The sequence below is a fragment of the Perca flavescens genome, chromosome 13 (genome assembly GCF_004354835.1).
Source record: "Perca flavescens isolate YP-PL-M2 chromosome 13, PFLA_1.0, whole genome shotgun sequence".
Classification (NCBI taxonomy): domain Eukaryota; kingdom Metazoa; phylum Chordata; class Actinopteri; order Perciformes; family Percidae; genus Perca; species Perca flavescens.
The window spans coordinates 11,903,311-12,047,489 of record NC_041343.1 but is presented as its reverse complement, the minus strand read 5'-3'; the positions used below and the strand labels follow the sequence as shown (position 1 = coordinate 12,047,489).

Below are 144,179 nucleotides of genomic sequence, written 5' to 3'. Positions count from 1 at the left end.
CAGGTACTTCCATCACTCTGCCTCTGGTCTCTGTCAGTGCAGTTAAGTGCGTGCGCTTTAGTGTGCGCCACTTCTTTTGATCGGGAAGAAACTGCTTTTGAGTCTGGAGAGGTGCTGTGGCTTTTTGAAGGAGGATAGAAAACTAGAGTGTGTGTAACATTTACCGGCTAGAAGGGTGTGTTTTGTCCTTCAGGTGAGCCAGAGAGATGTGGAGACAGAGAAGAGGCTAAAGAAAGACTTGAAGAGAACCAAAGTCCTTCTGGCTGATGCACAGATTATGCTGGACCACCTGAAGAGTAACGCCCCCAGCAAGAGGGAGATCGCCCAGCTCAAAAATCAAGTATGCCACCATATTTAACCCTTTACTGTGTCTCATACTGATATAACATACTGATCCCAACATGAACTTTTGGTCTGTTATCAGAATATAATTTTGTACAGGTTGATAAATCCTCATTCCTCTGCATATCCAGGATAGATCCTATCTATCCTATCCAGGGTAGATGTTTGTCTCTCACTTTCTCCTTCCTCCTGTTTCTCACAGCTGGAGGAGTCAGAGTTCACTTCCGCGACAGCAGTGAAGGCTCGAAAGGGCATGGAGATTGAAATAGAGGACTTGCATATCCAAATGGAGGATGTGGTCAAAGCTAAGATGTCGGTGAGTCTTGACATCTGTCCGCTATGCGTCCCGAGTGTGCCACATAAATTGAGTTGTAGAGTGGAACTGCACTAATTGTGTTCCAATCAATCAATTGAGTAGGTTTGAATGCCAATCAGTTCTGCATATGTTTCGAACACAATATGTTTTTGCGTGTTCATAATCAATAGTGTGTATATTATCACACATAATAATAATGATGATCTATGAAATAATGAAATATGCCTACCCTTTTTTCATCTCGCAATGCAGAAACAGACTTTTTGATAGAATAAGAATTAGAATGTTTGATAATAATAATAGTTTATGTAAATGTTTCTATACCCTTCTTTTGATGAACAAATGAAACTCAAAACAACAAACAATGTTTAATCAATGTAATGTAATATCAAACTTTCACTCTTAAAAATGCAGCAGGGCTCTTACATTAACATGCATGCATCATCAAGCCATAGTGGGATATTAAAATAATATATGCCCTTTGGCATTTATCTGATTTCAACTTTTTACTCTAATGGATAAATAAGCTTTGTGACTGTTTTTTTTTTTTTCTCTCTCCATCTGCTCATTAATGGCTGTCTCATGAGAGTACCGCCTGCATGTCAGAATCGTAGACTGAGGATGTTGGTGTCTCTGGGGATGACACACAGAGTGCTGTGTGCCTGCGCTTTGCTTGTTAATTGCTGCATTTATGGCAAGGGAAGGTCTTGTAAATGCGTCAGATTATAGAATGCATATTAAGGGCCTGAGTCTCCCCCCTGAACACGGAGGATGAACTCTAAATAGGACATCACCAGTATGCTGCACTTTTCCCTGCCTAAATGAGCCAATTGATTAGCTCCAATTGGTCTCATCCTCCAGCCAGAGCCCCCATCCAGATTGTGTTTCATTGCCATCAGATGAGATTCCAGGACGGCTTGGCCAGCTAATGACCGTTTATCATATTCAATAGCTCATGAATAAATCCTTTCTATACTAAAATGCGTGTGTTTCCTCCTCATTTTGTTCAGTTGGAAGAACAGGTCAGCCGTCTGCAGAGGGAGAAGAATGATCTGCAGTCTCGTATGGAGGAGGATCAGGAGGACATGAATGAGCTGATGAAGAAACACAAAGCTGCAGTTGCCCAGGTAACCCAAGTTGCCTAACACCTTGGTGATCAGTTTGGAAGCCTTGAAAATATGATGTATGAATTCCTCTGGCATCGATGCTCAGACCAAGATCAGACAAAAATAGTGGAATTCCTGTCATTATTTGTATTTGTTTAATTGTATTTAGTTTGAGAAGTTGTCTTTAACACAGCCATTAACATTCAGTTCTTTTCTGCATGTTAAAGCAGAGTGGCTTAGAGGTTTGGAGGACATATTCTCCTCCAAACACAGTGTGTGCTCTGCAATCAGGGAGATGCAATCTGTGCTACAGCAGATCAAATGACAAATTATTTGGCACAGACATATTATGCTCATTAAACATTTGCATTACTGTAAAAGGATGCTTTTTGACAGATAATTGAAGCATACCCCGACACACCCTTTCTCTCTTTTGCACGCATATAAACAAACCCTATTTCTCTGACTATGGACTTTGTCTCTGTGTGTGTGTGTGTGTGTGTGTGTGTGTGTGTGTGTGTGTGTGTGTGTGTGTGTGTGTGTGTGTGTGTGTGTGTGTGTGTGTGTGTGTGTGCGCGCACTAGTCTGCCAGGGACTTGAGCCACATCAGTGACCTGCAGGCCCAGCTTGAAGAGGCCACAAAGGAGAAGCAGGAGATCCAAGAAAAGGTACAAGGAGTATTCAGAAGCACTATAGCTGCCTGCCAGGAAGCTTCCCGCTGCCTCAACACTTCTCTCTGATTAGACCTCAGCTTTTCACTGAGTTTCTCTGATTATTGTGACCAAAAATGCTCAGTTTCTGTGGCAGCTTTCTTCTCAAAAACTGAAATGCAATTTGCATTTAAATAGCAGGAATCAGTGAGGATTTACAGTAAGGACATAAATTGTTCTTTTGCCTCTCATTACTCATATTTAAAAGAAGGGTCATGTACATAAACTCAGAAGCTTGTTTCCTATGGTTTAACCAATTAGTTAGTACAAATGAAAGCACTAATTCTGGTCCTTTTCAACAATTATCTTCAACTTGGTTCAGTCTTAGTGATTTATCTAATTTATTGTCTTGTTTGTCATTTGAAAGCCAATGCATCCCTTTATTTTTAAAAATCAGAAAAAATTGTCAGGAAAGTGAAAAGTTGGCAGTGGGAAACAAGTATGTAAACAGTACGTTTTGTTTCTTCATCAGATGACTTAACTATCGATGTGATAAAATGAGATAATTTGACATGATAGCAAAATCTTGTTACTGAACGCTGATAGAATAGAAAAAAATGTGAATATGCCATTTTACTTTCAAACTAAAAAGCCCTCACATCAGATGCCCACAGCAGAGTCATATTTGAAATGTCAAACCTCTGCTCTATGGGATTTTTGTATTTGCCTGTTGCCTTGTACACTCACGCTCACCCACTACATTTTTATGTAGAGACAAGTTGCCCTGAGACATTCATTCGCCTTTTGTGTGTTATTCCAAGTACAGTACATGTGCCCTTTGTCCATATCTCCATATGGACAAGAACACATGTACTGTACTGTGCTATGTTAATGCTGAATTTGTAGAAAGTCCATCTCTTATGTTTTCAAAACCAAACTTTCTGCATTGTGCTGTAAGGCACTTTAGCTCTGGTATGAGTAATAGTTAAAAGCTATGTGTTTTTAAAATTTTAACAATTAGAAACAAGGTGAGGACGGAGTGTTGTTTTGGTTGTTTTTTCGGTGGACAAAGAACTTTGATTAGCAATGTTAGACACCGTTTTGCAGGCTTACCAGTCCATACATGGCCCCTAAATTGAGATTGACAGTTGTGGTTCAGAGTGAAATATCTCCAACAACTAATGGTTGGATTGCAATGACATGTACATTCATGTAACTGTAACAATATATCCTTTAAATGTCCCATATAATGCTCATTTTCAGGTTCATACTTGTATTTGGGGTTTCTACTAGAACAGATTTACATGCTTTAATTATAAAAAACACATATTTTTTTTTGTACTGTATTTCTAAATATACCTGCCTTAAAACGCTCCGTCTTTTTAAGGCCCCCTCCCAAAAAAGCCCAGTCTGCTCTGATTGGTCAGCATTTCCGGGTCCTCTGCATCTATACTCTCGTAGTTTCCGCACCGCCATTGCAGCCATGAAATGACTGTAATGGCACTGTAGCAGCACTTTCTACTATATATAGTATAGTTGTAACATCACAACCGTATGCAAGTCCTGACGGCTCGTTTAAAGGTTCAGTTTCTAAATATGGGCTGTGTGCATTTCACTGTGGATTGAGGGTTTTAATACTACATCTAGACCTGCTTTATAATAAAAAAAGACATGGAAATCTGACTTTTTACAATATGGGACCTTTACTTTGTATTCCAGCACACAAATAGTGTATGTATAATAATAGCTTCTACCTCAGCTGTACTTTGTGTTAAGTGCTAATTTGCAAATGTTAACATGCTAACACACAGTACATTAAAAACTTGTAAACATCAGCAATTTAATTGTAAGCATGTTAGCATATTGTACAACTGGTTTACAGCGCACTCACTAACAGCTTTGTATGTGAATTATATGAATCATAAACCTGGAGCTAGTGTACAGCATCCTCATCTGATTCAGACTATTTGTTTAGTTTCTGTATCTGCTGTGCTTGAGTCATCAGCTAAATGATTGAGCCTCGGCATCAATGATGATTATGTGGTAAAAAAGGTTAATGCACCTGATGCAGGCCTATGTTGATGATAGCACTTTTATAATAATAGTGCTTTTGTAATAATAGCGTTTCTGACGGAGCACTATTTGTTCAGAGGATAACCTCTAACATGTCATGCGTGTCATGTATTAATGCATGCCTGTTTTCTTTGTTGATGCATTTGTTTGCACAATGAATTTCCTCTGGGCTCTTAAAACTGAATTTCCCAAGTATATGGCAATCTAGTGCTTAGTTTGCATGCACATTACACACTCTGGACTTTCAGAGGGTGTCTTCTTTTAAGTGTTGATATATAGTAGACTAAACAAATTAAATCCATCTGCCTTGAACAGAATGTTTCAAATATAATTTCACTAAAGGACAGAATTGAGCTCTTGCCACCTCCTAACAGCAGACCCTGTTTCTATTAGATTAAGCTGTACGCGTGCCAAAGCTTTGGTCCACTCAGTTATATGCACCCATCAGAAATGTTTTGGCTACACTAGAGACACATAGCAGGCTGTAAGGCATTGTTAAAACCTGCCAGAAAAGGCAGAGATAGCCATCTAAAAGCCTCTGACCTTGAAGTTGTTATCTCATCGCCAGTAGGAGGGAAATCTAGCTTCTTTAGTAATATCAAAGGAGAGCTCCAAATCCTCCTTGTCTCAGTCCCCCATTAGGTTCCATACAGCCTTTCGGGCCGGTTTTGTTGTGACGTATCTTTCTTCTTTTATCAGTCATGAGAAAATGATTCAGATAGAACGTACGTTGCATGAAGCTGTGCCCTTTCCCAAAGCCTGTGAAATTACTGTGACTCGGTGTTACTCAGCCTGAACCACAAGCTCTTCTTTTGACCATTTGTGGTAGAATGGGGCTTATCTAGAGCTCATTATTCAGGCTGGATGCACAATATTTACACGTACCAAGATGGATTAAGTTTACACAAAAAAGGGTGAAAAAGTGAACATTAATTTACTTTTAATACATACACATCAGCACAAAGTATTTCCTAGTTATTTCTACTTAAGAGGAAGTGGAAAAGCAGAGGTCAAGAAGGAGGTGTGAAGTCAGCGCTTGCTCCTCAGAGAGTTGTGTGTGTTTACATGTATGTATGTATGTACACTATGTGTTTGTGTCCCTCCTCCAGCTTCATTCACTGCAGAGCCAGCTAGAGTTCCAAGAACAGTCCATGGTGGAAAAGTCTCTTGTGTGCCGTCAGGAGGCCAAGATCCGTGAGCTGGAGACCAAGCTGGAGTATGAGAGGACACAGATCAAACGCTTGGAGGTGAGATAATCCTCTTTGTCTTGTAAGTGTAAAAGACATGCTTAGTAAACATATCAATGCAAATTTGACATTACATTTTCTATATATCAATATGTAGAAATTATATAAAATGAGGGTATGAAGCCCCTTGCATAGCTCCATATCTTTGAGTTGCTGGTTAAGAAAAGCATCCACCATGGGAAGTTTTAACATGCTTTAAGGGACAAACATTTAAGAGTAAATACAGAACAAAGGAGATCATTGCATCACAAGAGTTGTTCACTTTTGTAAGTACAAGTTCTCTCGCTTCACCTCAAATCCTCTCCAGAGCCTGGTGGGTCGTCTGAAGGAGAACCTCGAAAAGTTAACAGAGGAGAGAAACCAACGCATTGCTGCAGAAAACAGGGAGAAGGACCAGAATAAGCGAATGCAGAGGCAGATAAGAGACATGAAAGAAGAAATGGGAGAGCTGTCCAAGAAGGAGGCCGAGGCCAGCCGGAAGAAGCATGAATTGGTAAGGCTTTGAGTGCTGGGAGACATGATACGATTCACTGGAGTTCACACTAGAGGAGGTAACACGTGCTTTGTCTATGCTGTGATCCTTTCACCAGGAAATGGACATCGCGAGCTTAGAGGCAGCAAATCAGAGTTTACAAGTTGACATCAAGCTGGCCTTCAAGAGGATAGGTGACCTGCAAGCTGCCATAGAGGACGAGATGGAGAGTGATGACAATGATGACTTAATCAACAGGTACAGCACAGCTTTAACCTTCTCCGAAGAAAGATACAATTGCCTTTGCTTCAGTAAATCTGTAATGTGTGCTTGCTACATCAGGGGAAACTGTGCTGTAGCTAGAGGCCTGAGTACCAGCGCAAGTTATCTTGCTGCACGGAACTTAGAAAATGAGAGCTGCTAGTTCTTTTAAGTAGCCTGTCAATCTCAACTTGCGTCTTTTCATTCTCTATTTCCCACATCTTCCGACATCAATTTCTCCCTAACCTCCTCAGTACTCTATGAGTCATATTACACTTTGTCTGTTCTCCAAATACACATGGTTCATTCGGCTCTCTGCTTCTAACCTTTTCTCTTTTGCGCTTGTTTCCCCTGTTTGGTAACTTATTCCATCTTTGCAGAGGGGTTGAGGTTATGCTAGCTCTGACACTGACTGCAGTAATACAGACCTTTAAAAAGGAAGACATTACACACAGCACCTTTGTTCGAGATGAGGCCGGCTACAGCATGAGTTGATTTACCGAGTCAGTGCTTTACTTTAGTGATTTTATGTTCCTGTGTAAGTGTAAAACTATTTATTTGCTGTTATCTTAGTTTGTCCTCTTTTTGCACTGTTTGTGTCTCACCTTCTCTTTTTTCCTTGTTCCCCTTTTTGGTGTTTTCCACACTTCTGGCAGCTTGCAAGACACGGTGACAAAATATCAGAAAAGAAAGAACAAAACGTGAGGATGGAAAATGCATCCTTTGTTTCTGTCATTATGTTTTTTTTGCACGTTTTTTCTTTCTCACACATTTCAACCACAAGAGAGAATAATGCAGTATTCCTTATCATCTCGGTTTGTGTTGTTCACAATAACACTGTGAGGAGAAGTCATTTTAAAAAGAATGGAAAGCTGTGTCTGTGGTTTACATCTCTGATAAAAGCTCAGCTTCAGGGATGGCCCCGGTGTTTCTTTTAGTTTAGTTTTATTTTGTGCCAAGTGTCCGGAGGTGTCTGTACACAGTCGGCCTCGTTGGAGATTCCAGAGCTTGTTTTTCTACCTTCAGACATCAAGAAGTTATTTGAAAAATCTGATGGCACACAGAATACTTTGCAGAATGTAAACTAGAATGGCAAATAGACTCTAAATGACACCAGCATTCTCCTTTAAGTCTCACTGCTATAGAAAATATGAATAAAAAAACAGTAACAGTGTTACAGACCTGCGGTAATACTGCATCATTGTCTCCATGAATCTTTTTTGCGTCAGACATTTGCCTCATCATACACCTTCATCATTTTGCACTAAACTCCACTGATTCTTACCTGTCTTCTGCTCCTCTGATGGTTTTTCAAAGCACATGCAACCACAGGCCACATCTCACTGAGTTTGTAAGGGGAATACACTGTGCATTATTTTCACTTTATATGTCCATTTAAAATCAAAAATATAACATGGTAATCAAATTTCCAATATTAGTTGTTTGACAGTTTAGAAAAAAAAAGTCTTATGTTTTTCCTTTTGGTTTACATATGATATGAAGCGAGAAGGATATCAGAAATCATTACAATACCGGTTGAAAACAAACTAAAAATGAAACAAATGTGCATTTGGACAAATTTGGGCATACTGTATGCTTTTACAAAGAATAGGACTAAAAATGCTATGCATTTTCGCGTAACTGTGATGCTTGTGACTGTGAAATGATTGCAGCACCTTGTCTGTCCACGGCTTCACAGTCAGCAAGTGGTGCATGACAGTGATGGCAATGTGCGCTACTGAAATGTTTTCACCCAAAAGCTGTTGATTTCCATGCATGCAGGTACTCCACTAATTCAATTTCATTGCATTGTGTTGTGAAACATTTAACTTTAAATACAAATTTTCACCTTGCATGCTTGTAATATGTGTAGTCATTGATTGCGAATGTTAATGATATTCTTTTGACTGACTGAATCCCTTTTTCTTTCAGTTTTTATACAGTGAAAGAAATCCCTGTGGCATGTTAAATAATTTAAACCTTCATCAGAGCGTAGTAAATAAATGTAGTCTTCAGTTTGCAGCGGATATACCCATCCATAATTTCCCGCTTTATCCTCTGATTGCTTCTTCAGAGAGACATGGCGTCACACTCTTTATATGCTTTTTTTTTGTTATCCATTTTTCATCAGACAACCCGTGTGTATCAGCGCTTTTCTTTTTGTGCAACTCAAGGAAAAGAGCAATGCTTTTTTCCATGTTTACTTAATTGCATTTTTCCCTCCTTCGACATCATTGCATTAGCAGCATGGATGAACAATAACGGAGGAGGTGATTTTTCTTATAATTATGAAGTGGATTTTCCAGATGATTTACATTACTATTCAGTATTTGTGTAGCCAGTGCTTCAAAACAGAGGTGACAATAGCTGGATTATTATTATTGTAGGGAGAGATAACAGAAGTTGAATTAGTGTTTTTCAAGATGGACTTCCATTACAGTCTGCAGCAGGCTATGATTCAAGTACGGGGGTTGCATATAATGTAGGACTTTGCAGTGGAAACGGTTTTGCAGTGCAAACGGCTTCCATCAATGTGCAAACGGCTTCCATCAATGTGGATTGAATGGAATTGTTGCATTTGTTTCACCTTTTGTATGACTTTTTAACATAAATTAAATAAATTGAATAAATTAATAACAAGTGCTAAACTGATAGAACCAAGCCATACAAGATTTGATGCTGAGTCTTAGTATTTGTGACAAAGATTTACAACCAGTGCAGGCCAATTGTCAGAAGCTATTAATGTTCACTTCTAAATTCTTGGGGCTTGTTTGTATCTACGAGCCTCAGGACTGGTTAGCTAGTAGTGTGGGACCAAGGACAAATCGTTTGTGACACCATTTGCACAACACTCAATTGCAAGCCACCTTTTATTTTGTGTGTGTGTGTGTGTGTGTGCGCACGCGCGTGCGTGTGCATGTTGAAGAGAGGAAGAAAGAGGGAGATAATTTAGTTGCGGGCTGGTTTCAGTATTTTGTTGTGTGATATATCATGTTGAAAAAGTCACAGTATCACAGAGATGACAAATGGGCAGCATGTGTAATCAACTTTCTAGTATTAATGAACCTATTATCTTGTTTCGGTGGGTGTTTATCACTTGTATTTAGCATGCAGTAGAGAAGAGAGGCAGTGGAAAATAAAGGGATGATATAACAGCTGAACTTGGACTCACAATTTTAGCTCACTGCCTCTTGAAGCACCTCTCAAACTCATGAACAGGTTTTCCTGTAGAAAATAACATAATCAGGCCATTTAGTCTCTCTGGGATCATCATTACCTTCCACCCAGAAAGCCTGGCTCCGTAAGGTGGATGATGAGAAAGTTAAATGTGTTAATGCTCTTAGAAATCTTGAAAGCCTGAATACCATTCAGTCCAAGAATCCGAGCTCTGTGCTCACTCCCTCACAATACTCACACACCACCGGCGCCGACATCACCTCTCTTGTGTAAAAAAAACCCAACAACCTAGCTTTTAGGCAGACCACCAAAAAAATTGAAGGGAGCTGAAGGGACACTTTGTTCTCTGAGGAAACATGACTGAATCTGTGACACAAACCTTGGTGACAAAGGAAATGGTACGCTGTTCACTGGGAGACCTACATAGATGGATATGTGGTATGTGGACAAATGATAGAGCTCGGCAGTCTGGCTGTCATCTCACACCTCTTTGAATATTGTGTTTGCTCCTTTTAAACATTTTTCCAAGATTTTGCAACATGTTTCAAGGCTCAGATGGATAAGCTAGTCCGAGAATAAAAATCTGGAATAGAAAATTGCACCCTGTCATTGTGGCCACTGTTCGCCCTGCTACAGTGTGTTTAATATACAACATGTTGTCCTGCTCTGAAACCAAAAAGTATATATGTAAATGTAATTTTCTCTGACAGAGCTTACCCAAGCAACACAAGTCAATTGTAGTTTAGGCCCGTGTGAACATATGCATCTCTGTGAATGTGAAAATTCATTTTCACACACCATGTAGGCAAGGAAGACAGTGTATCTAGCACTGTAGTTGGAAGCAGTGTGTGCTCAAATAAATGGAGGATTCTTCATTAAATTCAGCTCCCCAATACATTTCATTTTGACTTAGATGCTATTCTACTCTACCTTCCTCTTCCTCACCATTTCTCGTCACATTAACCTTCTAGGACAACAGGATACATAATTCAAAAAATGTACGGTGTATTTAGAATGAATGAGGATTGACCTTATCCAGGTGGGATCTGCAGAGCTTTTTCATTGGGATCCACAGGTCTCTGTATATTGATTGTTATGTCAAGCATAGGGCCACGAGGCTGTCTTCTGGCTCCACTCCAATAACAATCACCAGGAGCAGGTGACATGCCACACAGATGCTAGCATCACAGAACCAGCTAATTATGCCTCCAATAGCTTGATCTATATTCTGCCTAGATCACTCATCCACAACAGCTGAACATTTGGTCAAAAAACATTATTATGATTATGTTATTATTGTATCACATAATCATGCTTAACCGTGGCCTGTCTGGATTGTCTTGCATCATACTGAGCTTTAAATATAATAAGAGAAGGAATACAATTGTGAGATGACTAACAAAAGGTTGTGATATGTGAAAACTAACCATTATTTTTGCCTGTGTAATTCCTGCGAGGGTACACTGCATAGAATATTCACACAACAAGTCATTTAGTCTCATTTCTTGTCAGTAAATCTACTTAAATTGATTCTGAACTGTTGCACAAAGCAGATTAAGGCAGATTATTTTAATAGTATCAAGAAGCTCAGAGGGGATTTAAGAAAATTGTTAAAGGAGGTTGATTTGAGTTAAAAACAAGTGGAATTACCTCATTTGATTGCAAGATTGTTGCACTCGAAGATGTAAAAAGGACTTGTTAAGATGAATATCTTTGCTGTCTTGTGTTGGAGTCAAAGTCTAGCTGATTCTTTTTCTTCGCAGTGGGGATGAGACGGAAACAGATTCCGAGGTGGAGGACCGGGTGGATGGAGTTAAGTCTTGGCTCTCGAAGAACAAAGGCTCCACCAAGACCCTGTCAGATGAGGGAAGTCTGAAGAGCACCAGGTTAGTGCCCACATCCTTGTGCATCATGACAGATAACCATGTACATCCCTGTGGTATCGCAGTGATAAAAGTTCCCACATTCCCATCCGTAAAAAGGCCCAAGATTACCTGGGGCAGTTTGCAACAGAAGGACGGGTATTTCATGTGATTAAAGGTGTCATCTCTCTCTTCCAGTAATCTGTCTAATGACAGGAGGCGGAACAGGGAAGAGGCTGCTGTCATATTTATTGAAGTGGCCCGTGGCCAGTTGGCACGCCTGCTTAATGACGCCAAGTTAGATAGATCTCCTCAATGGTTGACAGCCTCACTTTCTACAGTGTATACTGTACATAACAGCAATACACTTTTGACTGGTCCCAAGGACATAATGAAATAGACAAATATAATATTCTGCCAAGGTTCCAAAAGTCTCCGTTACCACATAAAGCATGTTGCATCCTAAAGATGGCATTACAAATTTCTTTAAGTATGTGGAGATCTGATTTCTTTTGTTTTTGTCTTCTGTTGGTTGTCTCTGGTGTCCATTGTAATGTTACCCTTTAGATATTCTGCAAATGCAGATAGCAAGGAGGTAAAAGAAAGTAAGGAGAAGATGAATGACGGCAGCAAAGACGTGAAAGAGGTAGAGCAGAACAGATCGGTGTCTGTCATGAGTTCCTTAAGCTACAGAAAGCGATCCAACCTGAAAGACTCCATAGGGGGGACAGGCGATGAGAGCTCCTTGTTCAGCGCTCTCAAAGAACAGCCTGACGCACCAGACCAGGCCTCTATTCGCAAAGCCAAGTCAAAGTCTGGAGGGCTTCAGGAGGATTGGAAGAGGAGCCAGTCACAGGACGACTTAGACGACAAAGGCTCAGTCATCTCCTTGGCCTATTCTGAAGCTACCAGCAGAGCCAGGAAGGGCCTGGAGTCCCGCTGGACCTCCCGCAGCAGCCCTGAGTTTGATAAGGACTCCATGGTGTCCTCTGTGGCTCCCAGCAGGATGTCCACCAGGAGGGGCATGTTGGACATGGATGATGACAATAAGTCGACCATCAGCAGCGTGAGCCGCTCCAGCCCCCGCTCACTGCATCGCAGCAGCTCTTGGAAAGAGGACAGACGCAGTGGCTCACGCCTGTCCCTTGCCCGCAGCTGTGGCCTTAGTGAATTCGGCCTGCATGTAGATGATGATGACGATGATGATCGTAGTGTGGCTTTTACTGAAGGGGGGACTTCATCTTTCAGTCCCCTCTCCCGGAGCTTTTCTACCCCAGCCCAGCCACGCTCGTCAGATGGCACTCTGCCAGACTCATCTGACGTCAAAACAGTCACCCACCGCAACTACTTGGACCCTGACTTGGAGGCTGCCATCAATGAGGTGCTGAGCTTCAAACCCATTAAGTTCAAGCGCAGTAAACTTGATGAGTCTAGTGGTGAGGAAGAGGATGAGAAGAAGGGGCCAGGAAGCGAGGACAGTAGGAAGAGAGGAGATGACGAGGGGCTCGGCTGCAGCACATCCAGCCTGCGTCGCTCTGCGTCCGGCTCTGCTCTGGACTGCAGCCATCGGCCATCCAGCACCCTAAGCACCAGCAGCTCCCGCAGTCGGAAAGATAAAAAAAGCAAAGTCTCTCTTTCCGACGACTCCTCCTCAGACGATCGTCACAGCAGGAAGAGCTCATGGGGGAAGAAGGGCAAGAAGTCCAAGAAGAGATCTAAGAAGAAGCAAAGTGAGTCTGAGGATTCCTCTTCTTCCTCAAAGTCGTCCTCTTCCTCTTCCTCCGACTCGACCATCTCCTACCGCAGCTCCAGCAGTGTTAAAAGGGCCCCAAAACAACCATCTGATGATGACGAGGAGCCTGCAGGGCGTAGGCCATCTAGCAAGATGGAAACCAAGAAGAAGCAGAAGAAGATCGATAGCTTGGTGATGAAGTACCGCTACAAGCCTGACAGTGACTGATACCGACAGTGGAAGGTGATGCTTGGTGTGATAATAACCCAGGAGCCTGGCATAACCAAAACTGATTTGGGATCTTTCACTGAATCTACTAACTTAGTTTGCCGTGTGTGAATGTTTGTAATTCTTTTGACTCTGATACGCTAATGCTGACTTGTAGTCTACTAGATAAACCCTAGCTACGTGTTTCGAAGGTCACATTGGCCAATTAGTGCATGCCACTGTTTGTTTCTCTCTGCTCCTGCCAACATTTGTCCTCTTTTAAGAAGATCACCAATTTACTGCAGCACACTGAATGTATTCCTCTAGTTTGCTTCAGTGACAGTCACTTCAGTTTTATATTTCTGTGTCATTATAAACAGCTGCATATACATTTAATTGAGGATTGCAGTGTTTCTCTTGATGTTGTGTTTGATGCTTTTATAATGACATAGTGCTGAGAGAGGGTAGATGGCTGTGGCTGTTCTTCAAGCACAAACAGATGTTGGCAATTAGGCAAAAACTAAATTACAATTTTTTTCCTCTAACATGTTAACTGACAAGAGTTCAAAGATGTGTAACATGACTGTCGGTATGACTTGATGTGAATACTTTGCATTATAATTAAAACGCTACGTTTAGCTCTGTGCTTCAAAAGCCTATCTATTTTGAGAGTCATTTTACTGACAGTTTGAGCATCTCTGCCTCCTGTGTGAATTTCAAAAATGCATGTCAGCGGGCTTTTCATTTTTCATTTTTTTTCTTTGTCCTTGAACATGTTTGCCTCTCTAGTTAGTTACAACTATTTATTTCTATCTATTTAATCACTGTAGGGCGAATTTGTATAAGTGGACTAAATATCATGCTGGCACATATGTGGCCATATGAACATGATGAACACCACTAGAGAGCTCCCACACTACCAGTTTGCCAAGATCACTGTGCAGCAACAACAGCTAAACCCAAAGAAATGATTAAAATGCCTCCTTTAAACAAAGTGTTACTTTCACTGTAGACAAACACGCCTGTAAGTAATTTCAGTTCTCATTCATAGCACTCGTTTTTAATATGGTAATATGGGAACGTCATGCTTGTTTTGACTAATTAAACATCTTGAAACACCGACATGCAGCAGTTTCTATGACAAGTCTGGAACACTGAGTAATTAAGCCCTTTTCAAATATCTAATACTTCAAAATACATAGGTATTAGGTTGTGGATAATTGCAAATAGAGTGAATACGTTTCAGCTTGCTCAGTGTGGGTGTTATTGTGCTGAAAGGACATGTTTCAGTTTTTTGTGTATGTATTAAAGGGCAGTGGTCATGGCAACATGGGTGTATAAAAGCTCTACAGTTGGTCTTCAAGTAATGCACTGAGTGCTTGTCATGCCGTATGTTATCATGACAACATAATCAAAGGATATAAAGCCCCGGTTTTAAATGACCTTTAATAATTGTGGTCGACGATGACACCGGACCGCTACCTTATCACTGTAACTGCACAAACTATTTACTAACGTGTGAGCCACATGCATGGCTTTCCTTATTTTGTTAAAAGATAAGATTTTCTTGTGATGATTTCTGTGGGTTAATCCCAGTAACACTGTTTCATCTAAGACCGTGGATAAATAATCTTTGTGATGCATTTTTACTATATGCTAATTAAAAATACAAAAAAAAACAACCATGGTAACAATGTGCACATATGCTATGCACACCTCAGGGGATGTGTTGTTTACTGCCTGGGGAAGAGTGTAATCTCACAGCCTAAATTGCTTGTGGTTTCCCATGCCATATTTTTATAACAGCCCCCCCACCCCCTCTTCTCTACACCTTTCAGTTTAGTTTCTACTGTAAGTAGCCAAGTAATGATATAATGGTGTGTCTGTGTGTGTGTTGACCCCTACAGCCCTTCTGTGTGCCGCAGACACCTGAGTCTTGGCAGATCTGATGAAGAGGATGAAGTGGACAGAGACTCCAGCAGGCAGTCGCTGAGACAGAGCGACAGCGAAGGCACATTGGCAGAGAGCGCATCGTAACCCAAACTCAGGTCACCTCGTGTTTTCAGTGACATCCAACACACAGGAGGGACACAATTCTTTCCCCACAACTTCTTAGCCAGCAGGAGAGCTGCAAGGACAGAGAAAGATTTTTCAGATAGTTTAACCGGGGCTTTTTATCGTATTTCACTTATTATGGCACACTAATTCACATCATAAATTGATGTTGCTTCTATGGTAAATATGTGCTTTTTCTGTTTTATTTAACACAACATATTGAATAAGTTAGTTAATACAGAACAGGGAAGTTGAGCGCTATCAAAAGAACTTCTGCTTTATTTATAAGAGCTGCTTTTCAGGCAAATTTAAGCTCTCCTCTGCACTCTCCTCTGACTATTCAGATAGCTTTGCCAGGAGGATTTAGATAAGCCCGCTCTGGCTACATTTCTCCAAGAAGTTCTGACCAGCCATTAAGACCGCTCTTATCTCTTCCCCATTAATGTGGACTAGCGCGTTGGGAGGAATTAACCCATTTTTAATTAATTATCTTGCTGTACGTTTACATGTGGCTCTTGTTCCAAGTTTGAGATATCCATCATTTGAACAAAGTGGTGCTAGGCTATGATTGCTGCCATCAAATTAAAAATAATTTCGGAAAATACATTTCTATTTGAACTAAGCTGTTAGATATGATGCATATGTTTGCATATGGATTTAAAGCAACGTCTGATCTAAACGTGTATAAATAGGATACATAGATATATAATATATGTGGAATCAAAGCCTTTACATTAAGTCTTTTATTAAGATAAGGTTAATGTTGTGTTGCTGATTTATTCTTATCTTTTGGTGGAGTTCATGACGTAATACTTTTGGTTTGGCTCTCTTGAGGCTCAGTCATGCTTTTGTCCACTTTCTGTCATATGTATTAAGGATCAAACGGACGCATTTCTTTGCTATTATACAGGAGCTTTCTGTAGAGCCTTTGAGACCTTGCAGATGCAGAAATGCAGAGATGTGTGGTGTTTTTTAGGATGCGCAAACACTGGATTCCTACTGTATATCATGAATTAAAGCTCCTTCTCATGTTGAATCCTGCAGAATAATATTCCAGTATAATGAACTCCATTTTAATGTTTCAATTGCATTTTGAAGTTACTTGTTAAATGTGTACAGTGCAGATTGTCTGAATTGAGGGATTTTTTTCGGCCATATTTGTAAGCAGAAAAATAATTGCATCATTTTCATCACCACATGGTCCTCCCATTTTAAGGTGCCAAAGACTGTGTTCAATAAACTGGTGATATTTAGCAAATGATAAAATTTGGGATTGGGACTTTTAGAGGTTATTTGTGACTGCCAATGAGCAGCACTCATATTATGATATTGAGTTATTCCCAGGCTGTGTTTTCAAAGGGTTTTCCATGTCATGTGTCTGGACAGTAATGATACCTGTGTACTCTGTATTAGACAGCCAAAATACCCTTAAATTAAAGACAGTCTGCTCTTATATGTCAATACCTTTATTTGATTTGTTGCTGTCCAGACACACATGAATCTTGCTAGTTATTTCTATGAATTGTTAACTATTTAAAATGCATGTAGGTAGATTTGAATATAAAAGCATATACAGCATATGTGCATGTGGACTGTCTGCTCGTGTGCAAAGAAAAGATTCAAGTGTCTGGATTGTTATTTGCATATCTTCTCAGAAGAGGCTAATCTGCATTTCATGTCTTATTTTCTTTGCTTCGCACATGAATATTAATGTGGAACACAGGAAACTTTGATGTCAGTGATTCAGAATAGACTTGTTAAACGAAAAAATATATTTTAAGTGTCATTGCCTCTAAGTTGGAGTTGCTTGGCATTACACAACATTTTTAAAATGTTTGTTCATATGTTTCATTTTATCATCTTTTGAAAAGGCTTGTCTATTTTCATTATTGAACAGATCATTTGTGATATGAGTGATTTTGGGATTTATTTTTTTTCTGGAGATTTTTTTTGTAAATATATTCTGTTTACAGAATCAGTGTTCGCTTGCTGTAATTGCAAAGAGGTATAATTTGGATGCATATTTGTTTCACATTCACCACCGTCAGACAGTTGGAGAAAAGGAGGCAGGATGTTTTTTTTCCCCTCAAAACAAGCCATTGGTGTGTTTGATTAATTTTAGCTCATCCACCTCAGAGTAACTTCTCATCATACCCATCCACTTTTCCCACGAGACTACAGAGGAAACAAACAATTCATTGAAATGATTAATTCTGAGCCGTTGGAATACTGAATTGCTCGCACTACCTTGCAACACATGGGTTGTTAAAATGCACAGCTTCACAGTTCAAAACCGCGCTCGGGGCGAATTCAGGAAGATCAAAAACCGAGAGCAAGCACAGTCTTCCTCCCTGCATCAATCTTTATTTTTACATAGGTGAAGCTTAGATAGATTTAAAAGGATTGATGGTTTTAGATTACCACCTTGGCTGGCATTCACACACTGTGTGTTTTGCTTTAAAGAATCCCCTATTTATCCAACCAATCTGTACTCCTCAGTCATTCCTATACACAACCTGTTCTGGCGCTTCACTATGTGCCAGGGAGCTTTTGCTGTAATTTCACTTGACTTGCGTGCACCCTCTGGGTGGCTGCATGTTTCTGCTTAAAGGCTTTCCATTGAGTGACAGATTAAATTCTGCTCCTGATTTTAGTTATTTTGGCTCTAACACTGTTTCACAAGCCACTGGAGCAGCAAGTCATTAGCTCGACAAAGCCAAGCAAGCCTGTGTTTACCGTGCCACCCTCCTTGTTATTTAGACAGAATTGTTTGGCCACCGACATTTGCTGCACTGGAAGTCTATCCATAGACAGGGCTACCATATGTAGAATGCCACTAGTCTTAACATTACTGCACATTTTTTTGCTAATTGATTTGAGCATCAGCATATGTTGTTTTATCATTTCTTTTACATTTCATCATAATATGTCTGGAATTGTGTACTTTTCTTGATATATTCATGGAAACCACTGGCCTCTTCAAACTAAATTCTAGGCCAGTATGGACAAATATGCACCTTTTAAAAGTACAAAGCAGATGGAGGACAGCCAAACTAAGTTTCTCTTAAATCAAACCGTCTGCCATTTTAGTTATTTTTTACATAAGCTGCTCTGTTTGCCAAGCAACTCCACATTTTGACCTTGGTTAGAGGCCACCCTGCCAGGCAGTAAAATATGTGGGGGGAGCAGTTAGATGGGAAAATGTGTTTATCAGGCATCATCTTCTACTATTAGCGCTCCCAGTTTTCTGCTGGATGCCTGCTGTCAATAAAGCCCTGATTGGAGCCACTGTGACACTGCCTGCAGGGACCAGGTGAGGCTGCATTCATTTGCAATTCTGAGATGAAAAGACGCAGCAGCATGCTGCTTGGGAGCCTCTCTTTGTTTGCACATATCATTTCCACTCTAATGAACACTGCACAGTAGTTGGCCCTTGTAACAAGGCTCAAAGGTAGGCTCAAACATTGTTTACATTTTGCACAGGTCTTTGCCAGGAACTGGGGAACAATAAAAGCACTTTTTTTTCTCTTCCTGTACCATAAAGTGAATCCGTTTTAGCACCCGCAGCAATGGGAAATCTTTGATTTATTTTGTTTAATGCGACTCCTCATAAGCACAGTTTAAACCTTGAAAACAAATTTGCTGACATCTTTGGAGTGGAAAAAGGAAGTGTTGTAATGTCTATCACCAATTTCAGTTTTGGATGTGTCTCTGTATCTCCACTCCACAGTATGCAGGTGGCCAAAGTCTCCTGCTGTGCTCAGAGCTGTTCAGTTCTTAGTGTTCCTGCCAAAGGAGAGTTGCTTCCCCTGTCGTTGGTGTGTGTGTGTGTGTGTGTGTGTGTGTGTGTGTGTGTGTGTGGGTGGGTGGGTGGGTGGGTGGGTGGGTGTGTGGATGTACTCTACAGCAGTTCACTACATTTGAGGGATTTAAAAGGGGTGCAAATGGTCCTTCCACCCAGCCTCTCAGTGGGAAAGTGTTGAAAAGATAATTTACCTGTTTCCCAAATGCCTTGAGCACTTTCTTCTGCACTGTGGTGTGATTTAATTTCTGCCATCTGTCTCCTTACATTGCTTTTGTTATGTTTTTAGCCCTGCAAGTGCAGAAACATGTTCAAATGTAGACACAAGATACAGGGGCATCTTGGAAGCCCAGTGTGTTATTAAGGCCGTACCATAGAACCACAATGTCCTATCTGACCAGGGACCTCTTTTGCATGTAGTTTCCCTTTCTCTCTATCCTGGCAGTCTACTGTTCACTATACAGTAAATGGGAATCGGTAAATCACAAACATTTCCAGATATATGTAGTTCAAGGTCTGACCTCAAAAACTGAGATTTAATGGCAAAAGAGGTCTAGTGGTGACAAACAAACATTAATTCCTTATATACAGAGTGGACCTAGGGTGTGCTGCATCCTACACACTCTCCAGCATAACACTGAACATTTAAAGAGGCACAATATACCTGCTTTGTGCATATGATTGGTGATTAATTTCTTCACAATGTGCTGAGACTTATGACTTGTAATCAAATCTGATTACTTTAAGATTTGGAACGACACCTACCCACCTGTTATTATTTCAAAATATAAACCTACTGTTTGGCCTACTTTTGTTTTCAGCTGCTGAGTTATGAAGAACTGAGAAGTGCTGAGAGAGAGAGAGAGAGAGAGAGAGAGAGAGTGTGTCATTTCTGTTGCAAAACCTAAAGGCTTTATTGTCAAGCCCAAATGGCCCATGACAAAGCACTTTTATTGCATCAGTTTTTTGAATCTCTTGGTTCTCTTTTCTCATTAGCTCATTAAAATGCGACTCTATTGTCCATTTTTTATTTGTGGCCAAATAGATGGGAGGATTGACATGGGTGGGGGTGGTGACATACTTTTGTAGGAGGCTGCTGCTGTTGGTTTACCCTCTTGTGCTGATCAATGGAGTGATAGCGGTTGAAAATCTCTTTAACTAGAAGAGGCAGCGAGTAAGTATTATGCCAAATTCCTCTGCAGCTGATTTTTTTGAATTGACTGAGGTTATTGTACAGTTCCCTATTTTCTCTGCAGCTACATTCATGTATTAATGTCTATTTCTAATGATCCTTGAATCTCATGATCCCACTTCCAAACAGGAGGCCCTGCTGCTTCCTGAGAGCTGCTGCCAAGCAGTCCAGTTCCACTTCATGGTCATCACATTCTGCAGAGGAGCTTGTCCCTTAGACATTTTCTTGGCAATCCCATGCAGTGCAAGAATATTTTTCTTGATGAAACTTTAAACTAACTAATTCCTAAGAATGCTGAGGTTTTTTATTGATCACAAATAAAACGAGTGAAGTTTGAAAGTAAGTGTGGAAACATTCAGCATGGTGACTTTACCAGACACTTAATAAATTCTTCAGCTCTGTCACTGCACAAGTCATTGCGCTAAGAGATAAAATGTTCTCGACTGGGTGCCAGCACTTGACAGCCTGGTGGTCTTTGCCACCAAACTCACGAGCTATAAACGGATAGATAGCAGGAATTAACTATGCATCTAATTGCAGAATTCACAAGCATAACTCACTGAGCAGATGGAAGTCATTGGTGTGTTTGGAGTCCCTTTATTCAAACCCCAGGATATTGCACTGCATCACAGTCCAGAGGAACATATTCCTCTCCAAAGTGGGATTTATTTAAACTAACACAAAAGCCTAGTGGCCATTTGGCTCTTGCCTGGTTTTGTGTCATTGAGTCTTGGCATGTGCAGAGTGAAAATGACACGGCCCTGCTGGAATCTATACCAGATCTGGATGGCTGTGATAGACAATATGCATATCAGTGTTGTCAGGGGGTGGACTCAATGGACTGAACTGTATAATCCTGTATAATTGAAATCTAAAATGTAAACAACCTTTAGTGGTTGAAATGTTTCGATTCAGCAGAAGGCATCACCTCAAATGTTACGGATAATTACTGCATCACAGTACACAATTTAACAAAAAAAAAATGTTTCAGATATTTTTTTTTAATGAAAAGTGACTTCACTGGATCATTAAATTAGACGCTTATATCAATGAAATGATCAATTCTGATATTCACAGAAATTATAGTGTAAAAGAATAAAACACTAGATCCGTATGCAAATCAGTCATATGTATTGTGTTTTTGTTTTCAAATACAGCTTATAGATGTCTGATATTTGTACAGTAATGATGTCTTTCAAAGGTATTACTTTTCATTTCTGTAGTGATTGGAAGAAAGATTGTATTCCTGAATCTAAGACATCCTTTCTTTTCCATTTCAAGTCAAATCCCCACTGAAATTGGGAAAAGAAATGTGAACCTACAGCCAATTGGAAGACCTTAAGCAGCCATTCAAGGAGGAGAACCAATCAACATCCAGCAGTGAGGTATTGAATGGTGATAATCAAGCACTGAATAGAAATTCGGAAATGCATAAAATGCCAAAGTAGCGCCTCAAACATAGCTGGAGATTGACAGTCAGCCACTGAGTGAGTCAGACAGGATACTAATGTCTGTCCTGTCATTCGGTCTTCCCTTTTAGCAGGCTCCGGCTCACTGTCCATGTGGGACTGAGTCTGCGTGACAAGCCACTGACATTTACAATCCCTTAGTCTCAAAGTGTGGGCAAGCATGCCTAAATGAAAATGTGATGGCAGTGGATGGTTTGAGTCATCAATTGTGAATTTTATATATTGTGGACATACATCCTTACATTACTGCTTCTTCATTATTCTCTGTTGATAATGCGTGCACTCGTTTTGTCCCATCTGCTTTCAGTAGACCGGAATATTTCTACATCTTGCTGAAAGTCATCGTTCATGTCACATATTTTCAGGTATACACGCCAATGGTAAAGTACAGACTGTGAAAAAATTATGTTCTAAAGGAAATATAAAATCCACGCCATCCAAGTTATTCTTAGAATATCTCTCCATTGTTTCCCTGATGACAGACATACACAATGTGCTTAAATTACAGGCTTCAGTCTGGGACTATATACTGCATGGTAATGTTTAGTGTGCGGCGCTACCTGCGGTCAGAAGAGCTTTTGTGACAAAACACCTGAAGTCTAGCAATGTTGCTAGGAGACTTTATATCCAGGCAAATGCTAGACTAATAGGCACTGAATTATTCAGCATCACTACTTGAGGTGATGCTGTTAAGGAAGGTTATATCAGCATAAAAATGGGCTGCATGACTGGAAGTTCAGGTGGATCCATCTATGTATAATATTTTCCTCACATTAATCCTTTGCTTCGCTTATTGAAGGGCATGCAGTCAGAAGGGCTTCTGTGTTCTCTCTGCTCTCTTTCTCTTTTCCAAACCGCTGCTCAAGCTTCATACAGTACAGTACTGTATGTGCATGGAGCATTTGCCATGCCAGTGGAACAAATTAATCTACACCGCCTGTCCACCTGCAACAGACCTCATACAGTACAAGGGCACAGGCATTTATTTCACTTCTTCCTACGGGCCAAATATACGAGACATATAATTTAGAGCTGTCTTTTGCTATCTGCTGTTTCTCTGGCTAAACAATACAGAATTTCAATGAGAGGTAAGCTCTCGCCTGTACTATTTAAGCCTTAAAGGCTGGTTTCCCAAAGACATGAGAAATGTGACTATAAATCTCTAGCGTTAGATATAATTAATTGCAAACCTCCTATTGGAATCTGCGGCAGGTGCTGTAGTCTGTAATTCTTAGAAATAACTGTTGTACAGTATTAGTTGTGATGCAGCACGTACAAACTGCTGTTTCTATAACTAGGAACTAAAAGGAAATTGCGTGTAACATTTTTTCAGGATAATAACAGATTGCAGACTTGTTGAAAAATACAGGGCTAGGACTCCTTTGAGGCTCAGTTTAAGTCATTATGTTTAGTCGGCTACAGTATGCAGTGCACATAAAAAGAAGTGGTGAAAGTGAAACTACAGTGTATATAGAGAGGTGGAGCCATATGATATCATTACATCTGTGACAAAGATGCATTTGACACAACAGCACCACTTATTTACTCCATCTCGAAAAAAAGATAAATTAGAATTATTTTTTTTATGTCATCCAAACCCAGTTTAAAAATGACTTAGAAAACCACCCCCCCAAAAAACATATATATTATAAAATATAGAATTAGAATTCAAATTCAAATATAATAAGTATATATATAGAATATGTATATATATATTGGAATAACGCCGTTTAAAAGAACGGCGTTAGGTAACGGCGTTATTTTTTCAGTAACGGGGTAATCTAACTAATTACTTTTCCCGTCAAATGCGGTGCGTTACTATGCATTGATTGAATAAACTGTGTAATCCGAACGCATCCCTTGCTAACAGCTACTGAGGAGGTGGGTTAATAACGAGGTAAGCGTTTATGATTGGCTAAGGCAGAGTCGTGTTTCATGGTAGCCAATCAGAGCCAGTGTTTTTACACACATGCCAGCACACGCGCCACACACACAACAGCTAAACAGATTAGGCAGATATGGCGAGTCAGGAGCAATCCGATGAAAAATTGGCATTTTCAAGGTGGAGATATGCACTACTTCAAATTAATTGTGGTCAAAGGCAAGAACGTGCATGTGTACATTATGTTCAGGAGCGAAGACTTTGTCGACATCCGTTATAAGCAACTTTAATTTAATGAAGCATCTCACAACGACACACGCATCTACAAAGCTAGTGGCCAAAAACACCGATACCTCCACCACAGATGATAGCTCGCCATCCACTAGCAAAGAAGGACTCGGAGCAAATTCCTCCAAGCAGCAAAAGCTAGATCTTTCTGCCTCACAACAAAAACCTATGACACAGGCTGAAGTCAACCGTATGACAGGCAGGTGTTAAAAGTATATGTGTCATATAAGTTTATATGGTGTATCTGTTTATTTTTCTTACAAAGATAATACTTGAAGTGCAGTATAAACCTCTTGCGGTCTGTCGACGTGCAATAAATATCGAAAGTTATGTACGTTAAACACCTGTCTGTTCTACTCATTTCAACTGACTTGTGAAAACTGCAAAAAAAAAATCCAAATTCTTTGACATATAGCAACTTTTTTGGTTTCGTTGGTTAACCATAAGGTTGATTTTATCAACTTATTTGAAAGACTTTGCAAATCATAGCAATGTCAGCTAACTCATGAAACTGATTTAGTTCTGTGCTTGATGGTGCATTGTAGCCAAAAGATTGTGGTGAGTAAATTGAATATCACATTGTGCTGTTCAAAATGGCTTCTTGCAGTAGGCGGCATGTTAAATAAATCATTACCTGAAACATTTGAGACAAATTATACTAACGAAACGACAGCATCGCTGAGATAGTTGGCAGAATTGTGTGGCATCTATTGGATTGGATTTTGCAGGAAATCTGTAGCCTTGTTTTACAACACAAAACAGAAAAAATGGCTGCTGTTGAACCAGCACAAACGTGAAGCATTCACAGTGTCTGGCTTTGGCAAAATCCTCTTTGTGGCAGAAAAAGAAACAGTAGCACTGACAATATGATTGCAACATAATAGAAGCTAAAAATCAGTTCTAAAGTATCATTATAGATTAAACAACGATTTACTGATGTTTAAAATACACAAGCACCTTGAATGTTGGCATGTGGAAGAATTTCTTCTCGTTTTCAGGATAATGCTTTTCGGGAAACTCAGAAACCGCTTTAATCATGGATTCATTTTCATTCATCCAAAAATACCCTAGTTGTTGTAGAACTAGACCACATATCTGTAACCACTGCGAGATCCCTTCTGATTGCACCATTAAAAGATGATTTCCTATGCTGCACTCAGTCTGCAGTGGATCAGACTCTATTTAGGCATGGGTTTCTCTCAACCACAAAACACCAAGATCTTTTCATCTGCTAGAAGACAATAAATAACACCTTTCTGAGTGTAAGTTAAAAGTTTAATGGAAAAGTTTCAACAACCCAAAAAAAAAAAAAAACCCCAATGAGAACCAAAATCATCTCAATTGAATGTATGTGATGACAGTTTACCTCCGGACACTTCTGACCTGCGTATATAGTGCTGAGCTTATGAGAGGTATTGAGAGGTATATAGTGTATATGTAGCAGGCTCTGTCATCAGCTCATCCCTAAAGGGCCAGTGGATGCGGCAATTCTCAAAGTGCCTGCCTCAAATCGAGCGGTCTGGGTGACGGATTGCCTCCAGCGTGATGTATGGCTGCTGCTTTCTTCCCACAGGCCTGCATGGGTTGTGTTTGGTCAAGTGACCTCCGCATCCAGGGCATCCCATCAAGTCCCTGCAGCCCCAATCTGCTTTGTATGATCCATGGTACTACATGGCAGACGCTGAGTGATGGGCCTCATTGTCTGTGCGACGGAAATCAGATTCTCCTAGGTTTGTTCCAGCAGCCTTTGCACTGAGGCACACTCCTCGGCAGAGTTTGGACTCACTTTCAGGTAATGCAGAACTAGTGTTGTGTGGATTTCATGCACTCTAGTCTTTACAGGATAAAGAGAAGAAAGAGATAATTATACTAATTTAAAGGGCAACGCAACTGCATTTAAGCATTACTAATCAGTCATTAAAAAGTGAAAAGATAACATGCAACTCTATTTGGGACTATGAATTCAAGTCTTTGTTTAATATTTCTAGCTGTAGAGCATAAGAATGTTCAGGTCTGTTAGAAAACAAAACATATGGCTATACAGTCCAGCTGGAATCCCTATAGCACAGCATGACCTTTTATTGTGTCCAAACCTTTAATCATCCAGCCTGTGAAATACTGGAGTCAAATGTGTATAATTCATTATTTCTCAGTATACTATCAAGTCATTTTACAATTCTTACTTTTTTTGCCATGCACTGCAGTGCACACCACACCACTAAATAATGGGTCACTGAACTTCAATAACAGAGAGAAGTGCCAGGCGCTGACACAATACATTTTCCCCTGCAATAGCTACTCTGGTAAATACACACACTGAGAAATTAGATTTGGCAGGTCATTCAACTCTCCCCCTGGGGATCTGCAACTTTGCGATTGCAATGGGTTTTTTTTTGCAGCTCAAAATAAACAGTTCACGTCAAATGCTCCAAGTGTTTTGCAGATTTGACCATTTCCTTTAACCTCTCGAAATCTTTCAAGGCAGTGACAAGAACTGACAAAAAATATCTCACCCACTAATCAAAGAGCAATGTAACGGTAGAATTACAATTTCATCCTTGACCTTTAACCATTTTGGAACTCTACACTTTTACTGCGAGTAAACAGAGCGAATGAATTGGCTTGCCAAAGGCAAAAAACTCCTGAAGGATGACTTTTGATTCATGATGATCATTTCTATCAGATTTTTATCACATCACTTTGGCTGAGCGACAGAAATAAAGAGAGAAACACGAAAAGTGAAGGTTTCAAAGCTGAAGTTTGCTCCGTCTAATTTAATGATGGAAAAGCTGCTGCTTCTTTTGCTCCACTGCTCAAGTACATTTCAGCGGCATTAGCCTCACCTCTAACTTTGCCCAGAGCTGGTGGCACTGCTAGGGGATAAAGTCCTGCTCACAGATCTTCCAGAGTATTCATGTATGTCCACTGCAGCTCCCTTGGCAACAGTGAAGGAAAGGACTACGTCATTCAACACATGCTGATGTCTCTAGACAACATGCACTTCACTAACAAAACCACACAATTGTTCAGAATAAAAGTAGTTTAATTTGGAAGCGTCGTGTTTGGCAGGATGATTAGGAAAGGCGTAGTCTATATCCATGACGTTCCACTTCCGGGATTGCTCTTATTCTGCCAGAACTTCCGCCCAAATGTCACTCTTTGTAATTTTAAACTCCGGCCGATTCTGGAGGACTATGGTTAACTGTTCCTCAGATCTCTGCAACGCTGTGGAGGAAGGTCTGGCAATGCGAGACTAGGAAAGGGGTAAAAAAAGGGGGTGAGAGGATGAATGGGGTCGAACAACGCTGGAACGTCTATGAAGACACAGTGTTGGGTACACCTCGATGAGCTTCCAGCTTCATTATAACCCCTGGTTTAAGTCCAGGATCTTCGATGGTGTTAGCCGCCGAGCTGCCGTGGTGCCCTACTAAGGGGGAAGAGAGGAGTGAAAAAGGGTTTGTGGGGGAGGGTTGTGAGAACTGAGACGAACGGGAGAGAGAGGGTTAGACACATATATAGGTCTGGACTAGAGATGGCCCGATACCACTCTTTTGCTTCCCGATACCGATTCCGATACCTGAACTTGCGTATCGCCCAATACTGAGTACCGATCCGATACCAGTGTGTCATATATTTTATTATGTTTTAACAATTATATACTACTATCCCTATATGGATGTGATATAATTTCTATCTTTGTTGTCTGTCTGGCTCAGGTTAAACTCTTTGTGAAACATGAACAAACACAAACAATGAATGCCGTAGAACTTTCTTTTATTCTCCAGTTTGACAGTTAGTTATAACGGAAAAAGAACATAAATAAACTACTTTAATGTAGATTTTCTTTAGGGCTTTATTACGTGGTATCGGATCGGTGCATAAACTCCAGTACTTCCCGATACCGATACCAGCATTTTAGGCAGTATCGGAGATGGTCCGATACCGATACGGGTATCAGACCATCTCTAGTCTGGACAAGTGTGTCAATTAGTGAGAAGCAGGTGATTTGAATGACTGGGAGAGTAAAGAAGAGGCAACGCTTGATACTGAACCTCAGTTCAAATAACTCCATAATGAGAGGGTGAGACATTTAAAAAATCTAAAGATGTAACTGTTGGTCCATCCATCATTTATAAATACTTCAGATTCATTAATGCTTCTACTGTGAGCAATAGACTACCGTTGTCAAGACAAATCACAAAGAGAAGCGTTGCCAACTGACATTTGCGGTTTCCACAATTCCACCTCCCTGGTTTGTTTATCCTGTGTAGCAAAAGGCTTTAACACTGCTGACATGACAGGAGCAATTGGGTTGTCTGCCTGATTAAATACACTGTTTTCATTTCAAGTTACTTTCTCTGTTTTTTAATAGCTTACAATTTCCTTATACTTTTCCTATTTGTAGTTGCAAGGTTGACATTTCCGTTGCCCTTTTTAAACCTAGGGCAACTAACACCTGATAGAGAAAATCCACTCAACCTGAAAATGTAAGCACTACACGTGGATATACACATTGACATCATTACCTGCAAATCACTTCCACAGTTGTCATGATTAATAATGTCATAATCATAATCAGAGGTGTCAAAAGTATTCACATTCATTACTCAGGTAGAAGTATAGATACTAGGGTTTGAAAAGACTTCTGTAGAAGTTGAAGTATCAACTCAAACTTTTTACTCAAGGAAAAGTGTAAAAGTACTGGTTTCAAAACTACTTAAAGTATAAAAGTAATGTAAGGGGGAAAAAATACCATTAAGGACAAAAGCTTAGGCCGCCCCACAGGGGCCTATAGTGCACTACCCCACCTCCACAAAAAAAACATTTTTCTAAAGGCAATAATGACTATAATGTTATATTAAAATGTTAATGTTGAAAAATTTGAGATGCACCTGTTTCAGCCGCATTTATGCTCATTGAAAATGAACGCATTTTAGTACAATGCAAATACACTAAAGAACCATACATGTGTACTACTGAGCATTAACATGTGTTTCATGGAGCGGAAGATATGATGACTAGTTTCCTATAAGTATTGTAATTAGCTCGTGGTACTTGGGTGCGCTTGCAGTGCATTTGAAAGAAGTTGTTTTTGCATCCAACCATTTTGAAAAATTCTTCCGGGTATGGCCAGGGATGTAGAAGGGTTGGCTGGTCTTCCTGGCTACCAACCTCCTCGCTGGTGCTTGGTTGGGACATTTCGCTCGAGTTCTCTTGAGTCTTTGCCACAGACATCTTCCTACTAGGCTACAAACGTCTGCTATTTCCTTGCTGGAGTGTGACATTTTTTGTGTCATGTGCACGTGCGATGGATCGCGTGCAAACCAATAGGGTGTCGGAATGGTATATGTTTATACTTCTCATCCAATCACAATCAAATTCACTCTATCTGGGTGGCGCGATTTATCTGGATAGTTTTTTTTTTTGTGTGTGTGTGTTTTTTTATACGATGACGATCCAGAATGACAACAAGCCCAACTGAAATAGGAGTAACGAGGCTATTTTATGTAGAAAGTACAGATAATTGCGTGAAAATGTAAGGAGTAGAAGTAAAAAGTCTGCTGTAAAATAATTACTCCAGTAAAGTATAGATACCGAAAATTTCTACTTAAGTAAGGTAACAAAGTATTTGTACTTTGTTACTTGACACCTCTGATCATAATCAGTCATGAAGGCTGGGTCATGACCGAAAGAACGAGATCCAGGGTACATGCGGCCAAAATGGGTTTCTTCATGAGGGTGGTTGGCTCATACGTGAGGAACTTGGAGTAGAGCCGCTACTCCTTTGCATCAAAAGGGTGCACTAGGGAGGTGTTCCAGGCACGTCCAGCTGGGAGTAGGACTCTGTGAAGACCCAGGACTAGGTGCAGGGATTGTATCTCCAACCTGGCCTGGGAACGCCTCGGGATCCCCCAGTCGGGGCTGGTTAATGTGGCTCGGGAAAGGGAAGTTTGGGGTCCCCTGCTGGAGCTGCTGCCCCCGCGACCCGACCCCAGATAAGCGGACGAAGATGGATGGATGGATGGATGGATGATAATCATCTTCATCAACCCCACTGTCACTGCTGAGTGGTTCCAATTTTACACATTAAGGTCAACCACTTTGGTTCTCTAGCTACTGGACAGACAGAGATGAAACGTTATACAGAGATTCATGGTCCAGAGAGGATGAATCTTTCAGACTTTGGCGATCACAAGCCTTTTCCTCCATTATTGAAACATTTCAACAACTATTGTGTGGATTGCCATGGAACTTTTTACAGACATTCATGGTGCACAGAGGATGAACCCCATAGACCCTGATGCAGGTCAAAGCAGGTCAAAGATTTCACTTATCCAGTGAAATAAATATCTATTAGATGTATTGCCACATAATTGTGTACAGACATCCACGGTTCCCAGAAGATGCATCCTGCAGATGTGAATGAAAGCACTACATGTACTCTCAATTGCTGTAAAAGTCTGCCGGCACTAAATACTATGTTACATTTTTTCAATCCTATTTTATCTGTGGTGATTATGTTTTTGTCCACGCTCTTTTAGTCTCCAAAGGTCTTCATTTATACAAATGAACCCGACTGAGTGACGACCTCCTACTTCTTTTCTGGGTAATAAGAAAAGGCAGATGTAAATGATATGAACTAGTTGGTAATCACAACAACTCCGCCAACTGAAACCCTTAGTGTAAGTTCAGTGTCAGCGTTATGCACATGAGAACAGTCAAGGATAAGAAGTTGAAAATAGATGGAGCTTTTGAGCTTGCAATCCTGTCATCTAATCTCGAAAAAAATGACTAGGCTCTGGAGCCATTTCTTGCTCATTTGATCTCTGAAGTGTTAACCCAAACTTAAATAAAAAGAATGGCATCATCTAGGTCAAACTAATATGCTATTTCAACTTTTATTGCATGATACATTATTCTCTTCTATGTAAAAACTGCTCAGTTTTGAACTAAACTGGCATAAGTAGGATGTTTGTTTTGTCCAGGGGAGAAAAGGGAATAAAAGATCTCACTCACGCACGCACGGACACGGACACGGACACGGACACGGACACGGACACACACACACACACACACACACACACACACACACACACACACACACACACACACACACACACACACACACACACACACACAAAAGCCAGTGTGATTTGTGTATAAGGTGGAAGGCATCCTGCTGCTCCTTTAAAATTACATTCTGGCATGTGTAAAAATTTGCTCTCCGAGGTTGATTGTACACCTGCTTGGCTAGTTTACAGGTCCTATTTATGCTAGCAAAGACGGCAGCTTCCTCTGAGGATTTCTCCCCTGTCTCAAACCGACGAGTTCTGTGCTTGCCAGCATGATTCAAAAGCTCACTGAATCAGCCGTAGAATTGTATTTCTACCAGAAAGGTGAGCTTCATTAACTTTTATTTCCAGTTCTGTTGCACTATACTATCATTTTGCTCTCCCTGAAATACAGTGAATAATTAAACTGCCCGGTTATAATATTGAGTTTGGACTTTCCAGAGACATAAATATTTCTGTAACATCTATAAGAACACATAGCTGCTGCAGCAATATCAGCTCGAACTAATCTGCTGATTTATCATCTCAGCAGTATCACTTCATGTGCATGTGTGACAAAGCTGACCACAGAAATGTATTACAAGCTAAAAGGGGAGATTGGCCCAGATGTTTTAGATGGAAGATAATTAATAAGAATCCCTGAACTGACTGAGAACACTCTCCCCATCTTTCATTCCTCAAATAGAATTCAGGTGCCATCAAACAGTGTTATCTGCATCAACACCATCCACCAAGGTGATTATCCAATTTAGGCTACAAAACATGGATTTGTTTTTTAAATGCAATAAGCTTTAATTTATTATAAAACATATTTATTTACTTACTTACTACTTGCTTTTTTGGGTAATTTTTTTGCCAAACTTCTATGCATTCATTTTTGTCTTTGTTTGTCACCTTTTAAACTGTACTTTACCTCACATCCATGGTATCCTTTTTAAGTCTAACTTATCATTTTGATAATTAAAGAAACTATAAAGCTGCCAGGAACCCAAAATACATGAAAATTACAGAGGTGCCTGTAAAAATGTACAACTCTTGTGTGTACTCGTGGGTGTTAATCACTTAAAATATTATGCGTATATGCTCAGTGTAATCACTGGTGACTAGACTGAAAGCAAGTTTGGAGGAAAGTCGGAGGTATGGAACCATTATAAACAAGTTGTGGGCAGTGACGACATATGTGTTGGCTTTGTCGATTGCATTAAGTGCGGCACGCTGCTCGCCTATGACAGCAAATAAAACGTGGACTTGGACGATGAACAGACACATGAAGCAGGCTCGCTGTGGCAGAAAAGATGATAGTCAGCATTCAACGTCCTCTTTTGTCTTCTCCAAGCATAGGCTACCCCTGAGGATGAGGCAAGCCCTCACAGAGAAATGCGTTGAGTTTTTCTTCATTCGGATCCATTTACGATCCATTCCATTCTGAATAAACAAACAGCGCAGTTTAAGCTGAAAGGGTGGGGCTTGATTTTTGGGCCCGATCTAAGCTCTAATTTGAGTCCACCAGTGTTGTGGATGCAAACTCCTGGCTTCAAAATGGCAGTCCACAAACCAATGGGTGATGTCACCGATGCTATATCCATTTTTTTATATACAGTCTATGCTCCAGAGGTAAAACTCTAAAACTGATTACAATTTAAAGTGATGGATGCAAATTCAGTGTAAAAATATAATATGCTGAATGGCTTACTTTGGTGATCATACAGTATGTGTGGCTGCAGGACCACCCATCTTAATTACCAGTCACACGCATGTAGAAGTCACACCGTTTATTTTTGGACCTGTTCAAATGGCTATCTGCTGAATATTAATGGTGCTCTCTGGGTTGTGCACAGGTTAATGCACGTCCTTTCTGATGAATAACTAAGGGATAATGTATAATGCATAAGACTGGCTGTTCCCTGCTCGGGGCTTTGCCGTTGTCTCAGGTGCTTCTATGTTGGAAGGTGTTGGAAGTCACCATCAGGGGGAATCGTTTTTGAATGTCAACTATACTGTAACTAGAATAAGGAAATACTCAGTTTACATTGGTTATAATTGTGTTGAATAATTCATAATCATCATGTTTTCACAGTCATTCTATAGCATTTTTCTGCTTTGAATTAAAGAAAGGCAACTGCTTCTGAGGTTTTCGTTGTGATACAGATTTCAGCCAAGAAAACCAGTGCTATAAATTGTGTATAGCTGTTACTGGCAATCCCATAAACTCCATCCATATGCTGTATAGTAGTTAGGCTGTAGGCATTTGATGTCAAGCCTACATAATACCCCCACTACCATGGATATATTCGTGGATATATAAGTGTATTTCTCAAAATTTTTTAGGGGACTCTAAACCAGCACATGCCTCCCCATCATAGTGTTTTATGACAGTCTCATCACAAGACACTGTTTTGTAAAAGAGATGGTGGGTTAAGAGACAGACGCTGGTGAAATAATAGCAGGAATATATGAGAATGGCCAGAGGCACTGGCTTGTTAGCTGGCTGAGTGAAGCTGCTTTGCTGTACTTGTTTGCAGACCCCTGGGCACCCGGTCCATGTAAACAGAATATTTATTTAATCGTCTTCTTGGCGTGTGGGACTGTTTCAACTCAAGTAAAATGCTGCACATGGATTTATTTTACTCTCTCCACTCGCTGAGCTAGTCTTCCGATAGCGTGTAAACCTTTCTCTGCTTATTGATTACTTGGTACATCGATTCAAGGGAGCATGTCAGTGGAAGATGCTGTTGTTAGTTTGTTGATGAAAACATTTAGCTATTCAGGTATTCAACATAAATGAGCAATTTGAAATGTGTTTTTTCGAAATGCAGGGGAAAAATGCTTTGTTGTGTGTGTGCGCACGCACGCGTGTGTATGTTTTTGTTCAGTCCTATCTTGTGATGGCACATGTCTTGCCCCATGTTGTGAGTGCTCCCACTGAGCTGTAATAACACACCTCACTGCTGTCTGAAATATTCATGGCCAGGTAAGCCCATCTCTCTGAGTCAGTCACATGGATTCCTTATTATCACCTCCCTCTCCTCTACCCAGCTCCCAGGTCACTTTATTCCACCTGGCTTTTGCTGCATCCCACTCACCTCGCAGCTTTACCCAGTGTTGAGCATTGAACTCAAAATGCCACTGTCCTGCTCCTCATTGATGTCTTTGTTTTGGTTTTCATATACAGTAGGATTAGCAGGATTCAGAATAGTATTTAATCAGTATTTTATTTATTATCATATTTCAACTTTAAGTGGAAATCTGTGAAAACCTAATTAGATTTAAAGCCTCTTTGTTGCTGCACACTCTCTCTCAACTCTTAGTTGAACGGAAAACATAGTAAACTGATAAACCAGTTGCATCTTCTGTTGTATTTCTGACAAGGTAGCTGCACTTGCTGTAATACAGTATGTTACATGTTGAATAATATAACAGTTAGCATTCCCCATGCTGCACTAAATAGAGTTGTGATACATTAATAGCCTACTGTTTGATTGAATACTTTCAGATGGCTTAAACAATGCCATAAAAAAACTTTGTGACTTTGTGATTCCTTGTTTGAGAGCAGATAAAGGCAAATATTCATAAATTCTTAATGAACAAATCTTGCCAAAGTCCAGTAAGGTCAAGGCTCCATAAGCTCCAACCCTTCCAGCAGACATGAGGCCAGACAGGAGCAGTGCAGTTGCTGGTAAGCAGCTTTTCCTGGCCAAACTGCGCTGATCACCGCTCCACAGCTGAGGCGATTCAGTGAGGTCAAAGTCAACCTGTACCAGGTCATGGCCTCAGCCAGGCACCATCAGTTAGACACAGGCACAGGGGCAGCTGTGGCTCAGGAGGTAGGGGTCCTTTAATCACAAGGTTGGCGGTTCGATCACCGGCTCCTCCTGCCCGCATGTCAAAGTGTCCTTGACACCAATCCTAAATTGCTCCCCACTTGCATGGCCGGCTCCGCCACCATCGGTGTATGAATTTGTGAAAGGTTGAATGAGAGGCAAATTGTAAAGCGTTTTGACCAGTAAGTTAGAAAGGTGCTATATAAATGCAGTCTAATTACCATTTACAACTTAGAATAGAATAGCATACTTTTAGCCTTTGACGGTGTATGTTTACAAGTGTTCTTTTTCTAGGGAAGACTTACAGAGCCCTGCTGTTTTTTTGTTTTGTTTTTTTTAACACCAAGATTCATAAACAGTCAAACCTGGGAGCCTCTTACAACCGCAATCACGTTTTCCACTGCTTTGCTGGAGGGGATGGGTGTGAAGGGGTTTGCTCAAGGGCACATAGATATTGGTTGTTGAGGGAGGAGTGTGGGTTCAAACCTAGACCAATGTGCCTCCTATCAATATAGAAAACAATCACTTACAAGTGATCTGTGTAATGTCATGTATTCAGCAATGAGACACAGACCTTTGAGGAAATCAACAAGGCAGAACTAAAAATAAATCAATCACTGGAACTGTAACGTCTCCAGGTCACAATGGTGAGCTCATGTACTGTTTTTATCGTCAAGGTTAGTGTTGATATTGTTTATACAGCCAGTGGTTTATTCAGGATGATAGAATACACAAAAACAGCAAAGTCATGTTTATTTTCTTTCTTTTAGGGTGCAGTGACAACGAAAAAAGTGGATGAAATACATTAAATAAAATGTGATATTTTCATCTTTGTATGGTGCATATGAAATCGAATCTCCTGTGTTGTCATGTCGCACTTGATTTTACCTGGTTAATGTAAATTACCTTCCAAGGCAATATGATCACTTATACTGTGAAACACAGGCTTTATACCAGTTAGAGAAAACTCGCGATATTTCATTGGCCAAAAGTTGGGTTTCTTTTTTTTGACTCAGCTTTTAAATCTGGTTGCTGCAATTGGAAGAACGGCTTTCTTTCATGATATTGTGAATCTTACCATCATGTCACTGTAATGAGTATAGTACAATGATGGAGCCCAACAGCGTCATGGAAGCCAACTCAGCGTAAAAAAACAAACAAAAACAAAACAGAAAAACAGGTCCAGATCGTGCTCCTGTTCCATGTCCTCACACAGTGAAGGAACATGAAAGGAAATAGTAAAGCATGAAACAAATAAATGCAGCTGGCAATGCCAAGTGCACAACATTTTCTGCCGAGATGTCAGGGAGCGAACTGTGTAAGTGATAAAACTGAAAATATATACTGATGTTAAAGCTGAAACTATAAAGAAAGCACTGCATTGGTCACCAGCGTTGAGATATTGCTGTGTGGAGCTCTTGAGAGGTTTTGTAGTCTTTGATTTAGCAGACAGTTCAAATGCAGCAGGACTGACAAAGGTGAGAGTTAAGCATCTACAGAGAGATATGATCTGGAATACTGAACAACCTTGCGAGAAGAGAAAATGCTGTGACAGAGCAGGACTGGAAAGCATCTGTGAGAGTCTGTGTGTATAAGGAGGTGCAACGTGGCACACATGAACTCAACATACTAAAATTTCAGCTTTTTTTGTTTGTGGAAAGCGATATAACAATTTGTAGTATTGAGGATTTCTGGTTATTTAATATTTGGCTTCAAGAGGGCATTTATTATTATTATTATTGTTTCTTGTTTAAAGTGACCATAGAGCTCTGGTATCCTTTAATTGGACTGCTCCAGTAGAATTAGAAACATTGCTACAGAAAAAAAGCCTTTTTTCATGGCTAGAGTGAATCACATAAAAGACTACAGGGGACAATCTCCGCAATTATCTTTGATAACCTGAAAAATCCTTTGATGAACTGAAGTCATCAAGACAAAAAAGGTGCTAATCGACGTTACAGTTAGGTTCTCTGTTTTAAAGTCTACAATCATGCTTTAAAACAATAACCGTAAATAATGTATAAATCACAGCTGTCATTTGAACCGCAGCACACAATTGTTTGTTAACCCGGCAGCTCCAAGAGCAGATGAAAAATGTAATAGAATGACCAGCCATCCTCCTTCTTGACATTTGGTATTTCAGGAACACTTCAAAGAGGTCCTCTATTACCTCTGTGTAGCCATCATCACACCCTTAAACAGCGTGCACTACTGTGATTCTATACAACAAGACGTGGAAGATTCAGCCATCTCAAAACTCCTTGAAGCTCAAGCAATTCCCTTTCCCTGCACTGTAGATAGCTCTAATTATAGCATTTAAGGACGGTTTGCCGAAGCAAAATGTGTGCTCTTTCTTGCCAGAAATTAATTAATTATACTTGATATTGATTTAAAAAATGGAAACTATGCTTTGTTTATTTTTATTGCACAAGAGAAGGATTTCCTGCACTTACAACTGATTTTCTTTGCACATGTACATAAAAAAGAAAAATGCTCTGCTGAATCTTAAATTGTATTTCAGCCTATGACTTTCTCCCTAATATTTGTGGTGTGTGTGTGTGTGTGTGTGTGTGTGTGTGTGTGTGTGTGTGTGTGTGTGTGAGAAAAAGAGAGCCCAAGACAAAGAAAGGCAGAGCGAGAAGCACATTTTAGCTGGAAGGAACACAAGAAATCAAACTCTGTGGCAATAAAGTAAAATTGCCTTTTGAGCCTTTTCATAAAAAAATGACTCTATGAACAATATACTTTTTGATGCTAATTGAACATGCATTTTAATAGAACAATGACGTCCAAATGTAATTAAAAAAAAATTCGCCCACTGCATCCCATTAGAGCAATTGCTAATATCTTTTGAAGAGAATAACACGACTTACAGTTTTCTCAGTTGTCCGTTTAAGTCTGAGAGTTGAACAGTGATTGCCGGCTGGAGCCTCTGCTCTCCCAAGGCAGACAGCACCTTTATGGCTGAGAGTGGAAAGAGCCATTGAATTGAGGAAAGTGAGCTGAGAGGCGGGCAAAGATGAAAGCTGAAGTTAAACGTGGCAAGACTCCATATCCTCATTTCAGGTTCATAATTGTATTTTGAGGTTGTACCAGAATAAGTTTACATGGTTTAATAAAAAAAATATATATATATATTTTTGGTGTACTGCACATTGCTGCAGATCCTCTTTTCACCCTGAGTGTTCAGGTCTCTGTTTTAGCTACAGAGTGAGGCATTACACTTCTATCCCATCTTTGTTGGGAGGCGCACATGCGCAGTAGCTAGGTAAGGATCACATCAGCTAGCTGTTTGTTTCTACAACTTCAGTTAGTACAAGGCAGGATTAGCCGGCAGACTTCCAAACGAGGACACACTTCCAACTTTGCGTGGAATACCTGCAGAACAGGGACGTGTAAGTAGTTCTTTTGTAGATTATGGTGAACTAGTGTGCGTTGTAGCAGTGTTTTGCCATTCAGAACGAGCTAGCATGCTACGGTTAGCCACCTCGTTTTGGCTAGTGACGTAGAAAGCCGTGCAGATTTTGACCAGCTCACCCAGAGACTGAAGGCAGAAGACATTCAGAAACCCGTATCTCACTCAAAACAGCATGAATGTTTTTTTTCCCAAGTTTGTATGCGTGTGGACAGTGGCGGTTTTTGGCACGGGTGAACCGGGCAGCTGCCCGGGGCGGCATTTTTTCATGTCACATGGGGGGGCGGAACGAGAACTTACACACACAAAAAAAAAATCCTCTGCGCCGCAAAGCGGTTTTCTGTTAGCCTATCTACCATTTCACTGTGTGGGGAATTGGCAAGTCGGCGCCCCCCTTGCAGCTGCAGGCGCCCTGCTTGCACCCCCTACTTTCATGTAATGGACTAGTCCGTAATGGTCGAAAGATAACACACGGTGACAGGAGAACTGGGAAATACATAGAGATGGAGCAAGACGAGTCTAAACCTTTCTTTTATGTCAATGGTCTAAATGCGAAAATGAAACAAAGTTACTCAAGCGGCTCAAATAAAAGAAAAAAAGCGAAAAGACATTATTTTGGCAGTAGCAGGACCTTCATCAGCTCCCGTGGCTGATGATATTGGTGCTGGTGGTGTCAGCGGCAGTGGCAGTGAGGAGACTCAGGAGGAGAGGGACAGAGATGAGAGAGTGAGAGTAGAACCTTTGGTAAGCACAACTTCCCTTAAAACACTTAACCCCTTGATAAAACTGAGCCAAAAACTGAGTGGTGGACAAACTGTTGATGATAACACTACAACAATAAAAATGTAGGAATGCTTTACTGTATGATTGCATTAGTAGCCTATAAACGTTGCACATCATGCAAACGTTCTTAACGAGAATTGTAGCTTTTCTATCTGCATTGGCAGACAAAAACTCATGATAGACCTCATCAAATTAAAGCACAGGGCCTCTTGAAATGATAAATGAAAAAAATACATACATATATATATATATATATATATATATATATATATATATAGATATAGATATAGATATATATATAGCTTGTTTTATGGTTCATGAGGAGTATACCGTTTTATTGTATTAATAAATGGTATTTAATATGTCAACTCTCACTGATTCAGGGGAGAGCAAAGAAGGGTGATCTTATGTGGTGGGCCGGTCTGGGCCAAAATGCCAGGGCTGATTTTTGGTCCCAGTCCGTCCCTGTCAGTCACTGTGGCTCAAGCAGAGAGGAGCTTTTCCAAACTAAAGTTGATCAAGTCATACCTGAGGTCACCATGTCCCAGGAACGGAGCACTGGCCTTGCCGTCATCAATATCAATCACTCAATAGGGGAGCAGATTTCATGCGATGACATCATTGATGATTTTGCATCAAGGAAGGCCAAAAAGGTCAGGTTTTAGTTTTAGTTTGTGTTTTCTGTTCTTGGTGCTATAGTGTAATAATTAGATTATCTTTAGTGTGTCTTCACATTTGTGTGATGAAGGATTTGTGCTATTTATTTCTATATTTCATTTGTATATTATTCTTAATATTCGATATTATTGTTGCTCTCTGCTCTTGTTAACTTCTTTGATTGTATATATTGTTGGCACATTTATGTATATAGTGTATATTTATTTTAAGTTCTGATAACCTATACTGTCATATTTTGTACAGAATTGTGTTCATTGTCTTTTGGCAATGTTGGAGGTGGAGATTGTGCACCTTAAAAAGTGTGTTTCCTATTGTAATTGCAATAGTTAAATAATAATTGTTGTAATAATAGTTAAATTAACTGTGTTTTTCAAATGCTCTAATGAAGGATATGTGCAATTGAGAAATATAATTTTCTCAAAGGGGGTCTCACCCTGGGTGTAATTCAATGTAGAACCGCCCCTGCATGTGGAAGCACCAGAGACACAAATTAACATCCCAAATCCCAGAAAAAATGATTCTTTTCATAATATGGGTACTTTAACACGATGTCGCTGAACTCCAGACACACAGCACAACGGATGTGTGAGTGCTGTGAGCTGTTTGTGTGTGGAGGGAAAGTGTGTGTGCATGCGGAGGCGGCGGCAGAACCGTTGTCTTGTGCAGTCACCCGCCTTCATCTGCACTTAACTTCTCATTAGGGGCTCGTGTGACATAAAGCAACAACCTGTGACCAACTAAGCGTGGTATACGGCCAAGGAGAGCGGGAGGGGGAGATCGGGAGGATGGAGGTGGAGCTGTTTGTGTGACTTGTTGTCACTTGTCAGGTACCGCAGCCACTAGCCTTGAGATACTTGGCTGTTGTCTCAGAGTGCTTTATCATCTTGATAAATGCAGCCTTGGAGCAGTGCACTATCAGCATGCTCAGGGGCATGAGACACACTCTGACTAATGAAAAGAGAAGGTCAAGGAGAGGGAGGGGTACACGGCGTGCAGAAAAGAAGAAATCGTGAACAGAGATGTGGAAAAGTATGGAACAACATGTCACACACTCCATGAAAGGTTTGTGTGGGAAAAAATGTTAATTTCTTGTGTGTTCCTGCCATGACATCATGCATGGTGGCAGTGTGTGCGTGTAGTGTTTGTTTTGCCTTTGTTGCCGTGTAAATGAATGAATGTTTGGTAGTACACAAACCCTTCTAGCCGAGCACTCTATTATACATTATGGACAGAAAACTCCATTTTAACATATGCCTCTGCAAAGGCACACGGAGTAATGTTATCCGGGCAAAATAGAGTTTCTTACTGCAGTAATAATTCCATTCTTTCAAAAACATCAATTGCGTCACATCTGTGCCACTATGGTTCTAATTACATTAGACAAGAGGGGCTACATTCATTTTCTTGTACCTGTTTTACAGAAGACATATTCCTTCTATCTTGAATGTTATTACAGCAGGTGTTGAGAATTTCTAGCGCAATGTTAATTTTGGAGTCGTCAAAGTGACAGCACTGAGCTTGGGAATCCTTTCGGGCTCATTACCATAGTCTGCTGAATCTATTGGCAGGGCCCTGCATGACTGGGCAGACGCTGCTCCAGCCTAGCCGTCAGATGCAATGATCAGGGGGTTAACAGATGCTGCTTAGTCTTTGGGGTCACATCCACTCTTTTCCCACTGTTGGGACTGAGTAGAGTGAGGACAACAACCATCCACACTGCTCACACACATTGGAAACAAGAAAATGGCCAGCTAAGAGAATTGTTTCCCACTACAGACTCTCCAAACGCTCATTTACCCAACAGTTACAAATCCACGAAGCAGTTGGTGAAATTCATAATATGAGATCAAAGGTCAGGTGGAGCTTGTAATCCCCCCCGTCCTGTTCCTTACTGTCCTGCAAACAATGGATGTTTACAGAACGCTTTGAAAAACTGTCTCCTGCGCAGTTGACTTGCTCAGAGGGAGATCTTTTCCGATACATGGTAATGAGGAGTGTGCAATTAACTGGGCTCTACCAGGAGGAAGTGCACAACAAAGGGGAAGAGGGAAGAAGAAATAAGATGCTACAAACTGCACAGAACTATTTATGCAACACAGACATGGGCAAGTTTAAAAAATATTATACATAGATAGGTAAATTGGGTCATTGTTGTAGCAAGAATCAGAATAAAGAGTGGCTAAGACAGCAAGAAAAAGAATACATTAAAAGATAACACAAATACAATATATCCATGTCTCCTTACAGTGGCTGTTGAGTGGTGTATGAAGCTAGTGTGTATTGGTTATGGCAAGGGCATAAGCTGATCACAGAAATAAATCTGATCATGGATCTCTCTAATTAATACTTTATTGCTGTGATTCCGTTTATTTCTTTGTTTTTTAATCTTTACATATTTAAGAATGCATTTTGTTTAGCAGTTAGTTCGATTCTCTCAGCCCTGATGGCTATGTGCCAAAACTGGACACAGGTGTAATTACCAGCAATACTCTGATATGTAAAAACATTTTGGTTGCTTTCCTCATTGAGCATCATCATCATTTTGCCAATGCTGCCTATTAAATATGTCAAAGCTGTGAAGAAAAAATGTTTTAACCTTGAAATTTCAGTTCCAGTGGAGGTGAGAAGCATCAGAGTGAACAGAATTAGACAACCCTGTTTTGTATTAGCCTGCCTCTCCTCATCAGGGATATAGATTATACATCCAGCCTGTTTATCCCGTTCTGTCTGTTTAGACATTCTGAGGTGACGTTTTACAGATTAAAAGAAAAAAACTATGTCATAAAAATCAAACATTTAAAAAAGGAAAAGTCCTGTCAAAAACAAATTCAGTCAAACCACTAAAATCAGTAACATGAAATGTTTACATTATATACAGAACATGCACATTTGTTAGAAATTACATATTACGTTTGTACAATAAATGAAAAAAATATAGAGAAAGAAAGAGAGGTTTTCTGTTTTCTCTTACTATTCCATGGGTAACGTGCTTTGACAGGTTTCCCTGCATTATTCTGTGGATGAAGCCTTGTGCTTGTGGTTAAATGAAAAGACAACACTGACATAAACTTCAAAACATTTGCTGTTGCGACAACATTTAAAAAGAAAAAAATCCATTGTCAGCTTGTGTGCATGTGAAAATATATGAAAACAATCATTTTACTATTGTGAAAAATGTGTAATCTGTTCCTTTAAGTGGTGTTTTGGTGTAAAAAAAAAAAACATGTTCCAGCAATCATAAAAAGAAACTCTTGGAAGAAATCAATACTGTTAGAGATTCCCATCCCTGACAGTCTTGTGCAGACGAAATGCACACACTAGATGTTCTGTTTTCTAGGACCAGACTTCTCTAACTGTTTACTATTGGTAAATAATTTACACTGATGGTAGCACTGCAATTATACATCTTTTTCTAAAACTCCTAAAAAGGAAAACAATTAAAAACACAATACAGTTTTAGAAAAACAAGTGCTAGGCTAAGGCTGTATTGAGTTGCATCATTTGATGAAATAAGCTATTACTAACTGTACTGATGCAGGTACATAGTCTTTACTACAACAAACTCTGATATTATCCCTCTTCCAAACCCGAAATCTCTCACATTTTCCGGCCCTCTCACAGCTGAAGTCTGATTGGCATAACCTAATGCAAGACAAATAGCAGTAAATAACAGTGAACAGATTTTTGTGTGAGTACTCTAATTGCGATTGTTGGCTGAAAGGGGTCACGGTTCTGCACTATAAATGTAATGCACGATGATTAGCCCTGCGTGCATTTCTGAATCCTGTGACTGTGATATTGTTGCTGCTACTGACTGTTATATGGGCTTTAATTTGTAGGTTGAAATGATATGTGGGCAGAGACTCATTGATAGCATTTGGAACACAGCCTTGCTTTGACAAAGCACTTAGCCAAGCTAGTCAATCTGAATATCACAGACAGTGCTCTGAGTCAGTGGGAGTGTTTGTTAGCTGAACACGCTGTGTAATAAAAAAGTCCTTTGCCATCTGATGAGCAGTCATCATAAGATGTTTTTTTACATAATCCTGCCATCTAAGATTACCTTAATGCATGTAAAGGCATGCTGCCGATGTGTGCTTCATTACCTTGGTACATTGGTCATTTCATTTCAAGGGTCTGATTTTCATTAACTGCTCTGCCCCCCTTACCCATTAGCAGAATGAAAGCTCGGCTGAAACCATCTGGCAGCCAACTAGACCTCAGGGCTGCTTTATGGCTCCACCGAGCTTCACTAAAGGGAAAGTTGCACTATTAGAGCCTTTTCTGAGTCAGGCCAGAGGGACTACGGGAGTGATGCAAGGAGCGTCCCATGCTTGGGGATGGGGGGGGGGGGGGAAACAGAGAGATAAATTTAGAAGAAAAAGAGAGAGGTTGGCACAGTGATAGACCAGACAGAGGGAGGCAAAGTGAGACAAAGTCAAATAGAACCTGAAAGAAAAGTCAACATGAAACTCACAAAAATAGGATACAGTGAGAATAAAGGAGAGTACAAAATGAGCTTATGTGCAATGACACGATATTCCTGAAATGAAAATGTCTAAAAGGCAGTTCGTAAGTGCCAGAGATGTGACAGAAAGGAGGGAGATTCATCCAGCGCCTGATGATAACACTTCACACGTATGGCTTATGGTGGGATGCTGCACATGTAGACCTCAGAGAACAGATGTAGGCTTACATACAGTACATACACTGCTCCACCTTTTATTTTTAGAACGAGTGGTCATGTTTTGAAATAGCATATGCTTACCTTAATGCCTTCAATGTTGTCTGACTCTGGTTCTCTTTCAGTGCTTTTATTTCCCACTTCCATCCCCATCTCTATCCTTGCCTTCTAATTGCTTTCATTTTGATACTGTTTTGCTCTTGTCTCGCACAATAGATGCCTGTGACTGCACGTCAACCTGCTGTATCTTCCTCTGTTCAAGTGACAGGGTGCAGTGCAACAGCACAGAAAACCATTCTGAAAAGTCAAATGTTATGCTTGTTGTGAACCATTTCTGAATTTTCCCCATTATTGTTCATGCATCACTTATGTAGAAGTCAGTGACTGGATGACAGAATGCCGGCACGTAACAATTATTTTAACTGGCTAAATTAAGCCTCTTTTAATAAAACAGGCTAATATGACCTAGATAACTAAAGGGGGTGTAATAATAAGCGTAGATATTATCCACAAATGATTTGTGATTGTTTTGATGTCATAAGGGGAAAGCATGATTCAACAAACTTACAGACTATTATTTTTGAATAATTAATTCATCATACTCAGACTGGATAATGAGATTATTAATGAATGATAGTTTGTAGAGACTACTTTGTTGGCAAAGAGAATCCATGGTGGCTTACCTTACTCGGATTAATTGCTGTTACAAGAACAATGATGCAATACTGTATTGATCTTTTCGCTTGCTCTGACTCCACAGGGAGGTCAGAGGTCAACCACACAACAGCAACCCTTTAGAGCTTGTAGGAGTTCGATATATTGCTCATGCCCCAGTTTGGTAACTCTCTGCCTACACAGGTCTTCCTGAATGATTTTTTTCATTGCATGTTACATCTTTGTCACCGATATGGCTCTTGTTGCTACACTGGACAAATACTGTATTTAGTAGTTGTGCTTTAGCCACAGTAACCAATTCAGGTACCTCACTTTATTTATTAAAGTAGAGTTCTCCTGCAAGCACTGGACAGACATCACTGGCAAATAGATACAGCCCTGAGACACGAAACTAAACCTAAAAAAGTGACCAAAAAGGTGACCTCGGAGACCCAGAGCATGCCATGATTATTTCCAGCACCTGAGGACCGTCTCACCTCAGGGTTCGTCATGCACAGCGGGGTCTGAGCTTTACCGGGGATGGGAATAAAAAAAAAAACATTAAGCTTCTGCCCTGACGTGGGCTGAAAAATAGTCAGATTGGTGTATGCTACATTTAGTTTCAGAAATGAAAGGCAATGGAATCTAATGCTGCTATGGACAATGACATACAAATCTGGCTAGATAGCACACTCACACTGATTGGCAAAATGGAATTTGTTTGTACAAACAAAGCATGTTTTCTCCTGCTAGTCGGAGGAATATTGTTATGGTGATATTGTCCACATACATGGCTCTACCTCTACCTTAAAGCCTATTGTATCACAGTGCACTGCTCTTTATCACAAATGATAAATTCCTTTTGCAGCATGAAAAGATGGGCTGGTCTTCTTGACAGAGGGGAGTTGCCTTGTATATTATTTATCTTCAAAGCTCTAGATCAAAAACTGCCAAATAATCTCTGCTCTCTGATCACATCTACTGTAAACACATTTATCACAATGTTAGGTCACAGGATATTTTAAATGCTAAACATACTGCATGTTCAAACAGAGCTTGGAAAAACTGGCATTGAATACTAACCTATATTCCTCATGAATGGAATGAGCCACTACAAGTTTTGAAATGAAAATCTCTAATTCCTTTTGAGCATTGTGTGTGTGTGTGTGTGTGTGTTTGTGTGTGTGTGTGTGTGTGTGTGTGTTTGTGTGTGTGTAAACTGTGTGTGTAAACTGTGTGTTTGCTGTGAATGTCTGTTCTTGTCCATTTTATGTTCTATTCTGCACAGGTATATCTTGAAAAAGAGATTCTCAATGAGACTACAAATTAAAAACGCATTGTTTGTTGGTGCTTATTGTAAGTGAGCCACTACAGCAGCACTGGATTGGTAAACCTAAAACAAAATGTATTACATATTTAAACCTGATTATGACGAAATGAAATGTTGATAAAAAATGCTTTATAAGAAAACGTATATTTATAAGATGACCGTGCTCTTAAAAATAACTCAAAGAACGGAAAGGATTCAAATTCAAAGGAAATGCAGAGAGCCCAGTGTTTGAACTCCCCCCAATTTACACTCGAGGAGGCTGTTCCAGCAGCTGACGCTAGGAGCTCTCCGCGGTGCTGAAGCCTCGGCTGCCGAGTGCTCACACAGACAGGAATCCGCTTACAGAGCGTCCAAATTAAAAAGGGACCTTCGCATTTCACTTGATCATTCTCGACTGTCTTCACTCCGCGAATTACAGAGGAAGTGCAACAGCAAACCGCACGGCTCTGTTTGTGTTTCGCAGACGTTTGAATTCTCGCTTTGCTTGTTTCTTTTGTTTAAAGCACTGGAAGTATTCTTTTCAACACAAGGACGTGTTCTGTAGCTACGCGAAGAGCGACCTCGACTTTAGTAGACATGTGTATGAGACAAGACTGTCAATGGAAGACCCTCTTCGCCGTTTTGGTTCTCGCTGCTGCCGTGGTGAAAATACATGGAGAAGGTAAGAACTTGGGTCTCGCACGCACTTTGTGGGGATTGTTCCGTTGTACTTCCTGCTGTCAAACTATACGAGGCAAGGGTAGAGCTGAGTGCTGGGCAATGACACCAGGTTCACCTCTGTCAAATCTACAAGTGTGTATGTAGCGGTGTGAGCACAGTGGAGTGCTTGCAGAACGATATACTGTATTTCATGTTAAGTTTACAATTTGTTGTGAAAAATATTCACAATAAAGCTAAAGAAGCTGGTTATTACTGATTTAAAAGTTGCAGACTACAAAGATATCCCCCATTAATTATGTGCACACGTTATAAACTGCTAATTTTTTCTTAAACCACAGAAAGAACTTAAATATTAAAATAAAATGATCTTCCAAGTGGCTCCATACTGCACACAGAGTATAGCTAATTAGAAGTTATAGATCCTCACATTTTGCCTCTAGGTAAAATATGTTTAACAGTCAGTTACGTAACGCTTTACTGTCAATCACAACTTACAGAACCTCTTTAGATTGCTCTAACTACAGGAACACACGCACGCGCACACACACACACACACACACACACACACACACACACACACACACACACACACACACACACACACACACACATTTGGCCACAAATATAGCATGAAAACAACCCATGGGGAAAGTAAACTTCATAAAACATTAACTATTTAACACTATTCTGAATCATATTCAACCTAATGTCATATATTTTACAGTGAGATGTTTATTCATTTGTTGAAATCCAGAGTAAACCGTCAGGAAGTGATTTGTTGTGGGCACCGAGGTCTGTGTGACAGACGGTGCTCGGTAATAAGACTCTAATCCGCAGGAATTGCTGAAGATTATTGACCAAGCTGTTTGACACAGTTGAGTGCTTGTGGGAAGCTGCAACGGATTCATGCACAGTGGCCTTGTCCTAATTATTTCTCTATTGTGCGTCTGCCCTCTTTATCATTCTAAAAATGCATGCTGTTGGTCTACCTGTGTTTCAGCGTGTCTGCACAGTTACTTTCACCCCCGCACCCCCCTCCTTCTGTGGTGTGTGATCTATATCTCTTCTTTGTCAACCAGTTGGACATAGACATTAGCCCAGAATTGCATGCATATACAGTTTGTTCATTATGCGGGATACCAGTAATGAATTGTAAATAAGGCAAACAAAATAAGCAGCCACTGCAGATTCTCAGCATTGAGAAATACATACATATTTACATCTGTACTTATTTATCTGAGCAGGATTACATGTTAATTATATAGTAAAAGTAAAGTAAGAATTTGCACTTTTTCTATGAACAGGACAGAGAACACACACACACACACACACACACACACACACACACACACACACACACACACACACACACACACACACACACACACACACACACACACACACACAGTTAATACAAGTATCACATACTATTGTGACAGTCATTCAGCATTATGTAGAATAAATGACAGTAAATTGAATTCTTTTCTACATCCTCTTTTGATGAAGAGTTTTATGAAAGCTGTCTGTTTTACACTGAAAATGAACACATTTATGAGGGACAAGTGATTACTAAACAATGCAATAATTGTGAAAATGAATTCACATTGCCTGGGCTGTTTCAGTAATTACATCTCAGCCCATCCAAAACCAATTCTGGACCAGTGCCTGAAACAATATTTTACACTATCAACAAAACATCTGCTGATGGATATCTGGTGGAGGAGAGGTGCTGCATGGCTTCAATACATAATTTCACAACCTTATAAGCAGATTGTGAATCTAGTTATTTGTGGTACAGGCCAGCACCCTCTAAAAACAATTTTTGATTTACTTGAGTAAACAAACACTGTACAGTAGTGCTTATAAGTGGAGAGATGTATTCATTTTTAAATGGGTTTTCAGAGTCACAGTTGCACGTATCCCAAGAACACACCTGCACTGCTCACTCACTGCTGAAAACTCTAGGGAGAGGAAAAATGCACAATGCGCTATTTTTAGAGCAAAATAAAATTTAACAGCTTCCATTAGTCAATTCTCTGCCATCGCTTCGCCAGCAAATGTTAACGTCGTAGTAAATTCTCCAAGGCTGGCTATTTCAATTTTTAATTCTCATGCTGGTGATGTTTTGCCATTGTTGGAAGTTTTGAATGTGCACACATGTACGGAACGGGTGACGTTTTATTTAGGAGAGGTCTTAATCCCTCATTTGTGGCACAGCCTGTTGTTGTGAACTTGTTTCAGTCTATTACCAGGGAATACACCCATCCATTTAACTGTCATAACCACAGGAACTAGACATTTTGCAGAACTGGGAAATAATTTTCCATCTGCGGTGTGCACATTCACATTATTGTGTAATAAAATGCAATTTTCAGTAATAAATGTAGCTTAATTATTGTTGTAGGGTCATCAAAATAATATGCAACTTGTTTATTACATTTATATTTCTGTCAGGAAATGTTATGTAAAATGATTAAAATGTTTAAATAAGAAGTTAAAAAAAAATAATATGCAACTGATGGGGTATTTTTCTTTTAAATCCAAGTGATCCTTACACTTTCTATTTGCTGTGCAAATTCAGTACATAAATAGAGACTAACACAAATTTCTAATAGCTGATGTATTTTTTCACAGTATGGGCAATGTAATTGTCATAAAGTATGATTTTTTTTAAACTCTACCCTGTACTGTGCAGGTCACATGTGTGGGGTTGTCACATTCATGGATATCGCCATGAATGTTGAAATCCAGAGTGAAAAATATCACTCTGCTTAATTTCCTTTCTTCTTTTGTCGAATTAATTCCTTATATACCTTTGATTTTGTTTTCCCCATTAATAAGAGGTCATTTGGGAAAACAGTTTGAAGGAGGATCATAACATTTATAATCGTAAGCTCTTAGTTCTTGATGTACACCTTTAATAAAATGGACAGCCCCTAAATCTGTCCCATGCTTTTCATGAGGCATTTTTTTATTTAGTTTTTACTCCAGCCTTTACCTATGTTCTGTGGAACAGGAATATTGACTCAGTAGTTCTGTGTGGAATTTGCATGGTCTCCAACATGCCAAAGATACAGGTCAAGTGGTTTGTGACTCTGAAAATCAGTTATATGTTCCATTTTTATCCTGGGATAGACTTTGTCTCACACTCTAAATAAAATAAAAAAATAAAATATATATATATATATATATATATATATATATATATATATAAAAAATCTATTCATTAATATTAAATCTAATTAAAATGAAAAAGGAGCTCACTCAATGTGCAGTGTGATAAATGGAGCTGTCCATGCACAGCAACCAGCAAGTGTTTTGAGGATATGATTACCAAATTGCAACAAGTGCTTAACATAAGAACACTACAGGCCTTCAATTATCTCATTGCGAATCTCCGAGCAACAAAGTGACACAACTTGTCATCAACATTTACTTGGATAGACAACCTGAAGGCAACAGCTTGAACTTGTCAGAAAATGTATCAATCAAATCTTATAATATAATACATCTCTATTGCTAATATAAAACATGTTGAAATAATGTAACTGCTATTAGTTTTACAGCCCTGGGTCGAGTCAGAAATGATATCTAAAATGTTAAAGGAACATACACTGTATGCATTGATCTATCTTCCCGTGGTTTTTACGCTCGTTTCCAATTCAAGCAACTAAATAATAATTCAATTTTGGTATTTAAATGAGTACGTCTGATAAAATCCTGACAGATAATTAATAGCTAATCACGCATCCATTCAGTGTGGAGAGTTTTTGTTGGCCTTGGTGCGGAAATTGAAGTTTTACACAATTTAATGTCATTCAGCTGAGCCTATTATCTTTATGCTTACACATTATCTCTGCCTGTTAACAATGATCTGCAGCGATCTGGGAGTCGGAGAAAGAAATGTTTTATGTTTTCTAACGCTCATTAAAATGAGTTATGATCTCCTCTTGGTTGACAGAGCTGTCCTTGACATGCCACTATTGGTTTCAACAATGCGTATTGTGAATTTTGTCAGTCTTTGTTGTTTCAGAACACAAAATCATTTGTCTTTGCTCATATTGGATTACACATGAGTAGATTGACAATATCTGAGACGTTATTTATTATTATGGCATATTGCAATTTGGATTGTATAAAACAAACATTTCACTATGACCCAAACATGAACAGGACTAAACAAATTCTAATATCATGCTGTATTAGTCTTGACTTTAGGTTATTATTGGAAGAGGTGCATATTAAATCTGCACCACTAATATTAATTGAGATACTGAACACTGCACGTGAACATTTATGCGGGCCTGCTTTTATACTGACACTTGCTACTACAGTGGAATGTTAATTTTATGTTTCAAAAAAACATTTTGTGTGTACTCATTCAACTCAATACAGAATGTCCCTGTTTGTCTCGCTAACATTACAGGTTACAACACTAGTTTTCTGTTTTCCAGCATTAGGAGGTGTTGTTCATATTCCCAAATGGTCATGAAATGTGCCAGGATCATAGGAATAAGACAGCAGACTTTAGGGTAGATTGTTGCTTTGAGCAATGCGCTTGAAAAATTGGAACATCCCATAATTCCAGGGGTGGTAACAGAAATCATTCAACACCTGTTTGTTGGATTGCCAGTGATTAACTTCATCAAGGGCTATTCAGCATCTGTGTGCTGTCATAATTAGTTTAACTTTCCCAAGGCCTGTCAATGGTAAATGAGAGTCATTATGCCAGAATGCCCCTCTTCAAGGCTTGGCGCCTGCCTGCCTCAGCCCCTCTCTGTGCCTGTCTCAGTCTCTTTCACTGCCTCCTAGGTGGAGCTCACAGCTTGGCTGAATGCGACTCATTTCCAACTCTTCATGTGCAAATGCCTCTCTCGCTCCGTGAGAATGTTCTATGCATCCTAATTTGAGTCATTGCCTCGTATATTTTCTTCCTCAAAAGTGTGGAGCTTTATTTGTCAAATGAAAGGAGTATTTTTGCAAGGATCTTTTTGGATTTCGTCACCGTTTTTCTTGGAACGATTCTCCAACAGCTGGTTTTACCCTATAGAAAATGAAGTCTGGTGCTCTCACTAAATCAGGCTGTACTTCAGCTAAATCTGCAGTTCAGTATTAAAATTCAGATGTGGAGAACATAAAGTGGTCAGACACATGGTTTCTTACTGTGTGGTCAAAATGCAGCATCAGCTTTAAAAATGAGGGCAACCAGCTATGTTGTATGAATAGTAAAATAAGTATTTTTATAACCAGTTTCTTTGTCAGGTTCTCTTTCCTCCTTCCTGTTTTATTTAACATTTTGCATTTTATTCTATCTTCGGGGAGAATCCGAAATGCGTGTGGTTGGCATTTGTTTGCCCCAGAGTAATTGAACATTTTAGTGTCCTTGTTTTGGGGTAAACTAATTAGCTAAGCTTATTCTGTATTATGTAAATAGGCTTTTTCATTTTTTTCTTAATAGAATGCCGTGTTAGCATACTGTAATATCTATTATTCATTTAACATACACTATATTTTTTTAAATCTCTGAATGAAAAACCATCAACACCAACATCATACTCACTGTTAAAATATCAGTCAGAAAAAGTCAGTGACAGGATTGGCTACTTGACCACTAATCAATGATGCAATATTACATAACCTTTAATCAATAAAGTGTCACTTTCTAATTCCTATACAAGGAAATTACTGTTTACACACTGACATACAATATTTAATGATTGTAGAGATAGTACATAGTACATAGAACATAGTTTGCATTTTGTTTACCTATGGAACATTTTGCCCAAGCTCTCATCCCGGGTAAATTGGAGCCTATTCATGCAGGTGATATATAAAATAAAAAATAAAATACAGTAATAGTTACAACAAGTAGAATACAGTAAATAAAAGTATGAGTAGTTACTAAAAAACAAATGAGCACTGATCAGGAATGAAAAGAATATAATGTCTACAACACTGCTTTAAACTCCCCATATGCAACGTTTCAACGTTTTCAACCCATGCAACGTTTCAACCCAGCTGGGTCTTCTTCAGGCAAATGATCAGGAATGACCTGAGAGTAGGATTCTCAGAGTTCAGAGACCCAATCCTTAACAGCCATACTCACTGTTTTGTGTTACCACAAATACGTAGTAAAGCAAAGCATTTGCAAAAATACAACAATGCAACAAGAAAACAATCTTGTTTTATATCCTGAAAGCATTTCCAACCTGAATATTTATTTGTTTTGACAGATTGGATAGACTTGAAATGGGTTATTGTGTTTAGATAATAATGTGAGAGGTTTCTCCAACAGCCTGTGTTATGTCTCCATGCAATCATCTCTTCAAAGACTTAAAGTAACACATTGTATCCTCGACAAAGGAGAGAAATTTCCTCTGGATCGGAGGCAGGTACCCAGAGCCCCTCCATTTATGAAATCTCCCTCCCAGAACAGAGGACTGGGGCAGGACTTCCAGCAGAGAGGGCAATGGACTCTGGGAAACCGGGTGAGGGCATACACGTTTAATTTATTCCAAGTGAAGAGTACCCCTCTAGCAAAACCCTAAATGTAACAATGTCTACCACCTTGTCAAGGCAGTACTTCGCTGGCTTACTTCTACCTGCTTTGCCTTTGGCCTTGCGCCTTATCGATCCCACCAGTCGTCCGCTGAAAAAAAGAGTCGGTGTGGTTTGCCTCCCTTAGGCCAAGCCTCCTTTCCACACCTTTCACGCTCTGCCTGGCCATGTACACACCTCTCTAATCAGGACTGGCGTGTTTCGCGGCTGCAGTGGGGATGGCTCTCTGAAACGATTAGGGCTAGGGACAGCTCCAGCTCTCTTCCCCTCTTCTCTACGCCACATCCCATCTAGAAAGCATTTCATCTGTGGCCGTGGGAAGGCTTATGTAGGGTCGGAGAGTGCTGGGTGAAAAGCAGCAGGTAATAGGCTGTGTAATGTGTTTGGGGGAGTAGTTTTAGTATTCACAGTTAGTGCTGACCTCTGGCAGGCTGAGCCAAGCCCGCAGTAATTTCCTCTGAAAAGATGTAATTGAATTCATCAGGATGAGTAAACATATTAAAAGTAGCAGCGAAAGATAACAGTGTTGTGGATAGATCAAGGAAGGGGATAGTAGCTCCATGAGTAATTGGAAATAGTCAAAGAAGTTACGCTGCCAGTAAGCCATTACATTTATTGTTGAAGCTTGTCTGCTTTTCACTTCACATCTGTCTTTATTTACTTAATAATAATAATTATTTACTTACTTAATTTTATTTCCAGAGATTTTAGATTTTCAGTACAAGTCCTAACCTATGACAAGCTGATCATAAGATCACTAAAAACACTGAATCCTTGCAGTGGACGTAAAATCCCACTGAACTGAGTCTGAAACACTGGGCCTAAATGAAACAAAGTCTTACAGGTATTCATCCATTACCAAGCATTTTGTACAGCTGACGTCTTCAGTCCAGACAATACAGACATAGAACAGAGGGATGCGATGTAACCCTGAGCCTCGTGCTCTGTAGTGAGATGTATTGAAGTGATACCCCAGAGGACGTTGTGTATCATTTAGAGGTTCTAACATCGACCGCCATCTTCAAAATATCGAACATTGTCAGTCCAAGCAACTGCCGGGTGGTCGGGCAATTGTCTGTCAGTTATAAGGCAGTCCTCTGCCTCCGCTTCTCTCCTGGTGATGGAGAGCCAGCTCATTGTGGCCATTCTCATCTGTCAAAGCAGCGAGCATAAAAGAATACCCGTCCTTAAGAATGGATTACTTAGCAGGGAACAGCTGGATCTCTGTTAGACCACGTCATTGATTGCTGGACTATAGCTTTTAGTGGAAAAAGCTGCTCCATTCTTCATTCCTCCATTTCTGACATTTCTTTAAGATGATGGGTTATAGATGGAGGTGTGATGTTTACCAGCTTCCTATTGATGGAGGAAAAGCTTTGAAAGCCAAGCAATACCTTTGGCAGGGACATAATGTGACTAATTCTGTTTGTGTTCCTTCTCTTCTGACAGGCTGACATCTGAAATATCTTAACAGCTTAGATAGATAGATTAGATAGATTGCCGTGGCTTTTAGTTCAGACATTCATGATCCCCAGAGGATGAAACCTGCTGACTTTTGTAATAATTGTAGATTTTGTTTCTAGTGCCACCATATGGTTTTTTTTTTTTTTTTTTTGTGAAATGTCTTGACAACTATCGGATAGATAACTATTCATTTTAGTACAGATATCTACGGTCCCCAGAGAATAAACCGTCATAACTTTGGTGATCCCCTGACTTCTCCTCAAGCGCCATCATCAGGTCATAATTAAAATTTCTCCAAAACCTGCAAAGTGGACATTCCTGTTAACCTCAGCAAAACATTGTGTTTGAACTAATTAGCCAATGTTAATATGCTAACATGCTAAACTAAGTATTATGCTTATGCAACTAAGTATTATTGAACAAGGTAAACATTATAGCCGCTAAACATCTGCATGTTAGTATGGTCAATGTGAAAAAAAAAACAGAATTTGTCTAGTTACTATCTTTACAGCTTTGTATTATGGCAGAATCACTTTAATGAAAAGGTCTGGCAGACATTATGCTGTCAAACTCTTACATTTAATAATTAATTAAATTGCATGGTGTGGTTTATATTTGTCATGGATGAAATGCAGGGCCAATATGCTTGCACGGAAATACAATAGATGTTTGTAGATGTACAGTGTGTGTTTGGAGGCGTGTGTGTGTGCATATATTGTCTGATGTTAAGCACCTCCTGGTTGCCTTTTGGTTGTTTTTGGCTGATTTGCTGAATCCCATCGGGCCACACATCCATAGGGAATAATACATACTTAAATTATTTAAATAGATTATTACTCAAACCTCTGAATCCAAAAAAAAATTTGAAAAGAAATCCCTTTGATTGCGATGATTTGAGGGTTAAATGAAAAGGCAATTCAGCAGCTTGGGAAAGGAGAAGTATTTAGACCTGGCTGGGTGTGCTTCGAAGGATTAAGTCTGAATTACGAAGGCAAACAGAGAAAAAGGAAATCTAACAGTAGGGGATGATCATTGCAAGAGACCGGACCTTATACGGCCTTTTACACAGTATGTGCAAAGTAAACTGAAGTATTCAGGAAAAGAATGGGTGGGAATAGGCCTAATGATTTGTAATATTCCTATAACAATGTTAATCATTCCTTTGATGGAAATATGAGAACAGTCAGCCATCAATGGTATATTTAGGGTATATTTACTGTAATCCAAATAACATCAAGCCTATATAAACTCCATACGCTTAAGGTCAGGTGAGGCTATAGGCATTTTTTTAAGGGGACATTTTCACTTGTCACAGTAGGAAAAGCACAGGTGTAAATAATAAAATGAATGGTGACATTTTACCTGCTTCAGTTTCAGGGTCTTGGTATTGTGCATTCTGGCCCACTGTCACACATTTTAGCCCTGATTTTTCACTCACCATCAGTTTGTGGAGATCACAGCCAAAAGCCCCAGATCAGAAGCAAATCATTGCTTGCTAGGTCTGAATATGTGTGAATTTTCAATAACGCAATCTGAGATGCGCCAAGAGATATCCAGCAGGTTAAATTTGTGGACCTTACTGCAAGTCCAAATCCTGGAGTGTGAAAATTGTTTTGACCGTCAATGACAGCGGCAAACACCTAAAACCAATGAGAGATGGACAAAGACAAAGTGTTGTAACACTTGCAAAAGAACATCCCCTGCGTTCGTTGCAAAATTATTTATTTACCTCCAACTCTCTCTGCAGAAAAGACAATTCTTGGTGCTCTTGTCACCCCAAACATGATGTCCTCTGTATTCTTTTCTTTTTCTACCTTGGTTTTTCGCTGAAAATTAGTGGATCGCTAGCGTCTTGCAGACATCCATTTTTGGAGGAAAGAACTCATATCTTGTGCGGCCTTGTGCATTTTCCTGTATCACACCTGTGTTATGGTAACAAACATAGTTTGGAGACCAGGGGGCGGATGGGTTGCTGAAGAAAGTAGGGGGGAGATAAATGGCAAGATTTATAACACTCTCATGCCTGTACATGTAATGCTAAATATGAAGCTACAGCTTGGAGAAAGTTGGCTTACGTTAGCATATAGACTAGGGTTGACAGCTAGCCTGGCTCTGTCAAAAGTCACCTCTAAATTTGACACTGTAAATAAAATGTAATTGAAATTGAATTGAATTAAAGCTTTCTGATTGACATGCTATATCTCCTTTGTTCAATCTGTACACAAGCAGAAATGTAAAAATGCCTTACACGCAGGAAAGCTAAATAATGTTTTACCCCAACCCTAAAATAGAATGGTTTGCTTGTAGGGACTGGCTTTTCCTTCCGAATGGGAGATGAGTCTCCATAATGTAACTTTGTGAACTGAATTGTCCCAATAACGGGATTAATACAAGTAGGCTATGCATACACAGAATGAGACAAGCAGAGGCAGAAAGAGAGGGAATATAGGGATTGACGTCACCATGACATCAGTTTAACCTCTGGTGAAAATGTCTGCTAACTGAACCGTCAATTATTCTATTTGCTGCTAATAAATTTAAACTTGCATCAGTGAACTTAATGGTGATATTTGTGTCACATTTATTGGATAATGGCTAATCACAGCACTGATTTATATAAGTGACGTAAACAGATGCTTCAACTGGAACCATCTTTAATCATGTAACCCAATTAGGTATTCATTCGTTTCTCTTAAGACACCAATAAACTGACCTTTGGTTCAGCTAGAGTGGACACACCATCATTTATTAAGCATTAGTTAACTATTAGTTAATGGTTTATTCATTATTACTTATTAATTGTTCATACATAGTTCATCATGAGTAAAGTATTTGTTCACACAATTATAAATGGTTTGTTCATAGTAAATAAGCCTATTAGTTAATGGTTTGTTCATCATTATTAATTAATTGTTCTTACATAATTTGTCATCAGTAAAGCATTTATTCACATAGTTATAAATGGTTTGTTCATAGTAAATAAGCCTATATTGAAAAATATGTTTATAAGTACATGATTTATACCTAACAAATAATGAAACAACCATTTGGAAATGAAATAATTTTCCCATTATAAACCAGTTACTAACTATTGATAAATGCTTTGTTCATCATTTGTAAAGCACTGCTCCTATGTTAATTCTCATGAATTAAGCATTTGTATACACACTCATAAATGGTTTGTTCATAGTAAATAAGGCCCTCGGAAGTTATGTTCATAAATAGAAGTTTGACACTTTCTAAGTATTGCAAAAACCATTAGTAAATTAAATAATTTTCCCTTTATAAACTATCTACAAACTAGTAGTAATTTATTTGTTTATCATTTGTAAAGCATAGTTCCTACATTCATTCTAATCAGTAAAGCATTTGTAAATGCAGTTAGTAAATGGTTGGTCCATAGTAAGTAAGCCCATGTAAAAGGTTTATCAGTATATTTTTTAATAATTCCTACATGATGCATTAACCATTTGTAAATTAAGTAACTTTACCATTATCAACTAGGTACTCAGGAATGTAAACGGTTGTTTATAACTAGGAAGTTAATGATTAACAGACTATCTAGACCTACATTTGTTCATGTCTTAAATAAAATGTTATGATTTAGAAAAAGGCCTAAACTAATAGCTGGGGTGTTAACACATCTGTTACAAATACTTACCAATAATGTAATCCATGATTAACTCATGAGTTACTACTGGTTAGTTAAGTATACTGTGTGAGCCCATCTAAAGTGAGTACTTTCTATGCTTTACAAACCATTTATAAATGAGTTCCAAAGGCTAACAGAACCTGGACACACACATGTATTCTATTTGGAATTCAGAAATATGCCTACGGATAGTTAGTGTTAATGCATCTTTAACAAGCACTTACCAACACATCAATCCATGATTAACTCATGAGTTACTACTGATTAGTTGACTACATGATGTGAGCCCATCTAAAGTGAGAACTTGCTATGCTTTACAAAGCATTTATAAATGAGTTGCAAAGGCTAGCAGATACAACAGAGACACAAGTAAAAAAAGTATTTGTAACCCTTATTACGATGTAATAAGAATGTACATTTATGAAATAGCTCGTATTAGTGTTATGTAGTTGATATCAATGTGAATTTGGACCAGAACCAGAAGAAAACTAGATTGTTAAGAGCCAGAGAATTGAACATCAATAAAGAGACTAGGAAACCAGGATAAAGTTTGAGAAGTGTATTAATATACACAAAAACATGGCATACACAGATAAAACACAGGTATGAAAAATAACAACTAAAATAATTAAGTGCGCTCATAAAATAAACCCTTTTCAGTTCTATGAGCCATGTTTTTGTGTATATTAATACACTTCTCAAACTTTATCCTGGTTTCCTAGTCTCTTTATTGATGTTCAATTCTCTGGCTCTTAACAATCTAGTTTTCTTCTGGTTCTGGTCCAAATTCACATTGATATCAACTACATAACACTAATACGAGCTATTTCATAAATGTACATTCTTATTACATCGTAATAAGGGTTACAAATACTTTTTTTACTTGTGTCTCTGTTGTATCTGCTAGCCTTTGCAACTCATTTATAAATGCTTTGTAAGGCATAGCAAGTTCTCACTTTAGATGGGCTCACATCATGTAGTCAACTAATCAGTAGTAACTCATGAGTTAATCATGGATTGATGTGTTGGTAAGTGCTTGTTAAAGATGCATTAACAATAACTATCCGTAGGCATATTTCTGAATTCCAAATAGAATACATGTGTGTCCAGGTTCTGTTAGCTTTGGAACTCATTTATAAATGGTTTGTAAAGCATAGAAAGTACTCACTTTAGATGGGCTCACACAGTATACTTAACTAACCAGTAGTAACTCATGAGTTAATCATGGATTACATTATTGGTAAGTATTTGTAACAGATGTGTTAACACCCGAGCTATTAGTTTAGGCCTTTTTCTAAATCATAACATTTTATTTAAGACATGAACAAATGTAGGTCTAGATAGTCTGTTAATCATTAACTTCCTAGTTATAAACAACCGTTTACATTCCTGAGTACCTAGTTGATAATGGTAAAGTTACTTAATTTACAAATGGTTAATGCATCATGTAGGAATTATTAAAAAATATACTGATAAACCTTTTACATGGGCTTACTTACTATGGACCAACCATTTACTAACTGCATTTACAAATGCTTTACTGATTAGAATGAATGTAGGAACTATGCTTTACAAATGATAAACAAATAAATTACTACTAGTTTGTAGATAGTTTATAAAGGGAAAATTATTTAATTTACTAATGGTTTTTGCAATACTTAGAAAGTGTCAAACTTCTATTTATGAACATAACTTCCGAGAGCCTTATTTACTATGAACAAACCATTTATGAGTGTGTATACAAATGCTTCATTCATGAGAATTAACATAGGAGCAGTGCTTTACAAATGATGAACAAAGCATTTATCAATAGTTAGTAACTGGTTTATAATGAGAAAATTATTTCATTTCCAAATGGTTGTTTCATTATTTGTTACGTATAAATCATATACTTACAAACATATTTTTCAAGATAGGCTTATTTACTATGAACAAACCATTTATAACTATGTGAATAAATGGCTTTACTGATGATGAATTATGTAAGAACAATTAATAATGATGAACAAACCATTAACTAATAGGCTTATTTACTATGAACAAACCATTTATAATTGTGTGAACAAATACTTTACTCATGATGAACTATGTATGAACAAATAATAAGTAATAATGAACAATCTGAATAAAACCAAATAAATTGATCCATTTATCGTTTTTAGCAGATGAGCTCTAAGCAGGCCTGTTCACTACAACATGCGTAGCAACATAAACACATCTCTGGTTTCTTTTAGTGCAGCCTCTTCTGCAGGAGCAGAAAAAAAACAGATGTGTATCAGCAAGCAACCTTGGAAAAATGAGAGAAAATATTACGTGTAAGTATCATCTGGGGGCATTTTTTTGTGTCCATGCTTCTATCAAACCACTCTCACACTTTCTCAGGATTTCTATTGCTGTTTTGTGAATGAAATATTCTTCTACATCCTGTGCTTTTTAAAACTGAATTAGCAACATGTGAGGACAGCTGTTGAAACAGTGAGTGGGTTAGACTCTCCCGTACACAGTGTTTGTCTCTTATTATCTCTGCGAAGCTGATTTTCTTGGCATTGGTGGTTTTGAAAAAATGTGTTTTTCCATTTTTCCATACTGAATTCAGAGTAAGACTGAGGAACATGTACATATGGTATAGCATTAGATTTGACATTGAGAGGAGTAGAACATCTTCGATGAGATCACAGCTTTGAGGGTATATCCTGTGTTTCATGGCATGAATTTTGCCTCGGCTCCACTAAGGTAGCAGGTTATAAACAATTTGACAGGGAGGGTGCGAAAGTGAGAGTAGAGTTACAGAGATATGGGAGAGAAATGAAAGCAAAGTAGTGGGGAATATTCTCCCCTTCTGTTTATATTAGGGAAAACAGACAAACCACTTGGACAGATGCTTTTATCTAGAGTGCTTTAACAAAACCATGAGAGCATATTAGTCGGGATCGAAACAGGGCCCAAAACCCTTCCCCTGAAAAAGTTAATATTCATCAGTGTTTTCTCACGGAGCATCTTAAGCGATTCTGAGCAGACAAGTTTTATGTTATTTCATGACTACATGTAGGTGTACACAATAAGGACTGTCGGCCTGTCAATGTCAGTGACTGTCCCTGCTTTAAGGAGCTATGTTTGTGTTTAGCTGAACTGAACGGAATGTCCCTGTCAAAGTAATTTCATCCAGCTAGTAAACAAATCTAGACAAGGGTCTAGCAAAACTGGAGAAAAAAAATCCCATCACAAAAGTGCACCACTTGGCTCCAGTGCAATTACCTTCTGTAAATGAAGCTCAGTCTGTCCTGTGAGTCGCTCACATTGTGCAGGCGCTTTGCACATACACTGTGTCAACAAAGCAGCACGGGCCTCTGTTTGGAAGGTGCGAGGCTGTTTACCGTTGCTCCTGTGTGGATTGATGAGGTGGCTCAGGCAGAGGCAGGGGCATGATGTGAATAGTTGGAGTATTACTGTGGAAAGAGGTGTTTCCCCCTTGGAGGCGGCTAACTGAGTTTGACAAAGCTGTTTCTGCTGAGAGGCTGTAGGGACGCTCCTTGGCCCCGCTCCAGAGAGCTCCGCCTGTGGATGCACATTTGAGGTAGTGATGAAAGTTAATGCAGAGACAGGAGGGAGGAGGCAGCTCCCAGTAACAGTTTAAGTAGTGTAAGTCAGCCTATAGTGTGTTTAATGTTTCAGTAGCATGGGGAGAATACAAAAATGAGATAAAGCATGGCTCGACTTCCATGGAGATTTTAAGGTCCGTGTCTGTGATATTTTCTATATCTATCTTTTTGTCTCAGCCAGAATCATAATTTTAGACAAAATATTAGTATTGATTTTATTTCAAAATACTTCACAAATATTATTAAAAAAAAGTCAGGTCATAGCTCACATTCAACCCTGTTTTCACTCTGGCATGTTGATTTCTACTTCTGTCCTTTGGCTATAATAGATTATCTTGGAATCTATTTTTCTCTTGTTAGATTGTTGATAAATTCTGCTTTTGGTGTTTTGGAATTGCTCATTTGAATGGCATATATTCCCATTCCTATGGCTCTTATAGGGAACACACCATATGTGAGTTTTACACAGCTCCAACTGCCAAGCAAATTGGATTAAACGTCTGCAGTGATTTTGGAGTAATTTTATTCTGCAGCCTTTTCGTTTCATTGTCTGTATGTGCACTCTCTATCTCGCCATCCCCTTGCCATGAGACAGGGTGCTCTGTGCTCTCTCCCCATATTTAACTCTGACCAACTTAACTTTTTTAATATTTACTGCACTCGACTGTAAATGAAAGTAGAGATAAGAGAAAGGTTTCAAGCCAACTGGATTTGTCACCCTATAATCCAATGGGATTTCCGAGCTCACATTTCATTGCACAGCACAATCCAGTCTGTCCAAACTGATTATGATAGCAAATATGAGGATATTTAAAGGCCCAAGATCAAACAAATTCAAAAGGTTTTTTTTCCACACTCATTTGCCTCTACATGCCACCGCTTGCAAAGGGGGAGGGGGGGGGGGGGCTACAGGGATGAGATGCTCACAGTTTTTGAAACAACTCAAAATTTTTGCTTTAAATGTATTTGTGGCTGGAAGAAAAAAAAAAACAATAACTATGGAAACTAATAAAATGTAATATGCTGTATCATCTGGGTAATAAACATTGTTTTATTAGTGTTGTACTTTTATGAAGTATCAATAACCTTTTTTATGATCTTATTGCAAGAAAAACAATAGCTACAGCTTTGTTCAAATTCATTTTCATTGATTCTGTCTCAGAGAAATATGCCCCTTTATTGTTTTTTCTTGCATGGTGAAAGATATAAACATACTGTATTTTGTTGCTACTTTAATCTTATTTAAAAAAAAATATTTATTAAATTGAATGTTGATCCAATATCTAAAAGAGCTATAATTACTTAAATGATTTGCCAGAGCATCTTTAATGTTGAGTTGAGGTTTGGTATTTTATCCTCATAGTTACTCAGTAAACATAAATACATATATTTCTCATATTTACTATAACATACTGGAATAACTGTGATTTCTTTATTTTTATTTGTTTCCTATATTCCTTTCTTTATTTCATTGCGGACATAATGAAGCTTTCTTAAGAAGCTAAACATGCAGAATAATCTGCATTATTCTTTTTTTTTCTAACCCCTTTTTTAATTTTAAAAATATACTGTCACCAAAACAGTCCATCTTTCCTTACCTTACTGCTTGCTTGAAACACAAAGTATTGACCAAGACACACACTGACAGAAGAAGCATAGATGTGTCATATTCACCCTTTTCATTGACTCGTGAATGTATCCTCAGAATAGAACTGTTTTAATAGATCCTCTGGGAAGAAAAATCTTGTTGTTTCCATGGTAATGGGTGAGGATTGTTCACTTGCAGGGAGTAATTTCACGAAGAAACTTTACTTGAAATAAGGTGAATGAGGACACTCGCAATAGTGATAGGGAAGCCTCAGTCCTTCAATTTAGACGTCTCATCAAGGCTGAAAAACAGAGTGGAATAATAACAATAATAATCTACCACAAAAAGAAGTGTGTAATGATCGTGGAATGAAGTGGCACAAGGGGTTACAACAGAAAGGGGTCAATGCACGAACACACACACACTAAGGGACAGCTCTGCCATTAAGCAAATGGATCTGGAAAGGCACTTCAGTATGTTTGCTCTTTGTCTTTGGCCGTCTGAGGATTTGGTTAGCTTGAAGACAAACCGCCCCTTGATCTGAAAGCCGAGAATCACATAGAAAACAGATCAAAGCTTGTGCCTTCTCCCAAGATGCTTCTGTTAGAGTCTGTGGAAGATTGAGTGAAGGAAGGAAAGATAAAGGAGGCAAAGAGAGGGCAAAGTTTGTGCGTGTGTGCCTGTGTACTCAGTGGGTGTAATTAGGATAGTTTTCTGGTAAATGTGTAGGATGGGGAATGGATTTGGCTGGGAAGAGCCACAGAAGAAAATCCTTTTGTCTGGGTCTCACATCAGCCTCGGACACCCAAGCATCATGGCCCCGTCAGATACCGTGAGACGAAACAGGGCCTGCTATGACAAATTGTAGTGTGATCGTGAAGTAGGCAGTTTCATTCCTTGCTCATGTTATTGTGGATTATGTGTAAATGCAGATATTAAAATACAGTTTAAAATTTGAAGGGATTTCTAGCTGTATCAGCTGAACCAATAAAAACGTTGCAGTGCATTTTTGCATAAGGCCTCAACTTTTCAGCAGCTGTAAAAAACAGTTGGCACAGATTGAGACTTCTATTTAATAAAGCATTCAGACACTTACAGGTTTCTTGGCTGAGTTCTGTTCTGTGTTCAGTTAATGATTAAGCAAAACGCTGTCCTTCTGGCCTTTATTTGAAACACTTCCTGTGAGAGAAGCTTCTTAAATTAATTATGTTTGCCTAATGAATAATAAAGTCAGGGAAAGATAATTTGGTGTTACGCAGCGAGCCAGACCATTGTGCATGTAGAGGAACCCGTGCTCTGTGTGCCTAGCTGATTTCACGTTGGGAGTGTGAAATGAGAATTAGCAAACAATTTGCCTCCTGTTCCATCCTTCACCATGACTAAAATATCACTGCTGATTATGTCTTGACAAGTGTCAATACTGCACGCCTGTTTGTTAACTGTACCAGAGACAGGTTGCTTATGAGGTTCCATTGTTGTGGTTTTAAATTGTGTTAGTGAGTGTTATTGATTCACATTTTGAATAAAAGCAGATAATAAATGCTATTGTGTCGGGGTGTATTGTCACAGAAGTTAAAAAGAAGTTGAAGTACAGCCCTACTAACAAGAGACATAAACAGACGTTAATAACTTTTTTTTTCCTGTGGTGGTGAGACACAGAGAATAGAGATTAAGCCAAGAGAGAAGACATTTAATTATCTGAGTCATGCTAGTATTTTTCTCTCAAGACTAAGGCGTTGTTAACCATCAATTATATTTATGTATATTAATATACAATACATTCATTGAAGAAAATAACAATTTATTTTCCCCCTTAATCCATTTAAGCATATTCCTTCACAATCATTAATAGCCAGTGAGTTGCCGTCACTCTCAATCATTGGCAAAATGTTTCCAGAATTGACATAGATTTTGTTTTCTAAAGGGTATATTTGTTTGTTAATGCATTTGATTTCTAAGTTACATTGCAGTTTTTTAAGATTATGTGGCAAATCCATCACAAAACATGTATCACTTGGGGATAATTATTCTTTTTCTTGCAAGTCCTCCAAACCATACAATGATATAGGCCATTTATCCCTACCATTTAATACGACCCGGAGAAGCGTTTCATAAATTAGCGCCACTATATGTGGCAGGAAATACAACCCAAAGGAGTGTTTCCGTCCACATATCTTCGTTTTAAACACGTTGTCAAAGTTTGGTGCAGTTGCAGTTTGGTGAAGTTTAGGCACCAGGTTAAAATCATTACATTGCTTCACTTCCGGTTACGCACGTGAGGCAGACATCATGTAGTGTTTGTTCCGTTTGTTTCGTTAAGTTAAAAAAACCTTGCTTGTTGAAAGTCCTCTGTTTGTTTGACCCATCCCTTACACGGAACTTGGCGCTCTTATACTTTCTCAAATCACTTTCTGCTTTGCTCCCAACATTATTACTATGGCCGCTAGACGGCACTGCCACTATAAACGTAAATATGAGTCGTAATTGCTCCTTGAACAAAGGGCTGACGTGGGCATTTTTCAGGGAGGACAGTCTGTTTTATTGAATTCAACTGTGTTTGTGTGTCTTCTCACTAATATACACACCTTGCTTAGATACATTGTAACACCACTGACAGTTTCAGTTATGCTGCCTCCAGTGATTTATAGGCTCTATGAGTCACTCACAGAGAGAGAGAGAGACGCACGCATGCACGCACACGTGCACACACACACACACACACACACACACACACACACACACACACACACACACACACACACACACACACACAACCCCCCTTTCTATCTCCTTTCTATCTTCCTCTCCCCCTCTTTGTCCCTCCCTGGTTATAAAGACTTGCCAAGAAATCATTGGCTCAACAGGGAAAGGGCAAATCGTCTTCAGCCAATTTAAATTCTCCTGAGCACATGGTGCCGACTATTCCAAACTAATTAATAGACATGTCATGAATAAAAACACTTTGATTATGAAAAGAGGTTGCCCTATGCCTCCTTTTAGGCTTGTCATTAGTATGAGGACACATGTGGTGAATTGCTGGAGTGTTGGTACCAGCAGTCCTAGACAGGCGCAGATGCCCCCTCTTGATTAAATTTTTCGCTCCATGTTTTATTCAGGGCCGGCTGCATGGAGCCAATGCCACAGTCTCTGATTAGCTATACCTGTGCCGACAGGAGAGCCAGGCCCAGCAGGACCAGGAGGGCAAGGCCTATTCAAAGGCCAGGACACAAAGACATGTGACCCTGGAACCCTCACTCACACAAGTGCACTCCATCACACACTACCCTCCTGCTCTCTTTGTCAAAGTGACATACAGCACAGATCTTCCTATTCTATAGGACCACTATAACCTGCATGTGCATGTGGCAGCACAATTCAATAGTACTCCTAGGGTTGGATATAGTACATCAATTCTTCTGAGGAAGCAGGAATATGTAGTGTGTCTATCATGACTAAATTATTCATTCTTTATTATTATGTTTTGCTTTTGTTTATATTATTTGCTTATTATACACTAACGACTTTTTCTTCCTGTGCTGTGGCAATAGCTAAACCTGATCCAGTAATAATCCTCAAAATGTATAGTTCTGTTTAGAATAAGCCTTTGGAATTCTTTGTTAGCACAGACTTATGCTTATAAACTATTACTTGCAATGGTTTATAAATTATGCATGTGGTAACAGACCAGCAAGTTATAATAATCTAAAAATGCATATAACAAAAATGGTATGTTCGTGATGTGTTCATTATTACCACATTCATGGCTTACAAATGTTATATCAAATTATTTGTAAATTAGTTATCAATAATTTACAAATGCATATGAATGATTTGTTAATAATTAAATCATAAAACTGATGTAACATAACCCAATTTCCAATGCTGTTTAAATCATCTGTTTTTCATTTTTGAAAGTGAAATTAATTTAGCATTTTAGCAATAAGATATTAAAACACACACACACACACACACACACACACACACACACACACACACACACACATATACAAATATTTTTAATAAGCCCTATTTGATAATTATGCAACAATAGTATAATTATGGAAAATAGTCTCACATTGCACATGACTATGCACAGTCAAGAATGGCTAACACATATGCTGGAGCAGTTAGTGTTGTACTCTGCTGCTTTATTGATCCTACTAGTGCAGCATCTCAGAGATGTACATGGTCTCCAAGCAGTTATATATGGCTCTGTGGTGCCTTATGTTACACTGCAAAGAGGTTCTGGCTGTCAACATGTGGTCCTCAGCCCAGCTGATTCGTCCCAAAGGGAAGCCGGACCCCCTGCAGGAGCCATCTGTATCCCCGACAAGGCTATCCATCATCCTCACTGCAGCGCTCAATTTAGGGTTCTTCTGCAGACAGCTTCAGGCAGCAGTGAACAGCTTTACATGTACATGTCAGTAATGAGAGCCCTTGAAACCTGGCTAGTGGCTCTCAAAGCCACCCTCAAGGGCTGAAGAGAATCAATGAGTCAACCCCTGAGGCTAAACCCACGCCCATGTTCCCGGGTTGTTCCAAATGTTGGTTTATTCTCGAAATGTCTCATTGTTGAGACAGCAACACTAAATTAAGTGAAGAAAAAGTGATTGGTGTGTCCAACAACACATAGCTGTGACTTCCAACTCAGAGATTCTCAAACAAGGAGTGCTATAGGATCCTTTAAACCGTTGAAAGGATCATTAAATCCACAGTTTCTCCATTCAGTAGATTTCTTTATTTGTTTATTTTCACACACATAATCTAACAAAAGAAACCTCTAGTGCAGAGATCCCACAATTTCTTTTACTTTTATCAATCAATTTCATAATTGTACCTGTATCTGCATGGACACATGCAGCAGCAATGTGTCTGGAATGATTCAATCATTCAATACTATACACCTACTCACTTTATAGGGAGTTTCATTTAGAGGACTATATAGTGAGCACATCGGCAAAATGAAAAACACTTTTGCACACTACTTGGTTCATTTTCTCTGCGTTGTTATTTACTTCATTGTAGACGCATAATTAAGTTGTGTAATGTCAGATCAAGGTGGACCATCCATAACAAATCCCAACATGCATTTTTGTGACAAATACATATTATACTGATCGTATTTTCCCAAGTTAATAAATACATGCGCTGCTCTGCTCACATTAAACACATTTTTCTCAGCCTTCTTTCTGTCGTCATCAGGAAAAACTATACTTCCATCGACAATTAATCTTTATTAAACAGCTTTAAGAGCTCCATGGAAATGCCACACAATATCAATCTGTTTTTACGATAATTCAAATTTTTAACTGGAGAAGAAACTTGCTACACTTGCAAGATGTCGTTAACTTGTAAGTGAAACAATAAAGATGATGCTAGGTCTTTACATTTATATTTACAAAAGGTAGCATTAGCCCACCTAGTTTACATCCTCCACTCACTGTTGTCGGTCCCTGAAGAGATTAAAATAAATTAACAATCAATATTTCTCTAGTACTTGACACTCCAATATAATCTCGCTACTTACGAATTTAAAAGAAGATTTAAAAATCGTAGCCCAACTAGTTTTATCTTATCGGCGCTGCCAATGGCAGTTGCTCTACAGAAGCGGGCTAGCTAACGTTAGTAAAATGGGTTGCTATAGCCCTGATTTGTGCCATAATGGCATGACACATACACATTAAATTCAATATTTATTACATGGCTAATAAATGGTTAAAACAAACTTCAACATATCATCGAAAATTAAACTGCTCTCTCACCTCTTGTCTGTACTTTTCCTTCAGCACATGCACATTATAGTATATATTGCTTGGTTGTCTACTACTTTTCATAATGCATTGTGGAATATTTTGAGTCCACTATATAGGGTATCATAATTCTCACCATAAATTCGGACAGCACTACAAAATGGTTAACTAGTGAGTCATTTTCGACACAGCCCATGAAAGTGGAAAAATGAAAACAACTGGAAATTACGGCTTTAAACATCGCTGAAACAGTATGTGGTCATCTTGTGGCCTTGAGTGAAACAAATGGAACAACAACACTGGTTTAAACATCCATTAGTAATCTTGAGTATTTTGATCATAGTGTACCTCTCCTCAAGGCACCCCGGCATCATATTCATGGCACTAATGGTTGATGTTGTGGATTTTTTTTGTGAAGTTTACATTTTATTTTTACCATGTGTGTTGACTTAAATCTCACATTCATTTACATCCTTGGGGCAAAGGTTGTAGGGAAAGGAGGATTATATGTGATTCATGAAATTGCGTTCACTCAGGCTTGAGGGCTTGCCTGCTGTAACCACAGGAAAGTGCTTTTAATTAATTTCTACAGCTCAGACTTTCCAAGCAACAAGCCTGTTTTTTTAACCCTAGGCTACCACTGCCCCACTGCTAGGAAACACGTCAAACATCCAACCCTGCCTTTAATGCAGTGCAGAAACAAGAAATCTCGGAGCCTCGGAAAACTTATGCCAGGGTTGAGGGTTGTTATCTTTTACAGTCGGCCCAGTTCTATTTAATGTCACACTGAGAATGTGTTTATCCTAATGGCTCTCTGAGTCACTGCATCCCTACGTCCTAGTGGAAGCTTGTATCAGACACTCTTGCATTGCCTGGATCTAAAGTCTGTTAGTGATGTGTTCATCTGTCCAGCAGGTTGAGTAAGTAGAATTCATTTTGTGTCAGTTAATTCAATCAGCCTCAGCTGACTGCAGCATGCTGACGGTGCTCTCAGAGGCCACAGGGGCTTTGGAGAGAGAAGATAGAAGAAGGATCCTCTTGGCAGGGGGGTGAAATGTCATCCCCACTGCCCTGGCCAGATGAGGCTGTGTTACACACCAACTTGGCGGCTCAAGATATGATTGTTGCAGCTTATCATATGTAAGCTCGGGGAAGGAGGCCAGTGGGCATTCCCGCATTTTGTGTTGTCGTATTGAGTCCACATCTCTACTTTACAAATCTCATTCTTCATGCTGGTGTGCTGAGCTCTCACGCAGCTTCTCAATAATGGCATAGCCTGGTTGGCGACACATCTAAATCCCTCTCCTACAAGTTCCCAATTCCACATGAGACTTTTGTGATGTTTTCTGAACCACATACGGAAAATGTAAGCAGTAAACAACCTCAGAAGTACTGTATGCTAAAGGCATAGCCAGACGGTGGCTCCGGCAGGATTCTATTTCATATTACGCAAAAGACCACCCGCCCGCTAGTAGGTAGGTTCCCACATGCACACATACTCAGTCTACTACCAGCCAACAGGCTGGTTGTACACAATCCCAATTGTAGCTCTCACACAGTAGCTCATATTTGCAGAAGAGTCATGCAGAAGGCCAAATACACCACAGACAGCCAGTTACAAACACAAAAACGCCTACACACACATTCTCACACAAAATATATACTCTACACTTGGTCAAAAACAAATGTAGTCATATCTATAGTGACTTTCAACAAAACTAATATATCTAAATAAGCCACTGAGGGGCACAAGGGTGATCTTGTTTCGGTCGCTGCACTTTTGACTCTTCAGAGATCCATTTATTCACAGTTCTGTATAGAAATGCTAACTGTAATGTTCTACCACGAGCCAGTGACAAGAGTTAAGTTATTGCATTAACCGGTCTAAGTGCAGAGAAAACTTGACACAGATGTGTAGCAAGTCTCGCATGAAACAGCATTCTCATTCAACAGTCTTGATAACGACAGCAGAGATTAAATCACCAGCGGGCCAGACCTGCCCCCGCCAACCACCAGCACACACAGTGACCATGCATGTACCATGCATTCACGTGACTGGTAGAGAGATAGTAGATGAAAGACTGACTCTGCTAATCCAGAACTCCCAACTGTACAAAATCAATTTGAAAATAATGTATGCACGGTGTGTACAGGATTACAACTGCCAGCACCACTGGCCAGACAGGCATATTACCTAATCATCTTTCCATGCCCAAAATCAGCTGGTGCACTTCCACCAAGAAAACTTAAATTGTAAGATGCGAGATTGAGGGAATGAGTCAAACCTGGTAATTGAAACCTTAAAGCACAAAGGTGAATTGCTTGCATCCTACTTGATAACTTTGGGATTGTGGGAGAGTGTGAGGCGAAGTAAACATAAACCTCTTGTGCCTGCAGTCATTGCATAAACATGAACATACTTGTATCACTTTGGGGAATTGGAAGAGTAATCTGGATTTTGAGTGTGAGAATAAATCATATAAAGTCAGGATTAATTCCATATCTGGTCACTAATGCTGTAACACAGTTTATCAGTGTGTTTTACTGCCCTAAAAAGGGACAATTCGGCGATTTCCAGCCTTATCTCTATCTATCTGGGTTAGGGATATGGTGCGAAAAAAGTCTGCAGTTCTTTCCCATGTTTTCTGTGTCTATGGGGGTATGCCGTGCACAGCTGCAAAATCTGCTCTACTTCCATACACCAGTGACGTCATTGCAATTCATTTCAGCGTGGGCATTATTCGTTGGATACTGTCACCGATGACAGCTCTCAAAGGGCTGAACAGTATGTTTATGTTTTTATTGTTTTACTCCACACTCAGACAGAGGTGTGCCGGAGACCTTCTCCAGGATCCCGAAGATAAACTGGAAGAGACATCCAAGACCAGGGCAATTTTTGGGCAGTTATAGTCATTAGCTAATTTATTGGTCTGCCTCCGAAGAAGGAGTGAGTGCCACCAACAAGCTAACAAAGTAATACATCTCGTCTTGGTTCGGTGAAAGAGAAACTTGAAATCAAGTTCAAGTTCAAGTTTCAAGTTTCAAGTTTATTGTCATATGCATATTAGTACAAAGTACCACAGCAATGAAATACAATGTGCCTTAGCACTCCCTCAGCACCAGTCAATAATAACAATTTTAAAAACATAATAGTATTAAAAACATTATAAAATATCCAACATAATATATATAAGTGACTAAGTTCAGACCACAGCCCTCCTTCCTGTTGTGCTATTGTTCAATAACCTTATTACCTGGGGGTAAAAACTATCCCTAAAACGTGTTGTGCGTGTTTGGATGCTCTGCAAGTGTCTCCCTGATGGAAGATGGGAGAAGAGATTGTGTGCAGGATGACTAGAATCCTGTATAATACCTTGTGCCTTTTTAGTGCTGCGTTTCCAGTAAATTTGTTGGAGCGATTCAAGTGGAACCCCAATGATTTTAGATGCAGTCCTGACCACTTTTGTCAGTAGATTAAGGTCATGTGAAGTAGCCCTACCAAACCACACTACAATATTACCTGTCAGTATACTCTCAATTGTACAACGGTAGAAGTTCAGTAGAATGTTAAGAGACATACCGTATTTCTTAAGACACCGCAAAAAGTAAAGCCTCTGATGTGCCTTCTTAATGGCACAGCTGATATGGAAGGACCATGTGAGGGGTCTGAAATGTGGATGCCTAAGAATCTAAAGGTGTTAACAGTTTCAACTGGAGAGTTGTTAATAAAGACAGGTGTATGTGTAGACTTGTTCTTCCTAAAATCTATGATGACCTCCTTAGTTTTCCCCACATTGAGAGACAAATTATTTCTTTGGCACCACATGATCAATTTGCTTACCTCGTCTCTGTAGGCAGTTTCATTATTGCTGTCAATAAGTCCTATCACAGTAGTATCGTCTGCAAATTTTACGATACTATTAGTGGGATGTTTAGCAATACAATCATAGGTATACAGACTGTATAATAGAGGACTGAGACAGCAGCCTTGTGGTGCTCCAGTGTTTAGCACTATAGAGGCTGAGTATGTAGTGCCAACTCTAACTGTCTGGGGACGGCCTGTTAGAAAGTCCTGTATCCAACTGCAAATAAATTTGCAGAGGCCCAGGTCTAACAGCTTAGATATTAAAATGGAAGGTCTAATAGTATTAAAGGCACTGCTATAATCAACAAATAGCATCCTGACATACTTATCCCTGCCCTCTAGTTGGAGTGCAGTATGTAACGCCAGGGATACAGCGTCATCCACAGCTCTATTTGATCTATATGCAAATTGTAATGGATCAGTTAAGGCAGGTATGCTATTGTTGATATGTGTCTTCACAAGCTGTTCAAAACACTTCATAATCACAAAGTCAACGCTACAGGTCTAAAATCATTCATATAGATGGCAGTCGTTTTTTAGGCACAGGAATTATGATTGATTTTTTAAAACAATTTGGAACCACACAAAGAGAGAGTGACAAGTTAAAAATGTCAGTGAAAACAGAGGCAAGTTGACTATAACATGTCTTTAAAACTCGTGGAGTAATGCCATCAGGCCCAGCAGCCTTCCCTATTTTCACAGATTTAAAAACTTTACGTGTATCAATGACTGAGACCTGATGTGCCTGCTTGCTGAACAGATTTCCAGTTGGAGATGTTGTGTCTATGTGTGAGTTCCCAATTGGAAGTGCTCTGACATGCGCATGCCCAGAAGGAGATGGTCTCAACGCCAGTGTCTCAGCAGGGCATTCAAAGCGAGCATAAAAAATGTTCAAGTCATCTGGGAAGGAAGCAGTAGTTGTTGTGACGCCACTAGGTTTGGCCTTGTAGCTAGTAACCGCTTGTAGGCCTCGCCAAACGCGCCTAGAGTCCCTTTCAGAACAATATCGCTCTGTCTTGTCCCGGTGTTGTTTTTTAGCAGACTTAATTGCATTCCTGAGCTCGTATCTCGCAGTCTTATAACGAGCATCATCCCAAGATTTAAAAGCCACTGTCCTCTCATACAATTTCACGCGTACATCTCTGTTTACCCACGGTTTTTCATTTTGGTAAACACGAAAAGTACGCGTGGGAAAACAGCTGTCCACACAGAATTTAACATAGTCAGTAACTAGTCAGAAGGTGTGCGGTCATATTTCTCTGTTTAGGTTTATGAACATTTCCTTTCTTGACATTTTGCAACGTAATTTTGTTTACTAAAAAGTTAAGACAGTTAAGCCCAGACGCCACTCGTAATGCATCACACATAGGCACAGCTGCCACGGCTCAGCAAACAGGATAACTCGCTTTTTTTCAGTCAATATAGCACACCCTGGGGAATTTACAGTATTTCATAAATGGACTACATATACCATCAGGTACCACATTGGTAGATACAGTAGGATGGTTATCTGTGGAACCAGTTCTGTTGGATTTCGTTCACTGCGTTTAGTTCTCAAGATTTGTGTGTTGATGCTTTTGTTTCTATTCTTAGACAGACAAGCCTCCAGAGGGGCCCTTGCTTTTATTTTGATCACACAAAAATGTATCCTGTATTTCACCAGTAATGATCCCCATCCTCCCCATCTGCGAGATTGGCAGCAAGACTCCCTATAGACAAACCGATAGTTGAAGTGTCAGAAATTAAAGGGAACATCTCAACAATATGTGGAACACTTTGGGCATTAATCATACCTTAATTTAAGTGTTCTGTTTAAACCCATCAGCTCCCTTTTTAAAGGAAAATACTAAACGTTATGTGCTCAGCTCTGTCAATTATGCAGTATGTTATACAAAGTACCATCCCACCTTATTGCTCAACACAAAGTCACAATATCCTTTTGCTGCTCATAGAACCGTCTTAAAAGTGAATGTCGATACAAAGTCATCAGCACCCTCTTTTTGAAATAACTGTTTTCTTTCAGCCTGCTCTTTTTAATATCAGCCAGCAATTTCCTAAACAGGGCGAATGAATGCATTCTGAATTCATGCAAGATGTTTGCTCTCACACTTAAACCTTGTGGGTGTATGTGCGTTCATTCCATGTATGTCTGAGTCTGTGTGGGAATGTGTGTCTTGTTCATGGCATGCGTGTGTGTGTGTCTTTGTGTGAGCATGTGGTCAAAGGACTGTCACTAATACCAGAAATTACATTTCTGTAGATTAACATATGGAGATTGCAGGCTGTGAAATTGACTTGAGGCTGTGAAATTACAGGCAATACCCACTGAGGTGATAGCTCCGGTTGTTCGGGGGTGGGGCATTCTGCACTGTACGTGTGTATACTGCAATTCAATTAGTGCCCTTGATCATCTTCTTTAGCAAGTCTGATGTGGTGTGACTTTGCGATCCAGGCGGTGAGACACCGGCTCAATCTCAGAGAGATGTTTGATTTATTTGTTCATTAGGAACTCTCTCTGCAGACTCAGACCTCTCATCAATCCCTGTTCACCCTCAACAAGCACAATCAACTGACGTTCCATTTCATAGCCAAAGGGAAATAAGAGAAAAATTGCCATGCATCATAACCATTGATAAGACTGTCCCTCTGCCAAAATTTTCAACCAACCCGTAGCTTGGTAATCCCATCTAAAGTGGATTAAAAATTAAATAGTTTGGCGTGTGTGAGGAAGGAGAGCAGGCTAGTGAAATGTCAGGAGGATTACATTGGAGCGGATATAGTGCGGCAGTAGTAGCATGCTATCCTAGAGTTGTTGTTTCTCAATAATAGAAATGTCAGGAAGGGCGAAGAGGAATGAAAAGGAGGGGCGAGGGGGGTGTACTAACCGCAAGCATTTGAAAGCACAGCTAGTGTAGAATTCATCATTACTGCTTCCCACTCACGTCAGATTTAAAATGGCATTAACCTTTGCTGCTGAGGAAAGTCACACTAGTGATGCTTAAATTACACTGAAAGACTTTTATTCAAGTTTGATTAGAACAAACGTGCTCAATAGGTCAGTGTAATACATTTTTTCCAAATTAAATCAAATGTCTCAGTAAGCCTTTATGCACAAACACACTTATTCTCACCAAATATAATAATCCATAGCGATCTGTTAATAAGCAATTGAGTATAGTGAAACAAACATTAAAACAACCTTGCCTTGAGGAGGAAGTGTTATTCATATCCATTTTCATGCTTTATTTTGAAATGTTTTATCTCTCCCTGAGCGATCACTGTCAGCATCAGTAATGCCTATAAATCCTACTGTGGAGGAGATTAGTCTGCGAGAAGTGCTGCTGCCTGCAGTAATTAAAATTCTGCTGGATGGCCAGGGTTTCTCCTGCCATCATCTCCTCCAAAACATCACTCGCTGTCTGTCTTACTGACGCTCTTTGTCCTCTTGTCCCTCTCAATACTTTTAATCAACATTTCAGGCCTGATAACAGTATTGCTTCACACTTAAGTGGATGATAAGCGGGAGGAACAAAGGGCCTTTTTGAGAAAATAAAACTACAACTTGCCAATGACAGCCATCTGCTTCTGTGGCAGTATCAGTATACGGTTTTATCTGAAAATGAAAACAATATCAGACGTATTATTTTTTGTGGCTATTCAAAACAAAACATGTGACAGAGACTAACTGATGTGAGATAAAGATTTAAAGTGTAAGATATATTTAAATTCTCAACAGTTCAGGCACAAAAAGTCCACTGACTGATTTTACATTATAATAATAGTTTTAATACCAATTCTACCACAACAAGCCAAATCTGCTGCGGCAGATTGATTGTTGCGAGATGTGGGTTCATATGTCCATTTACTCGATAATTTCTTAATAAAACTGCTCTCTTTTGATTGAGTCATGTGGCCTTCTGCTGTTGCTGTCTAGAATTGATCCTACAAACTACACCTGTCTGAGACTGGCTGTCTTGCTCAATAAACATGAATTTTATGACACTCCTGCTCGTAGCCTGACAATTGCACTCAATCACAAATGGAATGAAACGCAATTGTGCATCTCTTTACAGCATCAGCAGTATGCAAAGTCAATGCAAATTTCTGTTCTCAATGTCTGACAAAAAGCTTAATAATTTCTCATTTCACAACCAAACTTGTGACTCCTTCAATTTGGACCTCACTGCACTGGAGTAATAGAGAGACTTGCACGATATATGGATAGTCTTTATCAATCTATCATCATTATGGTTATCTCAAGGAAAAGTGTGTCTTCATGTGATAAATACACTTACCTAGACGTAAAACACTCATACTGGACTTGTAACAGAATTGTAGTGGGACCATGACTTTTATTGTCACCATTTTTACAAACATTACAGTACACCGTTGCATTATAGACAAAATTTTTATATATATATATATATATATATATATATATATATATATATATATATATATATATATATATATATTCTTAGAGAAAAGTATTTCCTGTTACTTCCAAACTCTGTTTGCTAAAATAAATCCATATGATGCCCTACACCTCTGAATGGGGAACAAGCATTTTTGATTCATTGCCATTAGTTACATATTCATAACTAAATTATAGATGCTTGTTGACAGATAGATGTGACCCTGACTGATTTTTGTCATGTCTTCAGAATGCCAACATTTAAATGAATAACATACATAAAAATATTGTAAAGCAATCAATTTCTTATCTAAATCTGTCAGAAGGCAATGCTGCCAACTCAGTCAAGCTCAGCAGTCTGCACTTGCACTCAAAGAGCTTTGATGACGGTAATCTACGCTGTTTCGCATGCTGTGCAACCGAACGCATTTCAGAATGCTGTCGGTTTTATTTTTTCTTGCTCTCTTTTTGCTACTTGTTGCCTCAAATGTCAGCTGTTTATCTGCTTTATCACCTTATTGAACTACCCTTTGTGACTGAGTTATACTGATTGTGTGATTGGTCGATAAGACCGTGTCTCATTTATAAGTTCTCCACAGAGTTATGAGCAAAATTCTGGAGTTTTAATCAACAACCTTGCCTTGCTCAGTCGACACCTGATTTTGTTAATGGCTTCAGTGACCTTTTCTGGGCCATAAAACTCTGCCTGTGCCAATCTGTGTGACGTTATAGGGTCATCGCTTCATCAGTTATCTCTATACTATAACAGCTACATGACCTAAACTCTCTGTCCTCAGCCATCAGGCAGAGAGAGATAGATGGTTTTATCTGTAAATGTAGCTATTGCACAACACATGCTGACATAAATTCCCAGCTGATAAAAGGAGCATGTTACATTCCAGGTGGCAGGTCATGGCTGCTGCTGTTATACAGCATGTAATAGAGCAGAAATGAAACTGCCTGGCAGTTTCATTTCATGTAGTATTTGGTAGTAAATGATTTTCTGGGAGCCAAGCCACTGAATAAGTCATTTATTTAAAATCATATATATATATATATATATATATATATATATATATATATATATATATATATATATATATATATATATATATATATATATATATATATATATATATATATATATATATATATATATATATATATATATGTGTGTGTGAGTTACATATTTGTTCAAGGTGCAGAGAAAAATACACAAAAATGCCAATCTGAAGTTTTAAATAATGTTAAGCAGCATTTGTAGTATTTATTGTATGTTTAATATCCCAATCAGAACATCTGTTACATGGGTGAACCTTCTCATGAGTAGTTGATTGCCAGTCTGGCACTTTGCAACACGTCCCTCATTCACAGACCTCGATCCAGGGAGTCAGCCATCAGCACTATTGATGCTAAACTTGATGGATACAGCATGGCAGAGATCGTCGCCTAAAGAATGTGCAGTGTAGTGCAGTGAGTGGTTGTGTGGCTTTGAAAAGTGCCACAGAAAATCTTAAAATCCTCAAGCAAATACTCCAAGACCAGCTCCACAGGAGATTTGATTAATCCCAATTGGGAAAAAAAACAACTTTTAATGAGAACGAGAGAGAAAAATATCTCAGATTTATAGGTGCATCAATCATTATTTCATTACTTAGGATGACACCTAAAGATTCAAGACTATCGATTAATAAATATGGGAACCGGCATATTTAACTTCTTTCTTTGTACAGACTTTTGCTTATTCATATTTCATTTAGAGTCAGCATCCTTTCTGCCAAAGTGCCACATTTGCATGCTGATTTTTAATTTTCTTTTTCTCAAACATCTACCTCAAAACATTGCCTTATGGGCCAAGGGATGTGTGTTTGTGTTTTGGGTCCAAAATACTGAAATTAAGGTGACAAAGTGTCAGGCTCTAAGTCATATCTCTGATTTAGTTTTTTTTTTTTTTTTTTTTTTTTTTTTTTTTCAGGAGAAACCATGATGATATGTTGCTGCAAAATAAAAAATAAATAAAACTCTTTCAGACTCCGTTAAGATCAAAATTAGCATAACCTCTCTGTAAACATTAAGACTTACATCAAGTTTGCCATCTTTTTAACCTTGTGGTTCGCACCGCTCGCAGCACTGACACTGAAGTGCCGGACCGCTTGCTTATTCACTTCCCTCCGGGACAGAGCAGACAGGTAGCTGGAGCTGTGTGCGGCTGCTGGCTGACTTTGCAGTGACGACAAGGGATTCTGTAACAAGCTCTAAACAGTGACTCTCTCTAATTTAAGTATTTAAGTCACAGACTGCTGGTGCCACTAAGACCTCAGGCTGTTCTGAAGACTGGCTGCAAAGTCACTGGTCAAAAAAATATTAAACACTGAGCACTCAATTTTGCAATCACACTGAAATTAATTGAAACATTCAATAACATACACATTCAAATGTTATCTCCAGAACAGTTAAATATAGGGGCAATAGGATGATTTAAATGGAGGTTGCAATTATTTGGGTACTTCATTTAATGTATCCCTGCCAAAGATGTAACAAATATCAGGTGACCAAATGAAAAAGCTTTTCACTGAGCTAATCAAACATTTAACAGTGGGACAATGTGTATCACATAGTATCTGTTTCCAGTAATGCTGGCTGAAATGTTTTCCCCCTGTGCTGCTACACCTGCCAAGATTTAAGGGATTAGACCGGGGTTGTATTTTCCATGGTGCTACAGGCCGCTTAACCTTGCTCCACTGTGACAACCGTTTCCCACTCAGATTAAGCAGCACATGTACACATTCACCAGATTTACTTTGGGAAAAGTAGCATTTACTGCCCTACTCCTTGGTAAATGTACATGCTGTACTGATACTGAAAGAAAAGAAAAAAAAAACATATTTGGTGCCAGATTTTGATATCATGAATTTCAAGGCCCATACATGACTATATCACAAACATACACTCAGTGATACAGTTCCTTAATTTAACATTAATAAACAAAATAATAACAAAAAATAAATTGTGGTAGAAAAAGCTTGGAGTGCAGGAGATACCTTAAATACATGTGACTGAGTTAAAAGCAGCATGAAAAATTCAGTGCAGGAGCAAATTTCAGACTGAATGTCTCAAAAATGATGAAATGAAGCACTAAGTAGCATTGCTGCTAATTGAAAGGGTTTGTTCCAGAATGTTATGTATTCATTATGAAAAGAGCTGCCTCCATGGAATTCAATCAGGGACTCAAGACAAATAATTTGAGCCACAAGATAATGGCTCTTTCATAATCCAGGCTCTTGAGATGACTCTTCACACTTAATTAGAACCTTATGTACTCTGTGTTACATCGTGCCAGAGATCATTTTGATTTTATTTAATAGATTTCACTGTTATTGCCCACTGGGCAACAGCAACAGTAATGCTTTAAGTTAAAATGACTGGAAGAAAATCAGTGTAGTGACAAGTGAAAACGCTCTGTCGGTCAGGCATTTGTACTTTTTCTGAGCCGTTAACAGAGCTGCACAGATTCACATTGTTCAAAGAAAGAAGGTGGAAATTGTGTGAAGGTTTTGATGGAAGAGCTAAAGCTGTGATGGTAGGTCTATAAATATAATGTTTTTTATTTTGTGTTAAATATACTTTCTCTTACTCTTTATCAAGGTCACTCTCTCTCTCTCTCTCTCTCTCTCTCTCTCTCTCTCACACACACACAAACACACACCGTGCAGTAATCCCAAACAAATCATCACAGAACACTTGAACAAGACTTGTGTAATTGTGTTTTGAATATACAGTTTTGCACTACATGGATTGCACAGACATATCCCTGCTTCATGAAGAAAAACAGCTCATATCTTCTATCATATCTCTCTAGCAGAAGATGGTAGATGGTATATTGCTTTTGGACTGCACTTTGTTACTTTGTTTACAACATCTGATGACATACTAACTTAATCTCCAGCTCTTTCCATTTCACTGATGTCTTTATCCAGACCTTTCCTATATTTCATAATGCGGGGTATGTGGTAGGTCTACAACTCAGCAGTGATGAAGGATGACATTTGTGATAAATGCACTGACCATAAACTGTCAAATCAGAGCAGAACCTGCCTCCTGGCCGCTCCCTTAGTTACGCTCTGCCCCCTTTCCCTCCTGTCTTGTCCGTGTAACTCCCCTTCAGCCCTGCGCATGGCCGCCGTGTTGGACACACTTGGTCAGAGTTCACTTTGACGGGCGCTAAAGTGAGTCACATTGTGGCCAAAGGCATCAGCAGCCAACGTTAGTCACCATTAAACAACTTTTCACCTCTCTCCCAATGACTCTTTTTGAACTAGAAATCCCTGCCTTGGGTTCATCCTCTATGTGCTCTGACATATAGTGACTGAAAAAAGGTACAGAAAGCAATCTTTATGCTCCTTTTTTAGAAACGCAACAATAAAAAGAGGAAGGGTAAAGGTATAAACACATATGAAAGGACGCTGCAGGAAAAGTATATGGCACTGGGTTACCCACGTCTGCTGGCACGCTTTTATTTTCTTCATCTGTTATTCATTCGCTCAGTTTATCTCCCATTGACAAGTTGTCACTCTCCCCAAGTCTTTTGTCCTTTTAAAAAATACATTGAATTATTCACCCAGCTTCATGCATGATACTGCTGCTGTCAGTCCGTATCACTTTGAAAAAAGATAAGAGAGAAGTTTTTGGGTCATGTTTGTGAAACCTGCCAGAGGATACTGATCAGCACAGATAAGGATTTTTCATTGTTATTTATGGACATGAAGTCATATGAAGATTTTCTTTTTCTTGCTACGGTGTGAACTTTTCTGTTAAACTTCAAAATTTGAACAGAAAGGCTTGAAATGCATTCCATATTCTTGTCATATGGCCATGAACTTCAAGGGGTTGCCGAGTCAAATCTGTTAGAGCTTAAACTGGGTGGAGTTTCAAAGAATTACTGTTGATGAACCCTGAGTACAATTCACCATAGTGACACTGTGACGTAGAGTTAAAAAGCAGAAGCAAGCAAACAATAGCAAAAAATCTATTGAGCAGCTACTTTCACAAACAGAAAGGTCGTCACAGAAAGATGTTATCAGTCTGACTTACTGCTCCTCATGGACACGTTCACCATCTCGAAAGGAACCACAACAAGCCTGAACTTTTGTATGCTGGAGCGTATGAAATCCATAAAAAGGCTACCAAGCTGACGAGATTACATGGCAACGAACAGTGTTTTTTTGTGGCAAATCAGACCCTCTTGTTACGCACTACAGTGCAGTTTTGAAGATGACAAGTTTGATTTTGCAGCATAATAATAACACAACACGGATGATCACGGTGCAGGAGTTGAGTGTATTTGACGTGTGTGTGTGTTTATAGCTGGAGAGAACTAATGTTTCCAGCATGCTAAAATCAAGGGCTGTTCATCTCCTATCTTGCTGCGTAGCTATGGGATAAACAAACACCTGCAGATGTGAGTATCAGCTTTGATGTATGCCTCTTACATGTGTGACGGCACATGGGTTAGTGCTGGCGTGGGTGTTGTGACCACCTGCTGTCTTTAAAGACCTTGAGGAGCCATGCTAGATTCTCAAAAGGGTTGAAAGAAGAGCATATAAAAGAGACATGAAAGAGGCAAATGAGAGACGCATTCCCTTATACTCAGCTAAGTGTGTGTCAACAATCACCTATCAATTAATGCTCATCCTATCACTGCTATCCCAAATTAGTTGACTTTACTAAAAAATTGCGTGGAAACCCGTTGTCATAAACCGTTTTTACACAAGGTGAAACTTAAAGGTCCTATGACATGGTGCTTTTATATAGGCCCCTAATACTGTATCTAAAGTCTCTTTCCCGAAATTCAGCCTTGGTGCAGAATTACAGCCACACAAATTCCAGATCGGCCCATCTGAGCTTTCATTTTCTCAAAGGCAGAGCAGGATACCCAGGGCTCGGTTTACACCTATCGCCATTTCTAGCCACTGGAGAACCATAGGCAGGCTGGGGGAACTCATATTAATGTTAAAAAACCTCATAAAGTAAAATGTTCATGCCATGGGACCTTTAACAGCTCAAGTTGTATCAACACAGAGTGGTACGTTGATGCAGTTGAAAGTTTACATTAGTAGTCATTACTAAAAAATCATTAGTAAACACATTTTTTTTTTTCTGGAGTCATGTTGTCTAAAATAAGCATGATTAAGTTGCTACATGTAACTTTTAGTTTGTGTTGATTGTAGTGGCCGCTTTGGACAAAAGCGGCAGTGTTTTTACCACACCTGCAGTCGTAAAGATCTTTTCTTTACAGTGCTGTATTACCGACTTAGCGTTACCGGGAGGTCATATAGTTGCAATGAAAGTTTTGCTCAGAGAGACAATCATTCATCTACAATAAGAGAATACGTTACAGATGCATCGTTGCATTACAATCCCGTAATTGTCTCCATCTGATGAAAGTCCGACCGAAGTTGACTGGCCCATTGTCTGTACTTTCCTTTTTAGCTTTTAGTTGTTCTTCGTTTAATGTCCTTCTTTTCTGTGATGGCCCTGCCCCAGTATCAGCCATAATTACAACAGATAACTTCTAAAATACAATTAGGCCTAACCTATATAAAGAAATCTCCTTCTACCCTTTACCTGTCTGGATATGCTAACACAGGCTTTTCCGGTGTTACAAAGAACATATAACATATATTTTGTTTCCCATATGCCTTTGCACCGCTTCGGGCGCAGAACAGTTCAAATGACCCGCCTCTCCCATACAGAAACTTAACCTCTTTAGTTATTTTGGCTTAATATGATCTGTGCACTGCATACTTTAGCTGATGACAAACAACTGTGATATAGTAATGAATATGTTTTTAACAAAACATGTTAAGTACATATAATACAATATAACAATAAGTAGTGACCACTAAAAAGTTTAATTACAATTAAATCTGGGTTTACGTAGCGTTCTTTCGAATCAGATGGCATCTGATCTATAATGGTTGCTCAAATGGAAATAAGAGAGTAGATTTACGTCAAAAGTAATAATTTACAGTACCTGTTTTGTAACAAGGCGGGCATAGCACTGAGACTGAGATACTTGCACATTCTGCATTACTCTATATGACCCGTTTGGGACTCAGCAGGCAGTCCTGTAGACTGCATAAGGAATTTAGACAGATTGCTAAAGATGATATGATCTAATATATAGTCCTCCAGGGCTGCTGTTTTAAGCTTCAGTTAGAAAAACTCAGGAGATAGCAGTGGGACAAATATAATGAAGTGACAAATATGAAAAGAATGCTTTATTTGGTTTGGATAGCACTTATTTTCTGTGGATCTTGCTGAAGTGAAGATAATGTCAGTGATTTATGCTGCCCATGACTCACAGGTACTTTTCAGTAATAGCCATTCAATGTAAGTGATGTAACTGCTTTCTGTATAGTTGTTTTCATTGTTTCTGATGAAATCCGCTTTTTCCCGATTCATGCATGTACTGGACATTATGCAGACCACAAATGCTGCTTCTTTAGTGTTCTTTTAAACAATGTTACGCAACATAGGCCTAAAATTTGTTTGTGTTGTAAATGGATACACAAGTCGCTCTTCTGACATTTCTGACAAAGTAGCACCACTAAATCGGATTGCTGCCCCCAGTGGTCAATGCAGGTTTTTTCAAACTGAACTAAAACACACCTGCCATTGCCACCACAGGTGTCTGTAAGTAGACCAGGGCTGAAATCTTAAAGGCCCTGAAAACATTTGCTTCTTTGAGCGATGTGTTCTTACATAAACACACTTGTTTTCTGCAAAAGTTAGAAAAGTTTGGGTGATTTCACGTGAAATTTGATTTCACACATAGATTTTTGTATTTCTTTTTTTTTTTGACCCAGTGCTCTTCTCACTGGTTTAAAGTGGGCAGGGCTCATTTGCAAAAAAGGTGATGCAATGTACCGTTGAGCACCCATCAGGATTTAACAATAATCAAACTCAGTTGTTGCTTATTTAGTCATCAATGTAATATATTAATAAGTTCAAAAATGTATTTGCAATAATGACCCTCTCACTCTACATTATCCCTTACATATTATCCCTTGCAGCGATCTATAATTAATAGATCTGGATGAATGATGCAACAATTGAATGCCACCCACACAACAATTTAGCTGCATGGAACAGGCGGAGAGTGAAACACCTACCGATGAATGCCTCAAGATTTCTGCTGAGCTGGAACAGACAAACCATTACAAATGTTTATTAACAGTGATGTTAGAAGGATGAATGACTGGGCACTAAAATTTCCTTTCCAGCTCCTTAAATCTATTCAGGCTAAACCACTTTAATTTTCACCATTTTATTTGTTCACTCGGTGTTCTTCCACACAGATTTGCTCTTGCGCCACATGTATTTGTAGATCCTCTTAGGGTAGCCAGGCTTGAAATCCAATTTTGGTGAAGCTATAAAACGCAGAAATAAAGAAATAAAATGAAAAGTTTATAACCTGTAATGATTCTTTTCATTACACAGGAACCAATGAAAAATCAACTTTGCAACTTTAGTGCAAAGATATGTTTTGGGATTTTTCACATGGACTCAGCAGTGTAAAATGTCTTTCCAAAGAATAACAGCTGCTTACCAAGAGACTTGTTCATCATCTGGGTTTTGTTTTTACCATCTGCCAGTGCTTTGACTTTATTGGTTCTACTGATGTTCTCCAATTACCTGGTATGGTAATTCACAGCGCCTCATAATAACCTGCTCCTGCACTATGAGGCAGGGCCCTCCTTTTCTCTGAGAAGTTTAAATAAGATCAGAGCAGAATATTTGCAGTCTCTCAATCATCCTTGAGTACACTGCTCTCAGTCACAGTTTATTAAAGCTATAAGCTACAAGAGGCTGTGATTTGCAGTTATGTAAAGAAACTATTGGAAGAACTATTCTGAGATAAAAAAAAAACCTGCTACTGTGTTTTTCTAGCAAAATAGATTATAGATCATATGCTGTAAATATCACAATTTTAGCTGAAATTTGCTATTTTGACTACGGGTTCCACTGATATTCAAAACTAAAAAAATGTTATGTTTGCTGTTTCAAGCTTTTAGTTTTAATTGAAATTGAACCATCAGGAGGAGGTAGAGGTGTGGGAAATCAACAGCTAATATATACCAGATGTGCAAGCTGATTGCTTATTAGCAATCTAGCAGTTTAGCAAATTAAACAGTGGTGCTTCATACCTCTTTAAGATTGGACATCAACAAACAACTGCTCAGAGGGAATGCAAGTGGTGCTGTGCAGAATGAACATGTTTTCAGGTATATGTAACATTTACTTCAACAGTCTAAATAAACTATATTAGTCAAATATAGATGAAAAAGGCCCATCTATCTTCATGCTTATTGGTATTGTTCAATTTTCCCTTACAAATGCAGGTTTTACCTGTGTGTGTGAAACACACATGGAATGCACCTTTTAGTAGAACATGGTGCTTTTTCAGACTTCTACAAGAAGCAGCATCATCCATCACTGTCAGTGTTAATATTGTTTCCCCTCACCTCCCAATAGGCAGCTTGTGTTTTGGTTTACAGCATTTATGTTTTCAGACTTGTGTACTCACAGGCCCTCACCTGGCTTTGCTCTCTGGCATCCCCCTGCCAAAACGCATAAAACTAATTCCAACATTACATGCAGCCAGCATATTAAAATTCCTTTGCTCGAAGACATCTCTCTCTCCAATTCTCGCTAACTCTCGTCAGTCCCTCCAGGATTTAGCTTATTATTGTTTGTGTTTTATATTTGGTTCAAGATTGCTTTGAAAAATGTCCTTGTGAAATTGCTGATTTGATGTAGTTAGAAGATGACAAGATTTGAAATCGATTACATTTTCAAATGCTTGAAATGGTTTTTCATTGTTAAAAAAAAAGGACTGACGAGTGCAATACTACCACAACTAATACAATACCACTGTGTGAATAAAATACAGTGGTTAGTAGAGAAATGGAAAAAGTTCATGACAGCTGCACTGTTCTCTTTTAACACTGATTGATACTCTGTATGAATCAGATGCCAATAACATAACTCTGTTAATGGAAAAATATAGAATAGAAAGCTCTATTGTAAGAAATAAGCCAGTGGTTCTGATCAAAGCAAGAACAATAGACTCTAGCCTCTTTTCTTTGCTTAGGTGAATGTCGTCGCTCCACTTACAGTAGATGCAATTTTACAGCTCCAGCTGCTGTTCCAGCAGATATATCTGTCATGTTTAGAGGGAATAAAATTACATCTCCCTCGAAGAATGATAACCTAATGGTTGGTCTTTCTATCTCTCTGTGTGGCTGTCTTTCCTTTCAAGAGATTCAACCATCATGTGTAATAAACATACAACTATTTCAAACCAACTTTTCGGTCGTATTGCCACGGAAGCTGGATTGCTTTGTTGTTTATTGATATTTTTAAAACTATAACACTACATCTATCAACATTTATTTACAGGTTACATGGTATGCATTTCTTTATTTTAATAATATTATTTCGGTCTTATTACTGGTGAAATATTACAGTAAATAAGACCGAACAGTAGGCTACGATATAAGCCGAGCTGGTCGCATTCAAAGCCAATATCCCAAAATGCAATGCGGGCATTCATATCAGAGAATCGGACAGTGATCAGCGGGTCTTTAACGCCAGTATTGCTTCAATGTACATATTTAATCAGTGGTTGGTCACCAGCAACAACACGTTACTCAGCTGAAGACTCCGGAAGTGACGTAGTAATTACTGCCCAGCGTTTGTGAAAGATTACTGAACGTTGTACTTAAGAATTTATAAAAATACCAATAATGAAAAAATTATGTTTTATGCTAAGCACTTTGATTTGCCTTGTTGCAGAAAAATACTAGGCCTATATTGAAACCCTACAGTTAAGTGTTTAGAAATATAGTCTAATGGCTTGTTTGACTAATGTGCATTTGTTTTGACTTGTAGGCCTGCTGTTGTGAAAAACGTAACCCCATCACGAAAATCTTCAAAATATTATGATGGTATCACTATCAGATTTCTTTTCGAAGTGCCATGAGACTGGGTTGTTCAAACACAGTGTATCTCTGCTCCTCCTGACTTTTCTCTTCCTTTCTAGTCGCTTTGACCACTTTATTATGCTTGCATGCTCGAGCAGAAAGCACAGAAAATACTTGTGGACAGATTCTAGGAGATGTAAGCACCAAAGTGTTTTTTGTCTGAGTCTGCTCGTCCACCTCCTTCGAACCAATCCTGTAAATTCATAAAGGTCAAGGCTCACACTACGAATACGATCGCTTCTGCTCTGCTTTCCAGATGTATCACAGTAATTACTCTTTCCCTTCCATCCATGGTCACATCAACGCTTTAAAACATGAACTAGTGAAGGGAGGGAAACTGTTTGTAGATGAAATACATAGGCAATTCCCTAAGAACCATAGATTTCCCCTGTGTCTGTTATTAGCCATATCAGAAATCGTTGATAAAATACAAGCTCTTCATGGCAGCATGTGGAAATCATCAGCACTGGCCCGAAGCAAGAGATCAGGAAACTAAAACCACAATTTGAGATATCACAGTGCAAATGTTTAACCTGATTTTTTTGAGAAAGATAGCATTAATCATCGCCTCTAACATCATCCTGAGAAATGACACAGCGTAACCATTTTAATGGCCTTTCTTTGTCCACTTTTGGTTTGTCACTGACAAAAGAATAACGTGAGTGTGACTGTGGGTCTGAAGGGAACTACAGAGTTGTGTTGAAACAGGGTTACCCAGAAGTTTGTGTACTGTATGCGAGTGCGACCACAAATCACAGAAGTGGTAGTGTACTGTATGTCACACCATGAAAGGGGGGAGACAAATTGAACAGCTGGTCAGGTGAGAAATAAGGCACAAGGTAAACTCTACTGAATCTTAAGTATGTACTTAAATAGACACAGAGACTGTTTCACTGCGAATGCCAGGAGGCCTGTTTCAAAGGAAGGTGACTCTGCAGGAGAAGACTCCCACAGAGTGTAAGACTGAGGCAACAGATTTCTTATTTGCATGAGTGTTCGGGTGGGGGAAACTGTTTGGATAATTGTGCCAGAGTGAAGTGAGCTGCAGGCCTGATGCTGGATTCATTTTACCAAAAAATATTATGGATACTTACCTTGAAGTATTTCTTTTAAAACTATTAAAAAAATAATGCTCCCTGTTAGCCTGAATAAGTTGACTTTAAATTTGTAATGTGGAACTAGTCTATGGTTTTTTACACAAGGGGGAACTTAACAAGTGAAGTTGTATTAACACAGAGCGGTAAGTTAGTGCAGTAGAAAAGCAAGTCTACATTAGTAGTCAGTACTAAAAATCGTTAGTAAACAAATGATTTTTTTTCTGGAGTCACGTTGTCTGAAATAAGCATATAAGTAAACACATCAGGCTATTTCTCACTACTGAGTAAGTAATTTGCTAACATAAATGTGTTTTTCTTTATGACAATCTAATTTCAAGAACAAGGTATTGAACACATTAGTTCTGAGATAATTAGTTTGGAAAACAAGCAACTTCTAACACAGACGTTCACCAATACAGCATGCTGCAAAGAGGGTTTCCATCAGAAGACAGAGTTACTGATTTCCAGTCTGTTTATTACAATTCCTCACTGCCCAGAAGCCATCAGTCCCCACCCGGGTCTCGGTCATGGTGCAACAATAAATTCAGATGAACATGAACATTAAATCAACCATACAAAACTAAAACCCATGCATAGATGCACACCCAACATTAACAGAACAATAATATAACACACTTTAACTAGGACAGAAACCGTTCAGAACATATATTTTGTTTCCCATGAGCCTTTGCATCACAGAACAGTTTAAATGACCCCGCCCCTCCCATACAAAAACTTAACATCCTTAGTTATCTCTGCTTAATATGATCTGTATACTTAAGCTGATTATTACAAACACCTAATGTGATTTAGTAATGAATTTTTTTTAACAAAACAATAAGTAGTGACCACTACAAAATGTAATTACAACTAAATCTGGGTTTACACTGAGCTTTTTTTCTTTTTCTCCTTTTCTTCCTTTCTGCTGCAATAAAAGCTGACTAAAACAGCAGTGAACATAGCAGGGTGCCAAGTAAGCCCAGCTAACTTACTTTTAACCTCGTCTCTATGGCCAAATACTGCCATGCTTGCACAGACCATTAACAGTTACTCAGTTTAGTTCAGTTTATTTTTATATAAAAAATAAAAACCAATACAGCCAGAAACAGCAATTTGCAGGTTCAAACCCTTTTTTCAGCTTCTTAAAGCACTTTCACTTGTTACAGGTACCTTTCAATCAGATTCATTCACTTGATATCAACCTGCAGGTCCTGGGGTCAAACCGCCAACCTTCTGAGTGTTAGGCAAATACTCCACCACCTGATACTGGAGGCTTGGGAATCAGCCCAGTCGCCAAAATTCAAAGCAGCAAGCAGAGTTGAGCGGGTTTGTAGCTTCACAAAGCTGAGCAAAACCACTTCAGATGGTTTAATGCTTTATTGAAAAAGTGGTGAAACCAATCACACACCTTAATGAAGCGGTACATGCACCAATTTACTGCTAAGCCTGACCCTTGGCGTAATTCTTTAAATGATGGCGGCCATGTTTGTTCACCAATCTTGCTCATTTATTTATTGTTGATAGGATCAAAATTGAGAAAGTTCTATTCATTTAACTGTTTTTCACATTATGCAAATTAGCTAAAAATTCCATCATTGCAGACCTCTATGGTCCAAGAGGCTTTTTTGTACAGCACAATGAGCTGCACGTGTGAGAAATTTCAAGTCAATCGGACTTACGGCCTGGACTTTTCTTTCCAAAATTGCTTTTTTGATCGTTAATTGTACCGCCACCATGTGGCAGATTGGGCTTATATTTCTTGGGAACCGAATGCACATAATTTCGAGTCATTGGGCTCATTCCAGCTCACGGGAATTTGAGCCATGGTGGAAGACGACAAATAATATTAAACCCCTTTGGGGTTGATGGGATTTTTTTGAAGCTGGAGATTGTTTTGAAGAGGGATGAATGGGAGATGGGTGACATCAATCGAGCAGCTTTTACATTCACATCTGTTGTGAGGAGGAGAGCCAGATGTACAACTGCACCCTCAGAGAATAATCCATTACTGTATTTATGTGTACATTGCATATTGTGTCCTCTAAATATTGGTGTTATATAATTGCAATGTCAAAGTATTCACCTGGGATCTAATAATACTAAGTAGGGAGCCAAGTTGTAGTTATACAATGCATCTTTTGTTAATCCAGAACTTTCTCTCATTACACTGTAGGAATCCACTACAGATTTGAAAGTTGTATGTCTTCTTTCACACACAGCTCTATTCTTAATTGACACCACCATGGAGTAAATGAGGAGAAAATGAAAAGATAAATTACTCTAATGGGAGGAAATGAAGTGTGAAAAGAGACATTCTTCCAGGTTTTTTTCTAGGATGCAGCACATTGGTAAATTGAAACACAACAAGGATCCGGCTTCTATATAAGAAAGATTCTGCCATGATTACAGAAAATTATGTGATTTTAATACCAGGCATTTGTACAAGACATGCACTCATTCATTCCTTAGTTGGTAGAAACAACGTAAAAAGTGAACAGCAAAGAATGCACACATGAAGACAAAATGGGGAGAACTGTGGCATGAGAAATGAAAATTGATTCAGCTAGCAAAATGATAGATTATAAAATAAATAATTGCAATTACACCACATTCAACCCTTAACCATAGAGTTCAGATTTGTTTAAGGTTGGCCCATTTAGCCCCTGCAGCTTTAGTGCTTTACAGTAGATTTCATGCAAATAGCGGGGCTGGGTAGCTTTGTTTTTGTTCTGCTCCAGCTTAAAGGTCAGGTCTTACGAGCTTCCTAGCACCATTAAGACACAGTTTGTTTAAAGCCTGTCTGAAGGACAATGCTCAATGAACCGGAACACAGACAGGCCGTGATAAATGAAAGGGAAAAGTTATGGTTCCGCTCAATGAAGTCAAAGGGCAGATGGAGGATAAGAGTGTATCTCATTTCAATATGCTGTTATCGTCACGAGTCAAAAACCAGACAGTAAAAGAAATATGTGAGGCTCAGAAATTGGAATCTCTGCACAGTCATGGATGCACTATTCTGATTTTAGACTGGAAATCACTGTCGGATTCGTGACCTTTTTTTTTTTTTTTTTTTTTTTTTTTTTTTTTAAAGGCTTATTCTTTCAGCAAGGGCTCACTTAATTTCATTTTCTTCCTGCTACCTTTCGTTTTTTTATTATGTATTTCCAGCTCCATGCACTTGTCACACCCACAAACCAAATTAAATTATCAATTCATAAACTTAACTAATGGAATCATTCATCAGTTTCACCCCATTATTTCCTATAGTCTTTCCTTATGGCTGCATGCAAACAAGTATAGAATCTGCACATGCTGCAGGAATTGTACCAAATGCCACTACGAGGAAATGTTCACGTTATGTTAGAATAAATTCATGAGCTCTAAGCTCCACTGAGGACCCTAAAAGGAGTCACGTAGAGTGATATGAAGGCCTCGTATCTGAGCCCAGCGGAAGCTGCTTATTGATTTGCTTGTCTAGTTGCTCTCTGTAATAATAAGGAAATAAAGCCCCTGGATATAAGAAGATTGATGTTGATCAGCAGCCTGCCTCAAGTGTGGCTTGTCCCATCTTATTAGTGCTCTCTCCATGCACTGGAGTGTTCACTGATGACTCCATTGATATGCAACTGAAGAGAGGAGGCTATGTGTTGCCATCTTGAGGAGGATTACCCTATGATTGCTCACTCTGTCATCTAAGTCAGTGTCCACGGAGAGGTTGCCATGGATCCATGGGATATCAGGGCAAAGCATGAGCTTGTATCTCCACTCACACATAATCAGGATGGCCGGACACTCTTTATTATAATCTAGTTAGTAGAGATGAGACAAAGAACTGCAAACATGCTTTATTATTGTATAAGACTTCTGCAAACCACATTTGCCTTCTAAACAGAAGAACAGCCACGTTCAGTTAAGTTCAGATAATGTCCCACAAAGGACATTCTTTTTGCTGCAAGACAGCATGAAAACACAAGAACTTGACACAAGATATTAAAAGCAAGAAAAGGTTTGAAAAACAAAATGCTAAACTGTGTGGGCAATGTATTAGTGACATAACATCCTCTTCATTTTTATACTTTATCTAGCAAGACAACCTTTAAAGATTTGGAGTATGACCACACACACACACACACACACACACACACACACACACACACACACACACACACACACACACACACACACACATGACATAATGCATTCCCTAGCCCCTTACCCTAACCTTAACCATCACAACTACATGCCTAACCTTAACCCTTACCCTCACCCTAACCATAACCTAATTCTATCTCTAATCCTAAAACCAAGTCTTAACGCTCAAACAGCCCTTTAAACTTGTGGGGTCCAGCATTTTGGCCCCACAAGGCTGTTGGGACCCCACAAGTATACTGGACTCACGGTTTCTGGAATATGCCAAACAAAGTAAGAACCGTGTATTCATTTACACAACAACTCAATTCACTTGACCTCAGGAAGTTTCCCACACTCTTAGGACCCCCACCTTCCTCTGAGACCCTCACATGTCCTACATGGGCTTTACTAAATGTGCATACAGAGAAACATTTCACTAAGTAAATTTCCCCAAAGACAATAAATGGTATTTTAATGTATTTGTGACACTGCTCTGAATAAAATAACTAATCTCATTCTGTCACGGTAATTACCACCTTTAATTTATGAATTAGCTCAACAGTAATTAACCAGCTTCAGTGTGGTGTGGTGTAATGCAGTTACACGCATAACCTCTCAAGTGTGCACCATGGCATCAACTTTTAGCTGTTGGATCTACTGCAGTAAATCAAGTTTAACTGAGATATATTAAATTTCACATCAGCACCTACACATGGCTGCTGCTGCAGCTGCTGTCACTTGCACTCTATACCCTATAGCAAAACATTTTGACAACTTGTGGTACTGTACAATACACAACAAAACTGTCACACATGTTAACATCTATCATCTCTTTGTGATTGTATTCAGTGCCTGTGACGATGCAACTTGCTGCTGTTTGAATGGTTAAATACGATAGCATGACACACATTCTTTGCACCTGACAGTGCACATCAAGATCACTTTGTTCTGACAGTAGCCTGGTTATGCCAGCATATTACATCTATATCTGATTGGAGTCCTTCAAGCACAATAAATTGAAATTGGCTGGCAGGAGGGTGTGATTTTCTAACTGTGGATGGAATCACATGAGAACAGGATCTGCATGTGTTCCTATATAAAGAAACAGGGTCTGGCAAAGGTTGTAATTTTTGTCAATTTGACAGTAATACACAGTTGTATTACATGCCAAATGAACATAATTTCAGTGTTTGCATCTCATTAAAGCTTGTTAAACAAAATGTTTGTTGACGACATGAAAATAGCTGTTCTACGAAAGCCTATTTTCTCTTGCTACTGTACGTAGGCTTGTGGTCTTAATTGTTACGATGTCATTGTGCTTATGTTTCTGTAAATATGAAATTTCACAATAGAGTCTTCATTTCATCTTTCATCTGTCTGGATTTTCAGCAGGTCAGATGTAAGGCATGTCACATAATTTACAGAAAAGATTAGCAATTAGTGACTGCCATATGTGTGTAAATAAAACTAGTTTCCTATTTGGCATTTATTGATTTACATTACATTAATACTCAGCAATTTGCATTTAAAATTCAGTTTTTAAGCTCTATTCGGTGAAACCTCAACTGTAAACATCCAATTAAGGTTGAGAAATTAAATAAGTTTGGTAGCAGTACGCGCTCCTCTAATCACCAGGGTGAGGTCTCCAACCTGTACACATTGATCCTGTATTGATCTGTGTATGAGAAACTCTGGTTAAATCCAGTTCTTTATTCTCACTCTCCACTTTCACTCGATATTCTGACTGAAGGGCAGCAACTCGTTGGTCAATAGCTGACCAACATAGATAGAGACATAGAGAAAGAGAGAGACAAATATAAGAAATAAAAAGGCATGCCTCAGTTGCAGTTCGGTGCAGCAATAACAATAATGTCAAAAGCATAATTCCCCAGCTTTACCATAAACTATGTTAGAGATTCCTCTACACTTTGCAATTATGAGGAGGAGGGGGGACAGCCTTATAAACTTCAATCATTCATGAAGACCTCCCCTTAAACTCTTTATTCTCGCTGGTTGTGAGACATGTCAAATATGCTTAGTTTGTCTTTATAGTGCAGCTTTCACTGCTCTTGTTGTGACAGAATAAGGCTACAAGGAAATGTTTTTCCTCCATCTTAGAACATCAAAAGATCTTTGAATTGCTTCTGTCGCCAAGAAAGATAATGTGGTGTTGTCGCATCTGCCAGTATAATGTAAAACCATGTGTCAATTTTGTCAGCCTGGGAGAGGCTTTGTAACAAAATTGTTTACTCTTCCTTTTAATAGCCTGATCAAACTTTTATTAGCGTGCTAGATGGTGGTAAAACAACTCTGCATCAGCGAAATGTTACAGTGGCTTACATCTACTTTTTTTTATTAGTATTTTTATATTTTTAAACATACAGAACGGACAAACATAATTGATCAAGAACAAAAACCCTCTCCCACCCCGCACCCTCTGCGGTCTCAAGGAAAATAAAAACAAACAAATAAACAAAAACAGAAATCACACCTTGCCTAGTCACTCTGCTCTAATTCTTGTGATAATGAGGTCATTAGGACTGATACTTGTGCTGCTGCGTTTTTTGCATAGGTCTGTAGGCAATGATTTGCCATAGATCATTGCCGTAGAGAGCTCAAGCATAACTATGCCTAGAAAATATGCCAACCACTGTTTTATATAAATCGAGTGGGGGGAGCCAGCGCTGAGCTTTAATTTTCTTGGTTGTGGTTGAGCCGGCTAGCCAAACTTTCTTCTTTCTCCCAAGCAGGTGTAATTTATAGTCGTCATTAAGTAACAAAACAATTGGGTCGGTAGGAATTCAACATCCTATCAAATCAAATATTATTGATGTTTTATTCCAGAACTCAAGCACCTGTTCACACTCCCAGACCATGTGCAGGAAAGTTCCAGTTTGTTCAGGTTGACAGAACGTGCAATAGGGAATGGGAATGACTTTAGAGATGTATCTCTTCTGAGGAGTCCAATATGTCCTATGACATATGTTGAGGTGAATCTGCTGGTGATTTGGGTTCTTGGAAAAATGTAAAATGTTGTCCCAAACCGTCTCTCAATTAATTGCCTTCCCCTCAGGGCTCAACTCGCACTCCCATTTCCCCGCCATGGGGAGTTCTCCCATGGAGACTTGCATCAGTTTAGCGTAGATCCTGGACACCAATCATCTCACAGGAAAATCAACAAGCCATTTAGTGACTGGGTGCGGCTCAAGACTGTTCCCCCATGGCACTCCATAACATTTTAGGGCTGATCTTAAGCACAGATAAAAGAAAAAGAATGTCTGAGGGACAAAACTCAACATACCTTTCTCACTGAATAGCTGGTTAACAGTATAAATGCCTCTGTCACTCCACTGCTTACAAACAAAGGGTTTGTTGCCAGACATTAAGTGTGTATTATGCCAAATTGGGTTATTCAAATGCCGTCTTGCTGGTGTAGCCTAGTTGCTCCTCGACCTGTTTAAAGTTGGTCAATGTGTTGCTGATAATAGGGCCATAGGCACACACCTGCAAAGGCAAGGTCTTGCACTCTTAGATCTTCAGTGAGGTTTTGCACTATTTTTCTCCATGGGACTGTAGATGAGGGGTTCATCCACACTCTGAGGGCCCATAGCTGAAAGGCTCTGTGATACACTTTAAGGTTGGGGAGGGCCAAGCCTCCTGTGTTTGAGGTATGTTACAGGGTAGAGTATTTTAGCCTAGGTTGTTTATTATTCCAAATATATTGCCGAATTAAAGTATCAAGTTTCTTTCAGAAATGTATCAGTCGGGGTAAGGGGATCATTGTACTTCAGAAATTCACACGAGGAACTATGTTCATTTTAACAACAGTAATCCTGGAGCATAGTGATGCCAGCAGTGCAAACCAATTGTCCAGATCCCTTTGAACACTACTTAATATAGTTTCATAGTTGTCCTGGACAATTGGCTGTAGGGATGCGTGTATATATGTAAAATATGTAATTTTGCTTTGGATTGGTATTGTGGCACTAATGGTTTATGCCGGTTGTTCAATACAAGAAGATTAGATTTATTCCAGTGAATTTTATAGCCGAAGATTGAGCCAAATCTGTTGAAGATCTTAAGAATTTTTGGAATAGAGTCCTCAAGATCAGCAATGTACAACAAAATATTATCTGCAAATAGTGATATTGAGCTGCTACTGGATATAATCTGAATATTACAGATTTTATTTTATTTTTATTTTATTTTGCCTTATGGCTTGGGCTAACTGTTCAAGAGAAATTGCAAATAGCATGGGGGAGGGCTTACATCTACTATTAAAGTTTTACGAGCAAAGCCGAGCTTCTCCTGTGGCACGGCTCATTTTCACATTAATTCAGTCACCAATTCTCATTTAAAACCTAAATGCATGTTTCCTGTTATGGGAATCCTTATATAATCAATAAAGACAAAGTCAATTTTCCAGGGTGAATGTTGTCGTCCTGGCAAGCAGATTTCAGCTGTTTCATATGCAGGAAAAGCAACTACTGCTTGTAATCAATAAACACAAAATGAGCCAGTGAATTGTAGAATATGCAAGCAATTTTAATCAGATGTTAAGAACTGATCACATGGGAACTGATCAAGTATACACTGACTGTGAAACTCACCACAATTTAATTGAATTTCAAGACAACAATTTATATTTATTTATTTATGTCAAACAAATTTGCCTTGAAAAGCATTTGAGAATATTGTTTCAACCATGACATGCTACTGTATTTCACTTGAAATGTATTGTGTACACAAACATTGTATCACCATTCACCTGACCTCTAAAGACAATTTTAAAATGAATCTTACATCTGTTTTGACTTCCAGCCTTTAGCCTCTTGGAGGGCTGTAGTTAATAGATTCACCATGACGATATCTCACTCTTTTGCTGCCTGTGTCAACAACATCCTTTCATCTCCAAGCATGAAAAGTGTGCTGGCAGCTTTTCTGCCTCATTAAGACAAATGAATGCAAGCTAATTAAAGTGTCAAAGCTGATGGCATTGTTTCATGCACACATAAGAGGATTATATGAACTCCCTCAGTGTTTTTGATATTTATCTTACTTATTTACACAATACAAAAAACATACAATTGTTTGATGTTTAGATGAAATTAGATGGAAAGAAAAAAAGATTGAGATTACATTGATGCCAAAATAAAAGCAAGAATTCAAAATCAGTTGTGTTTTTAGTCAGCTCATCTCACTATCCTAAAAAGATGGTGATTGCCATAGATGTTTTCTGTTTATGTCCGGGCCTGTATTCCTACCTCTATCTCAACAAGATAGAAACAAATTCTGCCAACACATAGCTTAAAACAGCCAGTCAGCACTAGAATTTTAAAACCTGAACTCTTTCCACATGAAGGTTTGTAAATGAGGGAAAACAGTTTGTGTTGTTATTTGAGTAAGTATAACTAGCAGCCGGCCTGGAGAACAGTTGATCATTTCAAGATAGCTGTCCTGTCAAAGCCACTAAAGACATACAAAGACTTTGTCTTTGCTAATATTTACACTGTCTGGAGGATTTGCAGTGTTGGGAACCATCCTTTCATTAGATTTTACCCAAACAACTGATGTGAGGAAAATGTAGCAGTTAATGGGGTAAATATGGCACTTTTGGACTCACTGTGGAAATCATTTTGGCTACAAAAAAGGAAAAGCGTACACTGCATGAACTGATTGGCCTGTCTTTCTTCTTGAGCTGTTACAGTAAAAGATATATTGATGTTGAAACTGGCATAGAGGGAAGTAGATAATTAGTTTTATAATGGGCTGTACTGTTCCTTTAAATTTAGTTGGTCACTCTTCATAGGGAGAGAGCTAAAGCAAATTAGTTTGTGCCTCTTTCACACACTAACCCTAACCCTAACAGTGATTAAGGCTGATAAGACAGGTGTGACATAAACAGGTGTAGCTAACGGGCAGCTTTAATCCTTCCAGTCTTTATTTTATTCCATTTTTTTTTAGTTTTGTGTTGCTTACCTCCCACCAGTTGTAGTAGTTTATTATTTTTGAAAGTTATTTTTTGATCAATTATTAAATGCATGCATTTGTCTCTGGTTGGCGATTGTATTTGTTGCTAAACTCAAACTGTTTCTATGGCTGTTTAGTTAAAACTGAAGCTCAGTCATTGACAAAATGGCAAAATCCCTGGCCTGCAAAGAACATCTTTTGCTTTTTAAACTGTAAAAGTTCCATGTTTAAACTTGTGTCAGCAAATGTCTTCTGTAACTTACAATAATGTATAACATGTTTTTTTGGTTTACTGACTATTCCTAGTTTGAATGTTCTTCCTGTACTGTCCCTGTCCCTGAACTATTAACAATTCCGGCACAGTGTGTGTGTGTGTGTGTGTGTGTGTGTGTGTGTGTGTGTGAGTGAGTGAGGTCAAAAAAAAATACTAGCCTCAGAAAAATATGTGCTTTTAAACTTTGTTATCTGACAAGTAGCTATACTTTTTCTGCCTAGTGTTTTTCTGCTCTGAAATTGTACTGCCTGCGGAGTGTGATTGTGGAATTTGTCTTTGATAATAAATTGGCTTTCTGCAAGGTGCTACTCAACACTGTCAGTATAAATCAGCCGCATCTTAAAATATTATTCATGTTAGTTTAATGAAATGTATAGTATGGCATGTAAATTAATTTAAAGAAAGTATCTGAAGATACATCTGAAAACAAACTATGTTTTCTTACACAACACACTATACTATTATACCATGCATACTGTACATTACTTGTAGTGACCTACAAATGTTACAAAAGTTTTTTTTTTGAAGCTTCTATAATGGATGGTATAAGGGTTTATACATACTTTGCACACACACACACACACACACACACACACACACACACACACACACACACACACACACACACACACACACAAAAATAACTGATTTAAATAGCAACAAAATATGTGGAAGAATTATACAATAGGACAGCCTCTCATCTAGGCATAATTTTGGTAGATTATAGGCTGACATAGTCTTGATGATTTTATAATGAAAAAGATGTACTGCTCTTGTGTATGTTGCTTTTGTAACTTACTGGCCTGTGACATTTTACTTTTTCTTTTTACTCTTAGCTCCAAAGGAAAGCAATGGCATCAGTAGGAGAACACCAGACCCTGCCAGGGACTCCTCAACACAGGACACAGAGAGCGAAGTGCACTCTGTCACCACTGTCTCACCAATGAACATCCCCAACCACCGGCCTGTCCTCGAGGGCCTGCGGCTTCATGAACACCTACTTACGAGGGATTTCCAGGGGGACCAGCACTTTTTTAGGAGCGATGGCTCTGTAGCTGCATATTCCACCATGCCAGGCTCCATGTCTGCCTCAGATGCAGGAGACCCTGTCACTCAGCTGGTGCCCCATGAAGATGCCCCACCTTTCTCAGACATTGCCACTACTGCCACTGAGGCTGCCACCTCCCCACTGACCACATTTACTCCCACAACACCAAGGCCGCCCATGTCTCTCCCTCAAAAGAAGTCATCTAAGACCTTGGGGGCTGACAAGGTAGAGCCAACAACAGACTCCCTCACCACTCAAGTGACACCAAATAATATAGGTTCAATCAGTGAAAACCCAGTGGCTTCCTTATCATTGCAGAGAAGTCGACCTCAAAGTTGGAGTCCTTCTCCTGTAGAGGCTACACTTGCACCCTCCTCAATGAAGATGGAGAAAGGAGAGGCTAGGGAGACTGCACTGAAAAACAAAACCAGCCCTGGTTATCCACTCCCCAACACAACGTCCACAACCATTATCACCACCATCACCACCATACAAACAGCAGGTAGGCATGTATTCTCTGACTTTCAAAGATGTACTGAGCAGAACATTCAAGCGTCTTTGTGAAATAAATAGCAGCAGCATCCAAATAACTTTTGGCCCGATGGAAATAAAAAATTGAGAGAACCTTCCCCCTAAGATTAAACACATTTATCCCAGAGGAGAAGAGAATAAAGCATCAGGTCATCAACATCACTGCTGTTCATTTCGCATGCTGCACACTATTCATCTCTCCACCAGGGATAACAGAGTTGCTCATGTGTCAGAAACAATCTGATTTTTCCTGATGTGTCCTGACTGTCCTTTCCACTGGCCACAGAGGGCTGACGGCCCAGATGAGCAGTGTCGGAGAGGAGATCTGCAGAGATAGTTAGAGGGTTATGGGGCCATGGTGACACAGGTGGGCTGTCAGAAAGATCAGTGGTCTGGGAAAAAGGGAATAACTTGTCTTTTCACTGTCTCCCACAGAGCCATGCAGCCTGAATTTCACTGACCCTGAGGGTAACATCGAAATCCTGCAGCAACTTGACTCTGGAGTGGAGTGTAACTATCTGGTTACGGTCTACCTGGGATATGGCATTGAGGTTCAGGTCAGTACTGGCTCTCTATTATGTGATCCAGTAGGCGATTTGAGGGGGGATGAGATTCCCCTGTTAGCAAAATTATCAAAATGCATGCCCCTTGTAAACCTGCTATCCTCCCTCTCCATCCACCAGCAGAAGAGAGAATGCAGGGAGAGAGGGATTGTTTAGTCTAGTCTGCCTGACTCAATGATACTATATCTGACTGAGATTTGTGCAAGTTTCAATCTATCGCCTGACCATGGCTCTGAAATATCAGTAACCCAGCTGTGTATCGATAACCCATAGCGCTGTCCGGGGTGCTGAAGTAGCAGATAGCAGACTGGTTTGTAAAACAGAACCAAAGGAGTCGTTCATGTGGCGGTTCGCCAGTCCTCCTAATGTTATCCCTTATTAGCAATTTTTAAACTACATATGCAACTTCTGATAAACCGGTAAATTTGAAATTTTATCTTTAAACCAAAATTAATAGATTCTTTTGGGCACTATATACACAACTTTGACATTTTTAGTTCCTATTTACACATCCAGCAGACACAAAGCAACATTTGCAATGTGTAAGTCCAATAGTTACATTCCTTTTAGCTCCCATCAACTCATAAGGAATAATCTGGCACTTGCTCCAATATTTTCACTAGCTTCTTGTTAATTTTGTTTGCCGTTTAATGCTCGGCAGTGTTTTAACTGGAAACAGCTGCCTGTGTCTGCATATGATGAAAACAATGAGCTCAAAGACGCTATAAAGCTCAGTAGAGCTGAGAGGAACTGCCGTATCAGGTGACAATTGTCTAAAGGTAAAATAATGCTGCAAAAATGGGTACCATTTAACCAGTGAAGAGCATGGACATATTTTGGTTTAGTCTTAGCTGTAACAGTATTTTCCAGTCTTGTGTGGGTTGACAGAGATAGACAGGCGACAAATTGTTGGGTTGAGTGGGTAGATGGGTGCACAAGTGATGGGGTCTGCACGAGGTTGAAATGTTTGCTTGGTAAGTCTTTTCACAAAAGGTTATAAACAATTTAACTGACAGTGTGTGTGTGTGTGTTCCCTGGCATTTGCAATTTCTCAAACGCCTCATTTACCACAGGAGACTTTAAAATGTGTGAGCTTTGTCTTGCTGCCTCTGGAGGGCTAAGATAAGTATTGACAGAGTATATGTTTGAGGTTGTTTTTCTCTGAAAGCTTCCTCTGGGTAACACAAGTACATTTTGAACCACATACAGTAAGCACAGGCACACATGTGCAAGCGTACACACATATGCATTTCACCACATTTGAAATATCAGATCTCAACTTCCATTGCTTCTCCAGAAAATTCTCAAAACAGCAAAGCTAGGAAGGGACCATATAGATATTTTATCCTCGACTCATCTACCAGTTCTTATAAAGAAACAGGAGGAAGTCATGTGTTTCAGCACCACCATGTGAACAGATGGGGCCACAGTCTCCCTCCCTCCTACAGCTAAACTGATAGTGATCTGATGGCACACTATACAGACAACTGCTGGCACAACTGAAGAGAATGATGAGCCCTGGTCTCTGTTTCTGGCGACAGAAGATAGAAAGATAGAAATTAAAGTCAAGTATGTGTCATACCTTCTCATCAGCAATGTGTGAAGCTCCTCTGCCTGGAGGCTATCCAGGTCCCAGGGTTTTAAAGGAATGAAGGAGATGAGAAAACAGACTTGAGAAGGAGAAGTGTGCAGAGAAATTGTTATGCAAGCAGGACAATTTTTACCTTGCATATTTAATGCTTTTTCCACAGTGATGGTTTCTATATAGTTCAATTAAACAGTGAGAGGATTTTATTGTGAGAGTCCTACTTTTCATCATGTTTTCTGTCATTTTAAATATACTAATCCTTTATATTATAGTATCCAATAAGAAAAGAGAAATGAAACAAACTGTTGTTGTAGCGACTAAATTCATTGCTTCATTGCTCTGATGAGCTTATTTGTCATCATCACACAGTGATTTCTGCCATATCTCTGTTTGGATCTTAAACAGTTTGTTGGTTTGTAGCCAGATATTTCTTTTCTGGTATTTGTTAATCACAGAAATACATGTCTTAGTATTTACTTTGATCAGCTGGGTTTTGATACCCTTTACAGTGCCGAGCATTAACACAGGGGAAAAGCTTTTGCTCCACACTTCAGAGCAGAGCAGCCATAGGAGGGACATTATGGTTGAAGTGCATGTTCTTATTTTGGCAACCGGCCTCCGTTATGGAAGGGAGTCATCGTTATAGCACAGACAGACCAGCAGTTTGCAAGGGCAAAGGAAGGGAATTAGGTGGAAGAAAAACTCAGGACAGATGAGGGGACTGTATAATATAATTTATACACTGTATAAAAATATTTATGTTGATGTAGTGTACCTATGTTTCAGTAAAACACACACATATACATATATATATATATATATATACACACACACACACACACACACACACACACACACACACACACACACACATACACATATATATATATATATATATAGATATAGATATCTATATAGATATAGATATAGATATATATATTATACATATATACATACACACACACACACACACACACACACAGAACACTCAGAGACCCCTCTGATTTCCACCAGCATTCAAAAACATCACAGAGATTGGTGGGGAATAAATAAGAAAGATCAGACCTTTTCTGTGCTTAGTCAATACCCCTTTCAGCATTCTGGCAGCTTCAAGGAGAGGGAGGATGAAAAATGTATCAGGAGAATTTACTGCCCTCAGCCTGACTGTTCAACACCTCTGCCACAGCTAATAGCATATAATGCATTGCCCCATCTGGTGATTCTGGCTGCATTACAATTTATTTGCAGAATAATTGCACAAATATTAGGAGGCTGACGTAACACCAACTTTCAGCACAGAGATAAACCAATAGTGTAATAAACACTGAAAATATGTATTTTTAAAAAGGTCTTGCACTTTAGTGTACACTGCACTAGCCTAGTTAAATAGGTAAAAACCGTACGTGCAGGACATTTGAACAGTTAGTGCAAACTATATTATGTTATAAGTTAATGTATGATGATGATGTAACATATAGATTTTTGTCTGACATTCTTAGCTATTATATTAAGTTTAGCAATGATGAATAACTCTTAAGCCACACAGGGTTACTGTAATTTTTACCAATGAATTGGCCATATCTTAAGCACATCTTATTTCTGTCCTCTATATCTGTCTCCTCCTCTTCGCGGCAGTCACTTTTGCAATAAGGTTTTAGAGGACAGATGGAGGTTTTCCAGAACTGGGCTGTGGCATTAAAGTACTTAAAATCTGTGTTGGAGCTTTTTTTTATTTGATCAAATAAATCCAGTGGGTTAGCTAGCTATCAGCTCTTTCCAGGCCATCTGTCCCACTCTGATTTCTCCGTCTTCTCTGCTCACTGATCTACCTGCCTGGGTCTAAAGGAGCTACCATGTGAGGCTCTGCACAGGTTGTTCCAGCTCGGTTTCATGGTGGCCACATCCCTGCACTCTTGCTAAAAATGAATGTATTGTGTGGGAGGGACTGAGAGAGGTTGATACATTTCAGGGGTTATGAGCCCAGACATGGCCAATTTCTCCCACTGCCACAAAGGCTGATTGGGGGAGTGTTTCCATTTTCTGACAGGTTGAAGCAGCATCATTTAAAAGGATGGTGAGGGAGGATTTTGAGGTCAATACTGTATATCTCATTTTTTCGCTCTTCTCCATCCCTCTCCCAACTTGCACCTTTTTTTTTACTATTTTCATCCTGCTCTCATTTATAAGTTTTTCTATTTGTCTATCCTCTACCCTGTCTTAAGCAGTGCTAGTTATTGTGGTGAACCTGGTGATATATGAATGAATTTACACCACTCTAGCTTCACCTGTATATAATTGATTCTCATTAATACTTTATTTTATTCTTTTCATTATGTTGGTTAAAATAGGAAGTGACCATCAAGTGAAAGAGAACACAAAACTTTTTTTTGGTACTTTTCTTTAATTATATTTTATAAATATCAAACAAATGCCTTCAGTCTCAAATTATAGCTTCCAAGTTTTTCATCCACAAATGAATGAATATTGTTTCAGACGTTTCCAAACAAAATGAAATACAACTTCAAAACCAAACATCTAATGTACTAATGAGTTACATCTACGGTAGGGATAAAGTATGGTTGAAGTACATTGTCAGTGAAATGACCCTGATTGAGATGTTAGAGAACATGCCAAGTGTTTATAGCTAACCCTGACTCAAGGGTTAACGATTGGTATTTGATGGTGCCTCTGCGACCACGCTCCTCTGACTCCAATCAATAGTCATGTTAATAAGCAGAAGCAATACTTGACACACAGCCTCCTCTCTGTGCTAGGTGAATTGCTGTATTGATCCTTGCAGTCTCATTTTAATTCCAGTATTTCTTACAAAAGAAGCAAAAATGCAGATGGCATTGAACCTGGTGGAGTGTGGCTGATGAGGGAGGGAATTACATTTGTTTTGTTGGTGTTCAGTGACAGCTAGTGCTCTTATCAAATGGAAGGGCCACAAGAAAGTGTTGTGATATTTGCAATGAAAGTCTCAACACATTTCCTCTTTAAAATGCAATGATGCCTGTAGTCCTCGCCTCTGACATACTAACAGTGACGTTTTAACAAGGTTATGCACATGCTTAGGTCATTCTGTGACTCACCAGAATCACAAAGAACGCAACACGTAGCAGATATGTCGCAGAGAAACTGAGCCTGACTGAGTAATGGAGGCCAAGACAGGCTTGCTACCTTTAATCAACTTGAGATGAGGCAGAGGGAAGCCTTCATCATGTTGTGCCTTGGGGGAGTAGGCAGGACATAAAGAAGGCCAGTTTGATCTTGATGAGCTTTTTAGGGTGCCAGGGCTTTTCTGAGATGAGTTTTCATGGGGCCTAGTCATCCCGAGAGGAATGACTTCAGGTGACACTAATTGCTCCTCCACCCAGCTAGCTGTCATAAAGAGAGAAAAATTGTCTGCCAGACAACTATGTTCTCTCCAACTCTCTCAGTGTCACGATGAGGCTGGGAAAGCAAATGCCAAACAATATGAAGAGTAATTAGCAATGCAGGAATTTAAATCTATGCAAAAATGCACACTGCAGCAAATAAACAGAGATGTCGAGGCCCAAGAGGCACCGCAGAGAGTGAGGCTGATTTATCATAGAGCAAGAGCCTCATCTCATGAATTTGTTCCAAATGCTGAGGGCCTTAGTGCTTGCTTTACTGTAATGTTCTGGAGGGAAAACAAGATCATATTTGAGAGGATGGTCACAACTAGGCTATGTGGTGGAGGCAATTGGTGATCTCAGGAGCATAAATGTTACATCACAATGTGACATAAGTGACAATGAGCAAGTTAGTATTGTAGTCAGCCACTGGCACATTCTCATTAACATTCAGCTTTTGCTTATTGGTACAGTAAGGAACCATTGTTTTAGACCGCAGGGCAAACAGGAAATGGCCTTGGCTGTTTCATACAGAGATGAATGTTCAATTAAGATAACGTTTCCATATAATGAGCACTGGAAGGTTTCTTTTTTTAATATGAGAATTTATCAGGAGACAAACAAAAACTAGATGTGGTGTACCAAGATGATTCAAATGTGAGTCTGAGATATGGGGTGATGAGGGAGGTACACTACCAGTGTGCTCCACTGCATCAGCCATAGTAATGATGACACTGCAGCTGGTGAGTCCAATGGCTGTTGATTTATTGCCCCCAGCAGCAGGGTCATTTAATTTCCATGTATAGTGGGATCATTTTGATTACATACTGCTCATTTCTCCATCAGCAATGGCTCCTGTGAGCCAGTGTAAATGTTCATTGCAGAGCACCGGCAGATGTTTTCAACATTAAATTATCAGTGAGAGCCAGCCTCTGCGGACAGTTAATACGTACTGTGTGCTTACAGATGAATTAAGAAATGCCTGAATAAAGATATAATCTTTATTCACTCATTTCTTAATCCAATGTGTAAAAAGGCTAATTTGTTTGACAAATTGTTTCTTTCAAAGCACCAGGAGAAATATGTTTTTTGCCCTTATTTTAGACAGTAACTCCCTAATTGCATGATACGGATTCATTTTAGTTTAGCTTTTGTGTGGACTGTCAGATGCCAGTGGAGACTCCATAGTAAGAGATTAAAACCCATGGCAGCCCTCTTTCTGTTTGAAGGCGATAAGTTGAATCTTCACCTCACTGCAGCACCCTAGAAGCTGTTCTAAGATCATGGTAAACACACTAAAATCAAGGTATTTACTCCTGCAAACATCGTTTTCCTTTGAAACCTATATTTTGGAGACACCCCCGATATTGTGGCCTTGCAGGTTGGTTTGTTCATTATAGTGGTTTGATTGAAAGGACAGTGTTCAGAGGGACGAGTGATGACCCTCTCTGCTCTTGTCCTCTTATTTTGATTGGGCTCAGGAAATACTTTACTGGATCACTTGGGAGGGAGAAAATAAACACTTGAGGGTTAATGATTGGTATTTGAAAGAACACGTAGAGGACAGTCTTACATTTCTTGCATTGTTTAGAGCTTTTCTTTTATTAACCTGGGTAAAAACACTAAACAGACATTCTTTCTTATCTCAACACAATTCTCAAAATGGAACAGCAGAATGTTTAGATGGCATCCTCAGATAATGTTGTGGTTGGTGCAGAAGTGTGCTTGGTCAGCCAAATCCCCGGTCCCACAAATGTGTCTGCTGAGGCAGAGATTCCAGCTACGAGTCACAATATAAGCCTGCTCTCATTACCGTCCGAGAAATGTGTGTGTGTGTGTGTGTGTGTGTGTGTGTGTGTGTGTGTGTGTGTACACATACGTGCACCCACACATAAACACATGTACAGTAGCCTACATGTATGCGTGTGTAGATAGACCGTAAGAGAAAGAATTCCCTCTGGGCATCTGGCTCCAGCACTGTTGAAGATAAGGTAGTGGGATGTCTCCTGACATGGCCAATGATTCATAATTGAGGCAGGACAGCTGTTGCTGGCTGCTCTGACAGGTCCCAGGGTGGATGACAGATGATAGGGCCCTCTGGGAACAAGCTTTCTATCAGTCCAACTGCTCACTGTCCACTATCTGCTCACCTGTCCTTTGTGAGCCTCTCTGGTATATGTAAACCAAGTGGTCACAGACCCACAATCTGTTTGACCTCACTGGATAAGATATAAGTTGTTGCAATATCAGAGTGCCTACTAAATATTAGATGAACACACAATAAACCCCTTCACAATGTAATGTTGTGTTGTAATGTTAACTTAATAAACAACAAATAACAATGTTTTTTTCTGCTATTTGCATTCAGATAAATATCGGTATGAATATATGATAATAATAATCAAAGCCAAAACATTTTCAGTTCTGCTGCTGACAGAAATAGTGCACCTTTTAAGTTAGGAAAACTGTCTGATCTTGATTAATAAAATGTGATAGATCATAAATTTAATTTGTATAGCACTTTTCTTAATGCAGTTATAACGTGCTCTTGATGAAAAAAGAATAAAGAAAGGACCAAAGTGTTAATTTTATTTAAATAAAATTGAATTATTCAAATAAAAATAAATAGGTACAGACAAAAAATAAATGGTGTAGTGAAACTTAACGCTTGGCACTCAAACCCAACCAGGTGAAATATTAAATATTTACTGTCTTTCTTAAGATATATCAAAGTAAAGATATAGCCTGTCTGATTGTCTGACTGGTTCCAATGTCCAGGGACTTTATTTGCAAAGGGTCATCCTTGGTTACTAGCTGACACCTATAGGATAAGAAGAAGATAACATAATAAGATTATAAGTAGAGCCCCGTCCATCGATCTAAGGTGACACCAAAGCATAAGGAGTCAGCGAATAATTTAATTCAATTCAATTTTCAATTAAATTCAATTTTATTTATAGTATCAAATCATAACAGAGTTATCTCGAGACACTTTACAGATAGAGTAGGTCTAGACCACACTCTATAATTTACAAAGCGCCAACAATTACAGTAATTCCCTCAAGAGCAAGCATTAGCAGTGGCTATTGCGACAGTGGCAAGGAAAAACTCCCTTTTAGGAAGAAACCTCGGCAGACCCAGACTCTTGGTAGGCGGTGTCTGACGGGGCCTGTTGGGGGTGTGATGGCGATAATAGTCGCATCAAAGATAGTGGAACAGTGACTTTGAAGGTAGTCGTTGTAGTTCATGTCACAGCAGGACGTTGCGGGATGAAGCGTGGCGCTGCAGAGCATGGGTGGGTGCAGCAGACGCAGCAGGACGCGGCCGGGCGTTGAAGGGAATACAGTACATATATGTGGAGAAAAGCTATTTATTACTTTGAAAATGAGCAGTACATTTTATTAGCAATTCCGAACCAAAATAAGTTGGCTGGTACAGGGGTAATATGGTCATATATTTTGGTGCCAGTAATTCGAGCACCAATTTAAGGGATGAAGCTTTAACATATATCAGTATTAAGTGCATCACAGCAGTCCAGGCAACTTTATGTGAGCAGGAGACAAGGATTTTTTTGAGTTGAAAAAAACAAAAGAAAAAACATAATTGCACAAAATGGCTTGTAGAAACTTCAATTCAAATAAGTATTGGCCCAGGAAATGACATTTTATCTCAATTCAATTGTATTAAATGTTTGTTGGTCCAGCATCTGATATCATTAAGGGGGGCAAAAAGATTGATACTAGACTTGGATTGGGGATAGGGGATGGTGAATTGATCAAGGATAAGAGGCTCTCCACCAGTTCCATGGAGGTCTTTAGCAAGAAGGACATTTGATTTCTAGCCTGATTTTTTTTGGAGAGATGCTTGACTGAAATATTTATGAACCCTGGTGGAGGAATATCAGCCATCTTTTATTGACTCACCATGCAGCTTTACATAATGGTGGAGGCAACAGAAACACGTCACAAAATAATTGGAGAATCAAATTCAGAGAACAAAGAATTTATACCCTCTGGTCTTTTTTTATCTGAATCTCCAATAAATTCAACCTTGCTTCAATGGAGGCTTACAAATGTAAGTACAATAACAAAGCAAACTTTTCATTGAAGTTCAATGTCTAAAGTCTAAGCTACATTATACAAAAACAATCAATCGATATAATGTTAGAGCTGAGTCTCCATGGTTTTGAAAATTTGTAAGACAATAATAATAATAGTACAATTGCAATCCACATTGTCTGTACTATCAACTCATTCCTCAAAAATATGAGTATGGATGTTAAAGGAGTGTACTGTAGGGTGAATTATGGAGTTATAACATGAGCAAGTAGCTGAAGTAACCTGATTTGCAAAACATCCAAGCCCTCTATATTAACTCAGAGACAAAAAGGAACTGTGCCGAAGGCTTTGTCATTGCCATTGCCCTTGAGAAACAGGGATTCTAAAATCACATGGCATTCCTTTATTACTCACTGTGACACTGCAGTTTAAAGCTCATGCAACAACTAAACTAAGCCACAATGTCAAGATGCACAGTTTTTGTATTAAAACATACAAGGGTGATTTTGTAACATACACACAAATCGTAAGAATATCGCTGTTTGCTTGTTATTTTGATCTGTTGTTTGCTCTCAGTGTTTTCAGTTAGTCTGAAAACCTCCAGAGTTATCTTGGGTTTAATTCTGGTTGTGATAAAAAACCAAATCAATCAGAGTGGCTGACCTCATGGATCATTCAGGAAGAAGTCACTTCTAAGCTCAGTCTCAGAGTGTCCATTAGATTCTCTGCACTCGTTGTCAGCTCTCCTTTGACTGAGTGACAGTTAGTCAACCTGGCCAAATTCATGTTGCTGCCGCCATTGTGCAATGTGCTCATCCTGCCCACTGTCTCAGCTTTTCCAGGCTGGTGCACTAACACTCCTGCACACATATAACCTCAAGGACATTGGCCTTTTTCTGCCTCATGGCATACCTGAGACCTGAGCCCATTACCTATGACAGCATTAGCTTTCAGAACATGTTATGAATCTCACTAAGAGCTTGAAATAGATGTGGTTGAATAGGCTTTGAAGTTGCACTTGTCGTTCAAAGAGACGGTTCTCCCCCGAAAAAACACTCCCAAGTTATTTGTTCAAGCAGCAATTATGACTCACTCTTTACGTTTATAGTGGCGGTGCCCTCTAACGGCCCAAACTATTACAGGACTTTCAAACAAATGCAGGACTTTCACCTAGGCGCTGGAGTTAATGTCATGTTTGAAAGGAAAAGTAAACAGCGACCTTTTATTAAACTTACCCAAACAAACGGAACTACGTAACATTCTGCGTCACGTGCAAAACCAGAAGTTAAGTTTTTAACCCAAACTACGATATTTTTTCCAAACTTAACTAAGTAGGTTTGGTGCGTATTTTGTGCCTAAACCTAACCAAACTGCGACCGTTTCTCAACGCTATCGTATAAAACTGTGACTGTTAAATTCTCTGGTTTAGATATGAGGAAGAAAAACGCTCCTGTGGGTCATGTTTCCTGCACCTAGGTGCGCTAATTTATGCAATGCTCCTGTGGGTCGCATTAGAGGGTAGCGATAAACAACCTATACCTATACTAGTTGCATTTAAGACATGAGCTGGGTCCATTTGGATCTGGTTGCAAGATGGTTTAAAATAATCAGAGTCATTGAGCTCTGAGCAGTGATATATATATATATATATATATATATATATATATATATATATATATATATATATATATATATATATATATATATATATTGTATCTCCTCTTTTTTGCCAATGCACAAAACATTTAGCTATTTACTTAGCAAATATTTAATCTATCTGGCTAATCTTGAATTTTAGTTATTTGATTGCCTTTTTTAATGTTTAGTTATCATTAGCTTGTTACTCTGGATTATTGAAAGCCACACTCCTCTTTTTTTAGTTCTATGGGGAATGAATCAGATGTGGCTCCAAAATGTGTCAGTGCTCCATTATAGTTTAACTATATGCAATCCTCTCGAGGTTCCTTCACCAGATTTAGCTGCAGATGCTGTTCAAACATGTTGAAGACATAAAGCACTGCTGTCAGAGTTGCTTCAAGGCACAAGGCAAACACAGAAAGAAGATGAGTCAATCATGCAACGAACCATAAGTGGAATGACCCAGACACATTCTACAATTACTCAAGAACATGTCTACAATCTGGGAGCAGGTTAACAAAGAAATTATTTAACCAAACATATCCCTGTGCAACTGTGTTGGTAGACAACTGAGCAAAGTAACACAGCAGGTGACCCATTTTTCAGAGCAACATCATTAGACCAAACCTGGCTTAAAATGGAAACACAACAGTGGGGGGGTGCTGAATTAATATCCCATATGGTGTGAATTCAGATCTCATAAGTCAACAGTTAGTCACCATGTTTGTGTGTAATGTGATTTTGTTTATGTTCATTTAAAAGTCTATACATTTTGTCTATTGGTCTTCAAAAAAGTGGATGGAAATGTGCTTCTAACAGTGCCAAAAATACAACACACTGTTACCTTTGTGCAATGTGTTACTCCAAAGACTCTTTGCAAAGGTTATGCCAGTCAGTGAACAGTTTGCTTCCATGACATCATACGGTATGGGATGCACAGAATGCACAGCAATAAAATGTGCAATCTCTTTTTTGTAGGTGTTAAATGTGAGTGTGTTGGAGGGAGAGCAGGTGACAGTGGAGGACACAGGTGGCCGAGAGCCCTTCATCCTTGCCAATGAGTCAGTCTTGATGAGGGGCCTCGTACTACGCAGCTGGAGCAACCAGATCTCCATCCGATTTCGCAGTGACCAACAGCACAACTCCGGATTCCTCCTGCTGCATTACCAAGGTGAGCCAGTACCATGTTAGTTACTCCGTAGAAGGAGAGAGCGCTCCTCATTGTCCGACAGCCTGCCTTTCCTGAGGAGTCAGGCTGCGTCCACGCAGCCCTCCTGTGTGTCATCCTACACGTTAAAAGCGCGTCTCTTCGCTGTCCTCCACAGCCATCTAACCCGTCCCACATCTCAGTGCGTCTGAATGCCCCAATATCCAATCCCCTGTTCTCACCCCAGCAGAGCGCTTATCAGTCCTGTTCAATCACACATACAGTATCTCCCTTGATTAGGTGACATCAGGTGTGTCCGAATAGTGTCTTTATTGTCTGTGCCAGGCAAGCAGAAAAAAAAACCCAAAGGAAACACCACACTCTAAAGAATGTTTACAGTGAAAACATGCAAAACACTAGCTTTCTGGCTACACTTTGTGATAGTAACATTGTCTATGTTCATATAAAATGCTCTGTTACATGACATATGACCCATAATGTGTACAGGCAACTTTCCATGATTATCAGTCAGAAGTATGTGCTAGGAGGGAAGATGGCTTGCAATTGGAATTAACATAGTTTTGTGAATGCTGAATTCCTTTGGCCTCTGCAGAGATTAAACTATACAGAATTAATTATTAAATGTGATCAAATAACTACAAGAGAAGAGTGTGTTTCAGCAGCAAAATCTGTCAGCAGTGTTACTGTATGTCTTCGGTGAACATGATGGCCCATAAATTCCTCCCTCTCTCGCGCGCTTGTTTTGCGTGTGACATATATCTTCCATGTCTGCAACAATGTCTGTTTATCTTAGCAATCACACAAAGTGGCCAGCAATTACATGCCCCATCGATTTGAGTTGATGGCAGAAGCCAGTGACCAAAACATTTATCCCACCACATTACTGTGGCACTTTCACCAGATCGAAAATGAAAGCGACCATCAAAACAGTGACATGAGATAAATCAGCCTGTCGCTGTTGGATGTGTGAATATTTTTGTGTGGTCAGGCTGAATGATGACTGCGAGGGGTCAGTGCAGATCACACAGGGTAATGCATACAGTAGATGGGGACAGATGGTGACAAATAGTTGAAATATATTACACTGTTAGTAGGTGCACTTTTCTCCTTCACTTCTCCTTTTTTGCATTTCAGAAGAGCTTATTCAGCATTATTTTGTGTTCAATATTTTCCAGGTCCATTCTACATTCACTGTTAAATAAACCCAACGATCAAACTGCACTATGCACCTGATGCTGAGAGGGGTCTGCAGGAGGATTCTGTGACACTATACTGGTTGCTGATGTGCGTCGTATTATTGAAACTGCTGGCTGCTGCTTATTTTGTGAGCCGTGCTGCATTTGCTCACACTGCTTCATAAGACATATGAATAATCAAGTGGTTTCTCATGTTCCATGCAAACCTCATATCCTAAATAGGATCCAAACCAAGATGAGACTCATAACCAGGATATTGTGCACGTATGTGGGCAGGTGCGATGTGCCATTCTCATCAGTACTTATCAGTTAAAGAAATTATATAATGATAAAAGCTGAAATGATGTATACCCTGAAATTAAAGTGAAACTAAGGATTTCTTGAGCTAAGAATAATTGACATTTATGATGAATATAGCCAAAGTTTTGGAGATAATGCCAGATGTTTGCTCCTGGAATGTAAGCTGTCAAAAAACCCCACTCCATTAAAACAGAGCTTTCTTAACAGGTGAAACACCGGGCAACAAGGGAAAAAAAATGCACGTCAAACATAACTAAATTGCTGTACTGAATTTAATGCCAGTCTATTGTTTAAGCATTTAAATACATCTTGGATGATAAAATGTGGCCAGGATATCCACAAGTGAAAATCAGACACTGCTAATGTCTGCACCTCGGTACTGAAAGGACAGAGACTGTCATTTGTTGTTGTTATGGAGTTTAAGACACTTCTTTACAGACAATCAGAAACCAGGATGATGATGGAGTCACCCATAACCAGCTTTCTTATGTTGTACGTATAGTATATCATATCCCGAATGTGATTAGAACCAGGATAAGACTTGTAGCATGGATAGTAGTGTGCATATAAACCTACCCATTTACAATTGACAATGTGTTGGTGACAGCACAGATCAGACGAGCGAAGCAAAAAAAGAGAAATCAAACTTGAATATCATCATTAAATGATTTGGCTGTGAAAGAATCAATCTTCTCAGTGGGTGTCTGGCCTAGGGCACCAAAATGGCCGGACATGGCACTGGGTTGCTCAGTGTCTAGTCTTGCTTTGCCAGACCATCCTCCAAAGCGCGCTGAAGGAGGGTCTGGCTACTCCACATTTGGGGATAGGAGGAAAACGTGCTCTGGTTTAATGGCATTTCTTTAAAAAAATCAGAATCGTCATGGGCGGCGCTAAACTCCGCAGAGTTGCAAAATAGTTGTGCGAGAGAAAACTCATAGTCTACTGTAGCTAGCTGTCTCAATTTACCCTGCAGAGATCTGAGGAGCAGTCAACAATAGTCCTCATAAATCCACCGAATTTAAAATTCCAACACAAAGAAAGCGGAAGGAAACCGGTCGATTTTCCTGCAGCACCGGAGCAATCCCGGAAATGGAACGTCAAGGATATCGACTACTCAGTGTCTAACCTCATTTCATTACTTTGTTTAAAAATGTATTTGATACAAAGAGGGCTTCATCTCCAACATTAACACAACTTAACACTGCACCTCTAAATCATTTTATAGATAGATCCTGTTGTGTCTGATGTACTGTAGATATTCCTCAGCAATTGATATACATTTTTATCACGCTATAAAGCCTTTATATAACACAGTCAGATGTGTGGCGTTAGTTGTCCATCAATCAACATATTTGCTTTGGAAGTCGATGGGACAAATTTAGTTAATAATAATAATAATAATAATAATAACAATACATTTTATTTATGGGCGCCTTTCATAGCACTCAAGGACACCTTACAGTTAAAACAAGCAAAAATACAGTTAAAAAGGCAAATCTAATTAAATTAAAAACAATCACATTTAAAAGATGGAGATAGAAAAAAGCAAATCTATCCATTGTTTTAATGGAGAGTGGAGTCATGTGGGGTAGGCTTTTCGGAAAAGGTGGGGTTTGAGGGAGGTTTTAAGGGGTAGAGACTCTATGGTATAACTCTATGGATGGATAGCGGGAGGGAGTTCCAAAGGCGAGGAGCAGAATGGCTGAAAGCTCTAAACCCCATTGTGGACAGGCGGGCAGAAGGAGTGAAAAGCAGTGAGGAAGAGGAGGATCGGAGTGTTCGGGATGGAGTGTAGGGTGTAGGTAGAGTTCAGAGATGTATGGAGGAGCAAGATTATGGAGGGCTTTGAAGGTGAGAAGAAGAATCTTATAGTCAATACGGTATTGGACAGGGAGCCTGTGCAGTTGGAGTGGAGTAACGTGTTCAGTTGTTGGGGTTCTGGCGATACTACGGGCAGCTGAGTTTTCGACCAAAGTTACATTAATGAGAAACAAAAATGCCACGAGCAGATTTCTAGAGACTAAGACTAAACATATTGGAGACACAGAAGATATTTCAATTTGTGTTCTTCTCCTTGGTAAGAAGAGTATCACCTTGTCCTTTATAATAGGCTGTGAGAAATGTGATTGGACAAGCGTGGAGAAAGAGACAGAGCTGTGGAGAGATGGATCTCGGCTCAGGGTAATTAATATTTGCTACAACGTTGGCTCTGCCTGCGATGGCAGACTGATGGATGCCTCCATAAGATCAGCAGTGAGCCTGATGCTTGGAACATGATTATAGCTGTGTTTTACTGTTTATACGTATAGAAGTAGAAGTGTGGGGCAGGAGAGGAGATAACCACTTTCCATGTAAATCCTTATCCTTTTCTTTTCCACAATACACACACACCCCATTCAACAACAATATCCAGAAACAGCTACTGCAGCTCCAATAAATGAAAAAATGTAATGCATGCAACTAACAAAGAACCATATATAAAACACAAATTACATGTAATGCATCCTGAGTGCCAGCAACACATTAAATGTGAAATAACACATTTATCTGTTTAGGATATAGGGTTTCTTTAAATTCTTGCTGCAGAATTCCAATTTGCAAGTTATTTGGCTCCATGAATCTGAAACCCTAATGCAAATTGTATTCATTCATTTATTCACTATCTTTTTTGTTTTAGCAATAGTTGAATCCATAGTGTTGTTCTGAGTATGAATGAAAGCCTATCAATATGAACATTTTGGGCTATTTATATTCATATTTTCTATAATGACAACATTATTAGTACTGACACAAATATCCTTGGTATTATGCATATAACATGTATGCACTTACTACTTTTGTAATAAGAAAAGGCAGCAATTTTAACCACTAAAACTTCAGGGTCATACAGTGCATGCATGCATGTTGAAAGGATACTTCAACCTAAAGTGTTAGCACCCAGATGAGCAAACTAAATACAGGACAGGGAAATTAAATTCTTCTTCCAGAAGCATAACGATGGGGTAATTACAGTGCTGGCATGCTAAGTTATTTGTCAAAATGTAGACTTCAACTAGTAAAATATATTCAGACTTTTTACCAGATGGGTCATGGAATGCTGTTATTTATTTAAAAAATAAAAATCATTTATATGCATGAGCATTGTGGGTATAATTAAATGTTACACTGCACATGCAAATGTGGAGGACCCATAGGACAATTTTACTGCTGATTAGCAAGATACTTCTTTATAAATTTTATTAAATTCATGATGGAATTTAACCACAACTTCTGTTATTTAGTTGATAAAATGATTGCCATCATATGTAACCTATTAACATAATAGGTGAGCTTGAATTGTCATTTCAGGATATTGTGAAGTAGTAATCATTTGAAAGAAAATCACAATCAATGGCATTGCCAATGGCGGTGATGCTTTACAGGAAATATTGATTGGCTGTGACTAATGTGCTGGGTTGACAAGTAAGGTGGCAATGGCCACTGGCAATGATCCACCAATTTGCCAAAACTTCTCAGTAGCATTGATGAGATGCTGCCTCTAGTACAAAGTTATTTCTCTTTAATAGCCTTTATTGAGTAAATGACCATTAAAATCGAGTTTTTAACCCAACCACATAAATATCAATAGGGCATATCATGGCAGAACTATGCTCTGGCTTTCTACAACTGAATCACTTTCCCAGAGACAACACTATTGATCTTTCTGTAAAAAGGTAATGCTTTGGTGCACAGCCAGGACATGAAGCGTGGATACAGTGAGAATCACACTCTCCCACAAGTCACCTGATAACTGCAGAGCTATCACCCCAACAAAACCACAACTGACTAGAGATGACTTCTCATTAGCACAAGATTTTCTCTCCACGGAAACACAGTTTACTCTCGAAATGTTGATGTAACACATTGCGGATAATATTCTCCAAATGCCCTGTCATTAAATATACTAATAACAATCAACACTACATTCATTATTTGTGTTCTGTTTTCTGTCACCCACTTTCATTATCTGCTGCCCTCACCTTGCCAAGTTTGATCTCATTCCAGCTCTCTACCTGAAGGGATTCAGGCAACACGTGAAATACAACAGTGCAGCAGTTTATTAGGCCTAAATTGAAATGTATTTTATTTGTTTGTCGAAATACAGCGGATACCTTCGGTTTACTGGCTTCCTCACCTCATCTATTGTGCCCTGGTCAACAATATTCTATTGTCCCTTATTGGTTGAAGAGCAGCATTCTCCATTTGGCAAATGAAAATGTGCATACAGCAGGATAAGGCCCATTAAAGGAAGGAGTGTGTTAGTGAATGCACCAAGTGTTTACTTTTTTTTTTTTAAATGATTTCCGAAAGTTGAGCTTTTGACTTAGGGCTAAATAATCCGTAACTAATTATTGGATCCAAAATACAGTTTTAGAGTTACATATTTGATGACAAAATATTTGAATTTCAAATAGATGAGAAAGGGCAGGAAACACTAGAAACAAAAATACTTAAAAAAAAACAAAACCAAAAAAACAGGTATCCATTGCTGCACAGATAAGTGAGAGAAAAAGAAAAAAAGCACTGCGGGATGGGTTTCTCTTGAACTTTTGACAAAAATAAAAAGGGAAAAAAAGCATTTAGCCCATGTTCAGATGCCTGATGATTATGTATTGGTTATGACAAGCTACACATAAAAAGCAATGTTCTAACTTCAAGCTGTGCAATTTGAATCCCAAAAGCTTTTATCCATTTTTTCCCCCCTAATTCTTATTATTTTATGGAAGCCTATTTTAGAACAGTATTAAACAAAGTACCAATATAAGTCAGCTATAATAGATGTTTGTGAGACATTATAGCATTTATGTCAGTAATGTCTCTTTATTTTGACCTGAGATGCCCTCCTTTGTCTAAAGTAATTTTGAAAAAAAAACGTGGGAACGCAGTAGGGTGATGGATGCAAGTCCATACCAGTCAGGTATGAGTGATACCAATGTGACTATTTCCTCTCCTATACAAGGAAACCACTAAAGACACGTCTGTTTCCTGTGGTCCTACGGTAGCATCAGCTAATCTTCTTGGCTGTCTGCACCGTGGAGCTATTATTTCTAATGGCAAAACAATCAGACTTTATGGCCAAGCACCACATCTACTGGAATGGGGACTGCACGTAATTTAATACTTCAGGAATTGGCTCCACAATTTGTGCCTCCGGCTCTCCCGCTGCATGCTCAATAGGGATGTAAATGCTGCTATGATAATAGCAATAACTAGGTTCATTGGAGCTAGTGATAAACTATGAATTGAATGGATGACCCAGGGGCAGTGTACCTCGTCCTTGTGGCTCAGAGTAGTAAAACACAGTAGATGGGGGCAGTTTTGCAAGCCTTTATGGCCATTATGCATTTAGAGCTGTTTTCCCTAGAGTCCAAGTTCAAAGGATTGATAGAATAAAAACTTTGAATATCCAATTGAGCTTCAAGGTAATGCTAGAAACATTACTAACGTGTTGTTTTTCATCTGAGAAATGGCTTGAATGAAAGCACTTCAAAACCTTCCAACCTGCTGCAGAGTATATAATCTGTCTGTGCTGTTTAACCTTCACTTGCTCTGCATCTGTGCACACAAAGACCTCAGAACCAAACACAAATATTAAAGTATTCATGTGCATTTCTATCAATGTGGCCTCTACTCAAGCTCTGAATGTATGATGTTGTGTAGCCATTTTATCATGGAACCTGTGTCAAAATCTTTCAACTGTTGGAGTTTACTTCATCAGGACAATTTAGATTGGGTCAGGTAGGTTTTAAGCCACCAAATCAACAAACCAAACCATGTCTGTTGTGACTTAGTAAACATTAAATTTCAATAATACAGTTATAGGATGTTGCCATTTTTGCCTCTTTGATTCATGCCAATAGATGTTCATATTACAGTTCTGTGATGTTCAATGTAATACAAATCAAGCAAAGAAGCTATATGTAAGAACAAGTAGAAACAGGTAACACTTAAGCACATTTCTACAGACAGGCTCCCACCAAACAACCCATCAACTATGCAACTGGAAATAGCTTTAGTCCACCTCTTAATTCTGTAAACACCAAAGAACTTTAATCATATTACAGTAACATAAGTATATTAAGGTGTTTACACTACATAGTCCCATGCCTGATTATTATCAAGCAAGTACAATTTCAGCGCTGACAGGTCTTTTCAGTATGCCCCTCGTTGTTTTCTCCTTCTATTAGCTCTTATTTAGGCTTTGCATACCCCATTAAGCTGAAACACAATGTGCAACTTGATAAGTTTGAGTAAAGTTGCAGCTTTTAAAAAGGTTTCTGTAATTTTTCCGGTGCACAATCACACTGATTGTAACACAAGCCATAGTGGGTCCAATTATGTTGCCTGTTTTGTTGTTCATGCATTTTACAGAAGTTTAAAAGTTTTAGTCTGGTCATTAATGTGCCTACACTAATGAGGTAGAACAGTATGGCTGTTAGACAGGAAGAGAAGGCTGTTTAATAGCTTCCATTACAGACTTGGTTAGCTCACTCCATTATCCATGCGAACTCCATCCCATCCTACACCATTTATTCAAAAACAGGGACAGGACAACAATGCAAAGCTAGTCCAGGAACATTGATCTTTCCCTGCTGGAATCACAACTCTTTGACAACCACAACAGAGGCAATTCCTCTTCCAGCTATCACATTACAGACCTGTGATGTTAAACTGATCAGTAACGTTTCCATTTGTCAAAGTATTTGCAGTGGCTCTACACCGCACCACACAGTGATGTTAATTACTGTAGTGCTGCAAACATGTCTCTGTACATTTGCATCCCGCATGAACTGGTAAACTGCAATTAAGTAGGAGCTGGGGGTGTTAATAAACAAAGTTGAAGGTTGGTTATAAAGTGTGTGTGTGTGTGTGTGTGTGTGTGTGTGTGTGTGTGTGTGGAAATGGAAAAACAATTTGTTTTCTCCCATTTATATCTAAATATGTATGGTTGCTCAGTGAGGTTTTGGAGCAGAGACAACATGGTCAACAATGCAACACAACAGTGGGGGTTATACACAATGCAGGACACAGAGGATTATGTTGTGGAGCCAGTTAACATTGTTGGCTGTTTGTTTTGGCCAGAATTGGACTTTTGTTCCGAATGAAACATTGAATCCTGGGAAATTATACATCTTAAAACTTAGTTTGTTATTTTTACATTTAAAAAAACCCCTCAGGCCTCAAGACGCTGGCAGAATGTTTAAAATTGTGATAAAGGCAGACCAAGTGGGTCTCTTTAGGAAGTGTTCAGGACATACAAGTAGTTATTTGTAGTCATTACAGAGCTGAAAATAAGAAAATGAATTAAGTTGTGATATAATTGAAATGGTCGCTACTCTGTGACGTCTTGGGCATACCACAGTGACAATCACATTTAATACATTTTACTGACATGACACTGGCAGAACAAAATGCACAACACTCCTCCAAAGTAAGTAATATATCACAATATCATTATAGTGCTGCTTATCAAATAATGCATTATAGGCCTGTTACATGCCACAGAGATGCCAAAAATATCAAATGTGTTTTACACATACTGCATTTAATTTAAACTGTCTCCTTTGCCCGTTCTCTCTATTTCTGACTTTCTTTCCTCTCCAGCCTTTGTGCTGAGCTGTGCATTTCCCAAAGAGCCTCCCGGTGGAGAAGTTACTGTGACGCACCTCCATGCTGGCGGAGAAGCCTATTTTCGCTGTTTCACGGGCTACAAGTTGCAAGGTCCCAAAATGCTCACCTGTCGTAATGCAACCACACCATACTGGAGTGGAAAGGAGCCCCGATGTGTGGGTAAGACAAACCTTTGATACATGTCATGTTAGCTCATTAACATTAGAAGCAGTTCAGGGCAGTCAGGTATAGCAACCTTACTGAACTGAAACAACAAAAAAGCTCAAAATGTAATTAAATCTCCAGAACTGCACGTCCTTATTCCTTCAGGTTAATTGAGATGCTTGCTAACCTTTTGTTTGAGATTACATTTCTTTTTATGTACTCAATTACCTTCCAGTAGTTAACACTAACTGAGGGGCAGACTTCTAAAGTAAACTTACATCTGTAATTAAATGTTTCCACCAATGTTTTCTATGAAAATTTGTTAAATCAATATTCAGAAAAAGTTTGACAGAAGTAATTTTACAAGTTAAATATGGAAATTAAAAAAACTTTAAAATGCTAGGTATATTGTAAGCCATCTTCTCTTTAGCTTTCCTCTGGGATACAGGTGATTTTGATTAACAAAAGCATTCACGTGGTTGTCTTCTACCAAGTTGATTAGTTACACTCCAAGGCCAAATGAGCTTGTTTGCATGTGATTAGCAGCACAGGGAGCTATTCTTTGGAGACGGGGCAAAATAAGGCCATTGGACCTGGCTGCCTTAATTAGAAATGGGCTGCATGTCTATCCTTCTCCTGCTGGTAAAGGCTCATCTGCCAGTTGCAGCCTTTCTCCGTGCCTTCCTACAGCTGCTCGGAACTGATAGTGTTACTGCTGCTGTTTTCCTGTTCTCTTTATAAGTCCATCACACACAGTCACACACCCTTAGAACCAGGTGAGCCGCCTAGTGTAGTCCAGCCACAATCCACCTGATATTGATGAAATCTATGCTCAGACAGGGACTGCCCCCCCCCCCCACCTTAGTTGATGTCATTACTTTTCTCATCTGGTCCCTCCAACTCTGTCTTCTTTTCTTTTCTCTCGCTGTCCTTCTTGTATAGCATCCTGTGGGGGAATGATGAAAAATGCCACCTATGGTCGTATCGTCTCTCCTGGTTTCCCTGGCAACTACAGCAACAATCTGACGTGCCACTGGGTCCTGGAGGCCCCTGAAGACCACCGGCTTCACATTCACTTTGAGAAGGTGGCTCTGGCAGAGGATGATGACAGGTATGTGTACACACTGCTAAAATGCCTGTGGATAGACCATTAAAACCCTCAAAGGCTATAAATAACCAAAATCTTTAGGGAACGACAGATTTGAAAGGACCTTTTTTATCATTATAATCCTTTAACAGTGTTCTATCAAGCGAATGAATTCAAGGGACTACACAGGGTAGTGAGAGGTAGGAAACAGCAATTGCATTAAATTTTTTCTTCAGTAACTGCTGATCCACATGGCTATCGTCACACATGGCCATTCGCCTCATTACCAAGTGGTGGAGAATGTTATCGCAAAGTTATTACAGCCACATCTGGAACAGTGAGCAGCACTCGGATAGCTTGTAACTTTTTTTATGCTTCTCTTACCTTTCAAGGCTCACTTACATCTATTTTAAACTATCTTCCTTCTCTCTCTGTGCGTTTTTTAGGCTGCTGATTAAGAATGGCAACAACATAGACTCTCCCCCTTTGTACGACTCCTATGAGGTTGAGTATTTGCCCAATGAGGGTGTGCTCAGTACTGGACGTTACTTGTTTATAGAGTTCACCACAGACGGGACAATAACCTCCACTGGTGCAGCTGTCAGATACGAAGGCAGGTTGATCATGCAGTTTGCTTATAGATAATTGGTGCCTTGTCACCTATGTTTGATGCCATGTATTTTTTTGTGTCCACAGCTTTTGCGAAAGGCATGTGTTATGAGCCTTTTGTGAAGTACGGCAACTTCAGCGGCAGCGACTCCACCTACAGTGTGGGTGCAGTGGTTGAATTCTCATGTGACCCTGGCTACACACTGGAGCAAGGCTCCGTAGTGATTGAGTGCGTGGACGCACAAAACCCACAGTGGAATGAGACCGAGCCGGCTTGCAGGGGTGAGTCAAGAGATTTAATTCGCTCAAGTAATTGTGAGATATGGAATCATTTTTTTAAAAATGTGCTTCCACTGAAGCAGAACTTAGAGGCATATATGACCTAAGGACCCAAGGCTTTCATTGTCTGCTTGATCATTGCAGGAGTTGTTGAAGTCTTTTTGATTCAAATATTAAAGACCACTGGCAGTTAACTATATTTTCCTAAGCTGCTTTCCTCTGATCCATGACACATTTCCTCTTAAAATTGTAACAATGATTTACTTTGATATGTGTGCTTGCAGGGCAAGCATTAGAAGTGCTTAAGCTAAAAAAAAGGCATACAATAGTTGGCCTAAGATGAACACCACCACTCTGCACAGACTACGCACCATACAAAATAACTACCCCTTAATTTCTCCTCTCCCTCACACACACACACACACACACACACACACACACACACACACACACACACACACACAATGACCTTACTCTCTCTCTCTTTGTTGCCTGCATGGTCATTCTGCCACGCAGGGAAATTGAAAAGCTCTTCTGTAAAGCTAGATATGGGAAAATGTAATTTCATCTACTATGGGTCATGGTCATCAAGCAGTTCAGTGGTAGTATGCAGTTTTACAAGGTTCACGTCAAGGAGCCTGCACACTCGATTTCCGCTGCATTGAGAGTCATTGTTCAATCCTATGAATTCACAGGCAGTTCATGTATCAATATATTTATAATTTCTTTCATTGTTTTACTTGCATGTCACAAATGGCTTGATTTGATATTTCAATCAGGAGAGACTTTGTTGCAGATTTGCAAAGATTTATTGTACGTATGCATGATATGAAATGTACAGTCTTTGGAGATTAGACTCCATCGTTATGAAATTATATTTTTTAAAGGGGTAGAAAGCCAAAAGATAATCCCCCCCCATGGAGTCTAGACACTGATGGTGGTGTGAGGAGCCCGAAGACCGAACCGGGGAGCCAACGGCAGTGGTCTGCCGGAGGAGGGACTAGGAGCTGTGCACGATGAAGGAGGGTTGTGCTCTTAGCCTGAAATGACAACTGAGTAGCAGAGAGAGACGGGTTTAAAAACAGGGATGTCATGCTGTGATTGGCTCGTGAAATCCATAAAAGTGAACGCCTCTACCAGCTGTTCAGTTTAGAAGAGAGAGAAAAGTGATTACGTTTAGAAGTCTTCCTGAAAGAGTTTACGCTGAGCTCCATATACTTTGCTTACCAATTTACATGTTACATTGATTGTACTAAAAAATGTTCTGTGTTTTGAAATATGTTTACAATGCATATATTTGTTTCTCAGTGTCACCCTGAGGTGTTTTTGCGTTGCAGCTGTTTGTAGCGGAGAGATCACAGACTCCGCCGGTGTGGTGCTGTCTCCTAATTGGCCTGAGGCTTATGACAAGGGGCAGGACTGCATCTGGGGTATCCATGTGGAAGAGGACAAGAGGATCATGCTTGACATCCAAGTGTAAGAGACTGCACTCAGGTGTAAGACTAGAAATCACACAATGAAGTTCGAGAGGAGCTCAGATTGACCCCGAGATGTTAAACACTCCATCTCCGGACACAAACACACTCACGCAAAGTTTCTTTCTCATCTATTCTCTCACTCACATACTACGACACGCACATGGAGTGTTTCTGTGGTTGCAGTCACTAATTAGATTTTTTTTTTTTTTTTCCTCATCCGCTGCATTAAGAATTCTGTGTAGCTTCCAGCTCGCTCTCTGACCAGATTAGCCAGTAAGCCTCCCTGGTCCCACTTCCCTGGTGTGTGTCTCAGAGTTGGCTTTGAAATGAATATGCTCTGGCAGTGAACTACTCTGAGCCACTTATCCAGCTTTCCCAACTGTAATTCAACGCACATTTACACACATGCACACAGATGTCACAGTAGACATAGGCACACTCGTTTCTCCTTCACTTATCACTCTTACTGAAGATAAATGTCCCTTCCACCACACACAACCCTACTTCCTCTTCCAGTGTAATTCTCTTAAAAAGGAGTGTAAATGATCACATTTCTTTTTTCTTAATGTTACACTATCTATAGTATACTATACATCTTTGGCTGCTTATCTTAGATTGATTCATCTGTTTGCCTTGTTTGAGTGATTCCCACAATATTTCCACGAAAGTGCATTCTGTAGAAAGGACAAAAACGATAACATAAGTAATTTGTGTTATTGCCTAAAATTAATCCAGTGGGAATACTGCCTGAGGTTGGAGAAAAATAGTCACTCAAATTTCAAAAAGAGGCTATGGCTATTGGTAATGGTGGTCATCTATGCATGCAGGCATTTCCACCCTTCAATTGTTATGTTGGGTTTTCCATATTTATAATTCATTCATTCTTCTGCATATTTCTGACGGCTTGATGAAACTGCAAGCTTGATTATGACATGGGGTCTGGATGCTGTGCAGATAGATTGAAATCCACAGTGGTAGACCGCCTACAAAAAGCAATTATTATTATTATATTTGTTTGCATTTTTTAGTTACTTGGGCAGTAAAAAGAAAACATACTACAGTTTTTTCCCCATTAAAGAGAAATACACTTTTTTTTATTAGACATGTGTTTATGGTCAAGAGCAATGGGTAAAACACATGTTTTTTCTTAATGAATAAATAAATACAACTAATTAGATAATGGATATGTAACACAAAGTCATATGCTGTGCAATCTATGTAGAACTGGATCAGATGGACAGTCTCATTTGTGTGGTGGTGGTTTTTTGGGGCAAAGGATAATCTTTATGTGGTATTCTACAAACCACTGCTGAAGCACAAGAAAAGTGTGTTTACTGTTCACTTCAATTGGGACACAATTTGGGCAGAAGCTGCACTACACCGCAGAGATGAGAGTGAAGTGGTCACAGTCCACAAACATTATTTGGCTTTGACTCATTACCAGAATCAGCCTGCGTGTACCTATAGTGACTGTACTTTCACTGAAAACATAAGAAATCATACTGATCCCAATATACTTTGGAATAACATTAGATTTCTCATATTGACTACAGATTAAAATGTTGTATTGCATGGCAATATTCTGTCATTTTACTACACATTTTAATTACCAGTAAATCTAAAATCTACTTATTAGAAAAGCTCCAGGGATTCCCTCAGGAGTAGTCAACAGATTGTTTGGTGGGTTGGTACAGGCTCAGGTTGTATTCTGCTGCATGGTCACAATACATTATCTCTCAGGCTTACAGTGACTGATATATGAGCCATCACTCAAATATGATCCACAGATCAAAGGGAATAATGGCATCAGTGGTGAAGGGTTTTTGTGTGACCCCAGTTGCCTCCCTGTTCTTTAGTTGGAGATTAAGACAAGTGATTATTGACTGATGTTAAAAGTCAACCAGAGCAACTTGTGTAAAAGAGATCAGAGAGGATTTTCCCATACAGGAGTAAACAAGTTGGATTTGAGGTAAACTGATTTTTCATTCAGAGATCCCTTTTTTAAATTGCACCAGCCTTATATTTGTTTTAATCCAAGCCACATGAGGCTGCTCGCTGCAAATTAATGGTGCTGTGGCCAGCTCTAGTTTATCTCAAGGTTGGTCATGCATGGATGATCACTGCAGTAGAAACCCACAGCTTGTCTGATCCCTGCAGACCCTCCCATTACCCTTATGTCTGGTCCACTCATCTTGAGAATAGCATTCCTAAAGATAGGTCAACATGGAATTTGTGTGTTTGTGTACACGCGTTATGCGTGTTGAAGTGACAAAAGGCTCTTGTGGATTAGAGCGGTCTCATTATAAGGGTGGGCACACACTTTTCCACATTAATGAGAATGTTTTCTGTATTATCATTCATCACTGTGCCTGTGCTGGCAATTACAGTGGAGCAGTATGCATAATGAGGACTGATTAATTAATTTAGGCCAAACAGGAGGGCTGGCTCTTTGCTAATTAGCATGGAGCATGGGTCGAGCAAGAGCAGGAGACAAGAGGTTACAGCTGATATCCCCACCTGTGGAACACAACAAGGTAAAATGATTCACATGTGGATTTTAGCATTCAGAGTATATTGTATAGTAGAAATGTGTTACACATTTCAACACAGATAGGAAAGTCTGTTTTACAATGTTTTTGTCACTTTACTGAGAAAGATCAGGGATGTTTTAGATAGAACATTCTGGGTTTATAGAGTCCTCTTGTGGAGACTCAGAGAATTACATGCTACTTGCAAGTGTACTTGTGCTGGATAGGTGCCCAGGAAATAAATAGGTGTTTTAAATTTAAAAAGAGAAATTTTTTTGGCTGAGCAGAACAATTCAAATGTCAAATATGTGTAGGAAAAGATGTAGAAGGATGACTTTTGAAAGCTTGACATTGAAAGCAATTTTCATTCTGTTAGAGTTACTGGATATTTTTCAGGTTCTTTAGACTTGACTTGACAGGTCAGTGAAGGTGACAAAATGCCTAGAGGTCTCTACAAAACAGCTGTCATCCCTTCATCGGCAGAATTGAGCTGGTGTCATTGGTTTGCAGAGGAGTTTTCAGAAAGTCCTTTTTCAAGGAGACATTTAATCGAATAGGACAACTCTAAAGTATTGCTTTTAAATTGTTTTTGAAATAGGCTTTGTGCATCCTTTCCTGTGAGCTTTAAAAGCCAGTTTTACACTCTCACACATCACTATTTTGCCATCACTTTGGCTAGAAGTAGTTTGAGGCTGATGATTGGTGATTTGTTTAAGTTGATTGCTGAGTTGTGCCAGTATGTATTTTAAATCATCTGACTGGTTGCCTATTTTATGCTCTTATTTATAGTAACATCTACCAGTAGAGTAGCTGTCACCAAAGCTGAATTTAAATTTCTTTGTCTTCAAGAATGAAATAATACAGTAAACAAAAACAATTATTACATGGGTCAAAATTGTAGTACCTCACGGCAGTCTGATAAATAATGTCACATTAAAATGGAACACAGGACAAGGAGTGACTGCTTTTCTTTCTCGAGTGATTGCCAGAAGGCAGCTGAGTGACCTGCAGCAACTCACTATAGAGTGCTGTGTAAGTCTGGACTGCAGAAACTGTGTTTGGCATTTTGTGTTGATACCAGGATTTCAAAAGCACTTCAATCGGGCATTGGAGCAAATGAATAGGGTCAGTGGGAACATTTAAAGTGCCCCTGCAGACATTTTGTAAACAGACAGTAAAAGAAATGGACCAACAGATCCCGTTGCTCTAGATGGAGACCAGTGAAGGATATTAGAAGCAATTTTCTGTGCTGAGCGTTACTGCGCAGCCTCCATAGGAGGTACGCTGTGTGGAAGTTGGCTTACCCCCTTGGTTGTAAAGTATGTTAGAATACTGTTGTGATTAATAGTTTTGTTTAACATGGTAACAAAAAAAAAAGAAAAAGCCTGAAAAGGGGCTGTGGACGCACATATACTCCTTCTCCCTCATTGAAAGATTCTGGATCTGGACTCGCCCCATCCACCACCACTGATCGCGCTAGGTTAACACTCATTTGGTGAGAAACAGTTGGGAAAGTCAGCCATAGGCCTACATGTTTGAGCCTCACACCGGGTTCAGAAAGGAGGACAGCAGACAAGCCATCGAGCCTGTGCAGCTATTTCATGCAGCCCTGCGAGCGGCCGTCACACAGCCTCGCGAGCGTGCTCGCAATCTGCAGTGATAGTTTCGGCATCCTGTCTGAACAGTAAGTCAGAATCAGGTGAGGATTCTGTTATGCACTGAAATCACCGACTAGCAGACGTATCAGAATGGTTAGGCATCTAGATGCTTAGTTAGCATCTATTATTAATAGAGACGGTGGGTTTTCGCTCTCTGTACTGAGAATCCACTCTACGCTGGAGGTTTCAGGTTTCTTTGCTGGCTCGACAGCGATTGGTTTACGGATTAGTGACATACCTAATCAAGCTTGCCCGGGAAACGTTTGAATCTCAGGTTTCAGGGAAGTGCGCAGCCATCTCCCCCTCTAGGAGAGGAATGTGATAACATGTTTATAGTGACAAACTTTGCACAGATACAGTATAGTCAAGGTCAAAAATTTTAGGAGAACTAAACATAAGAAAAACAAATTTTTGAGTGCAGGGGGACTTTAAAGGCACCAAGGTTGACTTCAGCATTGTTGATGAGTTAGAGCGACTTTAGAAACCCAGACAGTAGACTATAAATCTGATGTTTTTTGGATATGGTTGCAGTGTTGATCCATGTGAAAACCCTCTGGAGAATGGCTAAACGTGTACAGTATGTAGCAGAATAGAGCAGCAGTTGCTATATTTGTGTCAAGTTTGATGAAATTCAGAGACTGGAGGTAATCACACGTTACAAGATTGCCAACTGACAGTACCACATCCGTCCTTCTCCGGTAGTCTTAATGCAGGGAGACCTTTTGGAGGAGATAAGGTGAAATACAGTGCAATGATTAGGTGGATACCCTTGGTGACAAGAGCAGCAGGTGGAGGATAGAACCTGAATAGAATGTGTGAAATAAAAAAAAAGATGCAAACAATTTGGCTGTAGTGTTCCTCTGTGGACTTTACTGTGACAGCACTACTCCTACTGCTAATAAAAATCCATCCCCATTGTCATTCCATGACCCTCAGTGTGTGTGAAGGGGGCATCTTTTTCATGGAGTATGGCTCAAAGAATGTAGGTGCCCAGAGTGTGAAATAATTAGTTAATTCTGTTGATCTCCTTCTCTTTTTTCACACTTAAACAAATGTCATTTTAAGTTGAACCATTTCCATATATGCATTAAGTGTTCCCATGGCAGTTTGGAAATGGAAACTGGCATTATCATTCCTGTCACTTTTACCCCAGCCACTGATTATTGGAGAACATGGAGGTATAAATTGTCTCTATAGCTGTCCAATTAACCAGAGGGACTACATTGTCACTCAGCACCTAATTTCACTCCCATTCACATAGCTGGCATCTATTTTTTATCAGTTTTGTTTTTGACTTTTTATTTTGCCAGCACATTGCACAAGCAGGCAGTGGAATCCAGTCATTGCAGTTATGTTTTTGTTTTAAATATTTGCCTGCAGGGACTTGCTAGCCTCAACTAGTGAATATGATTGTGGATCTAAATATATAAATTGTTCTTTAATTCCTAGTCTGGGTGAATAAAGCGTGAATAAAGCGTAAAAATACATGCAAACATGTATTTTGTTTGCATGTTTGTTTCTACTTTTCTATGGGGGAGGTTGTGAATAAAACTGTCAATCACAGAGGAAGCCCCATCAAAGGCTTGTACTACTGCGTTTGTTCCAACAGGGCTACAAAAATTAAGTCATATATTAAGTGCATATAAAAACATCATGTTCAGTCGTCTAGTCTCATTGGCTTGGTTGATCAATCTGACATTGCCAGAAAAAGGAGACGTGCGCCTTAAACTCAACTCTAATTACAAGCTTTGCATGTTGAGTCTGTGCATTAATGTGTCCGCACAAGCTCCCCTCTTGAAATGAAGAAGAAGAAGCCAAGCCATCTCAATGATATATATAGTGTGTCAGATAGGTGATTCAAATCAGTGAGCTCCCAGGGCAATCAACATGAACATAGGCATAGAGTTCTTAGAGGGGTCATTCATTAGGAGAGAAAGCCCACATGTATATATTTTAAAAGAGTAACATCACAAAGAACAAATTAATAGAAAGTAATAGTATTTTACATCAAAATAGTGTGTTCTTGTATCTTGTATCTATGTGGGTTCACACCCAAGTGGTACAGTGATACATTTTGCACGCATTACCATGTCTTTGATGGAGATGTGTCATTGTAATTAGCACCCAAATGTTTGTATGATTTCTGTGAATTGTACATTTAAATTCATATTTTCACATCCACTGAAAGGATTTATTTATTTAACCTTAAATATTGCACCATATGTGTTACTTCATGTGTTCTCTTGCTAACATATTGCTTACATTTAAATGTATGCATTGCATGCATGTTTTTCTACTTTCTTTCTTTTTATTACTGATTTTTACTGTGTGTCTTGACAAAGTTTGACCTCTATATTAACTCTATTTCTATGTTCCTGTTGATTGCCCTGTGACACACTGATTTGAATCACCTGTCTTTCTGCCACTCTATGTATGTCTCTCAGGTGCTGTGTGATTATTTCTTTTAATCAGCAGTGCAAATGAAAAGAGAACTGCTGAGGGTTTGTTACCATGATGGGAAAATAGTTTTGTTTGCTTGGTCAGGCACAGAAAATGGAGGTGGCGAGCACATGCGGGGGGCAGGTGATTAAATAGCTACAAATGCAGTGCTCCTATGACGTGCAATGGCATTGTGCCATTATTGCTATTAAGTTCTGTTCAACACAGCTTGTGAATCTAACACAAAACATTCATGCAACCAATTTGCACTGCTAGTTGGACACCTGCCTTAAGGCACATAAATAGCAACTACTTTCACCTGCTTATTATATCAGTGGGGAACTACAACTTCTGTGGCTTATGTTTTTTACCATTCTCCATCCCCTGTGTGTGAATAAATGTCAGGCCTTACTGATGTTCTCTAAAGGACTTATGAATCTACAAATGGAAAAGGTTAATGCATTCTCAAGTTATTCAATGACAGTAGAGATTCTGTCTAACTGACGCTTGGCTGCCTCATATTCAATTTTATATAAGCATTATAGCTAACATTTAGATATACATTTTTTTATTAGATCTTATTTACACATCCAAGGCCTTTAGTCTTCCATTACTGTTCTATAATCCTCCTGTTCATGCATTGCAGTTTTTTTTGTATAGGTCTGGTGACCTCAAGGATAATATTATATTATGCTCATATATTTGCAGATATACACTTTAGTACATATTCATGAGACCAATGTCGGGAGCGAAGAGACATACATCATGAATTATTTAGTGTTTACTTCACATCAGATCCATCCAATATAAACAGAATTAATATTTTTGAAGTACTGCTGACATCGCCTTATGCCATCAGCTTTTGCTTTCATCAGCCGAGGAAGATAACAGTCACTTAACTGTTCAAGCTCCGAACAAAATACACAGCAAACATACCACATAACCACAGACATGGGACATTCTGTATATCTATTAGTGATAGACTGATTTTATCGGCCGGCCGATATATCAGGCTGATATTTGTGTTTTTACGTGTATCGGCATTGGCCGATAGTTTCTTCCCAGCATTATTTACAGACAGGCGTCCACAGGCAGCTCTGAGTTTCTGAAGACGCTGCAGTTCACGTGCAGACCATGCACTGCCCCTCCCCCACTAGCAGAGTGCTGATGAGAGTACCGTGGCAGTCTTAAATTACAAATCAAGCACTTTATTTCAATGGCTACTTTTCAGGTTTATTGTTTTCTTAAATTACTTAAATGTGTTGACAAAGGACATTTTGTGATGACCTGATTATATCTGTCTTATAATATGTCAGCAAGCAATGCATCATCAAGGCTGTGTTGTAGATGTTGATGAAAGCCTTTTACCCTTGCACAGTTAACCATATGCAGTGCACCCATCCATATGATTGATGCACATTGCACACATAATTTGGGTGATATGAATGTAAGATGATTGCAGAAGTGACACTGATCTGTGTTTGTGTTTATAATTTTTTAAAGAAATGGCAGGGTTTACATTTTTATGATGTAAATTCCAAATATCGGCTCAAGAAAATCGGCAGCCTGTAATCGGCTAAGGCCGATGAAAAATAAATCGGTATCGGCATCAACACTAAAAAGTCCATATCGGTCGATCCCTAATATTTATACATGAACATGTCAATTCATATCATTTAGAAGACATTTAACAACTTGTTTGTCTGTTCTAGTCTCAATGTCGGTAAAAATGACCTGCTGACCTTTTATGATGGAGATGACCTGACGGCAAACATCCTGGGCCAGTACAGCGGCACACGGCCACACTTCAAGCTCTATACCTCCATGGCTGATGTCACTATTCAATTTCAGTCCGATCCTGCAACTAACATCTATGGCTACAACAACGGCTTTGTGGTCCACTTCTTTGGTAAGACTGTGGTTGTGTTTTTTATTTTTTATTAAATTGGGATTATTATTTTTTTTTTTAATCAAATAACTTAATTTCTTTCTTTGGTTAGCTGCAGTCCATAGCTTTCTCTTAGAATAAAATGTATGATACACTTTTAGTGTGAAATCTCTATTGCAAGACAGACAAGAAACCAAACAATGGTACCAAGCGTGGAATGTAAAATGTTGAACATACCTATAACCCAGCAGGTTTCCAATTACAAAAAAAGTCAATTTGTTCCTCTTTCTCTTGATTTGCCTCTGTCTGTCTTCTGGCTTATCCCAGGTGCACAGGATGAGATAACAACAAACAGAAACAAAATAATAGGGTACACTTCGACATCAGCTGGTTTTGCCCAATGCTTTGTGTTCTTGGCCCTGTACGCTGCAGTTTGGGAGGCACAGATTGACTGCTGCCAAACCACATGCTGTGTTTCCCCCAGCAAACATCACAAGCCTGTATTTACATTGTCCTCCCAAACTGCTGCTGTTTAGTGCACACACAACTTACAATTTGCAGTTGTATTCATTCCCTGCAGAGGAGGTTGTTATGTATCAATGCTAGATTTCCTTGAAGAACCTCACCATGTGTCTCTTTACAATCCCATATAAAGAATGAACATTACACAAGGAAATGGAACAATGCCTTTCCTCATTGTGTCAACATAAATAGGTAGAATATCTGTAATTTCCCATTCCCCATTCTGTCTCTCCTCTCTCCAACATAACTGCTCCAACGCCGACAGAGGTGCCGAGGAACGACACCTGCTCTGAGCTACCGGAGATCACCAACGGCTGGAAGAGCACCTCCCACCCTGACCTCATCCACGGCACCGTCATTACCTACCAGTGCTACCCTGGATATGAGCTGGTGGGCTCGGAGATCCTCATGTGCCAGTGGGATCTCACTTGGAGCGGTGATGTGCCGAGATGTCAGGAAGGTGAGATGAAGTACAAAAAACCTAGTGCTTTCTCCATTTGTTCACACTGTGAGAGTGAGTGGGAGTAAGACCTCACCAGTCATACCAATCCTTTGGCTTAGGTATCATAGTGAGCAGACTAAATTACATAATAAAAGAAAATGCCACATAAAACATGAAAAAAAACAAGGGGGACATACCAACACCATGGCATTTCTCCACGCCTTGTCTCTGTGTTTACCTTTGCTAGCTCACTGCAGACAATAGGCCAATGCTTGGAATATGAAAAAGTTTCCATAACCGGTGGGTAACCATGCCTTTTAGACAGCAAATGTTGTAAACATGTTCTTTGTTTATCTTTACAACCATTTGCCAAAATAACCTAGCCGGAGGCCTGTACTACGAAGCAAGATTTGGCATTAACGAGGTAACTTCAGATTCAACCCAGGGTTTTGTGTATCACAACGGTGGATCACTTGCCGTGGTAATTTATGCTGCTCTGGAGCAGGTTATGTTGGAGATTAGAGATCAACCGGTGTTAAAGCACTGCCTACTGACCAATCAATACTCGATTGATAACGGCGTCACCGTTCTTAGAAGATCCGGTGGAGCTCGGTGGGTGGAGAGAGAGAGAGAGAGAGGTGCGCTCATAAAAGTTAAGGTCCCATGGCATGAACATTTCACTTTATGAGTTTTTTTTTTAACATTAATGTGAGTTCCCCTAGCCAGCCTTTGGTCCCCCAGTGGCTAGAAATGGCAATAGGTGTAAACCGAGCCCTGGGTATCCTGCTCTGCCTTTGAGAAAATGAAAGCTCAGATGGGCCGATCTGGAATCTGCTCCTTATGAGGTCATAAAGAGCAAAGTTACCTCCCCTTTCTCTGCTTTGCCCAGAGAATTTGGCCCACCCATGAGAGAGAGACATCATGGCTTGAAAACAAGTGAAGCATGGCAGTTGGTCAAGGCCACACCCCCACCCTCCACCTTGCCCCCCCTCTCTCCTCTTCAATAGCATTTAAAGCTGCAGACACATACTAAGGAAAGCTCATTGTGGGACTGGCTCTAGTGGCAGTAATTCTGCACCAAGGCTGTCTTTTGGGAAAGAGACTTCAGATACAGTATTAGAGGACCACTAAGGTCTATATAAAAGCATCCAAAAAGCAGCATGTCATAGGACCTTTAAAACATTTAGAGACCGACAACCCTGTTAACATTCCCTGATGGGTATTTTTATGAAAGATATAGATTTTCAGCGGCGGGAATTATGTATAGGCTATTTGCCTTGTGTTGCCAATGCATTCATCGGTTTCAATTATGTTTTTATATTTTTCATTTGCTCTCACGATTGCTTACCACTGCCAGGTTTGCAACTGAAATAATAGGCTAAAGCAACGACAAGTTTATGGAAAGGAGTCAAGGACAAGTGTAATTATGGTCAGATCTTGTGCCTCGGCTTTTTTTGCCAGCTTAGGGTCTGTGTTCTTCATATTTATGTAGAATTATAGTTTGCTCTTCTTATGTAAATATGCGGCTCTGGTAGATGTTTGTGATTGGTCATGCTGTGCAAACACCACCTCTTTTATGTGAACGCGCGCCTCGCTGGATTGGGAAACCCTGGGTTGATTGAACTAGTTGTTAACCACCGTCGTGACATAGTTTATGCGGGACTGCGGTTGTTAGCAGTGTTGGTCATCTTACGTTAAAACAGTAATTAGTTACGGTTACAAATTACTTCTCCCAAAAAGTTATTGAGTTAGTAACTCAGATACCACATTGTAAAAGTAATTACTTACTCAGCAAAGTAACTGTGACGTTATTTTTTATGTTCTATAACGCTATTACGTTCTATAACATCTTTAACGACGAAGATGTTTATATTAATTGATTGAAGAATAAAAATACTATATACAGTATCACCTGTTGCTGACCCGAAAAATCGAGCGTTGCTTGTTTTAACAGAGTGGCTCCGTCTCCTTTGCTGGAGCTCACGCTAGCTGCATTTGGGCTTGGGGTTGGGTTAGTAGCAGCAACAAGTGTCGTGTTAGTAAGTGTTGATGTGAGGAGGCTTCATAAGATTTGAGTTGCTTGAGGCAGACGTGGATAAAGTCTTTTTTCCTGGGCCTAGCGTGCATGTTACATAAACATTCTTGCCTTTAATTTCAATGAGGGAGAAGTAGTGCCTGTACTTCCAGTTCAAGAACGCTACCTTTGAATTTCATAGGATCGTCGCCATTTTCGCTGTCTTGTGTTTAGTGGTAGTCAGAGCATGCAGTGAGACAGCGTGAGCAGGGCATCCGCCCACCCAGCCAATCATCATAGCATTTGCAACGGTGTCATCATCCCGATGCCTGTTCTCTCCAGGCAGCTGGTGTGTAGCCAAAGCCTGACACCTCACGCTTCATTCAACCAAGTAACGCGCCATTTTACATTCTCAGTAACGATAACGGCTTTGCAACGATGGGAAAAGTAATTAATTAGATTACTCCGTTACTGAAAAAATAACGCCGTTAGTATCGCCGTTATACTTAAACGACGTTACTCCCAACACTGGTTGTTAGGTTAGGTGAAGCCAAGGAACTGAAATAAATCCAGGGCATGTTGATCTTGATTCATAGTACAGGCCTCTGGTGTAGGTTGCTAGCTTGGAGGTTGTTGTTGTTGTTTCAAGTAGTGACGGGGATTTTGAAAACAGTAACACACAGATAACGGAACAGGAGGAGAATTCCGTCTGAAAAAGGCAGCCAATTGCAGGCTTATACACACAGTGTACATCCTCTGGTTCAGATTATTTATTTTTTTGCCTATGATCCTCCATATTAGCAGTGGTTGCAACTGTGATTTGTGAACTTAAAGGGGAACTCCACCGATTTTACACATTAGTGTCATTAACAGGTCTTGTGGAGTAATACTGCATATGTGAAAAGATTTTAAAAAGCCTTTTGTGGCTCCAGAAGTACATGGGCGACATCTGATCATTCGCCTCAAGTGATTTGACTTGAGTCAGCATTCCATGAGTCCAAAGAGACTACAAGTTTGAAAATCAAAAAGAAATCTGTGTGTCGAGCTCTGTAGCCCACTTCTCATCTTTGCTTGAGGCTAGCAGCTTCATTAGCCGCTGCTTATTAGACGACTGAATCTCTGACCGAACTGTTTGCGTTGCATTGTGGGTAATGTAGGTGCTAGGTTTTGACAACAAAGAACAAGGCGGTATTTCTGGCATTCTGCTTAAATTTTGTATCCTTTTGTGGCATTAATTAAGACAGGTCCTTGAAGTACCTGTTATATAAATGTACCTGTTGATTTGTCCTTTATCCTACAAAAAAAATATTAATTATTTTGCTTTGTTAAAATGTTTTATTACTTTACTACTATCGCCAATGATCACAAATATTCATTATCATTTGTTTCTGTGATGCACCAGTTATGACATGTCAGGACCCTGGGAATGTGGAGCACAGTCATAAGGTGATCACAGGCAACCGTTTCACCGTTGGATCGACAGTGCAGTTTATCTGTAATAAAGGCTACATCCTGTCTGGCAGCAGCCTCCTCACCTGCTACAACCGAGATTCAGCCACACCCAAGTGGAACGAGAGGCTGCCCAAGTGTGCCCGTAAGTCGCATCAGTCAGAAACACACATATGCATGCATTCAAACGTACTTAACACTCACCCACACTGTTTTGAGTGCTTTCAATATATGATTTAAACTGTTTACTGATGTGCTGATTGTGTGCTCCTTTTGTTTCTTTAGTTACCACAACTAATCCACGTATACTGAATTATGTATTCTTCGTCTATGGCCTTCAAAAGTTCAACAAAATAAAATGTCGATCTTGCCTTTCATTTCTCTGTTAATGTGCCTGTTGCTTTTATACAGTATGTGTTCATATGTCAGTGTGACAACTGTTAAAAATGATGCACAACAATATTTTTGTGACGTAAGATATTGTCCTGCCTCTCAGCTGAAAGGTACGAGCCATGCAGGAACCCCGGCGCTGCCTCCACCAGTGTGCAGAGCTCTGAAAAGGCCTTTTACCAAGCAGGAGAGATGCTGACCTTCTCCTGCCACTCAGGCTACGAGCTGCAGGGTGGTGCCACCATTTACTGTATCCCTGGACACCCGTCACAGTGGAATAGCACTCCCCCTGCCTGCAGAGGTAAACCATACCCTCACACTATAGCAAACTTTTTGGTTTTCACAGTACAATTGTCACTTTTCGAAATACAGTGCGACCTAGAACATATTACGTGCTATAGATTTTGTTGCTGTTTGTGAATGCAGGGACTTGTTCTGTATGTAAGTGTAATATACATTATGCACTGTGCTTTGTGTTGCACAAATACAAACTCTAATTGTTTCCTTGTAGCATCCTCAACCCAATATGTGAACGAACGCAGGCTAGATGGTGAGTCATGTTTTGAAACATCGCAGAATCATTATTATATTTCTTTGTTGTGCATATTTCACAGAAATAACACTCAACATTCTCTTTGTAGTTGTTAATATGGATTATAGCATGGAGGGAACCAATATTGCCCTTGCAGTTTTGATTCCAACTGCAATCATCTTGGTGGTTGTCCTCGGGATGTATGTCTACTTTGCAAAGTAAGTAGTACCTTTTAAACTGTATTTATTGCATTTGCAATCAAATGAGCCTTTACAGGATGTTCCTTGCTTCTCTACTCTTTACTCAGACTCCAAGGAAAGACTATCAGAATGCCAACATCCTCGCCACCGTATGACAACATGACAGAAGAGTCAGCTTTTGACAACCCTATATATGAGAGCGGAGTAAGTACAGATGTCATGAGCATGCAAGACGTGGATTCACAGAACACCAGTGTGCTGTCCTGATCTTTTCCCATCTGGCTGTCATCCTGTTGTCATCTCATGGTTCACCAGCAGAGGGCACCCTCAACCTCACCTTTCATCACCATGTCAATCATCGAGCTAGTGTGATCTTTGCTGATGATGTTGCTCCTAAAATAAGAAAGAAAGGACACTTTTCCACACCTCACTCTGTGATCATTTTGCATTTTGGATTTCCATACGTCATCTACTTGAAGGAGTGAGAGTAATGTTTTAGTCTTGCATCATTCACATTGTGGTATGTCATCTCATTCCACTGTTATATCAATGTATCAAGTTGTATGCTGCAATGACACCAGCTGTGTGAATGCAAATTTGCTAGTGTGCACAAATACAACAGTATTATTAATTCATAGATGTGATTCATATAAAGTATTTCACACATCTAGCACATGTGTGATTAGGGTTAGGGTTACATTGGCTTTGAAAAGTGAATATATGGATGTAAGTTATCTTTTTTTCGTTATTCTTCTTTTCATGTACTCGTCTCAATTGCGTCCTCTCGTCTTTCCCCCCTGCTCCTTCAGCACTGGCAGTCTCATTCTAGATACTAAACCCTGTCAGTCTGTTCACTTTGGCTGTACTGCTGAAGAGCTATGAGGTGAGATCTCCTTCTGATGCTGAGAGCACATCTCACTCACTGTCACCTGACCCTTTGTTTCGACTACCTCTGCCAACCTGCGACACATTCTGATCTGGTTGATCGTTAGGCTATTTCTTCTCTTTACACTGGATGTCTAAACCTCACGTCTGTATTTACAGACCACTCTAATGTAGGTACAGTATACAGAACCACTGGCTGGTGGGAAAATGTAAACACAATGTTGGTGCAGTCATGAGACACGTGGCCTCTTGTGAAATACAAATCATGTTTGTTTACACCTAAAATGATGGATAACAGATTTGAAAGAGTTCAAAGTTCAGAGTTCCTTCTTCTAATTGCTTTTGTTCACTTGCTTCTTCCCCTTGCATCGCATGACATTCTTACATTTCATTAAAGTTGATTATGTGCGGTCATTGTACAATAACAATTGTTTGTGTGGTTGTGAAATCTACATCACATGCATACTGGTTATTAGTGTCTTTAAAGTATATATTATCAGCACTTTACCTTAGGGTGTATAAGTCATTATTTTGTCATTTGCTTGTTTCTTAAGAGAAGATTGATGAAATAACTGAAGTTGCCAACAGATAAATATATGTAGAACATAGAGAAATAAGAATTAATTGAAAAAAGAATTGTCAGAATTGGATCGGATAAATCCTGATGTGCATATTTTTAGTCTTTCAATTGGTATCTATTGATAGTAAATGATTATGGCAATAAGGGTAAAAGTTGTCCACCGTAAAGTAACATATCCAATAATATCTCTTCTCATGATGTTATTATTCCTGTTTTAATCATACCAAATGGTTTGTGTATGTTTTCTCATTTTAGGTTCATTAAAATGTACAAAACAATACTGATAAAACTGTATTCATTTTATAATAAATCATCTACTATAAAGTAGATACATTTTCCCATCTAAACTAACACAGGACACTTTGCATACATGTATGTCAAATCAAAGACCATATATATATATATTTTTAATATTGCAAAGTTAATTTTGCTCTATTTAAAACATGTATTCATGCATCACAAATTGTACTATCCTCTATCATTATGATTCCTTGTTAACTGATGTATTTGTCTGGTCTTTACAGGACAAATGAAAAAGATTAAGAGGTGTCCATTTAGAGACCTTAAAGCAAGAATTGCTCAAGCTTTGCCTTTTGGGACCCTCTCTGCACTGCTCATCATTTTCCTCCAACCTTTTTGTTCCCAAATGATTTATTTTCATTTTCCCTTTGTGTGAAATACTGTAAATATGTCTTTCTGTTCACGGTCAAATCTGTGAAGCTGTGGATCACCATGGTGATATTTTTATAAAGTAAAATGGTGATGACCGTTGGCGATTGTATGTTTTTAAGTAGTATGGTTTTTGATTGTTGAAATCTGTTGGATACAAACTCCCCATTACCCAGCGTTCTTTGGAAATTTGCCACCATTACTGGACTTTATTTTCTTTGTGTGTATGGGTCTGCTCTTTGTTAATAAACTGCCTGTCCAATACGAGTGCCTCACTATTGACTATAACCTGATAAATCACATGTGAACATGTTCAAAATTTTTTGTAGGCCTGACATTCTTAGCACTCCACATTGTGTTCAGTCTTTTTGTTATCATACAATTTTTTCTTCAAGAAACAAAAACAAAAGTGTTTCAGATATTGTCCTACGAGCTGATGTGTGGTTCCAACTGCATACAGCCTCAGAGGATTTCTCACATACTCTAACGTGTTTTTTTTCATATGGGATCCATCAGCTGTGCATAACTTATGTCACACTGTAAAGTATGCCTCAAAGGATCAGTAGCACTTTGTTAATTTGTGTATGTTCCAAAATGTGGTTGCACC

General features: G+C 39.3%; 2 protein-coding genes across 8 annotated transcripts in view; both read left to right on the top strand.

The window, feature by feature from the left end:
* LOC114566338 (unconventional myosin-XVIIIa) overlaps window positions 1–17,475 on the top strand; it is a 62,272-nt gene extending 44,797 nt beyond the window's left edge. For 4 of the 7 annotated variants that reach the window (XM_028594680.1, XM_028594678.1, XM_028594682.1 and 1 more), the window contains 12 exons: window positions 1–3; window positions 194–340; window positions 545–658; window positions 1,669–1,785; window positions 2,349–2,432; window positions 5,597–5,734; window positions 6,042–6,227; window positions 6,325–6,464; window positions 7,124–7,168; window positions 11,408–11,530; window positions 12,074–13,481; window positions 15,353–15,439. The exon at window positions 1–3 is cut by the window's left edge and continues 102 nt beyond it. In XM_028594680.1, the coding sequence (XP_028450481.1) occupies window positions 1–3; window positions 194–340; window positions 545–658; window positions 1,669–1,785; window positions 2,349–2,432; window positions 5,597–5,734; window positions 6,042–6,227; window positions 6,325–6,464; window positions 7,124–7,168; window positions 11,408–11,530; window positions 12,074–13,466 (2,490 nt within the window). In that variant the 3' untranslated portion in view covers window positions 13,467–13,481; window positions 15,353–15,439. Of the gene's footprint in view, window positions 4–193; window positions 341–544; window positions 659–1,668; window positions 1,786–2,348; window positions 2,433–5,596; window positions 5,735–6,041; window positions 6,228–6,324; window positions 6,465–7,123; window positions 7,169–11,407; window positions 11,531–12,073; window positions 13,482–15,352 lie in introns of all 7 variants that reach the window. The other 3 variants (XM_028594685.1, XM_028594683.1, XM_028594684.1) reach the window with 2 other exon arrangements.
* A 72,593-nt stretch (window positions 17,476–90,068) lies between these two features.
* LOC114567007 (seizure protein 6 homolog) lies at window positions 90,069–143,484 on the top strand. Its single transcript, XM_028595898.1, has 19 exons — window positions 90,069–90,126; window positions 101,478–101,914; window positions 102,008–102,191; window positions 102,656–102,777; window positions 114,423–114,615; window positions 123,753–123,938; window positions 124,866–125,034; window positions 125,457–125,623; window positions 125,707–125,901; window positions 127,236–127,374; window positions 135,714–135,910; window positions 136,677–136,871; window positions 140,270–140,461; window positions 140,813–141,007; window positions 141,218–141,256; window positions 141,348–141,456; window positions 141,546–141,642; window positions 142,248–142,321; window positions 143,428–143,484. Exons 1-18 carry the CDS (start codon window positions 90,069–90,071, stop codon window positions 142,272–142,274), a joined length of 2,901 nt encoding a protein of 966 aa, XP_028451699.1. The 3' UTR covers window positions 142,275–142,321; window positions 143,428–143,484.
* The last annotated feature ends 695 nt before the right edge of the window (window positions 143,485–144,179 follow it).

Excerpts from the sequence above, each read along its gene's own strand:
- LOC114567007 (XM_028595898.1), top strand. The coding sequence starts at position 90,069 with ATGCCAGGAGGCCTGTTTCAAAGGAAGGTGACTCTGCAGGAGAAGACT. Across the intron at positions 123,939-124,865 it reads AAAGGAGCCCCGATGTGTGG|CATCCTGTGGGGGAATGATG; the intron begins GTAAGACAAACC and ends CTTCTTGTATAG. Across the intron at positions 125,035-125,456 it reads CTGGCAGAGGATGATGACAG|GCTGCTGATTAAGAATGGCA; the intron begins GTATGTGTACAC and ends TGCGTTTTTTAG.